The 144,179-nt window shown below is 33.1% G+C and overlaps 1 protein-coding gene across 2 annotated transcripts; it reads right to left on the bottom strand.

Moving 5' to 3' along the window:
* Positions 1 to 28,358: 28,358 nt before the first annotated feature.
* Positions 28,359 to 93,620, bottom strand: LOC118198585 (uncharacterized). Of its 2 annotated transcripts, XM_035370297.2 has the most exons (3): positions 93,078 to 93,620; positions 63,644 to 63,741; positions 28,359 to 31,439 (listed from the first exon to the last, which is right to left on the bottom strand). In XM_035370297.2, the coding sequence occupies exons 1-3, from the start codon at positions 93,289 to 93,291 to the stop codon at positions 29,919 to 29,921; spliced, it is 1,833 nt and encodes a 610-aa protein (XP_035226188.1). In that variant the 5' UTR covers positions 93,292 to 93,620; the 3' UTR covers positions 28,359 to 29,918. The 2 variants fall into 2 exon arrangements, with proteins under 2 accessions (XP_035226188.1, XP_085677120.1); XM_085820994.1 differs by lacking the exon at positions 63,644 to 63,741 and having other exon boundaries at positions 93,078 to 93,217.
* Positions 93,621 to 144,179: the final 50,559 nt, after the last annotated feature.

Genomic DNA, 144,179 nt, shown 5'->3' on the forward strand with positions numbered 1-144,179 from the left:
TTTATGATCGATTTCCTATTTTTTAAAACTTTGACGAATTTTTGATTAACAAACTCAAGGATTTCAAAGCGAGCAATGACAACGTTGTGCAGAAAAAACATTTTTATCTCCAGCGCGTGAGTCTCTGTATCGGAAATTCTAAAGATATGCTCGTTTTAAAACTATTTTGCGATATTGCTGTTGCACTGGATCTTATGGTTTAAGTGCGAGGAACATGATATTTAATAAAGAAAGGTAACACGCAAAATGTTAAAATCTGAAACATTTCAGATTTTTTTTTTTTTTTTTTTTTTAATGTACAATATAAATACCATTCAATTTTCATTGCAAAGTCTTCCAGGAAGACATCCCTTTCTTTAGTTAGATATCCCTCTTGTGCTTTACCATGATCTAAATAATCCAGTCCAGTCCAACCCAATAAGTAGCCTGGCTCTTGAACTAACGTGCTGTATCACAGAACTACAAGTAAAAAACTAACTCATAAAACAGTCAGTACAACCCTTCGACAGTAAGAAACTGAATCACCGACTGGCATAAGTTCCCAAAACTCTCGCTCTTAGCTTAGATGCTTGCTCATTAGTTAAAATTGCTTAATCGCAGGTTACAAATGCTGCGTACGTGAACACATGAATAAAACAATCAGCTGAGAATTGTTAGGTAATCAGTTTTGGTGGGCCTTTCCATGAAAACTGAGTTAAAATATTCATTGTGAAATAAAGTACTGTCTGTCTACGATAAGAATAGCACCTGCCACAGTGTCTGGCGAGTGGCGGTCGCTGTACCAAAATATTTAAAAACAGCCTGTCTTTAGAATTTTCGATAAATAGTATCGCGTGCTGGAGATAAAAAGGTTTTATTCCTTACAGTGTTGTCACTGTTCGCTTTCAAATTGTTGAGTTTTTTTAATAACAACATCGTTAAAGTTTTACAAATTATGAGATAGACAATAAAAGAAATATCAAATACAGGCTTCCAGGTTCCCGTGTTCAGGTGGAGGACTACATTATTCAAAACTGGAGGAATCTTGGCAGCATTGTTTTTTCACAATGCGAGAAACATTGATGCAGATTCTTCATTATTTAATTTCTTTAATTATTATACAGAGCGATAATATTGGTGGCACCAATTTGAAAATTGAAACGAACGTTTATAGTGAACAACCTCTATGAGTGAACCGACGCAAAATGTCTTTTCGAGACGAATACCTTTTCTGGGCTAACGCCTCTTTGGGCTAATAAAAATAAAAACCCATTTGTTTAACTAAATATATAGATTGATTTTTCGTGATTACAACGTAAAATGTTTAATTAATACTTTTTTTTTTTTTTTTTTTAGCCCGAAGAGTGTTAGCCCAGAAGGGCTATTAATTTCTTTTTGGCGTTCACTTATACAGTGAATCACTTTTCAAACTGTTGCCACCAAATATTCGAGCTCTGTCTTATATTTAAAGAAATTGAATAAAGAAGAACCTCTATAAATGTATGTACGTTTCTCGCATTGTGATAAAACAGCGATGCCTAGAGCTATCAAATTTTGAGTAGCGTAATCCTCCATCGAATATGGGCCTGTAGAAGAACTAATTTGGAATTTGTTTTATTGTCGATTTCATATTTTGTAACACTTTAACGAATTTTTGATTAAAAATCTAAACGATTTCAAAGCGAGCAATGGCAACGCTGTACCCCCCCCCGAAAAAAATGTTTTTCATCATCGCGCGAGACTGTGTATCGGAAATTCTATAGATATGCTCATTTAAAAATTATTTTGCGATATTGCTGTTGAATTGACTTTGATGATTTAAGTGCGAAGAATATGATATTTAATAAATAAAATTAGCGCACAAGGTTCATAGGTTAAGCAATTCCCTTTGGGCGTAATGTAAAATCAAAAGCTTTGAGATTTTTCTTTTCTTTAATAAAAGTTATTATTATTATTATTTTCCCTGTAAAAATCACTAATCGGCACCAAGGCAGTTGCGTTAATATGTAAGTATCTTAATGGAATTAATATTATGTTTCAAAGATTATTTGAATTATTTTAACAATGTATGTGAACTTTTCACCTTTGTTCCTCCTACTTTTACTTAATATTAATAATATTTTAGATGGTCAAATTTACAATAAATTTTCGTTGCAAATTTTAGTTTCATATTTGCAGGTTTGAACATGCAGGAGATTGAAATTACTAATTTATCATCAAACACAAACATAATTTTTTTATTATTATTTCCTTTTTGACTTCGAAACGGAAAAATTGGTAATTTTCCTTTCCTTTCCCCAAATTTAATTTTAACTAAAACTAACTAAACTTCTTATAAATGCCTCTTACTAGTCTATTTGAATAATTGTCCTTTTTATTTCATGATTCTGCGGCAAAAATGTTTGATGAAGTGAAACACTTCATTCCGCTGACCTGAAAAACTAAATTGCCAGCAGTTCTAAGAAAAACTTAATGATCTCAAATTGGAGCCAAAATGGCAGAAAGTGAAGTCTAAATTACTGAGGTTTTCCTAATTTTGCATGTGAAATCACTTGGCTTCATTTCAGCAGGAGATGCATTTAAAATAAATTTTGTAGAAAAAACTTAATGTTTCAGTTGCGGTTTAGAAGTAGTTCACATGTGATTTTCTTGCATTATTAATAGTATAAATTTAAAAACGAAGTTCACGGGAATTTGTCTTATAACATAATGAGAGTAACTAATCATTCGTATTAATATTCTTAGCTTACCATCTAGAGCATCAATAAAAATCATTCAAAGGAAACAAAAATGGTTAATTTTCTTGGATAATTTTGCTGAAATCAGGAACGACATTTAATTTTTTTCCACTTGATTCTTAAAAGTTTGAAAGTCCAAAAGAGGCTTTGTCCCTGAAGGACTATTGTTTTCGTTTGCGTTGGTTCATAATAAATGTCTGTTTCACTTTTCAAACTGTTGCCACCAAAAGTTAGAGCCCTGCATTATATTTGAAGAAATTAAATAATGAAAAATCTGCATAGTTGTATGTATATTTCTCGCATTGTGATAAAACAGTGGTGCCTAGAGAGATCAAATTTTGAATTACGTAATCCTCCACCGAATATGGGTACGTAGAAGCCCTAATTTGATATTTGAAATTTGTTTTATTATCGATTTCATATTTTGTCATACTTCAACGAATTTTTGATTAAGAAACTAAACGATTTCAAAACGAGCAAACACTATACGAAAAAGAAATTATCTCCAACGCGCGAGACTCTGTATCGGAAATTCTAAAGATATGCTCATTTTCAGATTATTTTGCGATATTGCTGTTGAACTAAATTTCATGGTTTAAGTGCGAAGAACATGATACTTGATAAAAAAATCTGATGTGTACACCACATGACTTCCTTGTACGGAATATTAAATTATACGCATTTTGTTCTTGAATTTCATTTAAATTGATTGGATTGAATTAATTCTACTTCGTCGACAGCTCATAAACCACAATAGAATAAATGCATCCTTTAAAATTCACTATATTTGTTTACTATAACGACACTCTGAATGCACAAAATTTATATCACTTAAAGAATTACCTAATCGTTGCCACATGTTCTATTCAAATACTATAATAAAGCTAAAACGATGTATGAAAGAAATTAAGCAAACAAAACAGAAAAGACACAATTTTAAACAGACGATTGAGTATTTCTCATTCAATTAATTCAGTTCTCACTTCGCGACAAGGCAAAAATACATAAAAACTCAAAATATCTGCATTAAAAATTACGAAGTAAATCTTAAACACTTACTTCCTCGAAAAAATTCCAGGAAGATTATTGCATGATTTAATTCGCAATAATAAATGAAGGCGTTATTTTTGCGTTGCGAAGCTTAGTCTCTCTAGATTGGAAACAAATCTACAATTCTGCTATTTCAAATGTAAACAAATATGTCCGCCATATTATTTAAAACTTAAACAGCTTTTACAATAAATTGTTGATAATTGTACCAATATTGCTCCCAGAATTACGAAAGGCATAAAAACCTTAACCGAAAGATAAAAACAACACAATTCAATCATTTTTAAAGCAAAAAATGTACAATTTACAAACATATAAGAGTAAAGAAACTGAGATCACTGAGCCGGGTAACAAAGTGGATATATATATAAATATATTTATATACGTTTGGTGCGGCGGATTGCAACCAAAATACGAGGTGCACATCTACATGTTATAACAGTCCTATATACAAAATTTCAACGTTCTGAGGCTACTCGTTTTTGAGTTATGCGAGATACGTACGTACGTACGTACGAACGTATGTACGTACATACGTACGCACGTACGTACATACGTTCGTACAGACGCCACGAAAAGTTCTCTTCAGAATTAATATTTTAAAGCAGTTTTATAATTTTTTTGGAGGAAAAGAGTCTTTTATTCTGTCCTTACGTACAGATATCACGCAAAAACATCGTTAAATTGCATTTGATAGCGGTCAAAATGGATTTTTTCGTTGAAATATGTTGCCTGAAACTTTCCGCGATTACAATACTTCTTTTTTACTTCGTACAAGGAAGTAAAAAGGTAACACACAAAATGTTAAAAAAAAAAAGGCCCCTTTGGACGTAATTTAAAATCTGAAACTTTTCATATTTTTTTTTTAATGTGGTTTACTTTTGCGTTACTTTTTTCTTCTTTATATGCATATGGAAAAATGGTTGTTTAAACTATGCAACTTTTATAAAAAGTTACATTATATCTAAGTATAGCTTTAAATTATTTTTCTCGATATACATTAACATTTTAACAGTTTACAGTAAAAACAGTATATCTTCACTCAAAGGTGAAGTACACTGAACTGACAAAAGTCATGAGATACCTCCTAATATTTTGTCGGTCCTCTTTTTGCCCGGCGAAGTACAGCAACTCGAAGTGGCATGGACTCAACAAGTCGTTGAAAGTCCCCTGCAGGAATATTGAGCCATGCTGCCTCTATAGACGTCCATAATTGTGAAATTGTTGACGGTGCAGGGTTTTGGGCACGAACTGACCTCTCGATGATGTCCCATAAATGTTCGAAGGGATTCATGTCGGGCGATCTAGGTGGCCAGATCATTCGCTGGAATTGTCCAGAATGTTCTTCTAACCAATCGCGAACAATTGTGGCCTGGTGACATGGCGCATTGTCATCCATAAATATCCCATCGTTGTTTGAGTACGTGAAGTCCATGAATGGCTGTATGTGATCTCCAAGTAGCTGAAGGTATCCATTTCCAGTCAATGATCGGATCAGTTGCACCAGAGGACCGAGTCCATGCCATGTAATAACAGCCCAGACCATTATGAAACCACCACCAGCTTGAACAGTGCCTTGTTGACAACTTGGGTCCATGGCTTCGTGGGGTCTGCGCCACACTCGAACCCTACCATCAGCTCTTACCAACTGAAATCGGGACTCATCTGACCAATCCACGGTTTTCCATTCGTTTAGGGACCAACCGATATGCTCACGAGCCCACGAGAGTCACTGCAGGCGATGTCGTGCTGTCAGTAAAGGCACTCGAGTTGGTCTTCTGCTGGCATAGCCCAAGGAAGACAAATTTCGCCGCACTGTCCTATGGGACACGTCCCTGGTACGTCCCACATTGATTTCTGCGGTTATTTGACGCAGTGTTGCTTGTCTGTGAACATTGACAACTCTACGCAGACGTCGCTGGTCTCGGTCGTTAAGTGCAGGTGGTCGGCCACTGCACCGTCCATGGTGGGATGTTATGCTTGAAAGTAGATACTCTCGGCCCACTCTTGACACTGTGGATCTCGGAATGTTGAATTCTCTAACGATATCCGAAATGGAATGACCCATGCGTCTAGCTTCAACTACCATTCCGCGTTCAAAGTCTGTTAATTCTCGTCGTACGGCCATAATCACGTCCAAGCTTCTTCACATGAATAACTTGAACACAAATGAAAGCCCTGCCAAAGCACTTCGCATTTATACATTTTCTACGAGATACTACTGCCATCTGTATATTTGCATATTGCTATCCCATGACTTCTGTCACTTCAGTGTATAATTTTCATAAAATAGTTATGTTCTATTATAAAGAAAAAGAAAAAACTACTATTCAGACTGCTCGTAAGATTTATGCTGTGTACGGATAAAGCGTTCTTTCTGATGACAAGCGCTATTCGAAGGTGGTTTGAAAGATTTAGCACGGAAATTTCAACTTCGAAGATGATGCCTGCTCTGAACAGCGTCCTCTGAAAATAATAGGCCTCTGTAATAATAGTAAATAAGGGGCCTATTAAAAGAATATCTCTCTGAAAATCCACAGTAGACAGTCAGAAACTATTAGTAAGACTAAAAATTCTTTTAAAAAATCTGTACATGATGAGTTGAAGAAGACTGGGTTTCTAAGCCGCTAAGATTTTGGATACCCCATACTTTTACCACAGCAGAATATACTATTTGGTTCGGCATCCGATTCTTTGCTGGAGGTCCTCTTTTGAGACAACTCATTACTGAAGATGAGAAGCAGATATTATAAAATAATGTTACAGCAAAAATTCATGGAGTAAGCCAAATGAATCTCTTTTAGTAACATCGAAAGGGGGCTGCATTCTAAAAACGTAATGTTTTGTGCATGGAGGAATTACAAAGGAGTTGTAAATTATGAATTTTTGCAACCGAATCACACAATAGATTTGGAAAAATGTTGCACCCACACGGCAGTTTTAAAGGCAGAAATCGAAGCAAAGCGCCCAAACGAATAGTCGAGGTGTTCTCTTCCACCATTATAATGCTGACCTCCACATTTCAGTTAATGTCAGACAAAGACTTACTGAATATGATTAGGATGTTTTGTGTCCCTTTCTCATCCCATATTCATGAGACTTTACTCGATCAGATTCATCTCTTCAGGTTCAGTGGATTTTTGAAGAATTTAAAATTCACTGAACGGCCTGGAGTTTATTTATTTATTTATTTATTTATTTTTTTTTGGAAATTGTGAAGCAGCACCTCGATAATTTCCTAACGAATAAGCCCAATGATTTTTTTAAGGAATTTTTACAACTGCCGGACAAATGGCAAAAAGTCGCAGAGTAAAATGGTACTTACGAGATCAAATGAAACTTTCTTATGTTTTCGAATTGCTCCATTTGTATTTATTTTTAAAATACCGCAGAGTTTTCCTGACCAGGGCCACCAGCGGCCGAGTGGTAAAGTCACTGAATACATGTAGTTCGTCAGCGATTTGAATACCAGGAAAAGAACTGGCTTCATGGGCGATTTCATGGTTTCCCTCTTGCATAACGTGTATAAGATTCAGTTTCCCTTAGAAAGACCTCCGCGAAGGCACCCTCCCTTTAAGCAGTTAGCCATCATGTGCTTTGTCGTAATCAAATAAACCGAACCAAACTGTCCAGATGATCTAATAAATATAAAAGAAATGTAAATCCAATGTTTTCCTTTTTAGTCCTTTTAAGAGCGTAGCTATAAAAACTTAATTATCCACGGTAATGTGAAGGGATGCTACTTCGAATAAATATAATCGTGAAAATGAATATTTGTGTTGGTGTTTTTTCTAACTCTCTAACTATGGATCAGATTCCAGATCAGGCCATTTAATTTATTGCGATCAAATTTGGAATGGGCATGGTCAGTGAGAATATATCTTGAGAAAGAATAGCGTCTTGTCACAGTCGAGTACTTCGACACATAAGGGAGGACTTTTCGTATATCAAAGAAATGTTTTGTAGCTATCAAATTCAGGATTCCTAATACATTCAGATCAAAGGTTTTGATAAATGCAGTTATTGTTATCTTTGACTTAAAAGGAATTCAACTATCAAAGATTTGTCATAAAAAAACGGTAAGAAAATAATTTAGGATAAATCTCTTTCTATTCTGAAGCAAATTTTGACTATATAATTACACGGAAGTGATGATAAAATAACCAATTATAACAAATTACTGAAATTTTTAATTTTTTACTGGATTCCTGTAGCATCCCTGACATTATTTTTTTTTAAATAACTGCTTTTATTTACTTTATTACTTATTTTATTTTATTTACTATTTTATTATTTATTTATTTTTTTAGTTTTATTTCCTTCCGAATCTTGAAGTAAGTTAATAAATCTTGAGTCAACTTATCACTCTAAGCGGCGGAACATTTGAAAAGGAATTTCATTAAAGAATTTGATTAAAACACTCACTATATTGCATAATTCACATCATTAAAATAATTAATATAACATGATTTTAATGTAAAATATATTAATTAATTATTTAAATTTTTATTCTAAATTTTAATTTTAAGAGATATGTTTTTAAATTTCTTAAAATTTTATATCGGCGAAAACTCGTATAGGGTAAGGGTAAGATTTGGGCTTCCGTGCCTCGCGATACTGAACCGCACTACAGGTTCCTTCACCCCATAGAACCAGGCACAGAGGTTTAACCCAAGACTTAAAAGAGATCCCTGGGTTATTAGATCCCCTTAAAAGAGATTCCTTCTATCCTGGGATCCGCCCTCGCACCTTGGAGACGCACCACCTGGGACACGTTGCCCAGACGGCCCAGACGGTCAGATTTGGTACCTGCCAGTCGCTTGGGCTGCCCGTCGCAGTGGGACATTATCCAACAAACCCAAGTCTGTATCCCCCGGGCTACTAGAGCCACACCGCTCTAGGACTTGCCAGACCACCGGGCCGGCCAATGAGTAACCCTTCGGAGCCACCAAGTTCTTAAATTTTATACTCCCGGGGATCCTTTTTTTAATCGTTTTCAAACACACTGAGAATAAAATTAATATTTAATTTACGTAGGAGGACGAAGATAAACTTAATGGCATTCTGTTACAAATGTTATCACTTAAAAGTGTGTCACTTGGTGATTGTAAAGTGTTGGTCCGTCAGGTTTTTGAAATTTTGTCTGAAATATTTTATTCTTAGTGGCTGTTCTTTAGTTTGAGGTTTAGAGCCGTTGATTGAGATGTGCTCTCTCAAGGCTATCACAGTGGAAAGAACACGGCATTAGTGGGTCCAACATTAACATGGTGGGGCCACATATTTTATAATTCCCTAATGATGAAACAGTTAAAAAACGTTTTTAAAATGCATAGTAGGAAATAAATTTTATCATTTATGAGCACTTATTTTGTACATTAAGGAAGAAAAAAGACGTGTCAATGATCGCGTCAGGTGTGCTTTCGGAAGTGGTTGCTCAGTTTGATTTGGTTGAGTGGTATAGCGAGGACAGAACAAAGAAGTGTATCAACAATGTTTATCGTGAAAATTTAAAAAAAAAAAAAAAAAAAAAAAAAAAAATTCGGTAGTACAGCAGGATGAGAAACTGTTATTACAGAAATTTCAGAAACAAATTAAATTTGAAAAATTCGTGAAGCTGTCATGAATTATAGTTTGAGCAAATGTTTTGCACATGTAAAGTAAATAGTAAAAACAATGGAGTCCAAGTTCTCTCTGACAGTTATACAACTCTCATGATGTGACTTCAAACTAGAAATAAGGTGTTTAAGAATCCTGGTAGTCAGCCCCGCTCGGGCATCTTAACGATTTAAACGTTTTAGAGGGTTCTGAGAGAGGAAAGGCGAGATCCTTCCCTCTCTCCAAGAGGGTTCCGTATATGTTCTATAAGATGCAGGTCTAGAGATGCGAGTGATTAATCCATACGGTTCATAAAAATGAGCTGAGATGATGAAAAGATGAACATAAGAGTTCTAAAATCTCTTCGTTGTGTCTCGCAGCAGTAACAGAGCTTCTGTCAAAGACATGAAGATACACGATGCTTGCCCAGGTTATCAAACCGCTGTTGCCGTACTCTTTCCCAAATGGAGGACAGGTAAAAGATTCCTCATTTTCTCTAAATGAAGCTACTTGGAGAGTCAGTAGTCAGGCTGAATCGAGATTCATATCTGAAAAGAGCGATTCCCACTAATGCATGGTCAAAATTGATGTTTTCTTCACCATGCTAAATGGACCTGACGCAAAGCAGTGAGTAGGAAGTAAACAGCAAGTCTTTTTGTAAGCAGTTGTGACCTTAGAACCCTACGCTTACATTTTCAGCAACGACATTGACCTCAGTTCAAAAATAACGCTCGGGCCACATAGGACTAATCTGGCAAATGAAGTTCTGTAATGTAAGAATATCGACGGCCAGTCAGATCTCTGCACATCAGCTTTATATAACGTGTCTGGAGTGTTCTTGAGGGAGCAATCGAATTATCGTGCTTCCTCTTGGAACCCTCCAGGACTTCAAAACAGCTTTGCTGGATGAGTAGATCCGACTTCCGTGGGGATTTATAAAATGTTTCATTAACAGAGTAATGTTACCTTATGAGAACTATAGGATTGTTGGAGAAGATCGCACGTTTTGCTCGATCCTGAAACATCTTTCTTTGACCTCCCTGCATCTATTAGCTTTAAGCCTGATCATGCGCTAGCGCTATGACTGTCGTATGCTATATATATTTTGTATTATATCAAGCTATTTGTATTACACCATAGGAAATTTCCTTAAAATCTGTCCATCAGCTCTGGAGATAATTGACCAAATCTGAAAACTTTCTTAATATTGAAAACCAGGGTACAATGAAGTATATCTTCCAACTGATCCTTCTAGGTTAAAAGGAATTTCAGAAATTTATCGAAAATTTAAGTTTCTAATGATTGATACTTTAATCCTCGTTTTCTTCTCACAGAAATCATTCTGTGACAAGAAAACGAGTATATTAGATTTCAATATTAATCGAGGTATATTAGACCCATTAAATTAAAGAAAAATACAGAAATGATTAGTTGAGAATATCTCTGCCCCAGTTTTTCATTCTCAAGAGAAAGATGCTCTTGTCGAAGCGAATCGAGATCGCTGAATTAGAAGCCTTCCTTTACATGATGATGATGTATTGACTACTTTGAAAAATAAAATTATAGCAGGAACGAGTTTTCATTTATATTAATCTTGTTAAGTAAAATCAAATTAACAGAATATCCTGCGGTAGCACAACAGAAAACTGAACCATAGAAAAAAATATTAAGTTGAAAGTATATTTGAGCATAATCAAAGAAAGAATGACTAAAATTTCAGCAGACAAAGAAATACAAAGGAAAGTAAAGAAAGAAGAGAAGGAAAGGCATTATGAGCCATAAGGCTAAATAAAAGCTAAGTAATGTATAATGAATCAAATAGAGATTCACAGAAAACAAGAAATATAAACCAAAATTTATATGAATGGTGAAACTTTTCTAAACACATTTTGTCAAAAAATCTAATGAAATTAAAATAATAAAATTTATATCGAAGTTATGTAATGTTATATCTGAAGCACATTCTGCAGTTTCTTATGATAAAATCATGTTTCTCAATGTCGAATTTTTATAGGCTATCAAAATATATATTGTACGTTATTTTTAAGTTTTATGTGTGAATCATCCATTAAATATGATAAACGGTATTTTTCTTTGTCATTTATTTTTGTGAGATTGAATTTTTGAATTAATTTCACCCTACTCATTGATGCCCCTTCCTACAAGCTGTCGAATGGTTCATAGTCCACTGAAATAGTCTTTTATGTATCAGGAATATTGCAAAAGATTTGAAAAGTGTCTTATTTTTAAGTTGACCAACGCTAACTAAATAAATTGAAACTTAATATACGCTTTTTTTTTTTTTTACAACAAAATATCATTGCTTTGTTATCGACTTTAGAATAAAAGGTTAAAATACAGTTTTAAAGAATTTTCCAAAATACTGCCAAAAATAAAACTTCACAGAAAGTATTTTGAATTAGAAATTACAGTGTAAATCCTATTGCATACATTATTTGGTAAAATTAAAATACACAAAGTATTTATTTACAATATATATTTTCATTGCGAACTGTTATTTTTAACACTAAAATACCCGAAATAACGAAGATCTGCCATAATTGTCTTTTTCATGTATACTTGTTGACTGCTACTTTATGTGAAAATTATAGCATCAGCTTTTATTTTAAATTAACTTCAAATTTAAGCACTGCGGGAAAATAAAATTTGTTTCATATTCATCGTCTTGGGGTTACAGACCATTTTAGATTTATTTGAAACATTGTATTTTTTAAGTATGTGTTTATATGTATTAAGAAGTTTTAATAACAAGTTTTAGGTTCTAATCTGTATTCCTTCTATGAATTGACCAATTTTGAAACTAATTTTGATTTCTTGTGCTAAAAATGAATCTTCGTTATCAACTGACTTTACTTCATGGGTAGTGTTCGAAGAATGTTTTATCATCCGTCTGTTCTATCGAACTTCCCTCTGTGCATATATTTTTCAGTCTTTCTTCCAGACCTGGAAAGTAAACAAGCGTCCTACTGAGAGTAGTTTCAAATAACGCAGTTCATTGCAGATTTTGTTGAAGCAGGTAATATATCTTTTGCTGTATTCAGGTACTTTATTAAATTAAACCTTATTTTCATCGAAATGATAAACTGCTATACACATAAGGGGTAAAAAACATGCATATAGGTGGTTTTATTGCTTCTTCCTTTCTTTTTATTTATTTATATTTTTTACTAAATTTTTTCAGCAAGGATGTGGAAAGAATATACATCGTAAATCAAAGAAACGTCATATACTAAATTTTCAATATTTTTGAATACTCAAATATTTATTTTCTGTGCATTTTATTTTGTAATTTGAAATAGCCTACTTAGTTTTTCTCTTGGCCGTCAATGCTCATGTAGATTTTGAATATAAAACAACATTTTTATTCTTAGTACTGAAATGAATCACCTCTCCCCTAATTTAATTTTCTCCCTTTTCTAGTGGGGGAACGGCCGAGAGGTAAAGTCGCTGAACACTGGGAGCTCGGTCCGAGGTTCGAATCCCGCAAACGGGCTGGCTGCATGGATGTTTTCTTGGCTTTCTCCATGTGTAACGTGTATACGAGCCAGTTTCCCTTAGAAAGTCCTCCACGAAGGCATCCCTGCCCTTAGGCAGATAGCCGTCGAGGCTTTTGCCGTAATTAAATAACCTAACCCTTTTCTAGTGAGCATTGTGATCTACGCCTGGGCTTGTTATTTTGTTTTTAGAACTATAATTTTTTCATACCGTGATTTCCATTTCTTTTATAAAAAACTCTTTTCTTCGGACAATTCAGTATTTTTTTCTATAATTTCTGCATTTCCTCATAGTTTCTTGAGCGTTTCTTTTATTCTGTTATTAGAAACAGAATTTTGTGCCATTAATTATTAGCAACATTTTGAAGGCATGAAAATAATTTTGATCACGATCTTCAAATTTTTGCCTATTTTTTCATTTTAGTTTACTTTCAGCACACGAGGGCGCATATAAGCATTCTGTACCGCGCCACACACATTGGGAAAAATTCGTCCTCGTGATTGGATATGGTTTCGGATGGCATCATTTCCTCTACGCTTAGGAACGCCTTGACTTTGCTTGGGCTCGAGGATACACCTCCATACCGTTTGTTTACATTTTGGTAGCAGTACGTAAAGGATTATTACGTGCGCTGTATTTTTGTTGCTATGAGATTATACTTCTTACAACATTATAGCGTGGTGAATTTAATATAAAAAATGTAGTGATTTTCTCCCCTAGAGAGAAAAAGTATTATTTCTTCTTGTGCTAACTCCGTAAATGTGTATTAATATTAAGTGGAGAGAATTTTAATAAATGTATTCTTAAATTAAAACCATTCATATTAAAAGTGTTGTGATTACTAATTAATTATTTCATGTTCATAGTATATCCATTGTCTGCTGATGCAATCTGCGAAAGCATGAGACAAGTCAGTTTTGGGAAATCGCAAAAACGACGTTGAGAGCTAGCATTGCACAAGTGCACAATCAATCTTAAAAAGTATAATTTATTTTTGAAGTTAGACTAATAAAGATTTGGAACAGAGTAATAGAGATACGCATTTTAAAGTGAATGACATTACTCTGTGAATGTTACCCTTTTTAATGTGTAACATCTTTTATACTTTGCATAAAAATAGTATTTGTCAGAGAAGGAAGTTTCAACAGGAAGCTATCTACAGAATTCTGCAGCTAAATGTTTTCGTTTCAAAGGAAACAAACGATGATTTTCACGCTTTTGTGTCACTGAGGCGCGTTATTCAAGGAAAACAAAACCATAAGAACCCCGCCTAAACGTCATTACGCCAAGAGGAAATGATGTCATCTGGAAGTATGTCCAATCACGGAATAAGTACGGATTTTCCCCCTATACGCGTGGCTCGGTATAGAATGCTTATATGCGACGGGAACACCTGGTGTCTAACAAAGGTAAACGATTTCAGCGCACAAAAGAAAACCTTTCTTAAGATTGAGATTGCAGGTATTAAAAATACTGAAATGTAGATAATTTTTATGGCATTAAAATATTGATAATAATTTAGGGTAATTATTAATTAATGAATCAGCAACTGAATCTTAAAGGTGTCTTCAGGGGAAGATGCCCTCAAAATCACAGAATCTGAAAAGGAAAAAGAGATATAAAAGGGATGAGGAGAAGAGGGAAGAAAAAAGGGAAGAGGAATAACTCCTTTTATATGAACCGAAAAGTATTATTAGCAATTTGCAACCAATTTTAGGCAGTTCAAAATGAAGAATAATCTTATTTGATTATCTGAAGTAAATGGCATCCAAAATGAGAAGAACGATGCTTTTGTTTACATTACAAATGTATTTCGATAAAAGTCAGTAGGAAAAAGAAAAGTAATGCCTAATTTCTACAAGTTTTTTACCTCAAATGCTTTTTGTCAAACTGTATTGAGAAAATGAAATTAGAGATTCAAGAATTTTAATTATAGACTTTATGCACTAAATTTTATTTATGTCCCTTTTATAAATATAGGCATACCTTAAAACTGTACTCATAATTGTTTTTATCTTCTTGTACGAAAAGTACAAGGAAGTACTGTAATCGCCAAAAATTTTGGGTATCGTATTTCAACGGAAACATTCATTCTGAACCTCGAATCCATTTGAACAATGCTTTTACGTCATATCTGAACATACGGGCAGAATAGAGGCTTTATTTTCGCAAAACGGATTGTAAAATGGATTTGAAATGTAATCAGAAGAAATTTCTTCGTACGTGACGTACGTACGTATATATGTATTTCGCATAACTCAGCCTCAGAACGTTGAAATTTTGTATATGGGACTGCTGTACCATGTAGTTGTACACTACACTTTCCATTTTGGTTGCAACTGGCAGCACTAAATGTATTTAAATATATATATTATATATATATTCTGCTATCCGGTTCGGTAAGCTCAGTTTTTTTATTTTTAAATGTTGGCAAATTGTACAATTTTTGCCTCAAAAGTAACGGAATTATGTTGTTCTAATGTTCCGGTTAAGGTTTTAATTAATCTAATTATGCCTTTAATTAATCTACAGAATTATCAACAATTTAAAAGTTACTAATTCAGAAGTCAAACAACAAAAATCAGCGTTATATTTTCAAATTTTCACAGGACTAGTTTCGATGGTTTTACCGAACCACCATCCTCAGCTGCAAAAGCGCAAATGAACGAGATAGAATATAATGATTAGATGAGATAAGAAAGCCTGGACAGAAAATAAGCTAGTGGCGTACGTAGATGATACTTTTATCCTGTTCGAAGGTAATAAAGATGATTTAAATAAAGTTCTTTCAGCAATAAATTCTATTGATCCTGCTATTCAGTTCTCTTTTCAACTTGAGACTTGCAATTCTTTTCATTTTCTCGACATTCTGGTCACACGTAACACATCCAACTTCAGTACTACAGTTTACCGTAAAGCTTCATCGGTTTGCCTTCCACCACACTTTAAATCATGTCATCCGACTAAACAAAAGTTAGCTTCATTTTATTCCTATGTTTTCCGTGCTCTTCAAGTTTGCTCCTCTAAACTAGCCCTTGAAGAAGAACTAAATTATTTAAAAGCAATAGCTACTGACAGGGGCTTTTCACCCAACATTATTAATCAAAATTCTCATCTCAACACACTAAAAGGCACACTTTAGTTTTAGGAGATTATAAAAATTCTGTTGTCATTCCCTTCTTTCCATCAATTAGCTATAAATTTGTACATATTTTGCAGAAATTTAACTTTCGGGTCTTTTATTCTCCCATCAATAAAATTCCGAATTCCATAGTCAAAAACCCCATTCTGGATATGAATTCTTGGGGTATTTATAGGATTCCTGGCCAAACTAAGAGAGCCTTAAAATTTCTCGTCAAGGAACATGAGGCATATGTTAGAAAAAAAGGAAACACAGAAGTCTTCTGTTGCCCAACATTGTTGGTCCGAAAATCTCACTTTCATTCTTTCTGCTGTCAAAATTATACAAAAAACATCTTCCATTGGAGAACTGGATTTTCTAGAGGCATTTCACATTCAAAAAAATCTTTCTCTTCTAGTTAACGATTCTAATTTCAATCCATCTTTGCCTTCGGCCTTTAAAGAAATTAAGTTTTAGTTCTAGTTTCATCAACAGATGGCGCCACTAGCTTATTTTCTATCCAGGCTTTCTTATCTAATCATTATATTCTATCTCGTTCATTTGCGCTTTTGCAGCTGAGGATGCTGGTTCGGTAAAACATCGAAACTAGTCCTGTGAAAATTTGAAAATATAACTCTGATTTTTGTTGTTTGACTTCTGAATTAGTATTCGTTCGGCGTGTTATTGTGTCTTAATTAATTTAAAAGTTGTTTAAGTGCAACTAAGCCTAACGAAGCCGCTATTTATTTACACATGAGAATAGAATAGTGAATTAAGTCAGTTTCTGCACCAACTTCAGTGTGTTTTTGTTGAGTGGGACGAAAAGTAAACTTTCGGTTTTGTGCAACAAAAAAACTGTCTTCCTACCTGCTGGCCAGATTGCTTGTTTTTGTGTAGAAAATTTAATTTTAATGGTAACAAATTTTTTAGTCGTTTTAAACTGTTTTCAATTTTTACAATTTGATTTACAATTTTCAATGAAATTTTGTTGAGTTTTTATGTATTTCTGCCTTACCGCGAAGTGAGAATTGAATTGATTGAATCATAAATATATCTCTAATGAAATTCGAGGAGATACGTTTAAATGAAATGCACCAAAAATTGTGTGCAATTTAATAGGCCGATTAAGGAAGTCATGTAGTGTTCATATCAGATTTCTTTTCATTAAATCCAAATTTTTAATTTTGGTTTAGCTACGAATTTTTAATATTAAATATTTTTTTCTTTTGCCTTTTGTCTTATTTCTTTTAAAGGATGGATTCGAAGAGAATAAAAACTTTTGTCGAGTATTTGGTTTTCTTATTCTTATTCGAAACTTTTGTGTCAAATATTCGAATTTTATTCGAAAATTCGAGGAGAATAAGAAAAAAAATATTCCATAAGATTCCATAAGAATAAGAGGATCAAAGATATAATAAACGTAAGACAAGATTCGGCTAATTCAAGAAAATTTAACTTTCGTATGTCTCGTTTAAACAAATCTTATATTTGCAAATACTTCCGTTACAGAAGGTAACTACTTCTAAGTTATAATCTTTAGATTAGTTACGGATGTTTAAACTCAGAATAATACTATTGGAAAACAGGTAACGCCGATGAAAACAGAAAATTATCTTTTCAGCATTATTTAGTTTTTCATCTTTAATAAAGTAATTTTTTTATTTGCTTGTTTACTCGAAAAAGTTGAAAGATTTCTCAATCGCTGTTACCTCTCTACAGATTATCCCTCTGATTAAGGTTTTGCCAAGCTAACCATAAAAGATTGATTTAAAAACCATTTAAATCAAGAATCAGATTCGCAGGCCATTATAATAATTTTCCGCTCCGTCTTACGAATCATAATGATAATTTCGTTTAAAGAAAAATAAGATTTACGTAACCTGTAAGATATTGACTTGAAACAGACAAGGTGAAATTGTTGCATACGCTACTTATGTGTCACCTACAATGTCAAATCAATAAAATGGTGAAGGCACCCAAATCACTAAGAACGAAAATCATAATGAGTAGCAACTTGGATATGCATCAATAGTTCATTCAACAAATCATCCGAGAATTCTTCGTCAAAGAAAAATACAGTCAAATCTCATTATGCTACCAGAATATTTGATGATTACACTTATAGCATAGCAGTGTTTCTCTACCTCCAACCTCTTTGGGAACTTCGCTATAGCCTTGGAAATAAGATTAAAATTTTCTGCACCCTTGTTAGAATTTTTTAACATCAAAATGGAAGATATTTCAGTATTTAGTTAAATTTTAATTTAATTAATTGCTTAATCCTTCGCTAATTTATTCATTTATTGAATGATAATATGTTAGTGGTCGAAACCTTTTGGAAAATGTGTATCTTTGAGGATCATAAAACCATTCTGTTTTGAGTATTAAAAAGTATATATATGTAAGATAAAAAAATGGAAACAAAACTTCTAATTTTAATTGTCTATAATCTCTTTTAGTTTTATTTAATTCAAGGTCTTACTTTCTCTGTCTTAAAAATAGCGCCATAAGTTTAAACTGCGTCATTCAAATTAATCATGCGATCTTACGTAACTCATACTCCAGATATCTTTTGCCCAATCAAAGAAGTTGCAAACCAAAACATAAAACTAAAAATTTTGCTTTCCCCATTCTTCCTTTGCATTACTACTTTTGCGACACTCTCTTTCTTCTCCCTTGTGCTTTCCTCGTTGCCTGCTTTGCTGCAATCATCTATTTGCTGCTATGATCGTTTCTATCGCCATAGTATCAAAATTATAAATGTTCTGGAAATAGGAGTGCCAAGTTAATTGTGACCACAAATGAGAATTTAAATAAATACAGAATTTAATTCTGCTCGATTGTTTCTTCTTCAAAATGGATGGACACTCTAAGCATCAAGTCTACGCTTAACAAAGTTGCTACGCTTCTATATCTCAGTGATCTTACGTTAATACCTCCAGAATTGTTCTGTCATTACATATATATATATATAGAGAAAAATAATTTACTCAAGAATATAATGCTTCATCGTTTATTGAATTGTATATATTCTATCAATTGTTATAGTCAAATAATCAGTACACTAAATCCTTAAAGGTTAGGCATAACCTCTCGGAATCGAGGGGAACAAACCTGTACACAGTCCAAGTATCCAGCACACAAGTCAGTGGTAACCTACAATAGCGGTCACCTACGAAGAGAACGAAGTCAGGTCAAAGACTGTCCTCTAATATTGACCAAGGAGAGCCAAACTCCTAAGGACAACCTTCGATACCCAACCATATAACGTTCCCACAACCAAGGGGCAGACGAGACAGTACCAGTACGGTCCCTGCCGAACCTGAGACTACTACTGAAGAATCGATGGTTCTAATAGCTGTGAAGACTGATTATGTACCCCAAGAGCCGAGTTTAAGTGCAGGTCTTAGACAGAACGTATAACCGACTTTACCTCCAAGGACTTTTGGGTGCATACTACAGGACTTATGTATACGCTAGAACGCTACTACAAAGTAAACGCTAGAATTCCACTACAAAGCCATTTTACCTCTCAAATGTACAACTAAAAAATTAAACTGGGTTAAAAATTAAGTTAATCGTACAGTGTTATTTGCAATAGCGAGACCAAAATCTCTATGGTTGTTAGCGATGGCATTAAGTATATAAGGCTAAGAATCGGAGAAGATTTTAAATCCTGATTCCTTTACACTAACCGTGAAATATCTGTACCTGTGTATGCCTTGCAGCAATTTCGAGAAATCGAAGGTACTGGAAATTACTCAGTGGACAGAAGAAAAATCATTTAAGTCTAAAGAAAGGGTTGTCAGTTTGGTTTAGTTCACAGTTGAGTTCAGACTATAGCTCAGAGTATCACTGTGCCAAGTTTATGTATTTGAGGCTTTTTATACTGCCTTGTGTTTAACGTTCTCAGTAGTTTGAAATGGTAACTACTCTTTGTGCTCTATGAACAGCTGTACATGCACTTTTGTGAAACGTCTGTCTGTAAAGTGTTTCTTTTGTAAAAATAAATTTTATCAAGCTCTCATCGTTTCTGTGTGAATTCAATACATTACGAACCCGTACTCACGTATGAATTCCGCAAAAGAAATATTTGAGCCCAAACTGAAATCTTCCCCACAAGAATGTTTCCAAAATAATGAACCATACATACCATCATTTGTGTAAATAGTAGTTGCAAAGTAATTATATTCCACTACTGGAATTAATAATTTAGCTAATTGACCCTACGCTCACAAAAAAAAAAAAATCCTTTTTCAGATTTTTGTATTAAACCTTGAAAGACATTTTTAAATGCAAGATGAGAAGCAAAAATTTAAAGTATGAGCTGAATACAACTTTTCGATACTACTATTCATGTTTCCAAAATTTAATCTTTTTTTAGAAAGAAAAGATCTGTCGAAAGCATACATTTTTAGAATTTTTCTTGAATTGTAAAAGTCTTTTCGGAATTACGCTAAAATTAACATTTTAAAAATGACGGTCTCAAATCGAAATAAACCGTAGAAAAACAAAATTGGACTATTCCTCTCAAAATCATGTTGAATGAAAATAACATCCGCAAAAGAACATAGAATATTCACATAAGTATTTTTTTAATGTAACATGAAGTTTTAATTTAGACATGTTGTCTACTAAGTTTACTTTTCAAAATTCTTTCAAATTTGTAACCTTATAAATTCAGTATGAAAACAATTCCACAATTCTTTACATCTGCAAGGGATATCAGAAAATTTTAAGAAGATGATTTTAATGTACTTAGGCTCAAATCCTCTTTTATAAAACCGGAGGCCTAGGCGCAAACCTGTTTGGCAGGTCCTACTCCTCTAATTTTTCCTGCTTATTAAATACCATTGTAATAGATGCCATGTTTAGTAACTAAAAAAAAAAAAAAAAATCTGTCTCTCTTTTTTTTTTTTTTTTCTTTCTTTTTCTTTTTTTTTTTTTATTTTTTTTTCTTTTTTTTTTTTTTTTTTTATTTATGGTTTTAGTATGTGTTGAACGAAATCTAAACTAATACACTTTAAACAAAATCTTATTTCTTCTAAAAAACTAAAAAGAAGAAAGAACTTAAAGAATTGTTATTCATTTTTCTACGACGTAAATACAAGTAATAGGGATACGAGAAAATTAGTACAGTTAAATTTTTATCAATTTGCAGAGTGATTATGTTTTTTGAAGCAAAAGTACATGAAACATGAGCAATGCCCTCGCATCTGGACCTCTCGAATACCAGCCAAGTGTGTTATCGTTAGGCATACGGAAGACAGGAGAAAATACCTTATAACTGCAGTTATCAAAATTAAAAATCCCGCTTTCTTTCCAACTTGAAAGATATCATTTCTCGTGAACGTTTCTGCTTTTAATTTCATATATTAAAGCCTAGAATTGAAAATTAAAACTTTAAATGTTTAAAATATAATAGGAGATTATCTTAAAATTGGAAAGCGGTGTTCGACCTCGTTTGCCCCTTACTTAAACTAAAGATAAATTGAACAGGAAACGTTGTTTCTGTGGTAGCCTATTTCCTAATCCATATACTTGCAAAGAAATATGGATTGCAGTACTGGGGGCATCTATTGTTGATCATAAATATCAATCGCCAATGGTTGCAGTATAACACCTTTGTTCAACACCGTCATGGGACAAAATACTGCACGGAATGATAGCTAAAGCTCTTGTGCTTTTCTTTTCCTGCCACAACTACACGATCGAACAGTTAGGGAACTGGATTACCTGTGTTATTTCTTCGCGTATGAATGATCGGAGAAACTCTGCTTTACTCGAAATTACAATAGGATAGAATAGAATAGAATTAGACAAAATATGAGGAATGAATTAGAAAGGTAAAATAAATTTAAAATAATTAGAAAATAGCAAAAATATAATTGAAATAGAATTAGAATAAATATAATACAACAGAATTGTAAAATATAATAAAAAAATTGAAATTATCTTAGAATAAATAGAATAGAATAGAATTAGAAATTAAAATATTAATATTTGGAAGAGAGCATTTAATATATAAAATTTAAATAAAATGAGAATGAATAGAATTAGAAACATGAGCAAAATAAATTAGAAAATAGAATAGAATTGGGAAACAGAATAAATAGACTAGAATTCGAAAATAGTAGAAATGGAATAGATTAGAAAATAGAATAAATGGAGTACGAAATATACTTTCGAACTTAAATGGAAACTAGAATAAAGAGTTACAAAACAGAAATAAGCAGAATAAGTAGGATAGAATTAGAAAATAGATGGATTATAATTAGAATAATAAGTGGATTATAATTAGAATAAATAAATAGAATACAATTAGAAAATAGAATAAATAAATGGAGTACAATTAGAAAATATAAATAAATAGAACAGGATTAGAAAATAGAATAAATGTAGTTGAAATAGAATTAGAATAAATTTGAATTGAATTAGAATAAATTCGTATAATGGTATCTAATTATAAACATTTGATTTATTATTTTTTGCATTCTGAATTCGCTTTATTATGTTTTGTATTAAAGGATTTTAAAAGGATAAGTTAGAAATTTACATTTATAAATAAACATACGTTGAGGAATTGACTAGATTTCATTTAATCTTTCAAATAGATTCTGCTTGAAATGATTTACGATTGATTTTAATTTCTACAAAAGAGCTAAAATGTAATAGAAATTCAGACGTTAACTTTATAAATGTTTCCCTTTTTTGAAATACTATTCTGGGTACTCAATACCTAGAATAGTATTTCAAAAAAGGGAAACATTTTTCATTTAGGTATGAGAAGATACTTATTTGAACTGAATTCTTAATGACTTGAAGAATTTACATGCTTCACTAAATCATAACTTTAATACTATACAATGAATGCTTTCACTTTCCCTATACTATCAGATAGTTAAGATTAAAAGAAATCAAGAACCTTCATTGCAGCCTCATATGAGCTTCATGTTCTCATTACCGTTACACGTACCGTTTTCTGTATTGGATGCACCGTTCCGTTACAATTGTTTTCTGCCCCGAAGCTTTTATCCGTTGCTTTCATATGCGACACAGTTCCTTTTTTTGCGATCTCAAACTTTTCTTTCTTGCCGGCTTTCTTCTTTCCTCTCCCCATTTGCTCAACGCAATCTGGAGCACTAGATTTTCCGCATTCGAACATATGCTCGGATCCGGTTACAGTTACAGCTATGTTGGAAATAGTTTCGGAAACTGAAGATTGAAATCTTTTTGACAAGCGGTTTTGCATAAAAATTGGGAACAGTAAATCATAAGGACTGCATTATGCAATTCAAAAGCCCGTTTAAATTCAGAATTCGCTTCATTATTTGCAGTAGCGAAAAAGACTTAACAGAACACGTGAAAATTTATATTTATAAATATTTGTTTATTATTTTTATATCAAGCAAAAACAAAACAAAAAAAAAATGCATAGGACTTAAATAAATAAGATTAGAGAAAAGGGAATAAATAGAACTGAAATAAAATAAAAATAAATCGAATGGAATCGAACAGAAATGGTGGAAATAAGTATAATAGAATTAAAAATAAATTAAAGAGAATTGAAATAAAAAACTATAATACATAAAACGGAATAAAATTAGAAAATAGAAAAAAAAAATGAAAATAAAATTAAAATAAATGTAATAGAACACAATTAAAGATTGCAATAAAAAGAACTAAAATAAAATTAAAATTAATGTAAAAGAGTAAAATTAGACAAAATAACTAGAATAAATTTTATAAAGTAGAATAAATAAAAAAGACTTAGAAAAGAGAATGATGAGAATTAAAATAAATGGAATAAAATAGAATTAAAATAAAATTAGAATAAGAATAAATAAAACTAGAATTAATAGAACAGAATGGAATTAAAAAATAAGTAATTAAAAATAAATTAGAAAATAAGATACTTAAATGGAGTTCAATTATCAAGTATAAATAAATAGAATAGGATTTGGAAATAGAATGATAAGAATTTAAATAGAATCTGAACCTATTAGAACTTACCCTAATTCATATAAAAAAAGTTCCCTACAGTCGAACAGATAGCGAAAAAATCTTTAGAGACCGTTACCTCAAAGACCAATCAGAATTTCCTATCATTTGTTGATTATATCTTCCTTTTATTTTCAATATTATTTAATAAAATACACAATAAAGTTAACCATTTAAATTTCATTTTATCTGGATTTCTGGACAGTTCCCTTTCTTACGCACAGTATCATCTTTATTAACAGAAAAATTTAACAACAAATCTATTTGGTTGTAATATACAGAAATTAAGCCTCCTTTTATATTTCCTTTTTTATAATATTATTCGAATTGTTACATGTTTTTTTAGCACTTCGATAATTTGTGCAATTTTACATTCGAAAACGAAATACGAAAGCAAATGAAACTTTCTCTTGCACGATTCAGTTCTGAAAATTTTTAATTGCAATTCTTGCTGTACTACATATTGAAAGCTAACATTTTCAGATTTCAAATTTTTTCTTCCTCTTCGACTGGTTGAAGTTTTTCTTTAAGTTGCAATTCTAATTTGGGGGGGGGGGCTTTAGAAGGCATGCCAAAAGTCATTTTTATATTTGGATCTTAAATTACATGAGAATGGTTCACTTGTTTTTTCGAATAAAAGGTTTTTTTAGTCTCGCAACGTGATTTTGCGTTGCTTCGCTTTAAAACGCTGTTTAACTTTTTACTCAAGTTTCAAAAAACGTGAGATATTATTCTTTCTTATTTAATCTGTCTGTCATTAATTAACAAATTAAACTATTTAAAAGAATACGCGAAGTTCTTAAGAATACTGTTTTAAAGTTTTAATATAATTGATTTAAACAAAAATGCATATAATTCGTTATATATCTAATTAAAAACGTCAAAAATTTTTATAGAATTACATATAACATTTTTTCACTTTTAAGTGTACAGAAGATATATAACGTTCCCATGTAGGTCTAAATGCAGATTCATCTAATGTCTGTCAATATGTTTCGCTATTTCACCTGGAACATCTCTATGATAATCTCTGGTGATAAATTATATTAAATTTTAAAAGAGCCCTTTCGGGCGATAGTCAAAATTTGAGCCCTTTCATGATTTTTTTTTATCTTGGATTGTTTGTTAATTAGATTAACGTGTTCTAAGTTAACTATATTTTCATTATACGTAGGTTGCGGCAAAAGTCATGGCAACTATTTTTTTTTTCTTGAAGATATCAGTTCGGTCGGAAAATGTGACATATACAGACGAAAGTACAAGGTCTTAACTACATGTATGAACAATGAATAGCACTGAAATATCGTAACACACGAATTTATTACGATTGTATACAGGGCAATATGGCCTACACCGTGCAAAAGAATGATAACACAATACACATATAAAGTTGACATGACAAACCTGGGCCTCAATGTTTATCCCGAACGCCCCGTCGTACCTGTTGCACCAGGAAGTCCCTGTAGTACTGTGCAGTCACTGTTCTGCCATGAGGAACAAACTGGCAAACAATGACACCCTCTGCTGCCTTGGTGATCCAGGATGTTGCCACTCCGCGGAGTTACGTTTCAGTTCTGGTTCATATGCCCTGTCCCAAAATTCATCGATGGCGATTATTCGTGACAAGAATTGATCGCCGTCCTGTTGCCAGCGTGCAAAGTGGTCGGAGTATATTGTATAGGGCACCCAGCTTTGAACTCCCGTCAGTGCATGCGGCACCCACCGCGAAGCGATTTTGTGTAGCTGTAGCTCATTACGCCATATCCTGTAGATGGTGCGTTTCTCGATGCCACTTGCCCTCTCTAATTCCAGTAACGTCCATCTTCTGTCTTCATCCATGAGGTGCTCGATGACGGCACGTAGCAAGTCGGTCCTCACACTCACCGGTCGGTCCGAACGTTGCTCATCACTGGTTGACACACGTCCTTGATGAAACTTTCCTACCCACCGTGCTACTGTACGATATGGTAGGGCATTATTCCCAAGGCCTTCTACTAATTCACTGTAACATTCCATCGCATTTCTCCCTCGGAAAACGTCTATTTTGAAGTAAGCGCGCTACTCAACACAGGTTACTTCCATCTCGCACGACACTCACCAACTGACTGATTTCAGAGCCCTCGCTACCACAGAGCCAGCTATCACAGAGCCATCTGTTGTTCTGCATACACACTATACCTGCAAAACTTCCACACGACACATATACGTTTTGTGATCCGTTCACACATCTAACATATCTACAAGAAAAAAATAGTTGCCATGACTTTTGCCCCAACCCTCGTATATACACTTATGTCCATAAATTAAGGATAAAGCAAAATCAGGCAAAGGAAGAGTTAGAAGCAAAACAAATTTGACTTATTTGTAAAGCTTATTTATTAAACAAAAGGTAAAGAGCAAAAAAAGATGCTATATGTTTGATATTATTAAAAAAATTAGCGATTTTTTCTACCTGGAGCAAATTACAAAAATAACCTATTTACAAAAAACCAATATTACATGGTTAGTATGATTGTTAACACATTGTATGTCTCCCAGACGATGCAATACAGTCCGTACAACGCCTAGGCATGCTGAGTATCAAATTATCGATCTGATCTTGGGGGATATTGCACCACTCAAAAAGCAATGCTCTCCGAAGTTCCAGTAGGCATGTAGGAGGAGGTTGACGGGCTACAACTAGTCGACCAAGCATGTCCCACACGTGCTCTACTGCATTCAAGTCCGGTGAAAATGCTGGCCAGTCCATACGGGTGATATCCTCCTGAAGACATTCGCTCACGATGTTCGCACGGTGAGGACGGGCGTCGTCATCTATAAACACAAACTGTGCTCCCATGCCGCCCCGAAACAAACGTACATGTTGTTCCAGAATGACGTTCCGATAGATTTGGCTTGCCATGGTTCCAATTTGAACATGCAGTTCAGTTCTGGAACACAGAATAATTCCATCCCAAACGAGCACTCCTGCACTACCGTAACGGTGTCGTTCAATGATGTTTTCTTAGTAGTAACGGGTACCTGGAGCTCTCCATATGAAAGTCCGGCGAGAATCAGACTGCAAGCTAAACCTGGAATCCTCGGAAAACATCACACAAGCCCACTGTTGCGGTGTCTACAATGCATGCTCTCTACTCCAGGTTAACCGCAGGCGATAGTGAGTTGCAGTAAGTGGAACGCATCTGGCAGGTCTACGAGTATGTAGACCAAGCTGCCCTAAGCGTCTGCACACGGTCTGCCTTGAAATTGTCGTACCAGTGGCTGAAGAGAGCTGACGAGACAGGTCTGAGGCTGTGCTCCGCCTGTTTCTTTTGGCAGTAACTGCCAAATACCGGTCCTCATTCGGCGTTGCAACTCTGATGCGACCTGTGCTGTAACGTCTACTCACATTACCATCATCTTGGAATCGTTGCCAAAGCCTGGAGATGACACTCTGGGTAATTCCAAGTTCGTCTGCTACTTCCAGTTGGGTACGCTCACATTCCAGACGGCCGATAATTCTACCACGTAAAAAATCATCCAAATGCGTCCTTTGTGTCATAACTATTCAGTAATTGCACTGAAATGCTTATAAAGCACCTGCGAACAATTTTACTTCTTTGCCTGTATTCCTTATATATCACTCTCTTACACTCTCGTCATGGTGACGTACCATCAGTGTTATCTGGTTACTTCCTGAAATTTGCATATTATTCTTGAAGATGTGTGTAGTGATTTTACAAGTGATATATTTATTTTAGAGTTCGATTTCCGTGTGACTCCGAATTATCCTTAATTTATGGACATGAGTGTAATTTACATACCAGTTGTGTACTGTTTGTATATTTTGTGAACTCTTTGGATTATTAAATAATATATGAAAGGTAACTATATTGCACGTTCTTTCGTTGCCATATTTGATTATATCAAATTCGTACGAAAGTTTTCTTTTTATAAATATGTGACGCAAGGATATGCAAAAAAGAAAATTTTACCATTGTTTGCAAATCAATGTTAATGAAAAAAATGCTATTAATTGTTACATTTCTTTCAAAGAAAATATTTTGGGTTCATCATTGTTTGATATTTACCTCTCATATTTAAAATATTATCTGTGTTATGCTAAGAGTGGAATTATTGAAATTAATGATTTCTTGGTGGTTGGAGCCAACGGTTCGACGATCTATCTCGCTGTTTATAAAGTTAATTTACTTTCTGCAAATATACAGAAATTTTGCATTATTTCATGTCTAGCTATTATATCATGCGTGGTTGAATTCTACATTTATTCTACATGTTTTATGGAATCTTGAGAAAATCGTGACTACATACCACTACTTTCTTGAATAGAAAATTCCAATAACATAACGAAACTCATATATATATATGAATAAACTTTATTACAAAATACATCACTGAATAAAAGATTTAAATAAATTCCATTGAAAAAATTACAAATGAATTTACAAAACATGTATACAACATATCCGTTATTGAGGAACAAACTTGTGAACTTTTAAACATTCATCTGAAAATTTAAAAAGTATTCAGTTTCAAATTATCTTTGGATTCCTATTACTACTTTAAAAATCCTCTACACCTAAGCTCTAAAATATTTTATTCAAACTGACAGATATTTTACATTTTTTTAAATCAAATTTTACTGAAAATTTGAAAAGAATTAAATTTGAATATATTTAAAAACATCTGTGGATTCTTATTACTCTCTAAAATGGCTTTAATATTTAAGCTCTAAAAGATTTCGTTCACACTGAAAGAATTTTTTTGATCGACTAAAATATGCTAAAACACAAAAAATGTATATTAAACAATATTACAATTTATATATAAGACAGATTTCAAAAGATGGAATATTATATTGAAATTAAATTGTGAATTAACAGTTTTTGGCAACTAGTCCCGTATACCAGATACGCATAGATATTTCCATGTCCGTTTGTAAAATGAATCAAAAAACGATTACGAAAACGATAATAATAATAATATTTTTTCTTCTGTTTTCTTTGCAAACAAATTAATGAAGCAAAAAAAAAAAAAAAAAAAAAAAAAACATGGCTTTAAGATAAATGTTATAAGTTTTCTGTACTTGAACGAAATTACCTTTCTTACCTGATTTTTACAGAAGTCAAGAAAAAGATAATAGAAATCAAAAATTCTGAAGCGGCATTGGTCTAGAAGCACGTCTAGATGCTTAGCTTGTCTAACAGTAATTCTTCTGGCTTAGAAACACTCCTTTATAAATAGTTTGTCTCGTAATAATTCTTTTGTGCATGCTCTTTCTCTTACTACTTTTCTTTTTCCCATGTTTATTTTTAAATTAATATTGCCAGCAATGTAAAAGAAGGAGCATCGCCCAAAATAATAGAACAAGAAATATAATCATTTTAAGTTGCTTACATAACACAGTCATCAATGACAAAAAATCACGTATGTGTTAAAAGGGCAATTCATAACTGCTATGTAATCTAGAAATAATATCTACGGTACACTATTTATGTGCAACTAAATATGTGCCAGTTCCACAACCATATTACTGGAATTATTCCAGTGTCTTTTTTACATTGGATTACTGAATTTAGAACTATAATTTACTCGATAATTATTCCTACGATCTTATTTCCGATTCAGTTTTATATGTGTTTAACATTTCACATTATAATAAAGAATATTTTTATGAACATCTTTATGTTCTTTAAGTTCCATTAGCTGCGCTATTAGCTGAAATATTCACAAATTTTGGTTGAAGTTTTCTTTCTCTCCAAAAAAAATTAGATATGAAATTCTTATGGCAGCTCTGCTGTCTGTTGTAAACATTTCCAAGTCTGAACCAAAACTGCTTCAAATAAAATAGTCATAAATGTTTTAATAACAATAATTTTTTTAAGTATTTCACATCAATAAGTACGCAGGTCAGCTCCTCACCCTATAGAAAGTCCTCCACCTCTACCGACCTCCACACCTAGAAAGACTTTTGAATTGAGCCCAAGCTGAGGTCGTGGTAAGAAAGTTGAGACAATATTCTTCGCAATTCCCAAAGCACTTAGTGGAAGCAGGCCACTCAAACCACCACCTCCAGCTCCACCTCCAATTTGAAGAGTTATTCCTCTAGGAGCTCCGAATCCGATTCCAATGGAGCCCAACCTATCGGCATCATTGTTTCTGCCGACATCAGACAAGTTGACATCACCTATGGGATCCGAGTTAGAAGGGCTTGGTTCATGATGATGGTGATGATGGTGATGGTGATGCAATCCATCATTTGCTGTATCGACAGAACTTTGTGCCACTTTTTCATAAGTGGTTGGAGAAAATTTATTCGCAGGCTGATCGTAGCTCACTTTAGTGTGGAATGTTTGAGGTGGAGGAGCAAAATATTGCGGAGCTCCACTACCCATTTGAGCATTATCAACTGAATACGAATTCTGGGGATACTGAGAAGGATTCTGGAAACCTGGTGGTTGAGAAATTTGATTAGGTGTATTTGGAGGTGGCATGACTTTCTGTCCTTGTAAAGATCCTCCTTGATAGGGTGGCATTCGTTTATTAGGTCCAGAATACTGAGACTCTAGGAATTGTGGGGATTGTGCAGGATTTGGAAAGGGATTGCTGTCTTGTTGATTTGGAAAAGACTGAAATGGTTGATTCTTCATATTTGGGTTAGAATTTCTCATCGGCTCATTTGGATATGGTTGAGGATTTCTAAGTATCTGGTCCATACTCATTTTGCTCTCTTCTGGCCTGTGAAAGCCTTTATTATTAGCTGGAATTGTGTTAGGGAAACCAGAATTTGGACGGGCATTTGGGTTTAATTTTGGTTGCGGAGGGACGCTGTTTCTGTTGGATATTGCTTTCGCAGAAGATTTATCGTTTGTCGGAAATGTAACATAGTAATCGCCTCTATTTTGTCTTTTGATGAGCTGTGGGGGACTTCCTGAGTCTGCAGGATTAAACGGTTTCTGTCGTTGAGCCATACCTGCGGTATGTTTCCCGGCGGATTTGTGAGGAATTTTGCTTTCTTTAGAAGATTTGATTTTTCTGTTGTATGGAATTTTGCCTTCAGCAGTATCTTGAGAAATATCTTCGGAATACACACTTTCTTCAGCTATTAGGTCATCATTGTCCTGAATAACCATTTTATCATCTAGTCGTCGACCCTTACGGTCATTCTTGCTGACTTCTGTGTCAGCTACTGGAGCAAACACTACGAAGTTCTTGGGATGCTTAGGGATGGGCATATCTGAAATAAGCTTGGACAATATATCGGACGCTTTTGGACTAGAGCCCATCTGAGTAGTCATCATCAGAGTGGTTGCAGACCCTGGTATCTTTGTTGTCGTATTCTCTTGTTGACTTGATGGAAGAGAAGACTGCGTGGAGGAGACAGCATTCAACAAGAAGACGTCCACATCTAGATCACTTCTGGATTGCATGGAGTCTATCTATTAAAAGCAAAGAAGGAGAAAGGAATTAATTCATCTCGTTATTATTGAAATATATCTAAACATTTTTCAGCTGTTTAGGTATAAAACCTCCACTAGGGTATAGAAGAAGTCATATTTTGTATTTCAGACTCAATCAAAACGAAACAAAAAGTCACACATTTAAAAGATCTTGTAATAAAAATGCAGTTGCATATTTAGACTGAATTTTAGTAAAACATATTATGAATAATGTTTTATGGAGAAAAGGCATTAAATTCACATTTAATTTGTGTGCATAATAGAGCTACGTTTATTAATAGTCCAGACAACTGGAATGACGATTATTCAGATTAGTTTTTCTTCTTTTTAAACCACGTAAAATTAACGCATAATTTTTTAAGAATCTCATATTAATTTCAATAAATGTGAGCGACATATGCATTAATTTACAGCCTTCCTCACCTTAACAGAAAAACAGACGACATCTTTTTTTTTGAAATTTTTTATTGAAATCATAAATTTATTACAAACTGTAAATGAATATAATTATATTTCACAGCATGTATTATATTAAATTATTACTAATTTTATTCGTTTATGTAAATTAAAAAATATTGCTTTAGTTTTAATTTTATTTGTGTTATGCAAGTAAAATATTTTTTTTAACCTGCACAACACAACATTTTAAAAATATGCATGTTTAAAGTTTAATGTTTACTTTTAGAAGAGTTAAATTATAATCAAAACCAAAGTAAATCAAAACCGTACAACGGAAGACTTCAAACAGTAACAGCATGAGTCTTCTGAGAGGAGTCTGACATTAAATTTTTCAAATATTAAAATACCTTAAAATGGAAAAAATTACAAATATTACTTATTTTTTCTCGAATCAAAATGATATAATTACTTTTGTTTCACAAAACTAAATTCTTAATATTGAATAACGTTAAAATCAAACTCAAAAATATTTTCAGTTTAAAAAACACCAACGTTTGTTGCACATTTCTGTTGGAAAATATAATGATACCAACGTAAAATTATCAAAATAAATAATAAAAACATTCATATAAAAAATATGATGTGTACACCACATGACTTTCTTGTACGGAATATTATTAAATTATAAGCATTTTTTCTTGCATTTCATTTAAATTTATTGGATTGAATTAAATCTACTTCGTCGATAGCGCATAAAATGCAATAGAATAAATGCACTCTTCAAAATTCACTCTATTTTTTTACCATAGCGACACTCTGGCGCTAGGATCACACAACAGCGTTATATTTCGTTCATATTATAACTCACAATGCACAAAATTTATATCATTTGAAGAATTATCTAATCGTTGCCACATGTTCTATTCAAATACTATAATAAATCTAGAACGATGTATAAAAGAAATTAAGCAAACTAAACAAAAAAGAAACAGTTTTTCACAGACGATTCTGCCTTTCTCATTCAATTAATTCAGTTCTCACTTCGCGACAAGGCAAAAATACATAAAAACTCAAAATATCTATATTAAAAATTACGAAGTAAATCTTAAACACCTATTTCCTTGAAAAAATTCCAGAAAGGATTAAGCATGATTTAATTCGCAATAATACATGAATGCGTTATCTTTGTTGTTGCGAAGTAAAAAGGAAGTATAGTCTCACTAGATTGGCAACAAATCTACTATTCTGCTGTTTCAAATGTGAACAAGCATGTCCGCCATGTTATTTAAAAATAGGCTTAACCGCACTTAAACAGCTTTTAAATTGTTGATAATTCTACAAATACTGCTTGCAGATTTCCTAAAGGCATAAAAACTTTAACCAGAACATAAGAACAACATAATTCAATAATTTTTAAAGCAAAAAATGCACAATTTACAAACATACAAGAGTAAAGAAACTGAGATCACTGAGCCGGGTAACAGAGTGGATATATATATGAATATATTTATATACGTTTGGTGCGGCCGATTGCAACCAAAGTACGAGGTGCACATCTATATGTTATAGTAGTCCAAAATTTCAACAAAGTATACAAAATAGTATACAAAAATGGTATGCAAATGTTATAGTATACAAAATTTCAACGTTCTGAGACTACTCGTTTTTGAGTTATGCGAGATACATACGTACGTGAATTCTCTTCAGAATTCATTTTAAAGGAGTTTTATAATTTTTTTTCAAGGAAAAGAGTCTTTTATTCTGTCCTTACGTACCGATGTCACGCAAAAACCTCGTTAAATTGCATTCGATAGCGGTCAAAATGGATATTTTCGTCGAAATATGCTGCCTGAAACTTTTCGCGATTACAGTACTTCCTTTTTACTTCGTACAAGGAAGTAAAAAGGAAGAAAATCTGAAAGGATTTAGAGATTGACGTCGCGTTTTTGAAATGCTTATATGTGTGTATGTATGTGTATATACAAGATGTACCGTAAATGTTGCGACAAACTTCTAGGGGAGGTAGGGCACATCATAAGGATTAAGAATTACATAGGACCTATATCCGGAAATATCAGGGTAGCAGAGATAGAAGATGGGAAAGGAAACAAGAGAGTGATTAATTTTAAACATTTACTGGACATGAATACAAATGGTGTTTCGACAGCTTTAATGTTACAACAGATGCTCGAATTTTGCACCATCAGACGCCAAACAAGCCTGACACCGACGGACCATTGATTGCCGGACATGTTCAAATACACCGGGAGTTTCTTTATTTGCAGCAGCTGCGCAGGTGAGTCTTCCCACGAGATCCATTTCAGACACGATAGGATCGTGATATACAATATTTTTGATGGCTTCTCACAAAAGAAATCAAGCGTCGATAAATCCGGCGAGTGGGGGGTCAGGGAACTGGTCCACCACGCCCAATCCATCGATGCGGGAATGTGGACCTGCCCTAGAAATTTGTCGCAACATTTACGGTGCACCCTGAATATATATATATGTATGTATGTGTGTGTGTGCCTGTATATACATACACATAAATACATGCATACAATGAATAGATTTCCGAATCTGGAAATTTCCGAATCCAATAAGACCATGATCTATGAAAGTATCATTGAGACGGATGAACATCTTCGTGGTCAGCTCTGATGACCACTGATAATTCAGCTGTGATAATTCTCTGATGTTTTTAAGTGAAACTAGACCGCTGTATACTTCGGGAGAAAATTAACGCAAAAGGAAAAATATTACAGAAAGATTCGAAGAAGATGTGTTTTATTTTTTTAATGTATGACATAATCCTTATTTCATAATTCAAATTATGTTTTCTTTTCTTGTGCTGATACTGCTTACCAAACTTACTATAAATATCGATAATTTGATTATTCTGCTAGAAAAGAAGGCTCGAAAACCACCAACTTGCCCATACTAAGTAATATTTACATTTTCATCCGTAAAAATACGCCAAACTGCGCCAAGATTGTTGCGAAGGTATGTAATTACTAAAAAATGTCATTGTTTAATTTTAGCACAGTAGAAAAGAATACAAGATTATGTATGTGCTTAAAATCTTCCTAATCTAGATTAATTGCGTTGCTTAATTTTAATGGAGATAAAAATGTACGTTGGATGTTTAGAATGAAAAAAAGAACTTTTTTTTCTTTAGAAGAAACTTCAGTCTTTCATATGTGTTAATGGGAACAGAAATGCTTTACTTTTCAGCTGTTGAAATGCGCTAAACGAAAAAACAAGCAAACAAAAAATTATCTCACTGTGTTAGAATAACTAAGTATTTGGCCTACGGATGAGGATTCTCTAATTTTAATTTAATTGAATTGAACTTTTTTTTTTATCTGAGTGCCTTATAATCCCATTTGGTTCAGGTGTTTGTTTCTCTTTATTGTAGTGTCATTAAAACGATAATTTTGCTGTGGTAAGAAAGAACAAAATTCACAAGACAGTCTTAAAATTCACAGAACTTTTGTGGCTTTGGGTTTATTATAACATTTTCTCAAACACTTTAACGGTTATGTACTTATACTATAATTTCAGAATTGAGGTGTCTATTACTAGAAACGAAACATTCACGCAGTTAATTCCTGCATAACTAAATAAACATTATATTACACATTATTTTTTAAAACTGAAATTTATATTTATAACTCAATCATACTCTTGAAATTCATTTAACCACTTTATCTTAGACCTAGATTATCATTAAAATGGCCGGTGCTTTTATGCTTTATATTGTATTAAAGGAGATTTTCTTTATTAAATAGCGCTTAACAAAGAAAGGATTTTGGATATCGATAGTTACAGGAAAATTTTGCCGATAATTACAGGCAAAGAAGGATGACTTAAAGTAATTTCGAGAGCAACTTCTCGTAGTCCAAAAGACCAGCAAAACCAACAAAATAAACTTCAAATATTGATTTGAGTTTAGGAAGAGAATTAATTTATGTATTTTCGAGAAAATCCTAATGGTAATCAGTATGGAAATACTTAAATATAAATACGAAAACGATTTTTTCTAGTCTTAAAGAAGAGCGAATTTAAACCTTGATTTGGGATTTAAAAAAGAATTATTGTACGATGCATTTTCGAGGAAATCTTAACCGAAATCAGTATGAAAATTACTCAAATATAAAAAAATCTCGGAAAACGTTTTCCCATAGTGAAAAGACCCCCCCCCAAAAAAAAAAAAAACTTAGTGTAATTTAAACGCTAATTTGAATTTTCGGAAAGGATTAGTTTGCAAAATTTTGGGGGAAATTCTAAATTATATCAGTATGAAAATTATTTAAATATAAATAAACTAGCCATTGTAACAGGTATTTAAAAGTAATAGGAAAAGAACCGAAATTCTAGGATTTGCTTGATTTTTGCTGAGAAACCTGATATTTCCTAAATCTTAGACATAAAATTCTGTATAATTATCAAATTTAATTGTAGGAATTTCTAAAAGTGTTACAGCTCAAAGTATCATACAGAACTTTCTTTTTTAGCACCTTATAAGGACAAACTTCATACATTGGAAAGATCTAACAACATGAATGGAGTGAAAAGATGACACGAAGAAAATGGCGCTGAACTTTGCTCTTTTCACTCGTAAGTCTGTAATTTATTTACTTAAATGAAACTCCCTTAGCATGGAGAAGCACACTTGTAACATTACTGCGTGTTGCTCGTGCAGCTCACGAAGATACCAGTTAAACTGATAAGGGAATGTAAAAAGAAATAGAAAATGAGCACAGAACACTTTCTGCATGGATCATCGATTCCGTTCCGCCCCCAAAAAGTGCGCCGTCCCAGATAGGAGTGTCGAACTGAACTTCTGGAATCACGAAAAGATCTCGTCTATCCCCACCCATGCAGTAAAAGTGAAAAACAACTCATGACGTTGTGACATCGATATCGAACTTTCTTGGAAACAGCCTGTTTCTGTTTGCAAGAGCTCTTCATCTGATTGTAAACATATACTGCAAAATGTTTAGGCAAGTGGCAGGGAAAATAACATACTTTTTCCTTCCTCGTGTCTATCACTTTGACGGAATAAAACGCTGTTTATTTAGAACTCGAACATCTTTCATTTTTATATTCGATAAATTCGCTTCTGGTATAAATAGATGTTGCTAGTCGACGATCTCATTCAGCGTTGCCGAATGTTCTAAATATGCATAGTTATGAATCTGTTAATTCTGCTCTCAACGTGTTTCTTCTGTATATCTATATATACTTCTGTATATCTTAGAAAAGGGATCGACATAAAAGGGTTTATTTTATATGATCTGGAATGGGCATTTATTGATAGTTGATATGAGATGCTCACCAGTTGACACAATGGCGTCTCAGCATTACTAAAGGTCAAACATTTATTAAGTACGTAAACTTTATTCGCATCAGCCTAAGGGACTCTAGAGCTGGTGCAAGTGGTGCTTCCGCACCGATCAGCAGAATTTAAGGGCGGCAAAATTTTTAGAATTTAAAGAAGCACTGAGCAACAAAATTTAGGGATGTCAAAGTTTTAGAATTCAGGGAAGACTCTGGCAGCAGAATTTAGGGGCGGCAAAATTTTCAGAATTTGTGGAATGACCCAGAAGCAGAATTTAGTATTCGCAGAGATTGCCCCGGACGGCAAAATGCCTAGCGCCAGCCTTTCGTTCTTAGTGTTTGCTTAATATTTTCTCACCTTTCTGACCTAAAGCTATAGCGCGCTACGTTCCTTGATTTAAACCTGTTCTCGCTTTACAAGAAGAGACTGCACACATGGGAATAAGAAAAATGCCTATAGCCTATGGAAATCATAAATTAATACACATTCCTAATATACTGTGAGAATTTAATCTCAAGAGTTTTTATCGAGACTGCCGAAAAGGATCTCCAATATAAATCTTCTTATGGACCGTTAATGTTTTAAGTACAATTTCAATCGACTGGAAAAACAAATGAATTAACTTTCATCGTTAGCTAATTCATGATTCATTAAAATTTTATAAATAAGCATTAGAGGTAATAAAAGCTCTAAAATTTTATAATGTAAACATTAAAGGCAATGGAAGCTCTGTGATTGACAATAAGTTTAAGGGATTTTTGATATGTCAATGTCGTATATTTCTGACAATAATGGAAATAATATAACATCATTCTAAAAGTGTTATTTTGAGCAGTTACCATTTTAGTAGTAAATGTAGATTAATATGTGAATGAGCACGAGAGTATGTGTTGTTTCCTTTTCCCCTTATAATTACTCTACGCCTGAAAGAATATTCGTGCTCGGCATCACGTGAAAGTTTTGAGAAATGGTACGTGTAGTTACGAGATTAGGAATTGTTTTCTTTAGCGTGTTACCCGCCGTATTCGTTTTATTTTCGATATTATGAATTGATACTAAGGCGGAAAATGAATGCTAAAAATCGGGAACAGATTTGAAATATATTTATGTGTAAATTTAATAAACATGTTGTTGTTGTTGCCTATTTGAAGCAATGAAAAAAACCTTACATTTTTTTTGTGGGGGGGGGACACGCTTATTATTCCGTTTGATTCTAATTTTATTGTCTAATTTTCTTTCATAATAAAAAGATTTACTATGTTAAGAGTCTTTTTTTTAAGATAAATTGATTTTTACCTTATTAAATGATTAATATTTTGCTTCATATTAACTATTTGTATTAATCATTTTTTATATATTAATTAAATATTTTTCTTCGTATAAGCAGCCTTTTGTAAAAATTCTTATCTTACCGTTAATACTTTGAGGTTTGATTCTTTACTTTTATTTTAGATCTAATGCTTTCTTTTAAATTTTCTATTGATTCTGCAGATTAGTATTTTAACTTTAGTTTCACATCTTTCGTAGAAATTTAGAAAATAGCCCACTTCATTTATTACTTTATTGTTATTATAATTTCTATATTCAACAGCGCATTCTAAAAGCTCTCAGTATGGTGAAAGAATCAGCCTTGAAAATAATATTCCAATTTCTTCTACACACATTACATTGATTGCATCCTGCGCTTTACATTTCCTAGGCAGTTACTATATTCTGAGCAGTAACAACATCCCGTGCATAGCTTCTCTAATTTACTGCACACCTATTCTCCAAAACAAAACCAGTAAACGTCTGAAATTATGAATAAAGAGGCCGATTTAATCAGCTTAGTCGCAAGCTGACTCTTGGATTAATGAAAAAAGGACGGTGGAACACACAAGGAGTTGTTCATTTGGAAATATGGTTCTGTGGTACGGACAGATCTCTTGCAGATATGGGTTTATTAATCTATAACAGTAGTGTGTCATGATTTAGCGTTTGTGGTAGTATAGCTAACAGTTTCAATGCAAACTGCATCATTTAGTGTCTGTAGTAGGATAATTAACGGTTATAAATGGCAAAAAGAAGTACAGTCCTCATAGAGCCCAATTTCTCTGTCTATTGAGCAACAATTACTATCAAATGCGTAATCATAAAATACAACAGATCAAATGAATACAACGGAGGGCAAAAGAAATGGCCCAAATGATGATCAATGATGGCCACCAACAGATGGCTGAATGATGGTCCAAAAACACCATTTATTTTGGCTATTTCTGGAGCAACAGCTATCTTTCTATGGAATTCGACAAATAACAGATCATGTATTTCAGAAACAGGCAAAACGAATAGTCATTGATGGACCATTTGAATCAAACATTCTTTTACAGGATACGAAAAATTGCAGATCAAATGTTCCAGAAAAAGAAAAATCATTCGGTTTGGCTGTTTCTGTAATAATAGCCAAAACAAATGGCTGTTTCGGAAATATGAAAAGTAGTTGAAATATCTGAAACATTTTTTTAAATATCTTGTATAAATCATAGAGAATGTAATTTAAAATTACTTAGAATGGAAATTTAATTTGAATGTAATTGAAATAGAATTTTCAAAGCCAATTTTTTCAATATACTCAATGTTGTTTGTAAAATAGGTAGTTGAATTTAGTGTTAATAATAATAATAAATTAACTGATGAAGTGAGATGTTTCTTGAAGTTCTTTGAAGAATGTAATACTAAAGTAAAAGAACTGAACAGTAGACTATAAATAATAAAGTGTAATTCTTCTAAAATATTATTTACTCCAAAAATAGCCATTCATTCATGGAATATGAAAACTGACAGTTCTTCGGTTTTATTCTAGAGCATTTGCAACAGCTAGTGGTTGCAGAAACAGTCGTCCTTCAATGAAACACGGCAAGCAGCAGATTAAATATTATGAGAACTGTCATTCTGAGCAATATAATGTTTCGAAGATTATGATTGCTAATCCGAATTTAGGTTACGAGTTCGAATTTCATGTAAAGCTTAGATGCTAACGCCTTTTCTTCTCTACTCGAAGATCTGACATCAGCCTATACCTTGCAATGAATCCTGGACAAAGTTCTCGATTATGAGATGGCTTAACAATTGATGGGTTCGGCCAATTGCGACTGATTACGCCAGAGCAAGAGTTCGGTTATTGGGGATAGAAATGTTCCAGAAACAACCTTTCCTTTGGATTACTTCTGTGCTTCAAATGGTATCAGGATTGAGTTAATCGTGAGTGGAAATTCCATGGACAGGTTTATGTTGGTCAGCCATGAACAGTTGATCACATAGATAAGAGCCAAGTTTTCCTACTGAAATCTCAATATTTTTCTTCAAAAGTAAAATTGTTCTCCTACCGATAAAATAACGATGCAATTAATGCTATATCTGCAAGCAACATGCGCCAAAAAGTGCGTTACATGGCATTCAGCAATAGGACAAATTACAGAGTTCCTATGATACCAACTGACCATCAGAAACTACTAATCATATATACAGCAGGAATTTTAATCACGTCGTGATTTTCCGCAATTACCTTTGAGAATTTTAAAGGAATTTTTTTTTGGATAGGCACTGACACACAGCACACAGAGGAGTAGTTCTTGGGGAATATATGCCTGCCATTCTCTGTATCCATTACGACACCAACAGCCGCTAGACGAGAGTAGCGAGTCATGCTCCAAGTTTGCACAATAAGCATTTAGCAAACACAAAAGTTGTTACTCTGTCTTGGAGAATGTACCTTTGTTATTTCTCTTATCCTATACGGAATGTAGCACAAGATCGACCTTGCATGAAACCAACTGACAGGTTCTACAAGAAGTTTAAAAACCGTTTCGACTTTATAGATTGTACGCCGGTAATGATCGTATACTGCTGTTGATTATGCAGATACTCTACAAGAATCTAATCAAATTTTTTCTCTTTTAATTATATACGTTCTAATTATAATTACAAATATTATTACAATTCGCTGTCAATCTTACGACTTGTCGATGCTATGTTACTTGTGTAGAATGAGTCGATTCTACGCAGTGTCAAACCTATGAAAGTAACACTCTATTACAAACTCAACAGAAAGAAGAAGCTCGTCTGGAATGGCAAGTCGTATTCTATAGTTGCGCAGGTGGACCTTAGCAGGCGAAAGTGTAGCTCCTTGAATTTGGAAAATATATTTCTTGTACGCCTTATATCCATTAGTTATTATAGCCCAAACATTGAATAATAAAGTTTAACAGACTTATAAATGCAAGAGTTATATCCAGACCCCAGTGCCATCTTTGAAAAGAATAATTTATTGAGTCGTTGGGCTTGTTTAATAAGCTATCCATTTAAGTTCGCAATATAATTTCTTATAATCTTGACTGTAATTCTTAGTCATAGCAATAAATTAAGCGTTTTTCCAGACACAAACATTTTAAAAATAATTTCAAGATCTTTTCTTTAGATTCAGGTTTGCGTGGGATAACGCATAATTATATTGTGATTTACATAGTAAATAACTTTTTCCTTTTTCTAATTGTTTTCCCTATTAGGACTGTATATTTGGAAATTCTATTGTACAAAGTTTTATCACCAAGCAAAGGACGAAATCTTTTAGTTTTGTTTTAAAATCAGTACTTTATTATTTTCATGCAAAGAACCTATCTTTAATGCTAGAAATGCGCCTAGGGCTTCAGTATTTTCAACGAAAATAATGGGTGTCTTGAGCGAAATTTTTGGCATTTACGCCATTTCCCTATTTTCGAATTTTAACTGATTGCAATCTTCAGATTACCGGAGCTAAGAATTTTTTCCTTTTCAAATAAAAGAAAATATGTATGCAAACAACCTATGAGCAGTATAACTGCTCAAAGACACCAAGAATTAGAACACGCAATTCTAAAGACAGTTACGGAGTAAGTTGCACATAGAGTCGGATTTGATCTTCTCCTCTATTTGCTAGATATCATTCTTAAAACAGAATATAAGAATACTATATTAAATTACATTGTGTTAAGAATGGTAAGAAATAAATAATGCTGACAAAAATGAATATTCATTATTTAAATTACGAGCTGGATCACCTAAATTAAAACAACAAGATTCATTAAAATCATTATATATTTTTATACCATTATATATAAGGATTTTAATGAGTTCAGCTAATGTAATATCACGGGTTCAGTTGACAATTAATAATAATATATAAGATACTTAGTTTGTTAATCAACAACAGGAAAATTAAATTTGAAAGATAATTAAATATTTTATGCTTTATCGAATGGCAACGTACTGGCGACTATGAGATAAAAATATTTTATTTCGTGTAGTGACAATACATGTCTTTTAAATCTTCGAGTTTTCTGATTAAATTTGAAACACAAATAATTTAAGCTTTACCGAATCTCGAGTCATGACTTTGAAATCCCCGAGTTTGTTAATCAGAATTTCATCAATTTCGCACAAAACATAAAATACATGGAAAACAAATTCGAAATTTAAAAATTCTGGCTCCGTGGTACATATATTCGGGTGGAGGACTGCATGTGTTTTGATGTAATCCTCTGGTATCCTGTGTAACTCTGGTTCTGGTGTGTCTAGGCGTTGTTTTAATGCAACGCGAGGAACATTCACACGTGTATATATATATACATTTTTATAAAATCTTCATTATTTAACAGTGGAAATAAGATTAACTATGCGTTATTCTTTATTTATTCAAAAATGAGTTATTTTTATTCTCAATATAATCCAAATTTCATTTCGGCTCATTTCTTCTGGTACTGCATTTGTGTGCTAGCAATCAGTTTTTCTAGCGCCGTCCTTTTGCGGAATGTTTTCCGAAAAAATTTCACGCTTTTAGAAATAACTAAAAAAACAGAAAGAAAAGAGGTTAAAACGATTTCGCAGTTAAGTGGTTATAAGCTCTTCTTATTATGATTTTTATTACCTTAGTTATGCTTCAATTAGTTGAACTTGACTTTATAACCCAAGCAGCGTCACCATCCACATGGAAGAGGCGACAATAAGATGTCTGCAGGCAAATATTATTACTTAGACTGGATTACAAGTGCGCTGTTTAAGACATTTCGATAATATTCCATATATGACTTTTAACAAAATTTAAGAGGATTATCCTCTGGAGTCGGAATTTAGATCGGAGTTGTCTTCTGTCAGGAATTAAATCTACAGATGCATATGTATTTGGGTTAATTTAATCTTTAGATTTCATATTGTTATAATATCCCAAGTTCAAGGTCATTGCGATCATTCATAATATTTTGAGTGCAATAATATTCCTTAAATTATTTCAATCTCACGTGGTTTCAGCTTTTGTTCTAAGAAGAAAAGGTTTGCTGTATAGTTAACAAACCCTGATGCAATAGGGTGCAAAAACGGTTTACTCCTAGAATATGTGTTATATGGTTATAAATTTTTTAAAAAATCGAAAAAACTTTTCATTGGAAAACGAGATGGTTATATTTGAACTTTCAGAGTGATTAGGTTTCCCAACACCACCACCACACAGAAGGAAAAGAGAAAAATTGATAATTCTCTCACCAGTATTTGAATCATGGAGCTTCTATTTTTTCAAGCAGACGTGCAAACCATTTACACCACGACAGCTCGTAAGCGAGAATACAATAATTCCTTATATTCTGCTCTATTAAAGGGGAGTTGGAGAAAGGCATGAGACCCAGTCGACAAAATAAAAGGAGTGACGAATTATCATCTTCCACTTTTGTAGTTTGGATGACACTAGAGAGTCCCTTAGGTTTCAAAGCAGGAAACGTGAAAAACCAATTATGCTGTCTTCTTGAACTCAAACCTTGGTTCTCCAGAGCGTTTATGGTGCTGGTTAGGTAATTTCTTATCCTTTTCCTCCTTGAAGGAAAACCAAAAAGATACAAGAAACTCATCGACCAGATCCAGGTTGGGACGAATTATCTTTCTCCACATTTTAATTCAAGCATTAAGTAAGGACATTTTTCATATTTTCTGAGTTAGTAAAAATAATTTGTGTCTTTGCCGAGATTTGAGTCGAGTATCTTCCTTGGACTTGGTAACCATCAGCATACAAGGCGGAATGCAAAACTCTCTGCAATGAACCTTCTAATCCTCTGCAATGTATTCATATTCGAAACTCTCTCTATAGCTCCGTATCCAAATTAAAACAGGCGATCAAGCGATTTTAAAACGACTTTTTTTTAATGAAACTGGGATATCTTGAGATTTGTGCACTGTTTCGAGAAAATATCTTAAAATATTCTTGAAAAATGTCAGTTCCCATTGAAGAACTTATACTTCCTGATCGTACTTTGCCACCCATACCTTGGATTATATGTACAAATAAAAGTCCCTTTCTTACCTCCATCATGTAGGCCTGTTATCTAACAGAGACCATAAGGTTTTTTGAAGTAGGAACTTTGAAAAATCAGCTAAGCCTTTACTGAAGCTCAAATACGCATCTTCCAGTTATAACTAGACTTGATAACCACTTACGTCACTAAATTCCGCATGGAAAAATAAGAAAGTTCCTTACGTTCTCCCGTACTTAAAAGACGACTGCAGACCCAGTCAAACAAATCCAGATGGTGACTCCCCTTCAACTCAGGTTTTACATGCTAATATATTAAAACACGAAAATAACCGAGGGTGCATACTGTAATTCCTTACAAATTTTGTGCTTGGCCGTCATAGTTTCAGGTTATGAGCCAGAATGTTCCACCATCTCCTTCAAGAAAGTATGTTTTTGGAATGCAAGCGTAAAAATAAATCTTATCTGGAAAAATGCAGATGTTTGAATTTTTTGTGGATGAATTCCATTTCTGAATTCAGCGTTCTAACCTTATTACAGTTAATCTGGACATTGAGTACTCATCTAGATTACCAGAAGGTCTATCATTCCAACTTCACCTGGAAATCCAACAATATAAAATAACTTCAACAAAGCATATACGCCATTATGTTAAGTTTCTGTTTGAAATCATAAAAACTAACAAAGAAAACTGTTAGCATAAATTTAGGTATTTTGCATAATGAAACTCGACAGGCATACGAAACGAACGTGCGCCAAGGTATATATTGGCGAGAGAAAGTAAAGCTCGTGTGCAATGCAGTATATTTGATTTTCACCCTAGCTACTTGTACCTGGCCAAAGGTCTAATCCAGTAGTACTTTCTTCTCTTTCAGGTACGATGGCAAAGTATGTTCCTGTTTATTTTTCTTATTGCCTAAAATAGGTAAGCCTGATATTTAGGACTGATGATGATTCTCTGTAAGTTATTCTTTTCAATAATTCAGTGTTTTAATGTCCGTGAACATTATTACTTTTGTTATGCTTAAGTTAAGCAGAATTATCCTATTTTATTAAATAAAGATTTCGTAGTTAATCTTTTGACTTATGATTCTTTAATTCTGTGCTCGAGGAAACGTACTCATTACGCCTTCAGTGCTAATGCACAACCAATAAAAACGTAACATACATTTCTCGTGGCCTGAGAATATAACTGAAGCTAGTTATTTGCAAAGTAAATTAAAATTAAATCAGAGACTAAGCATTCAGACGGTAATGCAGTTATCACAACTGTCATAGCCATATGATTAAAAATCAATACCTTCGTTCACACCTGCGAAAAATGGTTTAAACTCTATCCAACCAGGAAAAGTAATGCTGCGCATGCGTGAATGTGCAAATGACTAAGCAAATCTGCTGATCGAATGTCAAATCATGCTGACTTCGCTGTGAGTGGTAGATTTATAGAGACATTGGGTATTTTTTTGGAAGCAGGCAAGATGAAAAATATGCAACGCCTTCGCCGGAAATCGAACCACGGACTTCTCAATTACGCACTGAGCGTGCAGACCACCACACCCCGAAGGCATGCCAAGAAGGCGCGAGAAATACCTTATACACTCCTTCTTTTAAAGGGCGACTGGGGTTTTTAGGGGACCCAACCGCCAAATCCTGGGTGAGGAGAACATCATCCAACACCCTTTTAGTTCGGGCGCCACTGTACAGACATTAGGATTTTTTAGAAGCAAGAGAAATGAAAATGAGCAACGTCCTCACTGGTAATCGAACCGCGGACCTCTCAATTACGCGCTGAGCGTGCAGACCACTACACCACGAAGGTTCGCTAAGAAGGCGGGAGAAATACTTATAGATTCTTATATTTATTCTTAATTTTTCAAATGCCAGTTGAGTAGTGTCTGCTGTGCGTTGCCGGAATAGTAAGAAGTGAGGCATTATGTATTCCCGAATTTTCTATTTGCTCTTGTGCTTCATCATCATCAACAGTGCAAAAGAATAGCGAGTGCAAATTTCAGTAACATGTCTGCATCACAAGCGTTTCGAAGTCCTGCAGATGAATTTTAAAACGTTATAAAAATCATTTTGGTTATGCGGCTTGATATAAATAAATGTCATGTCTAGATATAATAAAAATGGCTGTAATATGCGCTGCATTGTTTTAGATTAAATTTTTATAGTAGTAATTCTATATTTATATTATATAACTTAATATGTTAAGAGTTCCAAGTAATGTACCACTTCTGTTTGTTAAATTTTACCCCAAATTTAATTCACTCTTTATATGAAAGCAAAGAGCTTAATACGGCAAAGAGAAATTTTTACAAATTTGATATAAGAGTTATCATGAATGAAAAAATCGACACGCACATGTACACATAAACACACAAACTTCATAGTAAAGACAGAAAAATATATTGTGGGGACCCTAAATCGTGCTTATTCACTGAAAACTCACTATCGAATTTTTGAACCGGAAACCTTCCTATGTATATAGGAAGGTATATATGTATATATTCCTATGTATTTTCCTTACCTATGTATATAGGTTGGCAGGTAAAACGTTAGAAGGAAAATTGCATAAATAGCTATGATTTTTATTTCATTTCTTATAAAAAATTATTAATAAAAGAACACATTTAGTTTATTTTTATCTTAATGTGTGATCGAAATTGTCTACTTTTCAAATAAAATAGGAAAAGAAATCAAACCTTTGGGAATAGAACATAACCTCAGCCACTCCCCTGCTAGTAAACTTAAAAGTTTAAGCGCTTAAGTTTTAGTTGAAAAAACATTCCCCTATACAATGAAGTTACTTACACGCATGGATGAAATAGAAAAACCTGTGTTCTGTAAGAAATGGATAACCGCGCTATCATAAAGTAAGTATACATTGTCTTGAGGTCAAGGGTTTGAAACTAATTTTACTTATTTTAACCTACTTTTAGTTTCCGCTGGCAAATTCGACAAAGTAGAGTTAAAAAAAAGGAGTAGAAAAAGAAAAAAAGGCAGTTCTTTTGAACAAAAGCGAAACAGGGAAAAAAAGAAAGTTCAAAATTTAAAATATCAGGACACAATGAAACAAATAGACGAACAAGCAAATTATCGCCATTCATTGCATCCTTCGGAGTGTAATGATGAGATGCTAACCCAAATAATTTCTAATATCAAATTAATGACAATTGTTTGCTGTAGAACCAGGCAAGTGCGAGTTAATGTCATCGCTATTTGACGAAACGACCAGTTCTGCTAATGGGTGGATTATCTCGACTATTCGCAGGTTAAAACAGATAGGATAAACTACAGATAACAAGCAAAAAAATACAGCTGTCTATCTCTTCTGTTCTATTCCGTGTATAATTATGAAGTGCATCTGGTAGGTGTTAATAAGCTGACGAAGTTGAAATGACTGACTACGTGCAGTTCTGAATTGAAAGTAAAGAAAGTAGACAAAAATAACTGTACTAGCATTTTTTTACATGGGGTTTGCCCTTCTATTGCAACTTTCTTTCAACTCTAGGGTCCGTTATTACTTAATTTTCGATAGTGCTTAAACAGCTTTGTAAGAATTAATAACGTGCATATGCTGTATTTTTGAAGACACTATGTTTCTAAGGAGCTGTCCTAATTATTAATACTTGATTGGAATGTAAACTCTAAGAATGACCTGTACCATGGAAACAGACGGCTCTTGTACATGTATCGTATGTACAGTAAACTTGAGGACAATATAAATGAGCAAATAGTTGTCGTTTTGAAATTTGATGCTGAATGGAGCATTCTCCACTCCGTGAAATGTACTCCAGTTTTCCATTTATATTTTTGATGAAATCTTTTTGTAGACGATGCCCAAAGCCTGAATAGCTATTAGTCTATTGGTATCACCTTTTGGTATGCCATTTTGCACCATTCTGTTGAAGTTGCTATGAACAAAGTTAAAAAAATTATATATATTACATAAAATGTAGGATAATAATGGCATAATCTAAAAAAAATATGATCTGCTACTAGTACTTGAGACTCAGTATAGAAACAATGAGTCCTGACATAGGATTGATCGTCGTGACATAGGACAACAGATATTACTGACAATCTTTGAATCCCCTTAGCTACTGCTAAGTCTGGATTCATGTCATATTCATGCAAATGTTCTACACACACGTTGGAATTAGGACCTTTCAAAGTCCTAAGTAGTTCATTTAAACCAGCAACTAAATGCATCATTTCTGAAGCCGAAGTCTTTGTAATCGTGGTAAATCTTCTCCAGCCGTAGCAAATGTGTATCCATCATCTGACAATCGTAAACAAAACACTTACTAGTGTCATCTCCAATAATAATTTGAATGGGAAAAAAATAGGACTAATGTCTGCCATTTGAGAAATCATGACTTGTATAAATTCAATCTTCTCCTGTTCTGCATTAAATGCATGAAGTGTAAAACAAGAACTTCTTCTTTCAAGATCTTCCAAGATAATTTTAAAAGCAGTGTCTTTTTCGATGTTATGCTCATTCGGAAATGAAAACGGCGAGGTTTTAGCAAGAATTTACGAACATTTTCGATGTCCTCGTCTATTTAAGACTGCAAAGGGAGACCGCGTCGGATTCAATTTCTTATCTATAAAGAATCGTTCGTACCAACAAAAAATATTGGATCTGTATATGTGCTTTACACAATATTTCAAATGCTTTCGTTTCTGTTTTTGTCGTTTCACAGTAAAACTGTATAATTATTATTTGTCCAACTTTTGAAACCATGGTAGCAGAATATTTGCTGTATCAAATCAAAGCTTAACTCTCTTGAAACTTCTCTCCGTAATCAGATGATATACTAGAGAAAGAGAGCTAAGATGTTAGAGTAATAACCGCTGTCAATTATAGTTTCACAGGTTTGTTAGAGTTTGTTAAAAAATTAGATTTAAAAGTCTGTAGATGCTCTGTATAAGTTTTGCCTTGAGCATATAAAATTCCAAGATACGTGCCACCAAACATTTACAGCTTGCTGCTTAGTATTGCTGTTATTAAAGTTTAAAGAATGTAAAGATTATTCGGCATAACCCTGCGAATACATTTATAGCGTATTTCATATCTCAAGCAAGATCTAGTGTAATTTAATCCTATTAACATCCAAACGCTGTGTCGTTTCTCCTTATAAAAGCGTAATTCATGAAACATTAACAGCGAAGAAGGGCTTGAATATCCTTACCACCTGTCATCACGCTTCGAATAATGGGAACAGAGGGGGGAAAAACAGAAGGATTATTAATTTCAAGGACGAACGACGATGCAGCAGATGTAATGTAGGACGTTGTGACGAATCCTACCTCTCTGCTAAAAAATATATATATTATTTAATTTAATAAATTCAGCAAACTAAGAAATAATAATACTTTAAGATGTTAATGTTCTTTCACCTCCTGTTACGGAAAAATAGAACACACGTTTAAAATTCAGCGGTAGGTGTGTATTTGCCCGAAGCACTTTCTTCAAAAACATTTAAATTTCCGCCGGGAAGAGGGAAATCACAGACTTTCATTTAACCTCTTTTTCGGAGCATGTGTATGCAGAGCAGATTTGTGAATGGATAGGATGCATGTTTGTTATTATTTGGCATATGTCCCTTATCTTCTTTCCAGGTCATAAAAGTTGTCCTAAATGTGTACTAAAGTTACTGTTTTTAATTCTTTGAGAGCTGTGGAGAACCTGAGAAATTTCTGGCAAACTAATTTCGTTTTAATTATGGCAGATGGCTGCGAATGGAATAGAATTTTAATGAGGTTACCTAAGTGATTTTCTTGTTTTAAACACTTAATTTATACCAGAAAGAAAACTTTTGCAGATATCATGTATAAATGTATCAAAAAAGGATTTTTATAAACGAAAGAAATTTAAGCGTAGACAAAAGTGTTTCCAAAACGGGCAGTCAATCTTAATTGACAGAGGGTAGATTGATGAGATTGCTCATTAACTGTGCCCTATGTTGTGTCCTAAGACCACAAGTTGTCTTCGAAATCTCCCCTTGTGATCCTCCTAGATTTGAAAAATCCTCTGATTGGTAAGTGAAATTAACAAGATTTTACATCATATTCTGCTGCACAGGCATATCTTTCAGATGAATTCTCAAAACAAAATAAACTATTTTTTGTTGTTGTTTATAGAGTAATGCTTTGACCTCGACAAGGCTAATGAGAAATTAAAGGGGTGCGAGAGGAAACTTGGTATATTTAAAGCAAAGAAATGCTTCATCATTTCAAGCCTTAGACTCATTTTAATAGAAAATTCTCCCGTTCTTTGGAGAGAATTCTGCAAAGACATACGTTCGCATCCTGTTATTTACAATGCTTTTCCTATGCTTTGAATACTCATTGAATTTATGCAAACAAACGAATTTTTTTTTATTATTAGTCCAAAGAATTTGAATCCCGAAGGACTATTAGTTTCGTTTTGGCATTTTCGTCGGACTCATAAAAGTCGGTTCACTTTTCAAACTGTTGCCACAAAATGTTAGAGTCCTGCATTATATTTGAAGAAATTAAATAATGAAAAATCTGCATAAATGTATGTATATTTCTCGTATTGTGATAAAACAACGGTACATAGAGTCATCGAATTTTGAATAACGTAATCCTCCAACGAATATGAGCACGTAGAAGCCCTAATTTGATATTTGAAATTTATTTTATAATCGATTTCCTATTTTTTAAAACTTTGACGAATTTTTGATTAACAAACTCAAGGATTTCAAAACGAGCAATGGCAACGTTGTGCAGAAAAAAAAATTTTATCTCCAGCGCGTGAGTCTCTGTATCGGAAATTCTAAAGATATGCTCGTTTTAAAACTATTTTGCGATATTGCTGTTGCACTGGATCTTATGGTTTAAGTGCGAGGAACATGATATTTAATAAAGAAAGGTAACACACAAAATGTTAAAAAACGCCCCTTTGGACGTAATTTAAAATCTGAAACATTTCAGATTTTTTTTTTTTTTTTTTTTTTTTTTTTTATTATTATTATTCTTCAAATTAGAGTGCCAGTTTTTGTGTTCATTATAATATGGGTTCTTTCCTAAATTTATTTGGTTTCCCTCGGGTGATTTTGAACCAATCGTATACATTGTCTGTAATATTACACCGTTTAATCGGATGCCGAATTTATATTTTAACATCGTATTAAAACTTTTAAAGCGTACATTATATTTCATATCTAATCACTAATTCTGAAATTTTTTTCCCTCCTTCAAATTCCTTTTTTATTATATTCAAATTCCTTTTCTATCCAGTTTATAGAAATCAATGAGAAAATGTGTGTGCAAAAAATGTTGGAATGATAAATGACTAACTGATTGACTGAACTGATGTATCATTTTTTTACACTACCAGGAAAATCGTTAACTGGAGTTACCATATAAGGTATTTCTCTCGCCTTCTTGGCATGCTTTCGAGGTGTGGTGGTCTGCACCCTTGGCGCGTATTCCAGAGGTCCGCGGTTCGATTCTCGGCGAAGGCGTTGCTCATTTTTCATCTCTCTTGCTTCAGCAGTTTTATCCTTCGGACTACATCACATATCCTGTGAATAGACTGTTCACGGACTATTACTGCAACAAAGGCATCTTAGAGATAATGAAGCAAGTGAATGAAAATAATTATATCCAAGAAACTAAAGATTAATGTAAAATGTAGAAAGGCGGCTTAACCATCAGATTGCTAGCATCGACTAGGATAACTTCCTAACTCTGTAGTGCCATTAACTTAGTTTCGCGTAACAGGTTAAGTAAAGTGACCATATCTCTTTTGCTTCGAAATTACCTTACGCCTCTACACTGGCGCCCGAACTGAAAGGTTGGTGGATGATGATTCTTTCCATCCAGGATTTGGCGACTGGGTCCCCTAAAAAACTCCAGTCGCCCTTTAAAAGCGGAGGCATATAAGGTATTTCTCCCGCCTTCCTTCGCGTGCCTTCGTGGTGTGGTGGTCTGCACGCTGGGCGCGTATTCCAGAGGTCCGTGGTTCGATTCCCGGCGAAGGCGTTGCTGATTCTGTTTCCAAAAAATAACTAATGTCTCTACAAGCATTCGGTGTCTCTACAAGCATACAGCTACATTGTCATACAAGAATACAGCTACATGTCTCTACAAGCATACAGCTACTTTGTCGAACAAGCAAAGAATTTGTAAAGCTAACGAACAAGTAGTGTAGAATAGATACTAACTATTTGGCGTAAAATAGAATGTACAAAGCAAACTAATAGTATTTAAATACTGTGAGTTAATACTCAATTAAAAGAACAACATTTTTAGTTATACCATCAACAGCGGAAAGTTTGATTAGCCATTTCAATCTAATCTTATTAGTTATTTTATTCTGTATTTTTACTACACGCTAGGGCTATAAATGAGGAAAATGTAGCTCCTTTGTACATTACTAAAAGTTAACAAATACTAGGATTGGTATATTAAGCTAACTGAAAGTAAGTTATAATGAATTAATATTTATTTCTAGGGAAGTAAAAATAGGATACGAATTGAATGAACTTTAAGCTTTCAAATCTTTTTGCTATTCTTATCATTTTAACATAGTTAAGCTGAGAGATGTTATACAGAGATAAATACAATAGTACTACCTCAGTGTACGCAATTAATCCGTTAACGATTCTTGAACGTTATTAGACGAACGCTTCCAATAACAAATAAAGGAAAAATAATTTATTCATTCTTATAGAAAATCCTATTGTTATTGTTATAACATTATTCAATCCTAAAATACAAATGTTGTGCGCCATAAATGCAGTTATAGATGGGTTTACTATAAATAGCACATATATATATATATATATATATATATATATATATATATTGTAATGAAGCACTGCACATGATACTGTACATAATTTTTTTTTGTATTATTTTTATTTTTTGTTTTTATTTATTTATTTATTTATTTATTTGCTATCCAGATCAAAAGCACTTTCTACTTCCTTGTACGAAGTAAAGGAAGTATTGTAATCGCGAAAAATTTTGGATACCATATTTCAACGAAAATATCTATTTTGACCGCTATCGAATACAATTTAACGATGTCTTTGTGTGATATCTGTACGTAAAGACAGAATAAAGGACTCTTTTCCCAAAATGAATGTTAAATGAATTCCAAAGAGATTTTTTTCATGACATCTGCACTTACGTTTGTATGTATCTCGCATAACTCAAAAAACGAGTAGCCTCAGAACGTTGAAATTTTGTATACAGGACTGCTATAATATGTAGTTGTGCATCTTCCTTTCTGGTTGCAATCGGTAGCACTAAAAGCATGTAAATATACCCACTCTGTTACTCGGCTTTGGAGAGCTCAGTGTTTTTATTCTTACATGTTGGTAAATTGTGCATTTTTTGCTTTAAAAATGATTGATTATGTTTTTCTTATGTTCCGGTTAAGGTTGTTATGCGTTTAGTTAATCTGCATGCAATAGTTGTAGAATTAGGAATAATTTAATTGTTGTTTAAGTACCGCAAACCTTACTTAGCAGCCATATCTGTTTGCATTTGAAACTTAGGCAGAATGATGAATCTAGTTTCAGCACCTTAAATGTCTTTTTGCCGAGTGGAATCAAAAGTAAACTTTCAATTTTGCGCACTGAAAAGTCTGCCTTCTTGCCCGCTGGCCAAATTACTTGTTTTTGCGTAAACTGTAATTTTAATTATAAAAATTGTTTTTAAATTGTTTTAACTGTATGTGCTGTTTTATGTTTCTCAATCTTTTTCAATTATTAATAACGGTATTTTGAGATTTTTATGGATTTTTGCCTTGCCACGAAGTGAGAACTGAATTCATTGAATGAGAAATAGATCTCCAATTAAATTCGAGGAAATAAATGAAATGCACCAAAAGTGTGTATAATTTAATAGGCCGTACAAAGAAGTCATGTTAAATTACAGGGAAGTCTATGCTGTGCAAGGAATCATGTGTATTATATGAAGAAAGTTCTATCTTAAATTTTTTAAATTTTGCATGGTTGATTTTTGTCCGAACAAACATACGGTGCAGCTATATAAACAGTTATATACACACAATATAAGCGAAGTATTCAAATCATTTAATAATGCTGTGAACATTTATATAAAATTTTAATAATCTGAAAGGTTTCAGATTTCAAATTATGTCCAAAGGGTCGTTTTTTTAACTTTTTGTGTGTTACCTTTATTTACTAAATATCATGTTCTTTGCACTTAAACCATAAAATTCAGTTCAGTAGCAATGTCGTAAAATAATTTTAAAATGAGCTTGTCTTTAGAGTTTCCGATACACAGTTCCGCGCCCGCTGGAGATAAAAAGGTTTCTTCCCCCCCCCCCCCCCGCCGTAGAGTGTTGCCATTGCTCGCTTTTAAATCCTGGAGTTTGTTACTCAAAAATTCGTTAATGTTTTACAAAATGTGAAATCGATAATAAAATAAATTTCAAATATCAAATTAGGGCTTCTACGTGCTCATATTCGGTGGAGGATTACGTCATTCAAAATTCGATGGATCTATGTACCGTTGTTTTATCACAATACGAGAAATAGACATACATTTATGCAGATTTTTCATTATTTAATTTCTTCAAATATAATGCAAGAATTTAACATTTGGTGGCAACAGTTTGGAAAGTGAAACGGACATTTATAGTGATTCAACGCAAAATCGCAAAACGAAAACTATAGTCCTTCAGGGAACAAAGCCCCTTTGGAATAAAAATTATCAATTAGATATATGATATAAAATAATATGAATGATATCAATTACTTCTTTATTGAAATTTATATGAATTCTAGAAAGATATTACTTTTAATTAGCTAATTTTTGTTGCACTGACTGTTATTAAATTACAACGTCAAAGGAAAGAAAGACAAAATAAAGGCCGTACGGAATCTGCATATTTCCTTCTAAATAATTTAAATACATTGATAACTAATAATTGTTATCATGATAATATAGATAAATTTAAAATAAAATCTAATGTATTTGACAAATAAATTGAAAAATCTGAATCTGCGTTGATTAGCAACAGCCATCAGAAGTGGTAAGTTTAAGCTGCGTGAATAATTTTAAAGGTATCTTGTTGCATCGAATGGCAGTATGTACCAGAACTTGCGATTTTCAGATTGTTTGGATTATTAATGCCGCGATATCATATTGCAACGCTATGAAGAAAAGACCACACTATGGTCATTCCTAACGTAAAAAGTAACGGAATAAACTGTTATCTTTAAGGATGATCTCAATCAAAAATGATTGGACTTATCTAAGTTTTGCTTTTACTGCCGAGCCAAGCACGCGGATGCTTCAGCCGACGTTTTTTAACTTTTTCATCTACAGGACCTTACGTTTCGCTCTGTCGACCAACAGGAAACGGATTCCATGTGACCGCAACTGAAACGTCCAAACCTTGACATGGTTATTCATCTGCTCAGTTTAAAGTTCTGAGTTGCTTTCATAAGTCAGGTGACTTACATATTTATTTATGATTGATGTACTATTTTTAATTTGTTTAAATAAATAATACTCTTTAAATATAATAGCACCTTTAAATACTGAGACTAACACACAACAGCTAGTTTGATATCAGTAAAATCGAAATAATCAAATAGTATTTCATCTTGTATGTACTATAAAACAAGTTAAGAGAGTTTTATTTATATTCTTTTTAGGCCTGCCAGTAGCCGAGCGGTAAAGCCGCTTAACTCTGGTAGCTCGGTCCGAGGTTCAAACCCCGGGAACGGACCGACTGCATGGGCGCTTTCAACGCTTTTCTCCTGCGTAACGGGCCCACCAGCGGCCAAGCGGTAAAGTCGCTGAACACTGGTAGTTCGGTCCGAGGTTCGAATCCCGCGAACGGGCTGGCTGCATGGGCGTTTTCGTGGTTTTCCCCATGTGTAACGTGTATACGAGCCAGTTTCCCTTAGAAAGTCCTCCACGAAGGCACCCCTCCTCTTAGGCAGATAGCCCTCGAGGCTTTGCCATAATCACACACACACACAATCTCCTGCGTAACGTGAATAGAGCCAGTTTCCCTTAGAAAGTCTTCCAAAGGCCCTCGAGTGCTTTGCCGTCATCACATAAATCACACCGATCTTTTCGTTTATTTATTTCAACAAAGGTACTAAACTTAAAAAAAAAAAAAGTATTTTTCATAGTGATAAAACAAACCTTTCACACGGAAATGTAGAACGAATCTAATTTTGATTTTCCTATACACAACATTTTTATCTCATCTAAAATAAAAAAAAAAAAAAAGTATTTTTTATTTATGTAGATTCTACGATTATATAATAATCTTGTTTACATTTTTTTCTCTTTTAAAGTTAACAAAACAAATTATTTTTGGCAAAAAGATAATAAATTTATTATTACCTTTTTTCACTGATATAAGCTTGTAAAGTAATGAAATTAACAATACATGTTAAATTTCTTTCTTTATAATTTGTCAAACAGTTATCTTTTAAATAAATTTTAGTAATTAAGTTAAGATACGTTAGACATCTGGTTCTTGGTTTAATAGATTATTAAGTTCTGTTAAAAATCTATTAAAGGGCGAAGGTAGCCCTTTCCTTAGGCACGAAGGTAGCCCTTCCCTTAGGCAAATAGCCCTACTGCCTAACGGAAGGGCTACCTTCGTGGAAGACTTTCTAAGGGAAACTGACGAGTATACAAGTTACACATGAGGAAAACAACGAAAACGCCCATGCAAGCCAGCCCGTTCACCTGGAATTGAACCTAGGTCGGAGCTACCAGTGTTCAGCGATTTTATCGCTCGGCCGTTGGTAGGCCGTTAGTCATCTGGAATTAATGGAAAAATATTTAGTCCTAAAATTTTTTAAATGCACTATTTATGTACCTTAATTTATAACAAAAGATTAATTAGTTCAAAATCTGAGGTAAGCTTATAATCATATATTAGTTCTCTTATTTATTTGCTTATGATTTTTACATATTTTCAGTTCGACTTCAAATATTCAGACTAACTGTGAGATCAAAGTCAAAACAAATAACAGAAAAATGCGGACAATAAAATAATCTTTCTTCTGTAGGCTTTCTGTATTTATAGTAATGCAACCAAAAAAACCTTTTTTTTATTTATTACTTTTTTTTTTTTTTTTCATTTTCTCATTTATTTCCTTTTTATCACGTTATATTTTGATAAAAGTTATGGGGAAAAAAAGTACTCTCTGAATCACCCAAAATAAAGTACAGAATGAAATTTTCTTATTACAATGAAACAATGAAGCTATTTTTAATTTTCTGAAATGCACTTATTTTTTCAACTGAAATTAAAGAGAAATCTATTTATGTAAGCTTTTTATGTGTAAGTAATAGTTATAATTTACGTAGGCTGAATAACTAAATAATAATTTTTATTTGTATTTGTATTAAAATTTCTGCTACGTGCTCCACCCTGCGCGGAGAGGGAGGTATGCCTGTGAAGGTCATTTTGCGTATCCACATACCAGTGTTCAGCGGTTTTACCGTTCTGACTGTCGTGGGCAGTTTGTATCAAAAATTAAAGAAAGTAATTTTTGTGCATGAAACAAACCGTATAAATATTAACTGAAACCTAGCCATAACACAGGCGTAGCTATGGTTTTCAGAGCCCGCGGACACCTGAAGATTTTGTACCCTATTCTGTGTGCCAAGAATGGAAAATATTTCATTCTAAGATTTCTTAATTACAATTTGGCGCCCTCTCGATGCTGCGCCTGGGGACAGATGTACCCCTTGCCCCACCCTAGCTACATCACTGAGCCATAATATCGAATACTTTTTTGATGTAAAGTAATTAAATAAGTAACACATATTAAACTTTTGCACGTATAACTTAAATAAGTTTATTATTTTTAATTTCCGAAATGCTAATAAGTATGTGTTAGAAATCATTGGCGGCTGGAAATTAACCGATGTAGTCCAATCCTAAAAAAAGATCAAGCTACGCTATTTTAATTTTATTGATATAAAATAATGAAATGAATGACACATATCATATTTTTACACTTATTAGCCCAAAGGGCGGTAAAAGAAGGGCTATTACTTTCGTTTTACCATTTTGCGTTGGTTCACTATAAACGGCGTTTCACTTTTCGTATTGTTGTCATGTATGTTTCTCACACTGGGAAAAACAATGGCACCTAGAGACATCAAATTTTGAATAACGTAGTCCTCCACTCGAATATGGCCATCTGGAAGCCCAAATTTAGACATTTTTTATTATCTACTTTATATTTTGTAGAACTTTAACGAATTTTTGATTAACAAGCTCAAGGATTTCAAATCTGAAAGGGAAAAAAAATTATCTCCAGCGTGCGAGACTGTGTTTCGAAAATTCTAAAGGTATGCTTTTCTTAAATTATTTTGTGATATTGCTTTTGAATTTAATTTTATGGTTTAAGTGCGAATAATTGAATGTAACAAACAAAACGTTAAAAAAAGCCCACACCTTTGGGCGTAATATAAAATCTGAAATCTTTCAGATTTTTTTTTTTTTTAATACAATTTGTAATAAATTTACGACTTTTGATTTTGAAGAAGTAAATAAAGATATGTAACTTCTATAAACTGATATTTTTAAATACACGGTTTCTGTGCTATATGCAAATTATACTGAAAGATTTTCAGCATTTACAGAATAAATAAGAAAAATTAAACATTAGAGACACACAACATATAAGCATCTCAGAGAGGCGCATATGAAAACGAAGATCTGTGCTACTTGCTGAATCATAGAATCATTTTAAACAATTACGAAATGTCAGGTGTTTATTATCTGCTTTTTAAAAGAAATATCGCGAATAATGATAGTTAGTTATCTTTGTTTTATATTCTCCAAAAACATAGAAAACAAAGTGAAAGCTGTCTGTGCGACAATCATTGTATTTCCTTGCTTATAAGGAAACAGTAATAATAATTTTTTAAAGCGTCAACATTTAGCATATTTGTTAAATTTACTGCTGTACGAATTATTTGTGTCAAATTACTTACATTTAGAAAATAAAAATAGGCGCTCAGACGATATAGTAGTTAGAGAACCCTGACTGCGATACCTAAGGGCCCGGACTCGAATTCCGCAGAAGGCATGGATATAATCGTTTGTCCTTTCATAGGAAGCAAAGGTGGTCCTACTATTAGGTGCCTCCATAATAGCATCTGGCCTTTGGAGTGGCCTATGCCGGCATAGGCAAGTGCCCGCCATTGGAAAAAAAGAAAGAAAATCTGAAAGGTTTCAGATTTTAAACGTCCCAAAGAGAGTATTTTGTGTGTTACCTTTATTTGAAATATTTTGTGTGTTACCTTTATTTATTAAATATCATTTTCTTCGCACTTAAACCATAACATTCAGTTCTTTAGCAATATCGCAAAATAATTTTAAATTGATCATATCCTTAGAATTTTCGATGCACAGTCTCGCGCGCTGGAGATAAAAATGTATTTTTCTATACAACGTTACCATTGCTCGCTTTGAAATCCTAGAGTTTGTTAATCAAAAATTCGTTAAATATTTACCAAATATGAAATCGATAATAAAACAAATTCCAAATTTCAAATTTCGGCTTCCAGATTCCCATATTCGCAGTAGGATTACGTCATTCAAAATTAGGTAGCTCTAGGTATCGTTGTTTTATCACAATGCGAAAACACGTACACACATTTATGCAGATTCTTCATTATTTAATTTCTTCAAATATAATACAGGGCAATAATATTTAGTGGCAACAGTTTGGATAGTGAAACGGACATTCAGAGTGATTCGACGCAAAACGAAAACAGTAGTCCCTCAGGGACAAAGCCTCAACACTGTACGGAATAAAACATTTTATTCTTCAGCGCGCGAAACTATCGGAAATTCTAAAAATATGCGGGCTTTAAATATTTTGCGGTTTTGCTATTGAACTGAATTTTATATGGCGTAACTGCGAAAAACGTGATATTTAACAGAATAAAGTTAACACAAAAAAGTCATTTTATATTATGCCTAAAGGGGCATTGATTTCACGGGGAATTCAAAACAGGATCTGAAAAGTGATACAGATATTCAAATTCATTCGACACAAAATACCGTTAGACATTGTAAGGTCTGTGCGTTGCTCCGGTACCAACATAATACCAGTAAGAAATGTAAAGAAACCTCGCTCATAAAATATCCATGCTTGTGTTAATGTTAATGGAACGCTTTGAAGTCTTTGAGTTTGTTAATAAAAAATTCGTTAAAGTTTTACAAAATATGAAACAGATAATAATACGAATTCCAAATTTTATGATGATATATAGTATATCATCCAATATGAAGATCCAATGTGGGTTTCCAGATGCCCATTGGAGGACCACGTTTTTCAAAATTTGATGTCTCTAGGTACCGTTGCTTTTTTTGACAATGCAAGAAACATACATACATTCATGCAGAATCTTCATTATTTAATTTCTTTTAATATAACGCAGAGCTCTAATATTTGGTGGCAGCAATATGAATAATTCAAACTTTTATAGTGAACGAACGCAAAATGCCAAAACGAAATTAATAAAAATAAAAAGAAGTCTTGAATGAACTGAGAAAAATTTTTAAAAATAGAAAAATATATGCAATACTTAACACTGCATCGAGAATTCTATGGTGTTTTGCTGCTTTTAAAATTTTTGTGATTTTGTTGTAGAATAGTACATTGCATAAATGAAGAAAACGGTGATTAATAATAAAACTAGAAGGACGAAATGAAATGAGTTAGCAGGAGTAAAAGCAACAGCAGACTGGTAGACTGCGAACCCAGCGAGAGCGTAAGAAACCTTAAATATTCTTTTGGGTAATCGTTAAAAATCTGCCAAACTTTCAATTTTTTTTTTCAGTATTGGCGTACTGCTAATACTGAATTTAAAAGGAGTGTTTTGTATTTACTATTGTATTTCTTTTTGAAAAAACGTCAGCTGTTTCTAGTCAATTATGTCTTATATTATTTAGAGCATTCTACCCTATTGCTTACGTTATTTACAGCTACTGGAAATAAATTATTTTAGCATACCCTAAATGTACAAACTCGATTCTTTCTATTCTCCAGTCTGAACTCTCGGGCCTGTTATATGAATCTGAAAGAATAAAAACAACTCAGTTCAAAACTCTGATGTGTAACCGAGCGCTACCAATTATCCGCCAAGGTAGGACATCATTGCCCTGACGTTGGCAACAATCTTACTTCTCACTTCTCGCTTCAGTTCACCTCATGACATAATTGCGTAACAGATTGGCATCCTTTGCTTCATTTCGTCAGATGCCTTAGAAAATGTTACATTCTCTACGGAAGAGTAAAAAGCAAGAACTCATCCGCAACACTAGGAGAATGCTAAATGCTACGTACAAGCAATCAATCTAAAGCAGGAAAATGCTAAATGTTACATACAAGCATCAATCTAAAGCAGCCTGTAAGCTTCAATACAATAAATGGGACACAATTCCTGTTTTAATAGACTCCTTTAAATGATTCAGATAGGAAACTGGAATAACATTTTATCCCGAATTTAAATGTCTTAAAGCTGAAATTATTTCGCGATTTCCTGGAGTGTACCGGGGGGGGCGATGTTCATGTTAACGCAAAATTATGGTTCGTACGAGGGCAATTAAAAAACACAGAATTTTTTTTTGGTTTGATGTGGCTACGGCAAAGCCTCGAAGGCTATCTGCCTAGGGAAACGACGCCTTCATGGAGGACTTTCTAAGGGAGACTGGCTTGTATACACGTTACACATGGGGAAAACCACGAAAATGCTCATACCGCCAGCTCATTTTTGGGATTCGAACCTCGGACTAAACTACCAGTGTTCAGCGACTTTATCGCTCGGCCACTAAAAAACACAGAAAAGAAGAATAAAACGTATCATAAACGGAAAAATATTATTGTTAACACATTACATAGATTTTGGAGCAGTTTAATCCTAAGGACAAATTCATTATGTTACGTAAATTAAATCAGTATTCAAACCAAAATACCATTGTCAGTAACGAAAGAATAAATATCATTAGAAATGAAGAAATTGGTAAGAATTCGGAGAACAAGTTCTTCATTTTTTGGTTCCACAAATCTTTTAGTTCAAATAACTTCCAACAAATAGTTTCAATTTTCAGCAGATAATCTTTTAGCTTCTCAAATTAAATTCCTATTTAGAATGAAAAGAATGCACTTTAAATAACGGAAGAATAAACATCATAAGAAACGACGAAAACTAGCTTATTTAATTGCATTAAAGAAGAGTATTTCGAGAATAAGTTCACGCTTGTGTAAAAAAAAAGTCTTCTGAGAGTTTATATTATTCTTGTATTTCCACAGGATTCACGGTGAAACAAAAGTTTAATGTGTAAACGTACGGTTTATTTTATCGACTGAGCGGTTTATTTTTAACGAATAGTTTAACAATGCTTATTTATTCCGATCTTCATTAATCAGAATGCACAGAATAAAATAAAATTAAATTCAAGAGCAATATTACAAAATAATTTTAAAAGAGCATGTCTTTAGAATTTCCCATACACAGTTCCGCGCGCTGGAGATAAAAAGGTTCCCCCCCCCCGTGTTGCCATTGCTCGCTTTTAAATCGTCGAGTTTGTAACTCAAAAATTCGTTAAAAATTTACAAAATATGAAATAGATAATAAAACAAATTCCAAATTTGGGCTTTCAGATGCCATATTCGGATGGAAACCTACGTTATTCAAAATTGGATGGCTCTAGGTATCGTTTTATCACAATGCGAGAACACATACATACAATTATGCAGATTTTATATTTAAATAAAATTAAGTGCTCACACTAAAAAAAAAAAAAAAAAAAAAAAAAAAAAAAAAAACTAATTTCACGAGACTGACTGCATATAAATACATAATTATACTATGTTAGTGGGGCTACTAGTTATTACACCTTTCATACATTATTACACCCCATTTCATATATTATTAGACCTTTATGCTACAGAACTGTAACATAGCCCCAAACGTTTCAATTCCATTTACTTAGAAATGGTTGAATTGTTGGCTGTAGTTGCTTTACACCAGAGAGCTAAATCATCAGATACCACTTCAAAGAGAGAAAAACAGATCCCCTAAGAAATACCTATAAATAGCAATTTAAACACTTACCCTTGTTTTTCCTTGGTGGCCGAATCTGTTGAAGGCATTGTCATGCGAGCGAGGACTAATCCTCAGAACATCCGTCGTTACAGCCCAAGCGGAGATCCCTAAAATAAATAAAGAGGAAGACTTCATAAAGAAATTTTAATCTTTATTCTCTATAAGGTTATTTAATTCTTAAACTTCAAGTTTTTCTTTCTTATCATAAATGTAGAGTTCTGTGAGTTTGAAATTAAAATAACTTTCGCAGACGATAAAAAGAGTTGCGTATTGCCGGAATGGCAAAATATTAGAGTATTTTAAGGACATGATAAAAAGTCGTACGTAGAATTTTAATTAAGATGAAGTCGTTATGCTTTTGGGTTCTTAAAAGTCTAAATTAAATTTATTAATGCTATTATAGACAGATTTTTTTTATTAAGCGGAGCCTAGTTTTTATTTTATTTCAATAAAATTCTGGAAGAGTAATTTCATCTAAATATGGAAGAAGAAAGTACAAGAAATTATTTCCTGCTATAGAGAAAGCGATAGTTCATCTAAACAAAGGAGTTTTTTACTTCCTTGTACGAAGCAAAAAGGAAGTACTGTAATCGCGAAAAGTTTCAGGCAGCATATTTCAACGAAAATATCTCATTTTGACCTCTTTCAACTGCAATTTAACGATGTATTTCCGTGATATATATACGTAAGGACAGAATAAAACACTCTTTTCCTCCAAAAAAATTATAAAACTGCTTTAAAATGAATTCTGAAGAGAATTTTTCATGGCGTCTCTACGAACGTATGTACGTACGTAGGTACGTACGTGCGTACGTACGTATCTCGCATAACTCAAAAACGAGTAGCCTCAGAACGCTGAAATTTTGTATACAGGACTACTATAACATGTAGATGTGCACCTCGTATTTTGGTTGCAATCGGCCGCACCAAACGTATATAAATATATTCATATATAATTGTTTCATAAGAATAAATTGAGTTTAATTAAAAAAATTAAATTTAAATTCATATTTAATTAAATATTCTTTGCGCCATTGCTGCAAGGAATGAAATTTAAATTTAAACAAATTTAAAAATTTGTTATATCCGCTCTGTTACCCGGCTCAGTGATCTCAGTTTCTTTACTCTTATATGTTTGTAAATTGTACATTTTTTGCTTTAAAAATGATTGAATTATGTTGTTCTTATCTTACGGTTAAGTTTTTATGCCTTTAGTAAATCTGTATGCAATATTTTTAGAATTATCAACAATTTTAAAATTGTTTAAGTGCTGGTAAGCCTAATGTTTTTGATGGCGGCCATTGCTCTTGTTTACATTTGAAACAGCAGGCTAGCGGATTTGTTGCCAATCTAGAGAAACTTAGCTTCTCAACAACAAAGATAACGCCTTCATATATTATTTAAATCATGCTTAATACTTTCTGGAATTTTTCGAGGAAATAAGCGTTTAAGATTTACTTCGTAATTTTTAATACAGATATTTTGAGCTTTTATGTATTTTTGCCTTGTCGCGAAGTGAAAACTAAATTAATTGAATGAGAAATACTCAATCGTCTGTGAAAAACTGTTTCTTTTTTGTTTTGTTTGCTTAATTTCTTTTATACATCGTTCTAGCTTTATTATAGTATTTGAATAGAACATGTGGCAACGGTTAGGTAATTCTTTAAATGATATAAATTTTGTGCATTCTGAGTTATAATATGAACGAAATATAATACTGTTATGTGAACCTAGCGCCAGAGTGTCGCTATGGTAAACAAAGTGAATTTTAAAGAATGCATTTATTCTATTGTGGTTTATGCGGTGTCGGCGAAGTAGGTTTAATTCAATCTAACAAGTTTAAATGAAATGCAAGAAAAAATGCGTATAATTTAATATTCCGTACAAGGAAGTCATGTGGTGTACACATCAGATTTTTTAATATTTTTGTACAGTCGCACTTTTAAATAATGCACACAGCGCGAAAAAAGGGGGGACATTTCTATATCTTTCGTTCCATTGGGGAGGGGGCCGAGTGACGAAATTCAAATTGCGTTTTTCATATCTCGAAAGCGCGATTTAGGACATATATTAGATATATGTATAGCATTATTCTAATATATGCATTTTGACACAAACCTGGACTTTTCTGAAATGGCATACCAATGTTTTTCCATATTCCGATTCTACGACTAAAATTATGCCTAAATATTAAATTTTGTAAAATTTGGTGCGAAATTTACGGAGAAATTTAAAAATGTATCTTGGCGAATTTTTTTCAGTTTGTGCCAAGAATAATTTACTCGGCGAACTTCTTAATTTATAGCAACCTAATTTTCCTTTCCTTTTTTTTTCCATTGCAGACGAGCAGAATAAATATCATCGTTCATACTTTAAAATAGTTTTAACAAAGTACGTAAACCACATTTTCGTTATTATCGCTTATAATAAGTACGCCAAATTTCAAAACGCGCCAATATGTAAATTCCTGTATATCTTAGAAAATTTTGAATAAAAAGCTCTAATTTCTTGCAGATGCGCTTAGAAAAACATCTACTCTTTGATGATGTTAGAAATTTTATAGGTTATAATACAAAATGTTTTTGAAAAAGTTATAAAAAATATTTAAAAATACAAATTTTAAAAATAAATCATAACAAATGTGCGAATTAGATTTGGATTAAACCTAAATTTCGAATCCTGGAAGAAGGAATTAAGTAACTTTCATAAAAAACGAGCTATTAATAAATATATATCAAATTCAATTAGCATTGAGGAGTGAAAATTTTGAGAGCTAATTGTTTAAAAACTACTCGTGCGATTTTTACAAAACTTGGCAGTTTGGCATAATTTGAGTCTTAAAATCGAAATATGGAAAAAATTGCCATGTCATTTTAGAAAAATCCGATTTTGTGTCAAAATACCTACATTAGAACAATGCTATATATAAATCTAATACACATTCTAAGTCGCGCTTTTGAGACTTGAAAAAGTTGAATTTAGTCAATTGGCCCACTAGAACGGAAGATATAGAACTGCCCCAATTTTTAGGGGGCGGTGTATATATAGCAATGTGTTGAAAGAATGTCTACTAGTTCTTTCCTTTAAATACATTCTTCAAAAACAGTAGTAAAATTGTTGAAAATAAGTCAGAATAATCTGTTTACATATGAGAGAAAATCTTCTATAAACAGTTTCAACACTTCGCATTCGTGGTTCTGTAAACATAAAGGCGAACATTTCGTACCGTTCTGATAGAGAACAGAGATATTCGTAATGTTTTCATCGAACCAGCTGTCAATAAATGCTGTTTTACTGTAGTTCTAAAAACAACCTAATTCATAAAAGTGAGTCAAATGCTAAACACGAATGCTGCTTGTTTCAGTACGTAGCCGAAACGAGGCCATTTTGTTTTATAATTGTTTTCTAAATGTCGTCGAAATCGAATTTCGACTTGTAATATGCTTTGAAAAATGATATAAATCAGTTTTGATACTTTTCTGAATATCTATGAAACTTCGACATTTATGAAACTTTATCAAATTTTAACTGATTTAAGAATTATAAATATTTTTCTGTGTGTAGAACTATAAATATTCTTCTTGTGTAGAATTATAAATATTCTTCTGTGTGTAGAATTATTAATATTATTCTGTGTGTAGAATTATAAATATTATTCTGTGTGTAGAATTATAAATATTATTCTGTATGCTAGCGTTATTCTAGGAAGAGCGTATGAAAAGTTGCATTTTATATTTACCAACAATATAAAATGATAAAAATCTAAAATAAATCAGCCGATAGAGTAGATTCCTAGTTCTATTGACTTTATTTTGACAAACTTTATGATCAAGAGAGTACGTCTAATATTAGCGAATGCCTCGAATCAGTATTTAAAACAGCAAAGACTATAGAAATCTTTTCTTAAGTACTTAACCTTTTACATGACAATGTTCCTTTTTTAGAACATCATGTTTAATATTTTTTAAAAAATAAACTATCATATCTGTCACTTAAAACAAATTACCGTTTATTATAGAAAGTATGATTGATTTGTTGACATAAAATTTATTTCTTAAATATGAATATTTCAGCGTAGAAAATTTTCTGAAAATTGGCTTTTTTTTAAAGATTTTTACAGTATTTAAGAAAACAAATTCTATAAAATTCCTGAAAATTCCAATCCACCCAAACCTTTCCCAGTTGTCCTTGCAAAGGACAAATTTAATGAGTTAATAAAAGAAATTCAAATAATAACAAGAAGTATTTCTTCAAGACTGAGTAAAATTGCAATGTTCCAAAAAAGGAACATTGCATGTAACGATATACAAAATCAGTGATTTTAGTTGTATTTCCCTGTTTTGAGCTCCAATATCTGCTTGCTTCTTTTCTTAGAAATGATCACATCTGCTTCACAAGGATTTGTGTGTTTATATTAGGTCTTTCGAAAAGTTCGAAAAATGAAAATTTGCCGCTTAGATCAAAAGTTGTTTCTGAACTATTATTTGTTATTGATAATCCAGAGAAACATAAAGTATTTTTTGATAACTTTATTTCATCGCACAGTTTGCTAATAGATTTGTCTAACAAAGGCTTTAAGGCAACTGGCATAGTGCCAGCAAAAGAGATGAAAACATGCAGAAGAGATATCGATATTTCAACATGGAGAATTTGATTACTGGTGCGATGGAGAAGTTTATATGTGCCGTTGGAGAAACAATTCTGTTCTAACTATTGCATCAAATTTTATCACTCAGAACCACTAGGAAGAGCAAAAAGATGTGTCCGAGCTTAAGAAAAGAAATTTGATGTTCTCCATCCTTACATTATAAAATTATATAATGAAGGAATGGGTGGACCTGCTTGACCGACTTCTTTGAGTTATCGACCAAAATTTGGCAGCAAAAAAAAATGATACTGGAACTTATTTATCAACGCACTCAATATGGTATTGGCTACTGAGTGGATCGTACACACTGATTTACACAAAAACATCATATTAGAAATGACTCGCGTGAATTTTAGAAGAGAAATTACTTTGAATTTGCTTCGAGCGAAACCTAAAATTTACATGATACCTGGACCCCGTGCCCATCAGTCGACATCTACAAGAAAATCAGATGCACATTATATACTAGTTACATCATCACAAGGGTGTTGTGTAGTGTGCCAAAAAAACACTACAAACATGTATTTTAAATGCAAAAAAAAAAAAAAAAAAAAAAAAAAAAAATGCTCCATGCACACTGCTTTCCAAAATATCATGGACAATGAGAAACTGGTAAAAAGGATTACAAAAAATTAGTCTTTTAGAATGTTTCATATTTTTTGTGCTACTGGTTGAAATCCCATAAAAGATAAAATATTTTATTTATCTTTTAATAAAATCTAAAGATAAAATATTTTATTTTTTATTGGTAAGGTATTTTACAGTTTTAAAATCGCATTCATATTATTTATATTGTTAGTCAAACTTGTGTAAGTGTAAATTTGTTTTTATTGTTTCTTTACACCTTTTGCATTGCATATCTTACAAAATAGTACGCTAATTAAAAATTATGTAAATTTTTTAATGAGTTTTACTTAAATTTTACTGTAATTTCACATCAAATTGTTCAGTAAACCATTATTACAGCATAAAATTTTAAAAGATTTATCATATAACGCTTTGTTTTCAAGAAGTTAAAAAAAAAAAAAAAAAAAAAAAAAAAAGACAGCGTTACATACTAATGTTACAAAAATGGAACAACCGGGAAATCATAGACAGAAATTTTTGTACGGCAGTTTTTTTTTTGTTTTGTTTTGTTTTTGTTTTATAGTCTCTATGAGTGTATTCTAACGTGAATTTGATGAATTAATTGTGACTTTTATTTCTGGATCATAGTGCGGCATGTAAAAGGTTAGCATGGATGTGAAGTCTGTTTGAGTTGTAACACAGTTAGTGACAACTTTAGTAGGATATTTTGACTATAAAAATTTTCAGGCAAAAGATTTTCGACCCCATATATTTTTAAAATGAAGTTAATTTTAAATATCTTGCCTGTTTAAGAAACATAAATAGTAAAGCATACATTAATAACGGATTTAATAATTACTATTGAGCAAGCCCGCCAGATGAGCGGGCTGAGGACAAAGCAGAATTTATAAGTTCAATGTACACTTGAAAATAAAATGTATAAAAACGTTCCAGTATGAAAGAAATCAGTATATTCCTTCCAAGCAACAACCAATTCGTAAATAATTTTTTTATTGCCAAACTAGGAAACATAAACTTTTGACACTTAAGGTTAATATATATATATATGAATGATGTCATGATTTAAATTTAATGTAATATAAAAACTTTTTCTTTATACCAATAAAAGAATTAACGTGACAATAACGTACCGTGTCAATTACCCTAACCTGAAACAAAAGACTTAACCAAAAGCAGCTTGTAATTTGATATTCTGACACTAACGAAACATTTTCGACATACAGTAACATCACATGCAGTCGCGTGTTTTCTTCAGTGTTAGAATATGACCATAATAATATGTTTAATGTTTGGAAATGTTATTTTTATTTCGTATTACGTAAAACTTTCAAATTTTTGATTAACAAATTCTACGATTTGAAAACGAGCGGTGGCAACACTTTTCGAAATAAAGCAATTTTAACTCCAGCTCGCGAGACTGTTGCCACTTGGGAAAATGAGTGCCAAAATAAGCGTTTTTAGAGTTTCTAATAAACATCTGAGGTGATTAAAGTCGAGGTGAAGTGATTATTTAATTTTTGATTTGATAACAGAAAATTCGGCGAACAGGCTATTCATTTCTAATTTATTTAATTTCATTTAAAATGTTATAGTTGGATCCGCATCCGAAAGAAATTTATGTGGTAAAAGTAAAAGCTTATTTTTTAACCATCATCTTTCCTTTACCTCCATTAAGGAGACACAGTACGAAGTGGCACACACTTGAGGCTATGATTTAAATAGTAAACGACTTTTCTGTTGCATTCTTTTCTTCCATTTGGGGAGATTGTAGAGACATATTTGTTTGCTTTTATAATGGAAGGTTTCAATGCAAAGCCAAGTACGAAAAATCAGCATATTATTTCGACGCAACATGTACCTCAAACATTATTAATGTTAAGCACGCCTCCAACGATCTAGCAACTTATCGATTGTTTCAACATTTTCAGCGACAAACAACGGCTTTCTCGAAGGAAATTTTTATCAATCACATTATTTCCCGATTACGAAATTTTAACTGGCCATCGCGATTGGTAAGCGGCAAAGCTCGTTTCTCTGCTGCTATATAAAAGAAAATATGTATGTAAATAAGCCACAAATCATATACCAACTAAACGCTTAACATTCGATGACGCAATTCAAAAGTTTGGATCTGAAGTTACGGAAAATTCCCTGGTCAGAATACGTCCAGCCGCCCTTAATCATGGCCGCCATTTGCCAGATAAGATTTTTAGAATGTATCGTAAATATATTTCCACAAATTGTATTAAATGTTATGAATGGCGAAAAATAAATAATTTTGAAAGAAAAAAAATTATTCAATATTTTGATTCCAAAATTAATTACGTGCTGCTCATTATATTTTCTATCACCATATTTATATCGATTTCCCGAAATTTTCCGGAAATCTTCGTTGAGAGAGTTCGAATAACGAGGCTTTGCTGTATTTGGAATATTTTCCTTTAATTCGATGGTAAAAATTATAAATATTTTAAAATAAATTTGACAAATGATGAGGATATTGCAAAAAGGACGTATTTCTTATTACATTTAAAAGTCTGTGGTAAAAATATCTTAGACTTAAGTGTCTCACATTCTAAAAATAAGTCGAAATGCTAAGTTTTACTGTAGAAGGCAACGTTTAAAGAAGTAAAATTTAAAAATTTAAAGTTCTAATATATAACTCCAAATCTAAACAGTTTCACTGAGTAGGATGAATAATTACTGAGGATAAAATCAGCATAATTCTTTCAAAATATTTTGAAATGAGATTTTATTTTAAAGTATATATTATAAAATGAAATCAGGAAAAATCAGGAAGATTTGAATAAAATTTCTCTAAAAGAAAAAATGCTTAAGAACTGGAAATAAAATCTTTTTTTCCGTAAACCTTGTTTTGTTAAACTGAAACTGTCTTTTTGAAATTGTATGTAATTTCCGAACACTTCCTTCCCACTCTGAGTAGCTAAACACGGGTCGAAGTCTACACGGTCTAATGAATCCGTAGTTTTCTTAAAGACCAAAATTGGACTTAAATTAGAAATTGCTCGCAGGTTACGGTGTTTCTTAAGGCAGTACAAAAATAATGCTAGATGAAAATGTTACAATCCTCAAGGAAAAGAAACAATTGTTTAAAATTCTTAGTTTTCTTTTCAGTGGCAAATGCAGCAAGCAAAATTCAAATTTATTCCTAATTTTCTTAATGCTATCTATGTTTTACTTAATTTCTGAAAAAATTTTTCGCGCTGTAAAATGGAGATAATTCAAGATCAAATTTCATACCAAGAAAAATTACTGTTAAAAGCAAATGCAAATTTTCCGTTTTCGTTCTTTTCACATTTGTTAATTAATAACACATTTAATTACAGAAATGTCACAGGTTAAATTAGATATTAGTTTTTCTATTTCCTTTTATACTAATAACGTCTTTGTAGCAGAAAAGCATTGATTGTAATATTTTCCAAAGTAGAAATTTAACTCTTGCATTATATTCTTACACTATCTTAAGCCTTCTTCAAACCCCAAATAAAAAAAATATATATATATATATAATAAATTATCTTCAGCTTCTAGCTTTTAATTGCGAATTTAAAATATTTTCAAATAATCATTCTCAAAGTGCTTCGGAAGAGCTCTCATTTCATAAAAATACATAAGGGCCACTCATTCTACGTTCGGAGCGGAGTTTTATCAATAAGTTGCTCATCTGGGAAATGTATAGCTATTTTATCTTTACCACTTCATTTATGCTTCTTCCGTTGGTTTGATCTATCTATTTTATAACGTCAAAAGTACTGGTTCTGCTGGAACGCTCCTCATAGAACTTACAAAACGCATTTTTACAAGAATGCCTGCAGATATTAACCATAATAAGTTCGTTTACAAATTGTTCATGAGTGGAAAATTTCCCAACAATTTTAGTATCATCAACTTTAAAATAATCTTTTATTCATCTAGTCATTAACTTTTGTTGTGACTGGATATTATATCTTGACAAAGCTAGGCATGGAGAGATTTTTATTTGATTTTAGTCTCTGAGATACGAAGGATTGTAATAATTTGCTTATTATACCATTCTTTCGTAGTTTTAGCATGAGTTCGACAGACATTTATATTTTTAATTAAAAAGAGGAATATTTTTCTTTTTGTCCCATTTAGAAATGTATTTTTTAAACTGACATGTTTTATGCGTGCCTGTTAAATGCAGTTTTGATTAACAGTTTCTAAATTTTTAATTGCATTTTCCTTGGAAAACATTCTAAAAATTTTGATCACATGAAATAATTTGTCGATAAACGACGGATTCCCTTTCTTTTTCTATAAAAAGAGTTAATAATTTAATTAATTTAAATTTCGAATAAAGTAATTTAACTTTCGAATAAATAAATTAATTAATTTAATTTTTAATTAATTTAACTTTCGAATAAAAATTTTAACAGCTATCGTATTGTTGCGAATTTTATACTTAGATAGGTAATTTTAGAGAAATTATAATTAAAATCGTTGTATTTCTTTTGAATAATACAACAATGTAAAAAAATCTTAAGAGACGAGCTATACAGGAAAAGTAAGAATGCAGAGACAAGTCCATTTAACATTAAGTAAATGGATATCTCGGTAATTTGGCGAGATGTCGCTAAGCTGACAATGGCTTTGACGAGAAATCGAAAAGGTTGCCGCACTTGGCGAGTATTTGGCGACATTTTGGTCTTATCCCTGCATCACAGTAACAGGTATTGTAATTGAATAAATGTAATTGATCCCTATATTAGCTGCAACCGTAATTCGACCATCATATTGCTTTCCAGTAAATTCGAGAAGCCGAAAGTAGCATTAGAAATATTTCGGCGACCGGTTGAAAATTTCTCCGTTTTCTCATCTGAGACTTTCTCCACGTCCGGATTTCTTTATATCAAGTGCCCTTGGGCTTTAATTCTGGAACCGGCAACATTGCTCTTCGCAATAGCTCGGTCAATTATAGAGTCTAAGTGCCTTCCGTTGTTATTGTTGCTAGTTGTTACATCAGTGTGAGATCGATCATATTTTCGGATTAGCTTTCTCTTTAGATGCGCTTTTCATTGCATCGTTTTTAACGTTTTTAATAGTTTGAAGGATAACTCCTGATTGTTCTCTGTGATACTGTGAATACCTGAGCGAATGTTTCTTTGTAAAATTTCAGAACTTTGAAGTGTTTATTTTTAAAAAATAAATTTTAATGTCATCGGTTTGGTTTGGTTTATTAAATTACGGCAAAGCACTCGAGGGCTATCTGCCTTAAGGGAGAGATGCCTTCGTGGAGGACTTTCTAAGTGAAACTGGCTCGTATACACGTTACACATGGGGAAAACCACGAAAACGCCCATGCAGCCAGCCCGTTCGCGGGATTCGAACCTCGGACCGAACTACCAGTGTTCAGCGACGTTACCGCTCGGCCGCTGATGGGCTTTAATGTCATCGGACCTATTTGCATTCAATCTGTTACGAACACGTAAAGCACGCAAAAGTATTATACGTCGATTACTATAATAAAAGTAAAATATAGTAGTTAGTTTCTTCCAATTTTTTGTGCCTTTCAGGACGACGTAATTCACATCAAGAGCAAGATTGGAATCCTAAATTCATATTCAGTGATATCTGCATTAAAAGTTTTTCTTTTCTTAAAACATAAGAATGCATTAATGTTTACAAATACGTTATGAAATTATTCAACAACGCATCGAATTAAACTTAACTATCTTTATTATGTTGCCACCAGCTATATCACGATGATGTAACGCTGTTATATTAGTCAAAGATCTCAATTTTTCAGATCATTTAGTGAAATATTTTAACTGCATAGTATATGCATAGTATATGGATACCTGCTTATGGCTGCGTTAGAGTTCGAATAGGATCTGCGATAAACTCTGTTCGAAAATTAATCCTAAATAATGTTTACTTTCTTTATATGAAGTAAAATACATTTCTGTTAATAAAATTGAACATTTTCCAGAATAGTAAAATTTCTTTCAGTATTCTTACAACAATTTCTTATATTTATTTATATTACAGAATAATAAGAGACGTGTTACTATTATATTACATGATTAAACGTGATACAGTACCAAGATCTTATGAAACATACTTCTACGGATTTGTGTTTTCCTTTTTAAGTTTTTCGAAACATTATTAGTAGTTTCCTTCTTATAATTCCTACTAAATAACGAAGTTATTTTAGTAACATCTAAAAAAAAGTACCTTATTTAGCAACAAGATATACAAGCAAAAGCAAGAAATAAAAATGCTTTTGCGATTTTAACAGATATGTTTCTGCAAACAAAAGGAGAAATAAAATACGTTTTCGTTAAAGAAACAAAAGCAAAATAAATAAATTTCAAAGGGAGAATTTTATTTTTGTAAAAAAAAAATTAAATACAAGTTTTCGCTAACAAAAAAGAATGATTTGTTTTTAAGGGAAATGTTTTTGTAAATAAGGAGAAAAATGAAACATTCCTCTACATCTTTGTTGGCGGGGAAAGAAACAGATTGAATAATTTTAATGGAACATTATTTTTCTTTTCCCCAAACAAGAAAAGAAATGAAATATACGTCTTCATTGAAATAAAGAAAAGACAGAAAGAATAGTTTTTTAATGTAAATATTTTATTTTTGGAAGCAAGAAGAGAAATATATGGCAAGAGAAATATACTATGTGCACATATGGCTTAGTTACATAGTTATAGAAAAAACAAGTAATATATAAAAAAAAAATTAAAGTCAATATCTACTTAGGACAACAAAGAAAAATTTTAAAAATAAAAAACAAAAATTTAAATACAAAAACAATTTGATTTAAAAAATTTTAATTTAATTAATTTTTTGTACATAAAAATTATTTTAATTAAAAATTAAAAAAATTTTACTATGTAAAAAAACTGTTTTAACATCAAGTGTCATCCACTACAAGTTTAGAAAAATGTATTTTAACTTGAGTGGATGAATAAAAAGTATTTTAGTAACGATTGAAAATTTGAACAAGATAGACGGAGAGTGTGAGCTAAGAGTAGTAATTTAAAAAAATGCCTAACTTTTCAATGGAAATATTTTTATAAAAAAGAAATAAAATTTTCATTTCTATTAAAATAAAGAGGAAAATGAAAATACAGAGGAAATGAATAATTAAAATAATAGCTTTTAATTGTTAACGAATTATTTACTTGCAGATTATATAAAGAAAATTATGTTTTAGACGTATACAACCGTATTCTAATAAAATGTTCTCAATAATCCAGTGCCATTACATTTGTTTCAAAGTGTGTTACTGATTTAAGAAATGTTTTGCACTTAAACCTATCAGTAAACGAAAAACAACTATTACTTCATTCTTTTCATCTCTAAAAAAATTTCTTACTAACTCCACGCCGCTCTGGCCAACAATAATATCATAAAAGATTATTCCTCGTTCAAGTTGACGTATTACTGAATAACTTAAGAAATCATTTATAAACTCTAATGCATAGTTCTTTCCTTTTTAAATAAAAGTCTTTGATATAAACATCATTCATTACAAATTTAGGTCTCTCTTTTCATTCTCGATGTCTGAGTTATATCACTTTGAAATGTGTATAAAAAGCTGAATAATTTGCAGCAGGCACATCATGGCACTGCAGCACTACGGTTATTTAATGTAACATTTTATAAAAAATTATTTAATTTCCACGTGTGTGCTGTCATGGTGGAAAGGATTAGCACATTTGGCAAGTGGAAGATTCATAGCTCGAATCCCGACAAGTTTATTTTTTGTGTTTTCTGGCTATGAAAAAAATATAAAAGTGTCACCAAACTCCGTAAAGTGTGATGGACGGTAATTCTTCATCATCTGAGTTTATTCGATAGGGTCTCGTGCTTTTCCTCATCCACATTTAACGAGGGAGAAAAAGTAAGACAACATAGTATCCTTCTGTGTGCACTCGTCCAAGCAATTTTAGCAATAAGGACGTTCGTCTGATAATTTGGAGAAACCGTAGTGACGCTAAATGCCTTGCCGATGGGTCTGGATTGAGTCCGGAAGAACGCATGGGTGTTTGTAAGCGTATAGTGTCTGTGGGACAAAGGGGCACTCAAAAGACACGATGAGCCTGAAAGTCCTCTTGAGTGTTTAGTGATAGGGAAGGAATAGTAGGAGGCCCTCAGACCTCCTCCCTCCCTCAAAACTAGGGCGGAACTGCGCAGTTAGTACCGGCGGGACTATATCACTACTACCAATAGTGCAATTCTGATGTCCCGCCCGAATCTACCTATATCTGACAATTTGGAGATACGTAGACCGAATCTTGGTGAGGTCATAATTGACTTTGCATATTTCTACGGAAAATCTAAAATTTATTTGTTAATTACCCCATAATTTACATTATTCGCTGAGATCTATTATTACGGCTTGTTTTAAAATTGCGGTTTTTCTGATAGTTAATAATATATTAACTATCAGAAATTATTAGTATTATTTACTTAATTATAAATTTAGTTAAACGTATCTATTTTTGGCATTTGCCAAAATGCGAAAATCTATTTTTATCTTAAAACCTGCTCTAATTTTGATAGTTAATAGTAATAGTTATTAAGTCAGTTTATAATTTAGTTAATCACGCTGAATTTTGTGGAATTCTTGAAAATCTAAAATTACGGCTTGTTTTAAAATTCCACTAATTTTGATAGTTAATTGTAATTTGTATTGTATAGCAATCATATTATTTAAATTCTATATATTTTTACGACTTCCATCGAAATCTAAAATTGCACTAGATTTGATTGTTCATAATTATAGTTATTTATTTAATTATTAGGTTAATTTAGTTATAAACACCTAATATTTCATTATATTCGTGAAAAATATAAAATTACATCTTGTTTTAGAAATTGCAGTAATTTTGAGAGTTAGCGGAAGCAGTTGTTAATTAGGCTTGTAAGAGTATTACCAAAACTGCCAATTACCAAAACTAATATTTAGTTTTGGTAATTGGCAGTGGCAGTAAACGAAATTCATTCGATAGAAAGTCTGAAGTTATGCCAGAATGACTTCAGCCCAAATTTGCAATTTTTATATGTCCAGCACAAAAGGTGGTATGTTTCCTATTTTTCGTTATTTATTCCCATTTAGCAGGAAATATGAGTTGCACGAGAAGGAACAGGTATCGACGAAAACATGACCAAATCCGGTTTAAGAGAAGTAAAACATGAGTTATCCTCAAAATCTCAAATTAGAACAGTTTTCTCGTGATTATTTCCTTTTGCTCGTATGTAAAGGAAATTGGAAACTTATTAACTGAAATTTCTGCGGTAATCCAACCATTAGCAAAAAGATTTTGTTGCTATCATTACGAAATTGAATGCTTATAGTATGAAACCTGTAGCTAACAATAGTTAATGTTATATAAGCATGAACTACTTTTTCGTCCATTAGAAGATTAAACTTCAGTATTCAGAAGAAGCCATTTTATTACTCGCAAATTTCCAAGAGTACTTTTTTGTCGTTTATTCTATTCAAAACTTTTAATTAAGGAGAAGTTAGATAAGGTAAGATAAAAAATCAATGGAATTTTTTAGTCTAAAGGGGTAACTTGCCTAGAAGGACTATTAATTTCGTTGTGGTATTTTACATTGGTTCACTATAAATGTCGGTTCACTTTCCAAATTGTTGCCACCAAATATTAGAGACCTGTATTATATTTAAAGAAATTAAATAATGTAGAATCTGCATGAGTATATGCATGTTTCTCGCATTGTGATAAAACAAAGGTATCTAATTTAAATAATGAAATCTTCCGTAGAATATGGGCGTGTGGAAGCCCTAATTTAAATTTGACATTTGTTTTATTATCAATTTCTGATTTTGTAATACTTCAACGAATTTTCGAATAATAAACTAAACATATCAAAGCGAGCAATGGCAATACTGAACGGGAAAGAAAAAAAAAAATATCTCAAGCGCGCGAGACTCTGTATCGGAAATTCTAAAGATATGCTCATTTTAAAATTATTTTTCGATACTGCTGTTGAACTGAATTTTACGGTTTGAGTACGTAGAACATGATATTTAATAAATAAAAGTAACAAACAAAAAGTTAAAAAAGGCGCCTTTGGACGTAATTTAAAATCTGAAACCTTTCAGACTTTTTTTTTTAATTTTTTGTTTCATTAGTATTATGACTGATTTAAAAGAGTAGATGATTTATGCGTGGAGTAAAAAAAGGTGCATCTTTTAAAGTAACGCTATTCATCGCGATCGGTATACATAAAAGTTTTGGATAAACTCCCCTGAGAATTTTTTAACATCTTTTATATTGTTTACATCTAAAAGAATTCTTACTTATAGAGGTTGCAAAGAATACTTAGTATGATGGAACACTATATTCTCCGATTCAAAAGTGTAACGTTTTCTGCCATATAAACATCTCCAAACCCAGGGTGTGTATTTCAAAATCTTAGACATGAAGTCCATACAAATGTCTCCCAAATCATGTATACTGTTTTACATATAAACATCTACAAAAACCGTGTGTGTATTATGATCGTAAAATCCATATAAAAGTCCCAAACATTTGTATGTTTTTATTTTCATATAAACTTCTGTAAAAACAGCATGCGCATAGATTTCAAACCGCTATAAACAACTACAAAAGCACTTACATATTAATTCTCAATATAAATACCTCCAAAGACATTATGAAAATTTTATAATCATAGATTTAAGAACCAAACAATATTTTTGGATTGCAAATTCTGAATCCATATAAATGTCCCTAAAATCCTATACATATGTTTATTCGTAGATTTACATAAAATATTCGCTCTCTCTATGTAGCAGTTTATGCTTTCGATAATTCGGGAGACGATATGTTATATACTGCTGGTCATAAAACTGCAACAACATGAAGGAAAGCAAATACAAAAAAGATATTTATTGTACGTAAACATTATGACATGAAGACAAAAAGATCACTTTGGGGTTTACAGGGGTACGAAATTAGTAGGAAAGGTTGCCACCCCTGGCAGCTAACACGGCCCTTGTACAATTAGGCATGGAGGTCGAACTGGACTTGAATGACAGAAAGGGGCAACCCATTCCATAATGCTTCAAGTCTATGCCACACTTCATAAATCTCATTAGTTGGAAAGGAGTGGCAGGTCAGTATCACAGCAACTCATTATCAGATGTTTTCAGTGGGAGACAGATGTGGAGACCATGCAGGCCAGGGCAGCACTTGAATACTCTGTGTAATGCGGAAGGTCAGAACAAGACGTGCAACATGTGATCTTGCATTATTTTGTTGGAAGATGGCGTTTGGGAAGCCTCGAAGATTGGGCAAAACCACTGGACGTAGAATGTCAGAAATGTGATTGTGATTGTGATTGTGATTATGGCAAAGCCTCGAGGGCTATCTGCCTAAGAGGAGGGATGCCTTCGTGGAGGACTTTCTAAGGGAAACTGGCTCGTATACACGTTACACATGGGGAAAACCACGAAAACGCCCATGCAGCCAGCCCGTTCGGATGTCAGAAATGTACCGCCGATCTGCTTTCTAGCCGCCATCGATCCGAACGACATTTTTATATATTTCCCGTTCTACTGGGTAGATTGACGAAATTCAATTACGTCTTTCATGTCTCGAAAGCGTGGCTTAGGATATATATTAATTTTGTATATAGCATTGTTCTAATATAGGTATTTTGACGCAAAATCGGACCTTTCCTGAAATGACATGCCAATTGTTTTCCATATTTCGATTCTACGACTTAAATTATGTCTAAATATTAAATTTTGTCAAATTTGATGGGCAATTTACGGAGAAATTCAAAAATTTATCTTGGCGCATTTTTTTCAGTTTCCGCCAAGTGCACGAGTTGGAAGAAAAGGGGCATCGTTCCCTCTTTTAAATAATTTTAAAAAAGTGGATAAACCGCATTTGGCGTTATTATCGCTTATAACAAATATACCAAATTTCAGAACGCGCTAGGTATGTAAACTCACGTATATCCTAGGAAATTTTGAATAAAAAACTCTAACTTTTGCAGGTATGCTTAGAAATACACTTGCTTTAAGATGATGGTAAAAATTTTATAGGTTTATAAGGTATTTCTCCCGCCTTCTTAGTGTGCCTTCGGGGAGTAGTGGTTTGCACGCTGTGCGCGTATTCCAGAGGTCCGCGGTTCGATTCCCGGTGAAGGCGTTGCTCATTTTTCATCTTGCCTGCTTCCAAAAATACCTTATGTTTCTACAGGTTATAATTCAAAATTTTTGTCTAAAAATTATTTAAAAATACATTTTGAAAATAAATGATAAAAAATGGACGAATTTTATTTGGAATCAACCGGAAGAAGGAACCAGGTAAATTTAATAAAAAAAGAGATATTAATATATATGTGATGTATCAGCTTTAGTCGTAGCTTAAATAATCAGACGATAAGTTTAATCCTTGTACGGAATATTAAATTATACGCATTTTTTCTTGCATTTCATTTAACTTATTAGATTGAATTAAACCTACTTCGCCGACACCGCATAAACCACAATAGAATAAATGCATTCTTTAAAATTCACTTTGTTTACCATAGCGACACTCTGGTACTAGGTTTACTTAACAGTATTATATTTCGTTCATATTATAACTCAGAATGCACAAAATTTATATCATTTAAAGAATTATCTAATCGTTGCCACATGTTCTATTCAAATACTATAACAAAGCAGAACGATGTATAAAAGAAATTAAGCAAACAAAACGAAAAAAAAAACAGTTTTCACAGACGATTGAGTATTTCTCATTCAATTAATTCAGTTTTCACTTCGCGACAAGGCAAAAATACATAACTCAAAATATCTGTATTAAAAATTACGAAGTAAATCTCAAATACTTATTTCCTCGAAAAAATTCCAGAAAGAATTATGCATGATTTAATTGATAATAATAAATGAAGGCGTTATCTTTGTTGTTGCGAAGCTTAGTCTCTGTAGATTGGCAACAAATCTACAATTCTGCTGTTTCAAATGTAAACAAATATGTCCGCCATGTTATTTAAAACTTAACCGCCCTTAAACAGCTTTTAAATTGTTGATAATTGTACAAATATTGCTTCCAGAATTACGAAAGGCATAAAAACTTTAACCGGAAGATAAAAACAACATAATTCAATCATTTTTAAAGTAAAAAATGTACAATTTACAAACATATAAGAGTAAAGAAACTGAGATCACTGAGCCGGGTAACAGAGTGGATATATTTATAAATATATTTATATACGTTTGGCGCAGCCGATTGAAACCAAAATACGAGGTGCACATCTACATGTTATAGTAGTCTTATATACAAAATTTCAACGTTCTGAGGCTACTCGTTTTTGAGTTATGCGAGATACGTACGTACGCACAAAAGTACGTACGTACATACGTTCGTACAGACGCCACGAAAAATTCTCTTCAGATTTCATTTTAAAGCAGTTTTTTAGTTTTTTTGGAGGAAAAGAGTCTTTTATTCTGTTCTTACGTATAGATATCACGCAAAAACATCGTTAAATTGCATTCAAAAGCGGTCAAAGTGGATATTTTCGTTGAAATATGCTGCCTGAAGCTTTTCGCGATTACAATACTTCCTTTTTACTTCGTACAAGGAAGCAAAAACAGGATCCATTTATTATTATTCAGGAGAAATAGCAGTAACAAAAATTAGATATCCGGAGTAAAAAAAAAGAATTACTAATAACTTTTTGTATGAAGTTTACTGCATCGTGACATTTAAGAAAAAGCCCTGATATTCTTCTGCGAGTCTTTTTATAGGCTCTGGAAAGGCGGAGCTTCCAAGAAATGACGTGAGCCTCGTCAGCCAATCCAGTTCGCTTTAAATATTTCGAGAACATTCTATAACTGTACGTTTAGAAAAGGCGGGAAAAACAACTTGACTACAGGGCTGTGGATTTAATTCCACGTACTTTCAAATAAGAGATCGTCGCCATTAAAAATTAAAAGAACATACAGTTGGAACTTTAAGTGTATTCTTGACTATGGAATTTTATTATTACAAATATATATATATATATATATATATTGAATTCAATTAACACTAAGGAGCTAAAATTTTGAGAGCTAATTTTTTGAAAACTAATCATGCAATTTTTACCAAACGTGGCAGTTTGGCATAATTTGAGTCATAGGATCGAAATATGGAAAATAATTGGCATGTTATTTCAGAAAAAGTCCGCTTTTGTGTCAAAATATCTATGTTAGAGTAATGCTATATATAAATCTAATATATACCTAGTATATATAATAATAATCATATATAAATCTAATATTTAGTATATAATATATCCTAAGTCGCCTTTCGATAATCCTTTCGAGACATGAAAAACACAAGTGGAATTTCGTCAGTCGGCCGACTAAAACAGAAGATATAGAACTGTATTTATTATATTTAGTAAATTTGTAGAGACATTAGGATTTTTGAAGCAAGAGATACAAAAAACTGAGCAGCGTCTTCGCCGGGACTCGAACCGCGGACCTCTGAAATACGCGAAGAGTGTGCTGACCACTACACCAGGAAGGCATGATAAGAAGACGGAAAAAATACTTTATATACTCCCCCTTTGAAAGGGCGACTGGGGATTAGAGGACCCAAACGCCAAATCCTAGTGCAGGACAATCATCACCCACCACCTTTTTTAGTTCGAGCGCCACTGTAGGTAGCGGAACATTAGGTATTTTTTGAAAGCAGGAGAAGAGACAAATGAGCAATGCTCGAACCACGGACCTCTCGAATACGCGCCGAGCGTGCTGACCACTACACCACGAAAGCATGCTAAGAAGGCAGGAGGAATACCTTATAAATTAAAAAGATTATCTAAAATTAGTGTATTAATGCAAGTTGTACATATCTGGAATTCTTAACGGGATTTATAAATTTATTAGAATTTATTAGCAGTATTTGTTATATTAATGCAATTTCTTAGTTAGATTTTATTGAGGGGGATTTCTTAACGTATTTAATATACTAACGGGATTATATTGATTTGAATTTCTTTATTGCAAAATGTATTATTGCTATTTACTAGTGCTATTTATTTTCCCTCATACTTGCATTTCCAAGTAGGCACGTTAATAACTTTTTAACTCTCTAAAATTACTTCCTAGGTCAGAGAGAGTAAGACTAAAACACACTTTCGTTTCATCTTTAACCAATACGATGGAAAATACACACTGTTTTAAAGCTAAGAAAGAAGAAATGGGCGTCGGCCTTTTGGGACAATGACTCTGAACCTAGGAACAAAAGGTAGCATTCAATAAACTTTTCCTAATTGCCGTTTAAGTTGACCTACAAAACAATGGTCGCAGCGGGGAGTGGCCTTTCATACTGTTAAGAAGCATCTGTAGCACGTTTGAGGAGGTTAATTTCGTTGTATGTTCTTTTGTTCGAATGATGCGATAAAGTCGGATTAGGAAAACTTGTTCCAAATCGATTTTGTTCTTTTACTTTGCAGTGTCAAGAAAGAAACATGTTGTCAATAGTATATCCTTTCATAAAAAAAAAAGCAGTTTGCCGGTGATTCTTCGTCATTCATGCATAGAAGAAGCAAAAATAGAGTGGCATACTTTACGCTTCCTTTGCATGGTCATCCCATGAGACCAAGTATGATAGGGAAATTAACTGCATAATAATCCTTCAGATATTAGGTACATTGTTACACGGATTTGATATTATATCTATTAACTATTGTATATGGTGCAGTAAGAATATGATCCAGCATTTTTAATTATAACACAATTTGTGTTAAAGAATACGCGTTTTGTTATTGAGAAAACTGTAAAATTTATATATAATATTATGTTTTGGGAAGATAAAAGTATCTATAATGTATTTGAGTTTTCCCAGTTTTTGCATTAACTCAATATCACCTCAGCATTAACTAAACCTCCCGAACGACAAATTGTCAAATATGACCACTCTTATCAATTTTTCAAGAGAATGTCTAAGTTTACCTTTCAAAGACTTATTTTAAATATCCCGTTATTTTTATATTAAATCTTTCCCGTAGTTTCTGATTTTCTTCACTCTCACCAGAATCGGATGAAGTCAGATTTAATTAGTGAGAGATTGTACAATTTAAAGAGAGAGTGATTTGGCAACTCATCGAGAATGTTGCTTCTCTCATGAAACTCTCGCCTGTTGGCCGAGTTGTTTCCGGTAATTGTTTTTGGTTAATTGGTAACTTAAGAATTTCTGGTACGTCTATTCATAGAGATCGAGAATGACAGGAGAACTGTTGTACAGATATTAAATCTATTTTTTATGATTACAAATACGTAGATAGGCCAAAAGATTTTCAGCTCACATATTAAAAACCGCTTGGCAGTAAATTTCTTTGCACAAATGTAGTAGCAATAACAAATCAATAAAAATTTCAAAATTTCGTCAAGTAAACCATATACGTTCTTTTTTGATTGTTTATTGAAAAGTGACGTAATAGTGATGATGTTTTTAAAATGAATGTCATTCTAAAATTAAATTTTTAACTACAGAAAGTCAGAGTCTCAAAGAAATAAAATAATTCTTGGATCATGTGTATCCTAATTCTTTTTCTTTATTGTCTACAATGAAAGAATGCGTAAATAATTTTATATGTGCAGAAAATAAATTAAAACAGCATTTCTTAATTTTTTTCAAGTGAGGTCCATTTTTTTATAAATTAGAATATTCTGTGAACCACTATACCCTTGTCTCACTGGAAGCAAATTTCTAAGATATGTTTCTACTAGTATACTTATATTTTTAAAACACTATCTATTGTAATTAATTTAATTTTACATTAGGTAAAATTAATAGAAGAAAGTTTCTTTGCGTTTTTAAGCATCCGAGGTTATTAGAGTTTGGATAATTTTTATCTTGTTAACAAAAAATTTAATAAATGTTGGTACACATAATTAATTACATGGATTAGCCTGCCGATTCTCGCACAGCGATTTTGCGTTTAAATATATGTCGGTAAGCTCAAGTCTGAGATAGGCATATACATTAAGTCTATTTTGATACTGTGTTTTATATGAGTCAATTTTTATGTTGGAAATGTCAGACTTAAGAGGAAATGTAATAGGGAATTGCCATGTGTAATTTCTAAACTCTGAGATTTTTAGTTACAATATGGCTACACGCTGTTAATTTGAATTTTGCTTGTCATTTTGGAATGCTAGGAGGACTATAAGGGCAGACCATGGGTTAAGAAACGCTGTCTTTAAGAATGATTCTCTTGAAGATGGGCTATTGGAACACTGCCATCAAAAATATTTCTCATGTGTACTGAAAGAAATATTAAGTGATAGGAGATTAAAAGACCAAGACTGGTCTTTCTTTGCACGTTCTATGTTAACACCTTCAAGTGAACAGTGTCTTTGCAAGAAGGACACCCTAACTTCTGCAAATCAAAAACAATGTTAACTTCTTGACCAGCCCCATACAGTCTAGATTTAGCTCCAAGCGATTATTCTCTGCTCTCCAAACATAAATATGGCCTTCGTGGAAGGAAATTAATTTTTGATGGCGGTATGAAATAGCAGTTATGGAACATTTTGTGGTTAAATCACAGACTACGTTTTCAAGGTTATAAAGTTGCTAATTAAACGACCTCAAAAGTGTAGTGAAGTGCAAAGAGATTCTATTAAAAAAATAAACAGTTAAAAGTTTCTCTATTTCTTTTAGAAGCATAATCTTGTTCGTGAAAATTGCGACATTAAAAGGTTTCATTAGAATTTAAAGAATGTTATTCCACTTTTGGGCTGTAATGATTCAAAAACATCATTAAATTTACTGAGCAATACAGGAATATTACAATGCCACAAATCGGCATTTTGGCGATATACTGCAATATCAGCTCATACTCTTCATGGTATGGAATCGAAAGTGTTTTGAAAGTATACCTGAGAAAAAGTATTCCATATTGTTTCTCTTCAAGCTTCAAATTGATCAATAACTGCTGATGGACTAGTTTCACAATCAGTCTGCCGATTCATAGAATCCACACATTTTCAAAAGGCGATATGTTTGCCAAGTGTAAGGCCAAGGAAAGCGATATCTGACATTCTAGGAAGAAAATCTGAACATTTTTAGCATCATGTGAATGGACACTGTTTTGCTGAAATATATCCCAAAGAATGCGTGAAATGACGTGTGCTACTTCGGCCCCCGGAATTTTCTGTATAGAAGATGCTACCACCAAGTACCTTTATTTCTTAGTATACGAAACCACCTATCATATCCAATGGTGCCCCAGACTAGCATTCTGAGCCATCGTCCTGTATGAGATTGGATAATATAGTCCGGAAGATGGTATTCATCCCTATAACATCTAAGGCAACCTTGTCAAACTTGCTGCTGATAGGTTGCATGTTGGTTTTGATTCATCGATCCCTCGGTTTCTTACGAGAAAATAACAAAAATGTATAATTATAATACACTTAGAGAAACAGGCAATCTACCGAATATCCAAGTATGTATACAACGTCGGATACTAAAAATAACTCTTGAAATGGTCTATTAACAAAAATAGTTTCTAGCTAGCCTATTTGTAGTGAGTGAGTAAGTGCACCGCTATGATGGTTTCCGACCATGGACATGAACCAAACGGAATTATATACCATCACGGCGGAGAATACTACAAAGTAACGTCATTTAACTTCTTTCAGAGCAGGAAACAGGGAAAATCATCAGTGCTGTCACCGGAAATCGAACACGGACCTTCCGATTGCTAGCTGGACCTGCTCTTCAATTACACCACGAAGAAATACAATAGAAAATTGGGAAATTCCTTACACATTTAAAGTTGGAGTTAACAGAAATTCAGTGCGGCTCTAAAGCAAATATTCGGTGAAGTGGGTATCCCCAAATTTTACATATACTTGGTTGTGCGTTTCACAGAAAGTCGTAAATCTGAATTGTAAGTAATTTCCAATTACCATGAATCAGTATGAAAAATTTTTCTCATTAAGGAAAAGGAACAAATTCCCGTAGAGATCCATGCTGATAGACATTCATCAGATGTCTGAAAATCACTAGCGCTGTATGTAAAATCTTTTATGAAACAAAGTATTAATTTTTGTATTAATTTAGAACAAATCTCGAATTCACATTGATATGACTGTTATGCATTTCGTTTCATAACAAAATTTAGAAAGTTGCTAAATTTTTCAAGATAAAAAAAAAGATAAAGTGTTCGCGAATGCCCGCGTTAGCTAGCCATAATTTGAGACGCTCCATATTTTTGTTAATATTATTTATGACTGAGAATATATCATAGTCAGCAGAAATCCCACATAAACGAAAATTTGAAATGAACACATTTAGGATGCAGTAAATTTATTAGTTCGTGAGTGTATTTTGCAGAATCATTCGTAAGCTTTCAAGTGGACATAACTAGACTAACTACTCAAGCGAACTAAGACTTTGCGGAATTATTTTACAGCTGGAATGTGATGAATAGGTTAGCAAGGTGTTAAAAGTCTGTCTAACCTTTCTTTAAGAGATAATAGTTTAGAGAATAATTTTTCACTAAAAATTAAAAATATTTCTAATGGAAAGAATCATTTAAGTAATGCCTCTTAGTGTAGTTACATAAGTGTTTAATCTGAAATACTATGGGTGGAAATATTTAACATTTCTTTTCCTGTGTTTACAAATCATTGCACTGGATTAGATTATTTGGATTATGGCAAAGCATGTGAGGGTTATCTTTATAAAGGAAGGTATGCCTATGTGGAGAACGTTTTAAAGGGAACAGGCTGATACGTATTTTCAAGTAAAACGGGGAGCAAATCAAGAAAGCATCCGTACAGCTAGTCCATTCGAAGAGGAATATGAATCTCCAATCGAGCTACAGATGTTCAACGCTTGTGCTGCTTTGCCCCCTCCCCGACAGATACAAATCATTGTATATTGCAACAACGAATATATATTTGCAACTTCTAAAATCTGAAAATGCATTGTGTGATGTTATCGTTATGCTATGTTTCGAAATGCTATTTATTTTCACTATCTGACTACGATGCTTCGTACGATAAAGTTTTAAAACTGCAAAGCTTTTTTTCTGCTTTATTTCCTGTTAGTTACGAAGCAGGATTTTGCGTTGAATTACTGTAATGTGCTGAATCATTTTTTTTTTTTTTCAAATTGTTCCCACAAAATATTATTATCCTATATTATATTAAAAGAAATTAAATAAAAGAGAATGTGCATGAATGTAGGTATGTTTCTCGCATTGTGAAAAAACAACGATACCTAGAGCTATCAAATTCTGAATAACGTAATCCTCCACACTGGAAGGTACCTGGGTGGTACCAACCATGGATACCTAAAAGTCCGATTTTTTGAATTTCGAATTTGTTTCATTATCTGTTTCACATTTTATAAAATATTAACGAGTTTTTCATAAACAAACTCCAAACACTTTTATCTTCAGCGTGCGAGACAGTCGCAAATTCTAAAGATATGCTGTTTTTAAATATTTTGTGATATTGTCGTTGAATTGAATTTTATGTGGTTTAAGTGCGAAGAACATGATATTTAATAAAAATGGTAACACATAAAACGTTAAAAAAGGCCTCTCTGAGCGTAATATAAATTCGGAAAGCTTTGGGACATTTTTTTTTTTTTTTTTTTTTTTTTTTTTTGTGTGTGTGTGTGTGCGTGTGGACTTTTTTTTTTTTTAATATTTATTCCCCCCCCCAATATTTTAGAATTAAGATGTTTTCTTCTCACTTTTTTCCTGCAACAGCATTTATTAGATTATACTCTCCCCTCGCGTTCTTTTCTTCGCGATGTTTTCAGCAGACGATACTTAATGCTAAACATAATTCCTAAATACACTTTGAGCTATACTCACACGTAGGCATAAAATTTATAATGTTGTCTGCGTAAATAATACAAACATTAAGAGTATAATATATAAGCACGCTGAGTAAATATATAAACAATTATTCTTAAAGGTGTGATTATGAAACCTAAGCTGCTACATCTGTTAAAAGACAATAAGTTTGAAATGAATTATGCAATGCTAATTCAATATCAAAGCAAAATGAATAAAAGTAATACATAAATTAATAGTTTAATTACATTTAATATTAAACAGTTAGTTTTCAGGCTCCAGAGATTCCACGGAAATTTCGTTTCTTTTCCTATTTAGGAATATATAGTCAATACCTAGCCTGAGCTTTAGTCAGTTTCAAGCAAAGACGAAAACAAATTTTAAAAAAAATTGGTCACGTTGGAAATCAGCAGTCTATTATTTTGACGCAACGAATATCTACACAGCTTCTTTAATGATCACAATGCGTCTATCCACTAACTGGCAGATTTGTTCAATATTTTCAATGAGAAAAATAGCTTTTTTATACCTTACAGTTTTCGGATTTTTTGAATTTTAACTGGCCATCGCGATTTTCGGACTGTCAGCAGCGTATAATTTTCTCCCGTGCTACTTAAAAGAAAACACGTATGCAAATAATTCACCAATCAGCTTAAAGCCTATATTCAAAATGCAATTCAAGAATTGGAACCAGCAATTTTAATAATAATTAATGAGGATTTCCGGAATAAAATCTGCCAAGTCGAGGCTAATAAAGACCGCCCATTCGTCAAATATTTTTAGAACGTTATATAAGTTTACTGCCATAAATTCTTTTTAATGTTAAGAATAGTGAAAATTAGCATTCAAAGAGAAAATGTTATTCATTGTTTAAACTATAACGTCTTGTCCAATTGTCAGATAAATTTAGTTTAAATGTTTTAAACGTTAATAAGATAAAAAAGTTATCTTTTTTTTTTAACAGACCTTTGGTAAATATAAAATAAACCTTTTTAAAATTTATTTTTGAACGCAGTTATGAATATCAGATATAATAGCTGCCAAAACACGTTAATGACAACAAGAATTATATTTTGCGTTATATATTGGTTACAAAATACTTTAACCTTGAGTATTATTTTAATCACAGAATTTTGTGTTTATGAAGATCTGATGATAACTCACTAAATTTAAATTATTAATATATTTTTCTAAGAATTATCGATTAGGATTAGAAAACACATATGGAATAAAACATTTTAAAAAAATCTGAAAGATATCAGATTTTAAATTACGTCCAAAGGGGCGTTTTTTAACGTTTTGCGTATTACCTTTATATATATATATATAATACCATGCTTTAGGTACTCATAAAATTCAGCTCAACAACATTATCGCAAAATAACCTTAAAATGAGCATATCTTTAGAATTTCCGATACACAGTCTCGCTCGCTGGAGATAAAAAAAACGTTTTTTCCCCCCATATTGCCATTGCTCACTTTGAAATCGTTGAGTTTGTTAATCAAGTATTCGTTAAAGTGTTACAAATTATGAAATCGATAATAAAGCAAATTCGAAATTCCAAATTAGGGCTTCCTTCCACATGCCCATATTATATGGAAGATTACGTTATTCACATTTTGATGGCTCTGGGTACCGTTATTTTATCACAATGCGAAAAACATACCTACATCCATGAAGATTCTTCATTATTTAATTTCTTTAAATATAATACAGGGCGATAATATTTGGTGGCAACAATTTGAAAAGTGATTCGCCGTTTATAGTTTTCAACGCAAAACGCCAAAACGAAATTAATAGTCCTTCAAGGCAAATTGCCCCTTTGGACTAACAAAACAAACTCCTTATTTCTTTCATAAAATTATTGAAATTCCATCTTAACAAAATTACATTCCTTTTAACACAAGCGGTTACTTTATAGAGTTTGAACACTTTAAATATTTGATTCAATTATTTATCTGACTTCAGAAAATGCTTTCCCGTACAGTATTATGAATAGCACAGGGAATTAATTATTTAAAAATGAAGCATACACTTTGCTTTTTTGATAATATTGTTAAAATTCTTTTTAATGAGATTTAGAACCTTATTGCAAAATTGGAACCTCGGAACGAATACAGAGGTTCTTCCATTCTTACCTTTTTCTAGGTGCTAGATGCTATAATTTTTCTAGGTGCTATAATTGGCATTACTAGCGTTTCTAGGCCTTTCTAGGCATAATTGGCATTTCTAGGTGCTAGATGCCAGTAATGTCATAAATCATACTTCATTTAAAGGCATAATTGGCATTTCTAGGTGCTAGATGCCAGTAATGTCATAAATCATACTTCATTTAAAGTACTTCCTTAACTAACCTTATTATTTAATGCTTTTCATTGAAAACTATTTAAACAAAAATTACTTTTCACTTTTTTCTATGCTTTGTTTTCATGGTTTTAATTGAATGTATGCTGGGTAACATGTAAGCATAACAATTTTAAACCAGGATTTTTTTCCTTAAAAAAGCTGAAAAATTTGTCAAAGGCCTGAAAAATTCCTATTGATTTTAATATAAACCTCAATTAATACATAGTATACAATTAATACATAATGTATAGTGTCTGTGAGGCATAGTGGCACTCTAAATATGAGAAGAGCTGAAAGTGTGGTTTGGTGAAAGAGGAGAGGGGTGAGAGATCCCGAAACGCCCCTGGGGTGGAATATAGAAGTTCAATCTCTCTTTGGAGTAGGCTCTGGCAACTATTTCTCCATGCAATATGGACACGACAACAACAAATAATATATAAAGATATCACCAAAATAATACAATTAAATTATTTATCACTTCAATAATCAGGTACTAAAAAAATAAACAATTAAAAAATTTCGTTTCGTACAAACGTGGAAGAAATCTTTTCCACATTTGTAGGAAATGAAATTTTCTTCTGAAGTGTCCAGCTTCTAAATTTGTGTATTTAGTTGCACATTACAAATTTAAATCAGATAATTTTTAATTGTAAAATTGAATTCTATATTTTTAACGCATTTAAACCTAGAATAGGAAGAATATATAAAACTATAATATTTTAAACACTATAGGAAGATCTGCAGCCCTCTTCAAAATGGAGGTCTAGGACATGTGCCCTGTTTTTACCCTGTGGAAATGATGATGAAGTGAAACTGACGGTATATATTTAGTTTTAATATGAATTGTTCCTTCAAAATTTGCTAACAATTTTATATATTTAAAATGCGCATTCTGACTCTTTTTGAAAAGAGACAGATGCATAGCTACTTATCAGGAACGTATAAAGTTCACCAACTTCGACTCGAATCGCAATAAATTTATTAAGAAAATTGTTAAGACTTACCAATAATACATGCCAATACAGGTAAAGCAATTCCAAGCATCACAATCACTTTTGTTTTTCGCTTGGCGGCGGGGGTCCTTTCCGCCTCTTCGGTGCTGAAGGTCGCCGATGGGGGTCCCCTGCCCCTCTTGTGGGACCCGTAAACCAGCATATGCCCCGATGCCGCCGAGTCGGACAGCATGGACGGTGGGCCCGGTGGTCTCGAACCCCTCATTTTTTAATGGAAGGTAAATAAAAAGCAACCGGTACACAGTTTATAATCCTATGGCTGTCTGAACAGTTAGTGGACGACCATTGTCATGTTTCACTTTATAGAGTCGACAATGATCCTTCATTAGTTTCATTATCGAACAATTACCGCAGGGGAACATAAATAAACGCTGAAGGAAAACGATTCTTCATTCTGTACAAAGAGCGGGAGCCACAGCGTGGTTAACTCTTTCGTTGTTACTGTCTAAATGCCGTACTTCAGGAACGGGTTGCGAATTTTTTTCAGGTTCTTCCATTTTGTTACTTTTTTTATGCCCAGCGGCGGTGTGCGTGTGATGCTACGCTGGTTAAGTAGACAAATGACACATCTTAGAATGAGTTTTTTATCTGCCGTAAGAAGAGATGCATTTGGAAAATTTTATTATTCTTTTTTGTTGTTTTTAATGTAAATCGTTGCGTTTCACTGCACACGGAGGGCGAATCGGTCTGGATGGGCGTGCGTAGAGGTTTGCTTTCCATTTTACACTGCTTATCGCTGTTTCTTATGAACAGTTAAAGTGAAATTTTTGGAGTTTCTCACAAGACTTTTAATATCCCTTGCCTATCATTTATATGCTATTGTAAAGAGTCTGTTTTACAATGCTCTCTCACAAAATGTTTTATTTTTGAATGTTAAATTCAACGAATGTTTCATGGAGGCTTGAGGTTAATGAAATGATCTTGCGGTCGCATCACATAATCAAACGGCGAATAAAAATAGTAATTTCTTTAAACGCATTTTAGCAAAATATTTTTTGTTTTATATTTTTGAAGGAATATTATTGTTATTTCAAAATTAACTGATGTGCTCTTAGATTCGAATTATTCTTCAAAATCAAATACATTTATCAACTATACAGAAGCTATATCTAAACACATTGAGTATGTTATAGATTATTTATATGAGTTTGATTAATTAACAATTAAAATATTATTATTAAAGAGATCATCTAAAGTTTTTAGCAAATATCAAGATAACTATCCACCATCTGACGACTACTGAAAAGAAATATTCTAAAACCCGTAAAGTTAAGTAAAATTTTGGATTGTTTGGATAATGGCAAAACACACGAGGACCATCTGCCAAAGAATACAGTCTTCGTGGGATATATTTTAAATCATTTGGATGAAGACCGAAAGATCTTTGATAGATATAAAATGTCTGTAGAATATTCATTTTGTCAACTGCAGACTTTTAAATGCTTTTTGACAATAGATGATTGGAAAGTATGATATCCCAATCGCTATTGGTGTGTAATGGGATTATTTACGAGTTGCTTTTTTTTTCTGTAAGTTTCATGCTTTTTGATCAGAAATTTCAATGACCCCTTATTTGACTGATGTATATCCTACCACACTGGAAAAAATACAGTAGGTATCTTATGAATTCTTATCTGGAAGAGGATCTTTAAAAGCAATTTTATTGGTAAAAGCGCCGAAAAAAGAAAGCATGAAAGTTAGGTCTATTAATAAAATACATGCAGATTTTTAAATAGTCGGAGAACAGAAACTTAAATGTAATTTTACAAGAGAATCTCCAATTAATCTCCTTTTTCTAAACTAGTACTAATTCTTCTGTAGATTAATTGCAAAATTGCAGGTATTTTACAAAGATTAAACTTTCAACATCGTTTTCTCTGCTACTAATAAATTTCTCTGTTCGTTTCTTAAGAATTTTATTTCAGATACTAACTCCTAAGATATCTACAGCATTTTTGTTAGTGTTGTTTAATATACTTTGGTCAAACAAGGAAGCCTTGAAATTTCACTTCAAAGAACATTGAACCAGCGTTTCGAAACCATAAATTCGTAAACCCTTTTTTCCATAGCAGTACTTGCTCAGAAAAACCACCTCCACTACTCTTAAAGTTTTTTTTTTTTATTTTTATTTTTTTTAAAGCGAAATGGATTTCTTAGAGGTTTTTTACGTCTCTATAAATTGTTCTGTTTTAGTTCCTAATTGAGAATAATTAGATTTAATTACTGTTTACCTGGAAAGCAGTTGATTCTTAATTGCTCTAGGTTCTGTTTTTAATCAGTGCTTTTTTTAAATTTTAAGGTTTGTAATATTTGTGAGGAATTATTACATTCTCCTCCGTATCTACTTTTAATAGTTTGCAGGTTTAGTCCGTGGTTCGAATCCAGGAGAAAAACAATTGATTTCTCACTTTCCTGGCTTTAAATTTCTAATTGCTTCTGTATTGGCCCAATAACTAAAATCTCGTTGACGATAATTCGTCACCATCTAGATTTACTCGACTGGATCTCATCCATCTTCCTTACTTCTGGCTATTGGAAGATCCGTGGACATTCGCTCTTACGATGTGAATAGTTACCCATCCAACTGGCTCTTGAAAGGACCATGGATGTGAGACCTTATGGCGTAAGTAGTTGGAATATTAAGATTTTTTCTGGGGATAACTCATCCAGATAATTCTTGAAGATCCTTTAATGCATTCAGTAGGCCCATATTTTTCCTTTGTCTCCCTTTTGCATTCGGAGTTGAGCAAAAGGATTCCGTTTTACTTCCAAACTACATTAGTGAGCTTTTACTTGCTTTCCTCACTCCTGTTGTCCATTTTTGGTTCCTTTTAATATCTAGTTTATTCTAATACTTGTATATTCATTTCTCGGGATTTAATATGTTGATAGTAAAATACTCTCCTACGGAATAAATAAAAAATTCACAAAGAAAGTTAATTACTCCTCTTCTTTGTCTACATTAGTATTTTCGTTTGCAAGGTTTCATTAGTCTGCTCTGGTGAAACCACCTTTAAAATCAACTCTAATACTGTTGAAATAATTAGATTTTTTGAAAAAGAAATGTTCTGTCCTCGTCCGGATTCAAACCGCTAAAATCTTTGACTTGACAATGTAATCAAAACTCTCTTCGCTTTATTTGGACACATCAAGCCGTGATATCAGAGTAAGTGCCTCTCTCGTAATGTTAAAGTGTTTTAGAGGATAATAAAGGAAATATAACCGTTATTCCAAGTAACCAATAATAGTTCGCCTATTAACAAAAGTCAGGTTTTCCTCTGGCGCATAGTAACTTCCCAACGTTAAAGTTATTACTTTAGAAAAGTTCTAGGGCGCATTAAAATCCGTTTACATTAGCGAAAATTTGAGCCGCGAGCGAATTTTACAGTTTCAAGTGCTGAGGATAATTCTTTTAAAGGTTTCATGTGTTAATTAGTTTCATGCGCTTAGGAAACATATGCATCTTGAAGTTTTGAATGGCATCATCGCCTAAGATTTTTATTTGGTTTATGCAATAAAATGCATAGATACTCACTTTTACCTCCAAAAAAATGTGACTGTATATTTTTCCTTTTAGCGAAGCCGTCAATTTCGTACGCAATTCTTGGTCTCAGATACCAATAGTTCTTGGTTTCACTAGTGTGAAGGGCCTTTATTTGTCAGAGAAATTGAAAGGGGTTATGAAAGAATAAAATCAAACAAAGAAAAAAAATCTGAATGTTTTCAGATTTTACATTACGCTCAAAGGGGCGTTTTTTTAACGTTTTGTGTGTTACTTTTATTTATTAAATATCATGTTTTTCGCACCTAAACCATAAAATTCAGTTCAACAGCAATATCACAAAATAATTTTTAAATGAGCATATGAGCAATTTCTGACACACAGTCTCGCGTGATGGAGATAAAAAAAAATTTTTTTTCATATAGTGTTGCCATTGCTCGCTTTGAAATCTTTGAATTGTTAATCAAAAATTCGTTAAAAGTTTTAGAAAATATGAAATGGATAATAAAACAAATCCCAAATTTGGGTCTCCTGATGCCCATATTCGGGTGAAACCGTACGTTATTCAAAACTTGATTATTTAATTTCTTTAAATATCATACAGGCCACCAAATATTAGGGCTCTAATATTTGCAATATTGGGTGGCAACAATTTTAAAAGTGAACGGACATTTATAATGAATCAAAGCAAAATGCCGAAACGAAATTAATAGTCCTTCTGGACTAATAAATTGTCTGTAGGTCAAGAAACAAGCATAGCTTAAGAACAGAGGGATGTATTCAAAAATAGATTAAATCTTGAAATTCCAATTAAAGCTATTTTAGAAGTGGATATTACAGATCAAGAATACTGAACTTTAATACATGCAGAAATTTTTGGAAATGTAAATCCTTTTCAGACGGTGAAGCAGAATTACAGAAAGATTATAAAAACAGAGTGAAAGAAGCAAAAGAAGGTGTTGATACACTCCGCATATTTTTAGATTTTTCTGCAAACACTGATCATAAATTATTAGCATCGGTTACTGTTTTACAGAATGTTATCTAGCTCTGAAAAAAATTAAACAAACTCTTCATATAATCAACGGATTATTTTTGCTAAAATACGAATTTAATTAAGTTTCCATCCCTTCCCTGACAAAAGTCTACATAAAAAACACCACAATCATGAATGTCCAAATCCCAGACCGCATCTACCTGAAGAAAAACCCACAACAGAAGCTCGCTTCCACATTATATGTGTGAGCATTTATCCCATATTTTAAAAGGGTATATTTATTAAGGCCGTAAAATTTGAAATAAGAATTTGTTTTTTATAAACTAAACTGGAAAATTATTTTCTCCTGTGCAACATATATATCCGCGTATGCTTCCATTCAACTGAGCTTTTATTATTGTTGGTTTTTATCCATGTAGGATTTTATTCATGCGTGATCTGATATCATGGGGGTATTTGTTGTGTAAGCGGAGTTTTGTCTGTGAACTTTTCGAATGAGGGTTTTTGTATTTTTTGGGCTTTTATCTGGTCAGAATTTTTACAATTGCTTAACTAAATAATCTTATTTATACTTCGGTAAAGTGTTGCCAGTTTAAAAACATAAAATGGAAGAATTTTGTTAGAATAAATCAGTGTTACTTTTACATGAGGAAACTCAGACAGCGCCAAAAACGAACGAGCTTTTAGCGATATATTGGTGAGAGAGAATTCTACCTATGTTTTTTAATGTAATAACCTTGAAAAGATTTTATACTTGCATGGTACTTATGCTTTATTCTTTTTCAGCCATGTTACGTCCTTTTTTGGAATATATTCCTGCTATTGTTGCTTACCTGTTAAGCAACAATAGGCTTCAAAGCCTTCAAAGCCTGAAGATATTAAAACTTATAAATGAATCTCTTGTAAATTCTTTCTTCAACACTACAATTTAAATGTTTGTGAAGGCTGTTAACTTTGATTTGTGTTCTATTTGAGTGAAGCAAACTCTCTAACTTGTTAAATAAAGATTTCATAGATATTTTAACTTATGATTCTTTAATAAAACTGTACTAAATAGAGGATAGTGTACTTAAACACCTTAATTGTTTTAAATGCACCACATATCAATTTTTAATAATATGAGTTCCGTGTCGTTAATTTTTTATGTTATTTCGAGGTTCGAATATATTACAAAATGTTGTTGAATTCTTGAAATCTATGATTTATCTATCTTTGAACATTTGGAATAATATATATGTTTGCAAAGCTTTATTTTATATCACAAGTTGTGGAATAAAACTAATATATCCACAGAAATAAATGCATGCTTGTGCCCTTGTGGTATCCATATTCTCGAAGCAAAAATATTCTCCTGTAACTTGATCAAAAACCCAAACAGTTCTATTACTTAACGAACACTAGCCATTTTGCAATGAAACTTCCAGTTTTGGCGGCTTATTCACTGTTTGCAAAGCAACCCTTAAACAATCTCTTGCGCTGTAAAGAATCGTGAGTTTAGAAAAGTTTGCATACACGTGATGCAGGGATTAGTCCTTTATTTAAGATAGCTCATAAAAAAACGTAAAAAATAAGCAACTTGAAAATAAAAGCGCCCAAAAATAATTACAATAAATAACCAAATTGCTGCATCGAATATTTTTTCCCATTAGTGGTCAAATGCCTCTAATCGCCATCTTTAGCTATTCAAGGAAATATTTACATATCTCTTTTTATTTAATCCTAGCAGTTTGTAAATGCATAAAAGCACTTTAAATGCAATAGGGAAATCTTTGTCAAATCCCACTTATTTTTAATAATGTGGACATTTTGTTGACAGGTAGTTAGTTAGCCGTACAAGTTTCTACTTGATCATCAGTAGAGCAATACGTCTTTAGCGGTAAGAATTTCCATGAGTGTAGAGGGATTTTCTAAGAGTTAGCAAACATTAAACTTTTCCGAAAGTCTCGGATAAATACACATATTTTGAACTTTTTTCACCTTATTTTTAAATTTTTATTACAATTCTTCAGTTTATATTTAAATAACTTTTATGCTACTTTCTACTGAAACTTGCAATTATTTCCGAAGCACAAACTGGAAAATGGATTTTGGTATTACTGTAAATTTTAGCTGAGTTCTACAACGTCAGAAAGAATCATTTTTCGAAGTTCGATAAATTTGCCTTCTGTTGCCTATTAGTGCTGACAAAAAAAAAAAAAAAAGTGCTTAATCATGCGATCTTACATAACGCTTAATGCAATACCTCTTGACCAATCACCAAATTGTAATCCAAAACCTAACTCCAACTGAAACTTTTGACTCCCCTCCTTCTTCCTCTGAAATAATGCGTCTCTTTTCGCTTCAGCTTTTCTCTGGGCACTGCTTGAACGTAATTTCGCTGGTCGCTAAAAGGTGGTGGACAAATTATTGTCCACCACCTTTTAGTTCAGTCGCCACTGTAGAATAATTAGGCTTTTCTGAAGCAGGAGACGTTTAAAATGTGCAATGCCCTCTCTGAAACTCGAATTCTAGACCTCTCGAATAGCGCTAAGTATGCTACTGTTACACCCAAAGACATGCTGTAAGGAGGGAGAAAATATCTTACAGACTTATAATCTAACTGTGTCATATTTTCAGTAAATTTCTGTCAGTTGATTACATCATATAAGAATTTATACACATGACCTTTAGAAACTGTATAAATTTGTCTAGAATCTTACACTGTGGATCTGTGGATTAATCTATGAATAATCTCTTTGGATTATCTACACATATCTTTACAGATTCTTTGTATATAACTCAATAAATACTATCTAAAATTTTATAGAACTGTGTAGAAGATCTCTGACCTAATTTATAGAAAAATTGGACCGTAGTTCTAAAGTATTCTAAACAAACTTAATATTGGATTTCTTTACAGAATTCTATAAAGCATTTTCGTAAGGATATAAGTATCGACTTTTTCATTATTATGAAAGTAGATCAGAGAATAATTGTAAGATAACCTCTCGGTCTTCAATCACTAAATTAATTATACTTATTAGTTAAGTTTTCATATTAAAGTAAAATTCGATAATCCGCACCTGATGGTTAGGTACACGCTAATATGAATGTTCTCTGAGGAGGTTATAGACATATCATTCCTATGTAATCGCAAGCATTCGGCGCATTATCTTGGAGCCAGCACTATTATAATTGAATGTTATATAGCACATTTCTCATGGAAAAAGTAAAATAATTGTTAAAAGTTTCTGTGTATATTTATATTACTACTTATATCGTTATATATTTATATTATTATTATTTCTGTATATATTTATATAATTATTTATTATTTTATTATTTATATTATTATTATAATCTGTATATATTTATATAATTCTTGTATTTTAACTTTTTGTATTACAATTTATTTTTACATAGTGTTAAAAAATTTTACACGGGAGCCACAGTATCACATTTGCTTTTAAGCAATAGCGTGAAGAATTTCCTTTTTACTTTGTTATCAAATTTTGCAGCTCAGTGCCCAAAATTCTTTTCCACACAGGTCCTTTTTAGTTTGTTCTCCTTTCTTCCATTATTTATTATTATTATATCTGTGTATGTTTATATAATTTATTATTATTATACCTGTATATATATACTACTATTATGTAATTATTGTTGTAAGTTTCTGTATGCATTTTATATTTATTTCTGTATATATACATAAATGTTACACTTTTATTACATTTGATGTATTGTTCGTACATATTATTCATATGTTTTAGTTGGTTGTTTATTTATTTGTTGCTTTGGGAGAATAATTTTCGGTTTTTTTTGTTTATAATTGAATTCATGGCCACGTATTTTGCATATAAGTGTTTATTTCTTATGTAATATTGTAGATCTTTCACTTCTAATACCAACAAAGTTTAAATTGTAAAACTAGCTCAAGTAGAACGCAACATATGAGCAAATATGCTCGTGATGGGCTTTGGTGATAATTTTTGCTGCCACGTTGGCGATATTTTGTGATTTCTTATCATTTCATGACTTCATGAAAAATTAGCGTAAATGCATTTTCAAAGCCATATGAGTGTTTTTTCTCCAGAAGCCCCTTCTACAGCATACTCATGCCAGAGTAGCACTACATATTGTTACGAAATGCCCAGCCGCGGTAAGACAGCTTCCCGACAGTTTGAGTTTAGTTTTGTCACAAAATGGCAAGGTAGGCAGGGTTGCCCTATTTGGCGAGAAATCTCCCATTTAGCCATAGACAGATGGGAAGAATTCTTACCAGTTTGACCCAGAAGGTTCTCGAAGGCAGGCCAAAAGTTATAAACCCTGCCTTTACGCAGAGTAGCAGTTGATCGTCAGTGTAGTATCAAAGTGTCTCGTCAGTGAATCGCGTGTGTGTGCATCGTTGAGACTATCGAGTATATCGTCGAGTGCATTACGAGTTGTAGCGTGGAGAGTCTTGAGACTACATTGAGTTCCGAGAACTACCGAACTGAGTCGGGAGCTGTATTCTAGTGTTTTGCCGTGAAGATGTCTTCACCGTTATAGCCTGTTAGTCTGGAGGCTGTGTTGCTGATTGTGTCAGAGTGTTTTTCGTAGTTTTTTGACGACTGTAAACGTATTTTTGAAGCTGTCCTGAGTAATACTGGCTAATAAATTGTGTTTACATTTTTCATCAAGTGTTGTCGTTAATCACTCCAAATCCATGAACCCGTAGAAACTCAAATATATAAATAAGGCTCTGAGAGATAGGATGAGTTAGTTGTAAATCAGCTTCGAAAGTTAAGGTTCAAAGAGAATTACTTAAACTGCGATTTAAAGTTTACTGTATGAATGACTTTGATAACGATATTTTTCATGCACTAACGAGTAATTCCTTAATAGTCGCTTTCTCTTTGAGCTATTTTTAAAATTTAAATGTTTTCAGTCTTAGTGTTGAAAGATCTTCATTTTTGTATAAGAAATAATAAATAACTTATATGTTCTGTGAAAATTTGAAAATATAACGCCGAATTTTGTTATTGGACTTCTAAATTAATAACTTATAAAAAGTAACTTATATACAGAACATATGGTGTCAAATTCAATGGCAAACAAAATAACCCTAAAATGATCACCCCAAATGAAACAAATAAAAATAACTAGATAAAACTGTAAAAAATATTGCAACAATATATAAAAATAATAATGCATGAAACGAATTTTAAAATGCATAGTCCTTAAATAAAATACTGTGAAATACTAAAACTCAATTCAAGCTATTCATTCCTTCGAATAATTCTCGTATCACAATTTCTGATGAAGAAACTTGCTGAATGGATTTAAAAAGTTGAAGATGAATCAACTGTAAAAAATCCCTTTGGTGTCAAAACAAACAGAGAGTGACAAGGAAAAAGATTTAGTATTACTTACTGTAAGCCTGTGGAAGCATTAGATTAGCATTTGTGAAAATCACAGAGCATATTGACAACAAAACAGTAGAGAAACACTGATATTTTGCATTCTATCTCAGCGATATTTTGAGACGAAGGTTGGTATTCGAGCTCTGAAATCTGCATGCCATAGCAATACAGTAGATTCTTAACTATAAATTGATTAAGGAAATTCAATTGTACATATTTTGGGCTCTAGTATGATTCAGTCATTAGATAGATTTATAGAGTTATTATGTATACAGCATTGTTTCTTAGCCTTTTATGGTTTAACTTTCCTTTTTTGGAGTTTTCTTCTCAACACCTACGTTTCATCTAGTCAATGCCTCTATTCTCTTGTACTGATATTACGTAATAAAATTAGGTGGCCTTTTGAATGCGAAAAATTAGATATTGGCTAAATACTTGCTGAAATTCTTATACATTTATTGCGCATACATTACTGATACATTTACTGATAGAATCGTTAATTAAAATTGATCATGCATTTAACAAATACTTCTCATTACTAAACAGATGAACATCTTTTTATCTAAGGGTAATTTTTCATAATATTTATTGGTGTAAGCAATATACAGGCTAATAGAGCATGAGACGGACATGCCCGTTTCATTAGTTTTTGCTGTAGCTAAGAATGTGCATTTAATTGCAGAAAGCAAAGTCTAGAAGGTACTCAAGTTTTAATTTGAAAAGTTGCAAGCTAATAAAATGTTCATAATTTTCTTACTATAGGTTGTTATTATCGAAATATGTTACTGCTATCGGTTTATATGAAATTAGATGATGGTCTAGCGCTTCTTAGACCACTACCAAGAATTTACGTACATTGCTCAGTAGTAACAGGCCGAATGTTAAAGGTAATTATGTAGTGGCCATAATTTTTTGTAATAGTTTATATATTTTTCTCAAAAGGCCAGCCAATTAGCAACTTAAAATTTTGGTTCAAATAAAACAATACATGATACTCAATTAAATTATATATCACTTAAAGGGAAAATTTCCGACTTAAGAAATAGCTTCAGGGATTTAAATTTAAAATGAAATTTATATCTCAAATTAATTAAAAAATAAAACAATGAAAAAATCTGAAAGCATTTAGATTTTAAATTACGCCCAAAGGGACTTTTTTTAACGTTTTCTGTGTTACCTTTATTTATTAAATCTCATGTTCTTCGCACTTAAACCACATAAACTTCAGTTCAACAGCAATTTAACAAAATATTTCAAAACAGAATATCCGACAGGCAGTCTCGCGCGCTGGAGATAAAAATGTTTTTTTTTTCGTACTGTGTTGCCATTGCTTGCTTTGAAATCGTTGAATATGTTAATCAAAAATTCGTTGTTAAAGTTTTACAAAGTATGATAAAGATAATAAAATAAATTCCAAATTCGGTGCCCATGTTCGAGTGGAGGATTACATAATTCAAAATTTGTTATACCTAGGTACCGTCGTTTTTTCACAATGCGAAAAACCTACACACACTAGTGCAGATTCTTCATTATTTAATTTCTTTAAATATAATGCAGGGCGATAATATTTGGTGGCAACATTTTGAAAAGTGATTTAGACTTTAGAGTGATTCAACGCAAAATACCGTTTCGAGACTAATAGCCCTTCAAGGCTAACGCTAAAAAATTGGCGAAAGAAAAACATTTTTTACGAATGCATTAAAGCAGTATAGAAGCTAAATATTGCAGATGGAAAATGTGAATTACAAAAAGTGCCACTGAATAATAATTTCTAAATATGCAGAATATAAATTTTGAGCGCTATATTTTTGAATAAACCTAATTCTTACAGTCTTGTCGAAATTTCAGTAGTTCAGTTAATGTAAGCTTTTGTTTTTTCAATTACCTGACGATTACTATGATTCTTCAGAGAAAGCTACAAAGTGTCTCTTGTTTTATCACTTACGCAAGCGTAATTAATATATTTAATATTTAAAGTAAATAATATAGAGAGTGGATAATTATATATATATAAAAGTACTTCGGTAAAAAGTATTTATACTTTCACTAATTTCTAAAGAAATAGGTAATTTAAGCTACTGAATTCCCTATTTATCTACAGCTTATTTAGATTGCAACCAAATCCGGTAATGTGGAAAAATGTTTTAAATATTCTGATTATCAGGATCTGTGGTCTTAATCTGCAGAAAAAGCGAAGAATTAATATATAGATTAATGATCAGATAAATCACGAATTCCAAGAACAGAAATGAATGAAAAATATGTTTGTAACACTTCGCTCAATTCAGGTCAGTGAATCTGTGCCAGTACTTGCACATTCAGAAGCAGCAAGTCTTAACACACAGCAACAGGACAAAAGATTCCAAACAATCTTAAAGAACTTATAGGGAGTCCAGAATATAGCACATCTCCAATGAAAATCAATACTTCCTTATGATCACGAGAAAGTAAAAATCTCTTTCCGCTGCAATGTGCAATAGTATGTGTGTTAATAACTGAAATCTGTTTGTAGATAACAGGCAGCAAAAGTAGAGTCGTACTTTAGCTACACTTTATGCATAGGCATCCACGATTAAGAACTCAAACATAGGCGGTCAGACATTTGTCCCGTTGTGTGTGACTTAACTGTGAATGCCATTCATGTGAAATTTTGAAGGTTGCCTTTCGAGTTATTGACGGATAAAACTCTGAAACTTTATTCCTCCCTCAGTATCATAGGAAGCCACTGCGCATGCTCTTCGTAATACCCTAGATCAGGGGTTCCTAACAGTGTCAGTACTGACCCGTTGCGGGACGTTGAAATTTTAAAGGGAGTCATTGACGGTCAAAGGGTCGATTAGGGCTCGATAGCTGAATACATACCGCCAGTTTATCACAATATTCCACCGAATACAAGAAATATATAAATAAAATTGGTAATTAGTTGTTTATTTATATAAAGCTACATCATGTAGTAAGAAAGGAATCATGTGAAATCAATATAAGGGGAAAATACACAAGAATTATTTAATATATTTTTAAAGTCAATAATGCTATTTAAAAATATGTGATATGTGATACTATGTAGGGAGATGCCCGACCATCCTGGCACTTCACGTCACCCTATGGTCTCTTTATGACTTCATGTCACCCTATGGTCTCTTTATGAGGCAGACTTCACGTTCCCCTATGGTCTCTTTATGAGTTGCGCCATTTTAAAAATACGTAATTTCTTTTATTCAATAACTGCAGTGTAAAAAAATAAAAAGCACAAACAAAAATAAGTCACAATGATTACCTTCGGTTTTCTTTCTAAAGCGAAAACAATGGTTTGTTTAGATCAACAATTAATCGAAAATAATTACTTAATGCGATTGTTCGTTATAGAAAAGGAGGGTACTTTCTCAGAAGATATGTTTTTATATACAAATTGATTGCAAAATTAAAAAAAATATGTAAAGTCATTTTTTTTTTCTTTTTCTTTTTTTTTTTTTTTAAATGCAGGAGACTTGAAAAGTGAGCAATGCCCTCGAAGGGACTCGAACCTAGTATCTCGAATACGCGCCGAATGTGCTACCGTTCAGTGTCCCAGTATGAATCATAGAACTGCCGAATAGCGATGTATTTAATCTGGATGTTATGATGCAAGAAAAGTTAATTTCACTGAAGGAGGGTATTTAAGCACAAATTTTATTCATGACAAATGGATACGCTAAGTTTCGAAATTCAAAATTCATCCGAGAGAAATATCTCTAAATAAGAGTTGTTGCCGAAGAAACATTGATTATGTCGTATACTCTACATTATAGAGAAGAATGTAAGCGGCCCGATGCAGAAAACAATTTTTGTAAATGTGACTGATACGAAAAGGTTTGAGAATCCCTTCCTTATATCTTTCGTGGTTTTCCCCATGTATAATGTGTATACGAGCCAGTTTCCTTAGAAAGTCCTCCACGAAGGCATTCCTCCCTTTAGGCAGATAGCCCTCGTGTGCTTTGCCATAATTAAATAATCCAATCCTTATATCTTTCTCAATCTTTTGGGCAGCTTGTAGCAATGAAGACGGCCACAATATATGTTTCTTCGAAGGCGTGCGATTAAAGGACCCATATACCACCGAGATTAGTTCCCTTGGAGTTCGTTCGCTGTGGATGATCAGTTATGGTGGTAATAATGTTGCAATCACAATAATTAGCCTCCTTTCCTGGAGGTTCAATCCAGCATAGTGATGAACTATAACGGTGCTGGTAAGTTCAGACTTGGGGTGTGCGATTGCTACATACGTGGATAATGTTTTCCTGAGTTGGTGTTATAACTCCGTTTGGTGTCCATGTCTCTAGTCATGGACCTTTCATTTCTTAATGGGATTGTCCGTTACTGTGCTCTGGAACTGTGCTTTAAAGAGCACAGTTTCGTAACTCAGGATAAATTAACTGTCTATGGATCGAATACTGAGACAATATTCATACTAATAACCTCATTCACCACTGTACAATCGCCTTTTCTTGCTTAACTAGGATGGACGTAATCACTCATTCCTCCTTTATCCGACGAGACACTTCAGTTCTTCGACATCCATCAATAATGAGGAACTTTATGATAGCACGTTGATCTTATTTAGACGTATTGTATATGCGAAACTTCATCTTTTAATGGTTATTCCTGTAAAGACAAAGTCTCTGTCATAAGACTTATGTTGTGTATGGACAAGGACATATGCCATGCTATACCACCTCCGGGGTCGACGCGGAAAACTCTGCCAAGCTACTGGCTAGAATCTGTACCTAGGCAGTCTCGGCCACGGGAGCATAAAATCATTAAGCTTGGTGGTTCCCCGTGACCTGTGTGTCACCGCAGGAAACTGCCCTCGATTTTTCTGTGTGTCCACAGGGTGAGGTGGAATAGGTCCCGTGATAGACCCAGTGCGAGCTTCCTGCATTCCGCGTGGTTCTGTAGGTAGCATTTCTGAAAACCAGTCAAATTGTCAGGCGAATAATGAGCGGCGAATAATAATCCATGAGACTCTTCCATAACCTTCCATGAGACCCTTCCATGAGTTTCCATGAGACCTTTCCATGACCTTCCATGACGCACCCTTCCATGACCGGGAGTGGTAACCCCTCGGGCCCTGTCGGATAGGTTGGGATAGTGAAAATTTGAAACTGTCGTCGGTAAGTGTAAGACGGTCGGCAGGGAGCGAGATACTAATGTCACGTTGGTGGCTATTTTTCCTGTCTTCCGACTTCTGCATAATACGGTGGATTTTAGTGATGGAGCAGGGTGTGTAATGTCTTTAGTAAGAGTGGCGAAACACGTATATCTAAGATGATATACCACACCAATTACACGTTCTTTTCATTGCAGCTATGAACAGCGAAGACTTCAATTAATTACTCCAAATAGGAGTTTGCGACAAATCTTAAACTTTCTTGAATCAGAATCCTAAAAATATACTCGCCCTTTTTCAATTTCGAATCTTTTATATAAGAATAAAACAATGAGAAAATAAGGGAAAATAAAACTTTCACTTTTAGCAATTAATTCATTTTCTCCTGGTGGTTAACACAAATCCCTGGTTCGAGCCCTGGCGAAGTGACTGTTGGTTTTTGCACTTTCTTAATCGAAAGTGACTAATGTTCTTTATAGGAACAGAAATAAGGTAACCGGAGTTCTAGAACTTCACTGCGTGTTCTTTGGTAAAGTCCCACGGCACTAAATGTGAAGCTTCGTTCCAGGTTTGATGGAGAACATTCAGAAGGACGTTCTGAGTTTTTCACGGCTTTCCATGCCTCACAGACACTATACATATACAAACAGATATGCCGTCTCCGGAATTTGAACTCGGGAGCATCGGTACGTCAGCCAACGCCGCTAACTACTAAACTGATTAGGACAGCTAAAGATCTCTATGGCGGAGACAGAACTAAAAATGTGAGGGACAGTAATTCGTCAATTATCCGGATTTGTTATTCTGGCTTTCGTGTTTCCGCGCATTCTACCTTCTTTAAATTGGGGAAGAATAAGCGGGATAATCTCATTTATCCCGTGTTTGGTTTCTTGTTGTAAGTGATTAGTAGGTCTAATAAACGAATTTAAAGATATGTGGTTTGAATTCCGGCGAGAGAGTAGATGGTTTTTCATGTTTTATGTACCAAATATCCTTTATCGTCTCTACAATTTAATATTAAAAGATTTTAATAAAAAAAATTAAGTATGCATTTAATAGCAATGAATTTAAGAGCACAGCTTTGAAAATACACGTGTATGTATTAAGAAGATACAAGTGAAGTTTAGTGAATGAAGGGCATAATTAAAACTTCTGAATCTTGAGGTTTATTTACCCGGTAAAGTTCGACAAAAAATATTCGAATAAAAACATTTATAGGTTTTTAAATCATAGCAAGTGCAAATGAAAGAAGATTATTTAAATAGTTAACATAGATAAACATTAAGCATGGAATGCATATTCACCTCAGAATTCTGCGAGTGTGACATTAAAGCCGCTACAAGTGATAGCGAATCCACATACATGCGTTCTTTATTTAATGAACTCTTATATTGGTAGGTTGGAGAGCTGTTAGGACTTTATTGGTACAGGAAGAACGAAACAGGGTTTTTGCCAGGATTCGAATGCCATATCTTCCGATCCCAGAGAGACATGCTACAGTTACACTATATGAGCACGTAGTGCGGAGGTTAAAATACTTATAAAGTTAGTTTAATTGATTAAAGCAAAACATACGAGATCAATCTGCCTAAGAAGATGAATGCCTTTCGTGACTTTATAAAGAACTTGGTGGATATTCATGCTGCATAAAAGTAAAACCATACTTGCAAGCCAGCCCGTTCGCAAAGATTTGAAACCGTCTCTAACTACCAGTGATTAGTGATCCTATCCACTTGGACACTGCTGCTCGCTGTTTAGGAGGAAGTAAATTAAACTAGTTTTTAAAATGGTTAGCTTTTGTGTTCTACACGGAATACTACTTGATACTGACTTTGCGGAACACCTACAGGAGTTGTATCCAGGATTATGAGGAAAACAATTTGAAGATTATTATTTTAAATTATATTAACCACAGTTTAAATTATATTAACCAAAAATGGACGGTTATTAAGTAATAACCGTCCATTTTTAAATAGCTACTAAATTAATATAGATGATGTTAAACTGGTTAAGCTGCATATTTCTCTAGAATGAGGGAGTCTGTGATAAAGTGAGACATATAGGAAAAATTTTAATTAAATTTTAATTCGTTAGTGGAATTAAATTATAATGTTACAAATTATTTTAAATAGTTAAATTTGCGGTCTGCACCACATGATATTGACTTGCGGAACTCTGCAGAAATTGTATGAAACCCCAAAGAGTTTGAAAACCAATGTTTTAAACTGTTTTAAAAAGTAATTACCGTTTATTTTTAAATAGCTAATAAATTAAAATACCTCATAATAAATTGATTAAGACAAAGCCCCAGAGAGCTGCTACTTAAGGCGAGGATTTTATAAGAGAACCTGGATCATATTAGTTTCGAACATGGGGAAAATCATGAAACTGCCCATTTAGCTAATCCTTTCGTCGAGATTTAAGCCCGGGTAGAAATACTACTATTCAGAGATTTTAACCGTTTGGCCGCAGGTGGGGTAAATGTAAATAAATATGTAGGACATATAGATAAGCTTATAATATTTGCTAAATAACTATTATGTAAATAATAATGAGAGATATAGTTCATACTGTTTATAAGCTCATTTTTCGTTTTTAAATACTATGTAAATAAAAATTGATTTTATTTATTGTCTTATTTTATTTGTGTGTTAATCCGAAAGGAAGAATTATTGTTCAGTTTCATCAGAAAAGTGTATTCCGTGTTTACTTTTGAGGAAATAAATTTTGTAACTGTCTAATCTTTGGTGAAATAAAGGAAGAATGAACTTAAAAAATAATTTTCAAAGAAAATATGCATTCATCTCACGACTCATTCCATATATGTGAATAATAAAATTCTTGGATTGTTTTATACTAAAGACTTTACTGATATATAATACAATTGACTTACTACTGAAACTGCAACTGTCGCTTTGTCCTATGAATGCTTCTTTTGGAAGTAAAATAATGATAATAATGGTAATAACAATAATCTTCCCAAACGTTTTTAGTTAAAGTTTCTGATGGTTTCCTAGGTTAGTATTCGAAAAGGTTCGAATGAAAGGAATATTCGAGTTTTCAAATATTGAACCTTTCTTAAGAGTCGAGATATTAACTGGTTCGAATGTGCTATTCCCAGGAATGAACTTAACTAATTATACGGAATTTATAAATACCTGAAAAAAAACTATGATTTTTTAGTTAATTCTAATATATAGTTTACAGCAACATCTTGATTTAAATAGCTTTTTGTTTATTCATTAAAATTTGAAAATGTTAATCATAAGCCTTAGTTAAGTATTCCTCGGCTCAAAATGAAAAGATGTATATATATATATCTTATTCACACTGATTATTCAGCCGAAGGTGCTAACTGGACAAGATATAATGTGCTGCCCTTGAGTTGGTGTCACATCTGATTTCCGTGTAAGTATACTGATTATAATATTGGATCCCTCATTTTAACCGCAACAGGATCATTTACTTATTTTTACTTTTAATTACGTGGCATTTAATTTTTCTTTACATTGGCTGTTCATAGACGGAAAATGGTAAGCCGAAATGAACAGATGTAATCAGAGAACACTGGAGAGTCGAAAGAATTAAACACAGTTCGCTCTTGAATTTGCAACGCCCCATTGATCGCCGGTTTGCTGTTACCCAACCATTTCATCCATTTTAATGATCTCTTGTTTTCAAATTAACTACGGAATCCTATCATTTTCGAATGATAGGAAAATAAGTATCAACAACTTTCCAAATGGATTCGATATAGTTCTTTGTTTTAAGATCTTGGTGCTTAAAATAAAAATGGACCACCATACGAATTAATAGTCAATCTGATTATTTATCACATTCCTGATGGACCTGTCTCTCACATAAGGGATAATCAAAAAGTTTTTGTTTGAGAGCTGTGAGGCAAAACAAATTTATTGTATGTTATAGCAACTGCCGCGGGCATTAAAGCTTGATGAACCAGGTTAAAGATGACTTTCTGGTAGAAATGTATTGCCGCTGGTTACACGTATCCTATACTACCTTCCTCGATCATCGATCATCAAGGATTAATTCAATCACTTCTAATTCAGCAATTTTAACAAAACATGTTAAACAAACTGAATTGCATTTTGCGTTTCTCAAGAAATATTACCCCAGATAATGATCAAGATAAAATCCCAACCTTCAGCTATCTACCTCAACTCGTCTGGAGAAAGCTTTGTTGTGAAATAAAAACTCTATTAATTAATAAGGCGTGTAGGGCTGTATTCGCTGCTTATTCATGCCAAAAGGATGTTAATTGGAAACCAGGCTCTATCTCAGTTTACGCTAAACCGCTAGAAACTTTCTACCTATCCACAATTTTAGAATCTTAAAAGAACTGCAAATTCAATTAAACACTCCAACCACTGAGTTAGGATCTCTTGGGCCACTGAAAAGTTTACCTCCAGACTGCCATGAGATGTGCCCATATCATGAAGATGTCTGAATTTGGAAAATAATATGTTAAGCATAGGCTGATAGTAAGGCTAGAATATTCTTTTCAATATTTCCAACTTCTGCCTCATAACGCTAGCAACGTAAGAGAGCACTCTGTTGGAAAGCAGGATGAATCTTTTTATAGATCCTTGCAAAAACTTCTGCCTTAATGGCACATTTCAACCCAAAAATTGGAACAAGGCAAACTTCTAGTAACTTCTGTTTTTCCTCATTTGAAAATAAGACTAAATTGATATTGATCAGCTCTGGATGTATTTGACGTGAATGCTACTACCAATATGTTTACTGTAGAATTCCCATACGCTCTATTCTGAGCGCGTTGAGTATCTTATTTACTAATCACTGGCTCTAACGTAGCCCTCGTGTTAGCTCACTGAGGTACCATAGTACACGTCATACTTGTGTTGGCGGGAACTTTATATCTTTTCATTACATTAATGTTACATTAACTAACTCAGTTTACCTTTTTATTTTGCTTTACCCTTACTTTCTTCAACTCCTATCAGAATGCAAATAGTTAAAATTCTGAGTTCTGAGACAGATCGTTTGGCAGTACAGGCTTTTCAGCCTGTTTAGTTTGCTTCCCAGTGGATTGAATTTAATTTATTGATTTAATCATAAGCTGCTTTGCGAACACCTAAATCTGAGCTTTGGTAATAACGCGTGCTGAAACTGCATTTCAAATTCAACTTGAGCATACATTCTGAAATATCTTGCAATTGAGTTTTTCCATTATATCTTTTAAATCTTTTGCGTAATTCAAGTTAATGTCTTAATAAATAATTTTTACATTAAACTTCGATTAAGTTCTGATACCTGTAGTTATAAGGCTTATACGTGATATAAGTCATCTAACAATCTTTATAGTCCTAGTACATTTCGCACTTTAAATAGCAGAAGTAACATATAACTTTTAAGCTTGAATTAAAACGTCATTAGCTGAAAAATGAACTTTCATTCAAGCGAAATTTAAAATATTTTCACTGATTTAAATGATTTACTTCTACTTCATCAGAAACTAGCTAAGGTTATTTTGAAGAATATAAATATAATTACACTAAAATCATGACTATCCATAAGCGGATTATTCGTTTGGTAAATTATCAGTGCATCACGGAATAGAAAATACTTCTAAAAATCTTTTGATATTGTTATAAGAAGATAAAAATACTGGATCTGATAAATGAAATGTCATATTTGGAACGAAATTAAACGGTTAACGCTGATTCATATCTCCGAAAAAGGAAAAGCACTGATCCTTGAAATCAAAAATACGAAAGATCCTGTTGGGAGAAAGATAATTTAATCGAGCTTTCTTGAAATCATTTCTTGTGTTGCGATTATCAAAACAATAGAGAGAATAGGCTGCAGAAATACCAGAATGACAAATGACATCAAATTATTTGTCTTCTTTAATTGAATACAATAAAATACATGAGGTATCTGCCTGAGGGAAGGTATGCCGTATCTGCCTGAAGGATGAAACTCGTGGAGGATACGAATATACACATTTCGGACTAAGATTTAAAAAATCATGCGAGGGTATACAAAACCTTATTCAGGAAACTTAGTGTATCAGCGTACGATGGGTATCTGTATAAATAAATAGGCTCAAGTTTGCCCTTTTGAAATAAAACGACTTTGCATAATTAACTTCGTTCGTGAGGACTGGCAGAATTCTGTCTATAAAATAAGTTGTTTATCGAAAAACGCTGATAACATTACTCTCACAAAATATAAATAAATTTATCAAGAGAAAAAAATGCAGAAGAGAAAACAAAATGCTTAAACTAACACAGTAATAGTATTTGGAAGTTGTTTTCACTATAATAGTATATAATTCAATTGTATACAATCCGAAAGATACATAAGTCAGTTAAAAAATAACGCACAATCGACTGTAACTCCATAATTTTAAGAATTAGAGAAATAAAATTTTGTAGATTGTTTTTTGCATTTTTTTTTTTTTTTTTTTTTTTTTTTTTTTTTTTTTTTGGTCGTTCGGAAAATGTCATTCAATGTGTGATCCATTTGCTTTACTGCAATGCAGTCAACTTTGTCTCCATGCCATGAGTATGCTTTCTTTCGATCGACTGCCTTTTGTACTCAGGGTTTGAAATGAAATATGCAGGTTTTATTACATAACTACATGACTACATGAAGTATTTAGGACAACTCTTCAGAATATTAAAAGCACTGTGTTACCCCAAACATGAGACCTTCAAAAAAACCCCTAGCGTAGTTTAAGGTACTCCTAACATAAACTCCACTCCTAAAATAAGCCTAAGTTAGGATCGTCAGCAGACGGATACTTTATTGCTCAATGACCACGTGCAGATGCAACACACTGCACATTTGAAACAACGTGTTTGGGACAAATTCGAATCTTCATTCTCCAATACTTCACGTTAGCGACGGATGTTTAGCATTTGATTTAATAATAAATTTAAAGGATAATAAATTTTGAGGCTCAGGTAAAATGAGCAAAGAAAGAAAGACCTATTCCATTCAAGTACAAGAAAGAATTGAATAAGACTCGAGGGATAAAAATCTTACAGCTTTCTGCAAGCAGGAGTCGCATCTACGAATGGTCCGAAAATGTCGATCAGAGTACAATAATCTCAGTCAACAAGTCGACGAAAGAAATTCCAAGAAACATAAATGGGAATCAGGTCGACAACCATTATTTGGAGAATTGAAACGCATAGTCTGTGAATGGATAGTTAATAGAAGATAAAAGTGCTTGGTTATTCGCAGGGCTAATATTCAGGCACTTGCCCTTGCAATGGTAGCACAACTATACATACCACCAGACGAATTCAAAGCATCACAAAACTAGGTGGATGGCTTCCTTCAGCGATATGAACTATCCCTAAGAAGAATATTCACAACAGAGTTCAGATTGGAAGATAATGAATAGATTAAACTTGCATTTGCATTCAAGTGCTTCGATGACATCCCTAAGTGCCAACTTTCGAACATAATTACTATGGATGAAACTGCAGTGTTTTCAGGTCAAGGGTTTCAACTACCGTTGATCAGATGGGTGTCTTTCGATATACATTCCGTCCACTAGCAAGGAAAGTGCGAGGATTGCAAGTATTTTGGCAATTCATCTCAATCGAAATAACCCCCCCCTCCTGTAATCATTCTAACGGCAAGAAAAAGTAAATCGAACGTGTTTCAGGTATTTGTAACTAAAAACGCTTGATTGTACACAATCCGTAATTTTGCCAGCACTCGCCGTGTTAAAAACCATGAAGAACTTCCTTGAAAAAAGAAGAATTGATCAAGTAATAGCTCTCGCAGGGATGACTCCATATCTCCAAACTTTTGACACTGCAATAAACAAGCTATTTAAAGATCATCTGCACACAGAAAATCAATGCCTACATTGAAAGTATGTAGAATGGCGGGAAATCCAGTAAGGAACATTGTGATGCCTGAGCTATTAGAAATCGTTACTTGTGTGAAGAATGCATGGTAGAATATAATTGGCAGATGTGTTGCCAACTCTACGAGCAGACTACATAAACAAGAAGGAAGTCGCAACAAATTCAGGCCAGAATTTGGCATTCGGAGCTTTATGACGATGTTCCAGAAGACGGCATGGCTGTATTAGAATAAATAATTCTGTTCGTTTTTGAATGTTTCTTGAACGTGAACAAATGTATTTCTTGAACCCTAACAAATGTTAATTATTTTTCTTGAAAAATAAGACATTCCTAGAAAATCAATCCTAGCGTATGTTTTGCAGCAAAATTTAATATAAGACCGGGTCTCATTTTCGATAAAACACAGTAGCTATAGATAGGTAAGCTGATAAAATTCAAATGTTTCTCTTCACGAATTTTTGCTTATCTTACTCGTACTTACCAGTATCGAGCTACAGTAGGTTTTGGGTTATTTTTGTGTGTGCGTGCGATTATGGCAAAGCCTTGAGAGCTATCTGCCTAAAGGGAGGGATGCCTTCGTGGAGGACTTTAAAAGGTAAACTGGCTGGTATACATATGGGGAAAATCACGAAAACGCCCATGCAGCCAGCCCGTTCGCGGGACTCGAACCTCGGACCGAACTACCAGTGTTCAGCGACTTTATCGCTCGGCCGCTGGTGGGACTGCGTTATTTTTGACCAGCCTATGTATGAGCATAGTTAAATCATCTATCAACCCTTTGGCTGCTTATCCCGCGATTTCCACGGGCAACTCAAATGTAGCAAAATCTGCTCATCCCGCGATTTCCGCGGGCATGAGTTTTTCTCCCTTTATTGATGAGCGCATCCCGTTTTTTTCCCATTTGACTACTGAAATAAATTATATACAGTATAAGACGTTTAGTTTACGTTTTGGACAACAAATATCGTTAGTTGTCCGCTAAATTGGGGCGTTTGAAGGCACGTGGTATTAACGCTCAAACACGACATTTTGCCGCTTTTTTCTTACAGAAATGGCCGCTCGAAAACATTCAGGGATTTTCTTGATTATTTAATTAAATTATTGAATTATTAATTAGATTTTTGATTAGATTAGTAATTAAATTGATTATTAATTAGATTTATTGAATCTCGTGCAAAAACTGTGAAGTTGGACTTTGCCTTGAACCCCGTTTTGAACTCTATCATACTAAACTGCATTTTTAATGTATTTTTCCCTCAGTGCTTTATATTTTCTTAAATTTTATAATTCTACCTTTTATATTATGCAATAAATATAAATTAACTGTAATTCGACTGAAATTTATTTAAAAAAAATTTTTTTTGGTGATAACATTTAAAAATTGGTATTTCTGGCAACTTAGTTTCTCATGATAAAAATCTATATAAAAAATATTTTCTAGAAATAAAAAATGCATTTTTCAATTCTCCAATATATATAGATTTAAAATTTGCAAAAAAAAAAAAAAAAAAAAAAAAAAATTACACAATTTTTTAAGCGATTTCGGTCCACAAATTGAGCAGTCAGAGGGTTAAAAGTAAATTGCTGAGTCTTAGGGAAAATCAAAACTACAACGCTAGCGGATAGGGCAACTTCCGACCTGAGGCTTGTGCCAATCGGAATTAAGTGCCGCCCCATCGAACTTACAGTCTACCATGTTGCGACCCCACAAAGCAAGGGCAGACAAAGGCAGTACCAGTACTGTCCCTGCCGAACCTTACTCTGTCCCGAGAGCCCTCAGGTCTTCTGAGGATACCCCCGTGGTTGAGACTGCCTAGGTACGGATCCCAACCAGTACTTCCCAGGCATTCGCCTGAGTCAACCCCCCGGAGGGAAATCAAAACTACAGCTGTTAAGCTTTTGTTTCATACTAAGTACCTATTTTTATTAACATTCAAGAGTAATATTAAAAAAAAAGTCTCTATACCTGAAGTGAACGAGAAATATAGACAGGGACAGGAAGAAACCGAGGCAGAAAGAACTGCGTGCACGTCCTCAAAAGCATGAAACAGAACATCAATTTAATCTACGTAACCGAATAAAAAAATATGTTACAGATTCAACTGCTTGAAAATACAGGTAAATTATTAATAGTACTTTTCTATCATCAATAGTATTTTTAATTATTTTATTCCTTATTTACCTATCCTGTGTTTTTTAACTGATCTTGGATTAACAGTGATTTTGCGTCAACCGTATAAGTTGTCAGCGGTGCTAATTCTGGTTAATCGGGAGTTGGCAACACATTTTATGTATTGTGTTATTACTATATATAAGTAATAGTAGTTACAATAGTAGCAGCAGCGTCAGTAACATTGATACCTGTACAATATTTCTTGTAAATTTCTATTTTGTGGTGCTTGTCGCTAGCGTCAAAAATTTGTCATTCATTTTTAAACTACTTTCTGATAACTTATCGAGTTCGAATTTTGTACTTATACGGTTTGTAGAAAACCAATACAATGTGGTGAACGGAGTTTTTTTTAAATTCCATTTAGATTTTTTTAATTCAATACTGAAGTTATTTTTAGCACATATTTTCGTTTAACGAAAGAACTAAAGTATCTCATAATTTTACTCTTTGCACCATCGAATGCAGTGGACAAAAATCTTTTACATGAAATTTATAGGAGCATTAATGCAATTTACGATTTTTTGGCGAAATCGCTGGATTTGTTTGACCATTTGAAGTAACAGAATTGTTGAAAGTATAAGAGGGATTATTCATTGTTGGAAAATGACTTTTCAGTTTAATAATTTTCATTGATAATATGTCATTCAGACTAAAAAAGATGAGAATAAAAAAATTTAATTTAATTTTTCTTTAAATAAACTTTTATTAAAACTCATAAAATTATAATTGAATTAAAAAGATAAAAATAATTTATCATGTAGTTTATGGGACCAACAGATTAAATAATTATCTTTGCAAAATTGAACTAGAATTTTATATTACAAATTCTAAAAGAGGACATGCCTAAACAACGAAATCGAATTGAAATATCTAAAGCATAAATCATTAACTTTACAAATTTACTAAGTACTCCTTAATCTTTTATTTTTCGTGGTACAAAGTTGTTGATGAATTTTGCAGAGAGAATTATTTAACCTATAGTTCCCATGAAAATATATAATATTATTTTCTACTGTTAGTTCATTAAATATTTTTGTGTCTCAATAAAAACTTCTTAATTAAACTTCAATCAAATATCATGCATTTATTTATTTAGTTTTCTCTTTTTAAATTTTTATTTTACAAACTTAGAATAAGCGTAATTAAGAAAACTTTGAAATAAATCTGTTTCACATGGTAACGCAGTGAAAAGAAATTGAAATACATTTAAAAATAGAATTCAAATAAGATATAAAAGCACTTATTAAGTAAGTACTTTTCTGACCAAAATTAATGGAGCGCAATAGGAAACCAGATTTGAGAGATTTTTATACATTTCTTCCGTCCTGGAAATGCTGTTGCTCTTTTTCGTTGTCTATCAAAATCAATTTAAAAATGGACCACCTTACAGCAAGTGGGAACGAGGACCTTAATGGTCCTCTTTGAATTGAAAAAAAAAAAATATTTGCACGACTGGAAAGAAGACGCATTTCATGCTCATCCTAACGTGTTAATTCGTTTAGTTTTGTGAAACATGGCAAGAAATAAACTATTACAGAAGTAAATGAATCTATGATTAAGTACTTTTTTGTCCGTTTTAGAGGTTACTGAAAACGGAAACGAAAATAAAACTACGGGTTTTTACAATGGCGTAGCTAAAACCTTTGCAGCTCAGACCGGTCCGTGAATTTGCCGCCTGGGGAGCTTTTTGAATTTACTATCCCTTTTGATACGCAAACAAGCAACGACAAAATTTATTTATTATTATTATTATTATTAACCCTTTAACTGTCAAGTTATTTTGATGATTTGGGTACACAAATTGTCAAATTTTTTTATTGCAAAAACCAAATGTTTAGTACAAAATAAAATATACTTAAGTAGTTAAAAATTGATATTTTGACGTACATGTGTAAAATTTTTAAAGATTTGTAGCCACTGCATATTTTCTTTGAGGCAGCTGTCACTCAACATGGCAGTTGCAAAGTTCGCTTCTAGTGGAGCATTATTTTCTAAAAATAAAAAAAAATTAACTATTTTCTAAAACATAAATAAATATAAGTGAATACCTATTAGTAGTTCAGTAATTCAGTCTTATGTGGTACAACTGGAAACACTTTTCCAAGCACAAACCAACTCCACAATCACTACACCAGAATCGTGATTCCTTCCTTATCTTTTCCCCATTTTTATCCTTTTTCGAACAACACACTTTGCACTGTCTTGTAGGCTCACGTTTCGCAGGAATAGGAGGAAAATGGGATATAAAATGTCGTTCAGTAAGACGGGCAGGGTTATCTATTGTAGGTGGTCTCCCAACATTCTTTTGTCCAGAAGCTGCATCATCATATTTATGTAAAAGCTCTTCTACTACTTGGATTCGAAATTCTAAAAATGTAATACGTTTCCCAACTACATTTTTATAGAGCAAATATGAGTTCCAGAGTACCTTGTCTAGTAAATGTAAAAATATCTTTTTATAATATTTTATCTGACGTTTTCGGATTGTTGGATGAAAGGATATTTCCTGATCACAGCGATCTACACCACCCATAGTTAGACCGTAATTAGAAACAATCTTCGGCTTGAGTATATCTCCATTTTTTATTTTTGAGGCTGACCATCATCAAACACACATCTTTCATCTTCGGTTGAAGAATCTAAATCATCTATATAACGTTTCAAAGAACTGGACGCTATTTTACAACAAAAAGATTCCATGCACCTTGAACCAAATAACCTCTAACCTTTGAAATCTTCAGTAAAGTGCTGTCATCTATTGAACTGAGCGCACATTAACTTTTCCCGAGATACAGTCGGGTTTGACAAAGAGATGAAGCCGAAATAAACGTCTCCCGATATATATTCGGGTATAACAATACGATGCACTCAAAAAAAAAAAAATTACCCCGAGTAATACTCGGGCGTGACATTTTCGAACACTAGTGCTGTGCCCGAGATTATCTCGGGCATGACAGTTAAAAGGTTAATGTAGAATTCTCTTTTAAATCAGAGATAGAGAGATCTTGGCATTGTACATATGCTTTTATTTAACAATAAGAAATAAAGATTAAAAAAAGATAAATTAAGTAAAGTTTAAATGTTGAATGGTTCATGTAATGATGCACAATCACAGACAGTCCTTTACACAAATGATGATGACTCGCTTTAAATAGTATAATCAGCTAAAGGCATAACAGCTAAAGGTGAAACATCAAAAGAAAAGACCGTCTGTCATCTCAAACTCTTGAAGGCATACGAGCCGTCTGCTCGTATCTACCCTCCGCTCTCGGCCACGTCTGGAAGCTATCTGTCGCTGTCTGGGATTATTCTTACTACGCTGAGCTATACTGATGACGTCAGCTGGTACTCTAATTCAGCATTGGACGTTGATGACTCCCACATTAATGTTATTATTTTAATTACATTCCCAATAGTATAGAACCATTGGGTTTATTTCGAAGCAACATAAAAAATCCTTAATGTCCTCACTGGACTTCTTGATAACCAGCGGGATGTGCTTTCTTTATGCCCGAAAGCATGCTGAAATGAAAAGGGAATTCCTTACGTTCTCCTCTGCTTAAAGGGCGACTGGGTATAAATCCAAACAGTGACAAATTATCGTCCACCACATTTTCTTTTTAATTCATCCTCTTCTTATAGAATCATCCAGATTTTTTTTTTTAAGCCTGAGAGCATGGAAATGGATCTTCCGAGTGCTAGCCGAACGTGCTTTCAATTATACCACTAAGAAAAGAAAAGGTCTTTACATTCTCCTTCTTAATGAGCAGCTACAAAGTAGAGTACCTAGTCGTTAAGTGTATGGAACACTGGTAGTTCGGTCCAAGGTTCGAATCCCGCGAACGGGCTGGCTGCATGGGTGTTTTCATGGTTTTCCCCGTGTGTAACGTGTATAAGAGCCAGTTTCCCTTAGAAAGTCCTCCACGAAGGCATCCCTTCCCTTAGGCAGATAGCCCTAGTGTGCTTTGCCCTAATTAAATACACCACCACCACCACCGTTAAGTGTATGTGGAACGAATTATTGTCCACCACTTATAGAGTATTTTAGGTCGTGTAAAGTAGGAAGCACAATCGGCCGGCTCCTGGACTTTACTTTCTACTCCCTCGTTAGTTTTCAAGGGACTACTTGAGATATTTTTCTTCTTTTTCCTCCCTCTCCCTGCTCCCTCCATGGGATTCATCCAGAAACCTTTCAACACCATGCCCATTGTGGATTTCCTTCAGGTTTACAGGGAAGTACTGCGAATGCAGTAGAACCCCTGTATAAATACCTCTGTATCAACGTATCAGTACTCTCGCCGAATTCGAACTCTGAAACTCCAGATTTCTAGCTGGACATGTTTTCAATTAGTTACATCCCTAAGTCATGCGATAAGGAAGTAGAAAATTTCTCACAACAGCAGTCGTTAATATAAAACTATTCACTAGTGTGTATGGAAACACTCAGAACAAATGCAAAAGAAATTAAAACCAAAATTTTAAATCAAGATTTAAAATTCTTACTAAGAAGAATTAAAAGCATTAAAACACGCTAAAAAGATCCACTTAAAGTCAGAAGCAGTTCAAAATACTCAATCGTTCGTAAAGCTCAAATAATTTACCGAACACGCCAATATTTCTCAAAAATGTTTGGACAGTTTATGTGAAGATATGATAATGAAACTGAGAGCCTTTGCAGTCTGGAATGGATACGAACATCGAAAACTTTCGACAGTCGTTGCTGAAAAACAATCACTTATCTCTTTGAATAACAGCTGATAAGCTTACCAGCAATAAAGACACGATGCACAAAATTGTCGCAATTATATAAATGTAACGAACGTTATATGCTCTTACAGAAATTGTGTATTGAAAGCTAAGCAATAAAAAAAATGTTGTTTTCTTAAACTTCGATTTTATTCGAAATAAGCCCTAAAGATAAAATGTGCAATGATATGGTAAAAGAAATTTTCTTCTGTGTATTAAGTATCTAAAGTTCAGATAAGCCTTTGTTTATTATCTCCATGTAGTTTACAGAAAATAAAAAATTGCGGAAATTGACAAAGTTTGTTGATTAGAAGAAAAGGAGTAAACTACAGCATTTGTCAAGCAGGCGAAAACAAAGGGTGCTGTTGTTTATTTAGTATGATTACACGAGTATATTGGTTGTCTGAATATCTCTTTTGATGATGGTTAAACATTGATGCCAGACATCTGAGTAATAAATAAAGCCTTCGCCAACTAAAATAGTAGTCTGTTTAGATATAACCATCTTCGTATATGGTCTTATCAGTAGAACGAGTAAAATATCTGAAGCAACCTTTTCCAAAGCATGAGTTGCGATTAAATGAGAAGTTTTGTGTCACTGTTTTTCTGTTATGTTCCACTGTTTTTATAATTAATATACACATGACATCTACGGAGATTTAGAATTAAATTCATTCAAAATCGAAAATTTAAAGAAGAAATTCTTTTTTTAATTTTTGTTTTATTTCGTAGTCTTTAATATGCACAGCCCGTTAAGGTCCTACTAAACTTGATATGTCCAAACAGTACCGTGGAACTCAGGTTCTCGAAGACTGCTTAGGTCTTTAGTTGTGGTTTTCTAAACCTCTTCAATATTTCTCAAATAATGGTGTTTGGGATAAGACTGCATTTGAGGAAACAGAAAGTAGTGAACGTCTGAAAGCGTCAAATCTACTGAGTAAGGGCAGAGTTGAGAATCGTGCCACTTTTCTTCATTAAAAATTGCTTGATAAGCATAGATATGCATGATGCTCCATTACCGAGCAGCAGAAACCAGTTAGTTTACAGTCATGACTCGGTGAATTCTCTTCGCCTGTTCTTTTCGCATTTATAAAGTTCACTATCGGTTCCCAATCAATAAATGTTTTCAACACTGCCTTTACACGAGATTTTTGAAACGAAGCTTTGGTGACCGTCGTGAACCTCTTCCGACGAGTATTGATTGCTGTTTTGCCTCAAGATCATAAACAAAGCACCAAGCTTTCATCGCTAATCATTATTTATTTGGAAAACCCAGGATCAATGTCTTCCATATATCATCACGCACAGAAATTCTATCGAAAGTCGCTTTCTCAGTTCTGCAGTCAATGCCAGAGAGAAAAAACGAAAACAAGATTTTGTTTTTTAAAGATCTTTTGCGATAGTTTAGTGAACACTGTATTAGTGTTAATCCTATCAGCTAATCAGCTATTTACTCGAAATCAGGATGAATATCTTCCATTTCGAAACCAGGATTTAGAATCTTCTATTTGGATCATCACACATTGAAAATCAATTGAATCACGCACACAGAAATTGGATCTATTTCTCTGTTCTTCATTTACAAAGAACAGAGAAATTTTATAATTTACATTTACATTTTACATGTAATTACATTTTACATGAACAATTTACATTTCTGCCAGAGAGACAAAATCAGAACGTGTTTTTTACATTTGCTTTTTTAAGATCACTTACGACAGTTCTGTGGACAGTGTACTGGTATTAAGTTCATCACCTTTGTACTCGAAGAGACTGAGTGATAATGTTTCTGCAATAACTGTCGAAGTTTTTTGTTGTTCTCAGACTTTCAAGAATGCGAAGGGTGACGACTTATCCTTTTAGTGGAAATCGTGAAGTCGTCCGTGCTAGGAAAAAAAATTTGAATTCTGTTAATATTTGATGATCTCCGTATGCTTTACACAACATTTCAAATGTTTCCCTTGCCGCCTATCCTGCTATGTCCTATATCCTCGAAATTCTTTCCTCAACTTTCAAATCTTGAACGCGAAAGTTCTTTGGATCAAAGCAAATGTTTAATTGCACAGGAAATTCTATTCATAAGCGTACGATTGCTTAGAGAAAAAAGGAAGTTGAAGCGTTGTAATATTAAATGATGCCACTTATATTTTAACAATTTTTCTGAAATTTGTTAAAAACAATTAGCCCTGAAAATTTGCAAACGCACTTTGCGTATGTTGAAAATTGTGTATATTTTTTAATTAATTTGTAATTATTTATTTATTTTCAATAATTTTACACACTTATTTGTTATGACATAGCTATTAAATAATTTTATTCCGTTTTTCTCTTTCGTTTTCGCCTTCCTTTCACCAAAACAATTATATGTATATGAATGTGGCGAGAATTATTATTTTAAAATTTAGATTGCTTAGAAATTAAACTAAAAAGTTTGGAAACAAACACTTTAATCGGAGATAATTATTTTTCTTCCAACCAGAATTATTCGGATTAATGCGAGTTTATATTTCTTGTTAATACGAATTAGTAATTCTCGTTAGTAAATGTTAATATGAGTCTTGAGTGTTAATTCGAATTCTTGAAAATTAATAACTCTAGCAAGAATTATTAACTCATATTGCAAATCATAACTCAATTTTTTTCCATCCTAAAAAGTTTTAAAACCACTCTTATTAGCGAGAGTTCGAGGTAATACGAATGTTTCGAGCTATAGTTCTTGTTAATACGAATTAATAATTATCTTTAGCGGTAGTTCCTGATAATTAATACGAATTAATTATTCTCTTTAACGAAAATCCTTATAAACCGAACACCTAACGAATGATTAGCTGTATCACTTGATCATGACTGATGCAATATTGTTAACAAAGTAAATATTTTAAGATGATCCGAAAAGCGACAACTCGGCTACCCTAAACTTTAAAGGTTTTTTTTTTTTTTAACTTTTATTTAAAATCATGAAACTTTCGTCATAAAATAAAATTATTTGACACGCTTATGTGATTTTCTTAAGAACTTTGTCCAATATTCAGGACAAAACTTCTACGGATTATACAAAAAGAATATATCACTTCCACAGATTCGCCTTGGGGTAATTCGTAACTCAGAGTTTTCGTGGCTTAGTTAATCATAATTCTATTGTATTTAAAATTAGAATGCTTTCAAAGCGTGGAAGCAGTCGCTACAACCGTGACTGATGTAGAATAAATTTTCAGAATGTTATCATTAACACAAAACGCTTCTTCCTGATTTTCGAAACTCCGCATTGGAAAGAGGGCAAGCTCAGATTCTATTCTACCCTGAGAAATTCTTTTAAATTGTCAGGGCAATGCCATTCGAATTAAAGAACCTGGAACTAAATGAACAGTCGTCTGGCTCATTGATTCGAACTTTCCATTCGTTCGAGGATGAGTTTTCGTTTAATAGAGCATGCATTTCATCAGATAGGTGATAGTAAGTAATGTAATGACGTTCAAATTTAGGTTTCTTTTGTCAAAGCGATGGAAAAAACGTTATTTATTACAAGTTCTTTTTTATAAGTTAATTAAATCGAATGGGGATGTGTATTAAATGTGAAGATGACCATATCTAATTAATCTAAAATTCCTGAGCTTCTTCAAAAATACACTTGTATAAATGGATATTCAGTAAAGTTACCACATAAATAATTAATTATTCATTTAATATTGTTTAACGTAGCTGCAATTTATAACTTAAATGAAGTTGCGTTTAATGCTTTCGACTCGCATAATAAATGATATCTAAATAAAAATACAAAACCAATTGTGCTGCGAAAATTAAAAAAATGACTTCATTTTTTCCTGAGCTCAAAATATGCAACAATTTTGGAGCACATGGATGTAAAACTGAAAAGTTTTCAGCTTGCACTGATAGTTAAGTTTTTACTTTTCACTGTTCTTTAACTTCATTTATAAGGTCAATCCATTACAAAAGTATGCAAATTTAGCTAATATTCACGAAGTAGGAACACATATGGAACATATGGCCAGATAGTGTGCTGCAAGCTTCATGTACTCTTTTGACATGTAAACTGTGGTTACTGTAACAAAACGTAGTGTATTTATCTTTTGACTATAGGTATAATAGTAATAGACTATCAGGCAGCTGTTGAATGCTCTAACAATCAGTAATTTAGCTTTTTAAATGTGCCATGCGCTTAACGATTTCAAAACAGTTTTAAGATGGACGCCGAGAGCTACTCATTAAATAAATAAGACATACAATAAATAATTCCGTTTTTGTGACGTTTTTGAAAAGCTAATGGCCATAAAGACAGGGAAGAAGATAAATTCAACAACAGCCCGCTGCCTTAATTTTAAGCTTTCCAATCTAACCTACCTACGTTACGAATGTATGTAGCTGTACCTTGCATTAGAAAAGAAAAATACTTGTCTGATAATGTATTTTTTGGCCAACTCATTAAACAATTGATAGCTTCATACGTTTATCTTCATATTAACTGCAAGCGAAAAATGAAATTATATATTTTATTTATTCAAAATCTTAGTAAGATGACAGATAATTATAAATTAAATGTTTTCGTCGATTTATAATATCTTTGGCATGGCCAGCTAAGACGCTATATTTGCAATTACTTTTGTTAGTGAAATGTGTGTATGAAAGAAAAAGTCGTTAATTTTATCTTCAATTTCCTGCATCATTCCTTACTCAAATGACACGAATTAATCTAAAGGTAATTACGTTTTTTTATTTCCTTGTACGAAGTAAAAAGGACTTATTGTAATCTCGAAAAGTTTCAGGCACAATATTTCAACGAAAATATCCATTTTGACCGCTATCGAATGCAATTTAACGATGTTTTTGCGTGATATCTGTGCGTAAGAACAGAATAAAAGACTCTTTCCCCCCAAAAAAAAAATTATAAAACTGCTTTAAAATGAATTCTGAAGAGAATTTTTCGTGGCGTCTGTACGAACGTATGTACGTACGTATCTCGCATAACTCAAAAACGAGTAGCCTCAATGTAGATGTGCACCTCGTATTTTGTTTGCAATCGCCCGCACCAAACGTATATAAATATATTTATATATATATCCACTCTGTTACCCGGCTCAGTATCTTTACTCTTATATTTTTGTAAATTGTACATTTTTTGCTTTAAAAATGATTGAATTATGTTGTTTTTATCTTCCGGTTAAGGTTTTTATACCTTTCGTAATTCTGGAAGCAATAGTTGTACAATTATCAACAATTTAAAAGCTGTTTAAGTGCGGTTAAGTTTTAAATAACATGGTGGACGTTGTTTCATTTTACGTTACGTTGTTTTCATTTGAAAGAGCAGAATTGTAGATTTGTTGCCAATCTAGAGAGACTAAGCTTCGCAACACAAAAATAATGCCTTCATTTATTATTGTGAATTAAATCATGCTTAATGCTTTCTGGAATTTTTTCGAGGAGATAAGTGTTTAAGATTTACTTCGTAATTTTTAATGCAGATATTTTGAGTTTTTATGTATTTTTGCCTTGTCGCGAAGTGAGAGCTGAATTAATTGAATGAGAAATACTCAATCGTCTGTGAAAAACTGTTTCTTTTCTGTTTTGTTTTCTTAATTTCTTTCGCACATCGTTTTAGCTTTATTATAGTATTTGAATAGAACATGTGGGAACGATAATTCTTCAAATGATATAAATTTTGTGCATTCAGTGTGTCATTATAGTAAACAAATATAGTGAATTTTAAAGAGTGCATTTATTCTATTGGGGTTTATGCGCTGTCGACGAAGTAGATTTAATTCAATCCAATCAATTTAAATGAAATTCAAGAAAAAATGCGTATAATTTAATATTCCGTACAAGGAAGTTATGTGGTGTACACATCAGATTTTTTTAGTTGATGATTATAATAACAACAGTTGCGTGGTATCAAACTCATGCGCATCAACAATAAATCTTTGCGTTAATGCGTTAGTGAATACCCCCTTTTTTCTAACTATATTTTATTTATTAACTTATTTTTCAGTTTTTTCTGCTGTATTACATCATCGCAATCAAAAATATTGAGCTGAGAAATTACACTCAAAATTTCCATCTGATTATCTACATTATACCCATTTCTCGACAATTTAGATCAATTATGATTTCTGGTCTTTGTTAATATGGTTTTAGCATCATAGTAGGATAAATTTGTGATAGTTAGTTTCACCAAAAAAATGCTAATAATATAATTTGCATCTGGAATTTTATTTTAAATCTTAACTAGTTCAATCCACTTTTTTGCTTCGAGGAGGCTAGTACAAGCACTAGGTCTCTTTCTTTAAATGCTCTTCTGAGATACATTCCGCAAAAGAAGAGGAAAAATGACCTTGCTTGTTTACATTAGCTACACATAAGTCAAGTGATCTCTGAGATCATCTATATTGCTTGTTTATATTAGCTACACATAAGTCACGTGATCTCAGTGAGTGTATCTCATAGCATTTTCATCCTGTATTACTTTTCTTTTGGCCTGTTTTTCTGTCATTTTTTTGATCGCTAAATCCTGGCACCTTTTCGTCGATTTATTATGATGATAGCATATTCAAGAACAGGGGTGTCTTCATCTTTAATTTCAGTCCAGTTTGTAGATAATAGAGTTAATGAAGTCCTTTAAGTTTTTGGGTGAACTAAATTCAAAAGGACTTTCGTGGAGGACTTTCGTGGCTACATTTCCGCGATGCGAATAGTGCAGGATATATAGGCTGTTCCCAGTCACATGAAGATTCAATTTATCAAACTTCCAATAGTCCCTTCATGTGTGAAGACAGCTTTCAGATTCATCACTCTGAGGATGATGAGCTGAATTATCTGTTACCTTCATCCCGAATTTTTCTAGAAACTGACTTGTAGAATTCCCTACTGTGTAATTCTAAGTTACTGTTGGAAGTGAAGAGTATTAAGAACTAGTAAACGAATAATCGCTTGAGTTCGTGAGACAGTAAATAAACTTGGAAAGAGTTAAAAGACCCTTTATTATTCAAATAAGATTTAACAGAACTCCGTCTTGGAGTTGTACAATAAAGCCCACACTTGGGCTTCAACTTAAGAAACTAAGAATTAAACTAAACTAATCTTAACTAAAGAAATATAGCCGAAGCTATCAAAATTCTAACAGAGTTGGTCCCTTAAAGCTAATTTACTGCGAAGCTATCAAGGGCCTAAAGTACGCCCGAGCTTAATAATAGCTTACGAGAGAGTAGCCTAAAACGGCGGACGCGTGCAGCCAGAATATCTGGTATCTCTCTCACTAAGACCGTAGAACTTCGCGGTTATATACCGTTTTCCTCATTAACATTCAGACGTGATTCTTAAACTACGTTCTGGCCGGTAGTGGTAAGTTGAAATAACAATCGATAGGAAAGGAAGTTTTACTCAAAATTTAACTGTTAATAAAATTAACATAATCCTTACAACTTCTAAGTTAATTTATAAGATGTCCGTTGATTACATTGTATTTTGTTGGTGTAAGATAGGCTCTTAAACCTGCACAGTTGAAGCAAGCAACAATTTAGATGCATAAGGATAAGAATATTGATTTATTGAGTAACATTTTATTACGAATAAAATGAGCGAACACGCAGTAGCAACGACATGTTTGCAACGGAAAATATACGAAGTGGAAGCTTTATTACCACCCTTAGAGCCGCACTTAAAACAAATACGATTGACGTACATAATGTTTAAGAAATTCTATCCTACTGAAACATTCTAATAGAAATATTAGGATGAAAACTTACATGAATTTCCATCTCATTTTCTATATAATGGCCATTGCTCGACAATTTAGATCATTAACGATTTCTTATGGTCTTTGATAACATGGTTTTAGCATCTTAGTAGGATAAATTTGTGATAGTTAGTTTTAATGCTAACAATATAATTTGCATCTGGAATTTTATTTTCAATCTCAGCTTGTACAAACCACATTTTTTTGCTTCGAAGGCTCTAGTACAAGTTATATTATGCTATTAATAAAGTTTCGCCCTAGATTCTGACGGGATATTAGTAACTGGAACTGCATCTGGATGGGTTGGAGAAAGACAGATCACAACAACTAAATTTTGATTTGTTTTCCTCAAGGTGTAGTAAGAAATCTTCGGATATTTATTAGTTTGAGTAAACACTTCTTACACTATTGAAACACCCTTTAGTAAAGAATTTTCTTCTTATCAGTTGGCTTTTCTGCATTTTAACAGTGATCCCAAATTTTCCTAGCATGTTCTATTTCTTTGAGCAGTTGATCCAAAATAGCTTAAAGACTAATCAGCCATTTTTTTTTCAGTTACTACTCGGTGAACATTTGTTCTTTTAAATGGCACATGTATTTCATATCATGTCTGTATTCACTGGTAAACACAAAATGTTTCGCTAAGCATTTGATTTATCTGTTTTTCGTTTCACAAGTTTATATCATTTTCCAGTAAAAAAAAACTGATTCCTTGAATCATTTTTAGTTATAGAACAAGCCAGTTTAAAGAGAGGTGCTAAATTTGGACTTTCTTTATACGTAAAAAAGCGTAAGAATCTATTTCAGGCAAAATCTCTTTTGATTTGGAAAAGAATAAAAATTCAGCATTTTTTTATTCAGTTCTAAAGATTTTTCTTCTTTTTTATCAGATGCTTACATTCGTATCTCTTGATATTGGCCATTCTTCTAATTTTCCTGCTTGTAAGCTAAGGATAAGAACAGCTTTCAAATAATATTCTCTTTGAGTTTCGCTTTTCTTTCTTTAAAATGCCGGTTCAGCATCCCGATTTCCAACAAGATGTTGCCTTTGATCTAAGTTGTCACTAATAATGGCTGCCTTTGTTACAATTTGTTACGAAGTTACTAATGAATTCAACTTCAGCTACCGATAAGCGCTTTTATACTAAATCAAGAGGCTATTGTACCCCCCATTTTCTATCGCAAGCATTTACGAAGTGAAATGTTTCTTAAAAATTAAATATGGGAGCACAATTTTCTCTTAGAATTAACACAGTAACTTCATTTACTCGAAGTATGGAAATGTAAGGAGACAGTTGCTTTGCATTTTAACTTTCCTCAGTTCTCTTTACTGTAGCTGATAATTCTTTATTCTTTGCAAAATTTAGGCATTGTGATCTTAAATGGTTGCATGATCCACACTGAAAGCACAGAAGAATTATTCGTTTTTTCAAATTTTAATTCATGATTTAAATTTGAAAGTTCATTTCTGCGTAATATTTTTATTTAAGAAACTTCTTATTTTTATCTCCCCATATTTATGTATTCTGTTTACTTTCCTGTTTATTTGTGAAAAATACGTTTCACCTTCACTTATTATACAGCTAGCATCTAGCTCAGTATCTAAAATAAATTTCGACCAATCAACTACAAAATGATCAAGGATATCTATCTATAGGAAAACAATTTTCCGCTTGATCTGTGAGACTAAGATCCTTTAATGAATCACAATCATGCACTCGCACTCTTCTATCCGCTCATTAAAAATAATTCTTTAATACAAAATCATGCCACGTAATATTCAAATTTCTTTAGTGTAGCATAAATTTCATTCGGAATTCTTCTACTCTAAGAGCAGATCTTATAATTAATATTCAAGTATTTAAATTTCCCCTCATGTTTTTTTTTGGTGCGCATAACTAAATACAATATCAAAAAGCCATGATGAATATGAAAAATGATCCTGATTTTTTTATATTTGCTAGTTTATCTTCTCATTATATAGCTAAGTTTAAACTAATGTCTATTTCCCTAGGATGACATTTCTGCATTACAATTTTCACGTTTTTAAAGTTTCACTAACGATTTTTCTCTTTAACTATTTCAATATTTGAATTCAAGCTGTGCATTGTTCCAGGATTTTTCCAATTCATTCTCTTTTATTTTATCCCCCTCAAATCTCTGTAATTCTTGTAATTCTGCCTGTCTTTCTTCTTCATATAGTTTTTCTTACTTGTCTTCTTCTTGCCACTTTCTTAGCCTTTCTTCCTTCTGCTTATTTTCTTTCTGTAGCCGTTTTTCATCTTGCCTTTCTCTCTCCTCCCGTTTCTCTTCCTGCAGACTTTCTAGCGCAATGGTCTTAAAAAGGTCCTTAACTAGCCCTTCCTCATATTCAGGAATATTCGTGTTTACTTTGAAGAAACATTAGGTATTTTTTGGAAGCAGGCAAGAAACTTTAATTAACTTTTCAAAAACTGATAGCGGCCATTCGAATAATTATATACGTATAATAATAATGTCTCCAGTATTACAAATAAAATCTTTTATGCAAAACACTAAGTTTAAAACAAAAACTGGCTCATGTCAAATAAAATACGTATGCCTTTGTAAATAAAATACTTTCTTGTCTTTGTTCAAATAAATAAAATAGCACCTAATCAAACTTCACATTAATAAAATATGAAAATATTTAAGCTAGCTTATTTCTCTTCGACCTTAGTAACAAAAATTATGTTTTAACAGCTTTCACATAAATGATGTACAGAATCAACTTAAATATAAATTTCAGGGTAATTTCAAATACACAGACACGTACATGAATTTACATTACATTACTAGGCACTGCAATTACAAAAAGGTATTACTATGCATTACAGTTAGGACTCTTTAATATATGCAGTACTTCACAGCATGCTACAGTACATTTGCAACCTGTACACTGCAAAAAGATTAACCATTTTTTTTTTTATAATTTTGAACTGTATTGTCAAATCTACTTTACGTTAGCTCTGACTAGAATGTAAGTCAGACAAAGTTCATAAAATATTACGCAGATGGATTTTGGCAACGACGCTGACAGTGGTACGATTCTCTTACCCAACTCTGCGAATTAACCATTTTGTTAGCCAACATCGATAGCGCTGTTTATAAGTTTGGGCTTGGGCTTGTTAGGCTGTTTACACTGTAGTCTCCAGCATACATTTAAGTTTCACCTTTTATTATTTGATACACCACGAGCTGCGAAGATTTTGTTTGCAAGCACAAATTGCGCTTTGATATAATTTTAAAGGATTAACAATAAGTTTGTTTGTTCTTTAAATCTTCTCAGGACTCAGTTGTTATTTATGTAGACAAGGCGAAAACTCGCCTGACTATCTTATAGTAAGATTGAAGATTTACAACTGAACTACAGTGAGAAACCCTATATTCTTAAGAATCTAAAGAAATAATTTTTGCGCTGTGACAACAACAACAACAAAATATTTCTTCATCAACCTTTTTATCAGTTATTTTTACCTATTTTATACCTATTTTACCTATTTTATCAGTTATCAACAGGTTCAATAATTCCTCAAAGAATGAGTGCTTTGCATTGTTATAGGAAAGCTAAGATCCGAATATTAATTGCTTTTTGCTATGCTACTTGCTAGCTTTTACAAAGTTGTCTTTGTTATCAGGGGAAAAACACAGAATTTTTGCTGAAAATTATCCTCTAACAGATGATTTATATGTATAGCATTAAATTTATTTTTACTTGATATACACTAGTCTAGCTAGCATTCAAGCCTAGCAGACGAATTTTCGTCACAGCTTCTACTACAAAAATAGTTGAATGAACACAACAGCAGGAAAAATTAATAAATAAATAATCTAAAGTATATTGTAGACTTCAGCTTGAAGTATAGAGGAGACGCTGTCGAAAATGGCCTCCCCCCCCCAAAAAAAAAAACTACGAAGAAAAAGAATATAGACACTTCTGCTTATTAACAATGGCAACAATAGATTAGTTTGAAAAAAAAAAAAGAGAGAGAGAGAGAGAGAGAGGGAGAGATTTAATATTGGCTGCAATTCTTTTTATCGTCTGTGCTCTCCATAGGCTTTGATTTATGAAGCAGATATAATAATGAAGAGCTTCATGAAACCGAGGATATCTACGAGTAATACTCTTGATAGCTCTGAAGTTCATTGCACTTTGAAAGACGGACTGAGCGGTGATATTGAGATGACTGACAAGTTGTAAAAGACAACACACAGATATTCCAGCAGTATTGAAGGATTTGGAGGGAACAGCAATGGAAAAACTATAAGAACGGGCGAAGTTCGACAACATAGGGAAGTAAGAAATGAAAATATCTTATTAGATATCGTAATGTTAATATTATTAACATTTATTAACATTACGATAATAGTAGAATAATAGTAGATAATAGTAGAATAGAATATAGGTATAAATACTTATAATATAGGTATAAATACAGGGTTCTTTTAAATAAGTAATACTGTGATAGTGACTGGTACTTTATTCATGAATATTCTTCATTTATTATGAGCTTACTATAACCGCGTCCTTGGGAAATTTAATTATTCGCATAGTTTTTTTTCCCTCTCGATTTTGGTAATATTATCAGGTTCAATGTTTCTTCTAATCTTTTTCGGGAACATACAAGGACCTGACTAGGAACAGAGAGCTTACTAAAGCTATGTTCACTAATTGTAGTAAGTAGACAGGATACAGACGAAGGGTATACAAAACCCTTTATTTTTCTTTATATACAATGACTTCCGTACTTCGGAATACAATGACCCTCCACTCGGGGTCTAACGTAAAAGGTATAAAAATAAAACTAAACTCTAATTTAACTTTAGAATAACACACGTGGAAGATTGGCCTTATAATAACAGGAAGCGTATGTAGCACAGAGACTGTGAACACTACAATACGTTTAATTTATCAAGAGGATTAAAACCTCTGGCCTGGAAGGCAAATAGCAACTGCGTAACTTCTAAGGTAAGCGGCCTGCTTCGAACTCACTGCTTCCTCTCTCTTCTGCTTGGCAAAAAGGCCACACTTAAATACTTGGCGTTCGCCAGACAAACTTTGCATAAAATCCTTAACGCTTATAATTCTGGCCGGAAGTAGAAAATAAGAAGTGATAGTAAAGATTTAAAATAAAATAAACGTTAGTAAAACTTAAGATCCTTACATACTTCCCGCCAGAGTTAATTAGTTTGAAACTGAGGTCTGAAACGACCTTGTTGAAAACTTTTAGCTCTAGAATATAACGCGAGGCCAACCTTTTACAATCATAACTTCGTTAGAAACTAGAAAATTTAAAAGAAAGAAATTTGTTACAATAGCAGCTCCCAGGATATACAACAATCTTTTTTTTTCATCTGTACTGCATCTAAACAGGAGCTTTATTCAATTCTGGTTCCTTCCAGAGATCTGGAAGGAAAACTAGTTTAATGAAATGTTACACAATGACATTGCAAATAACATATAGAATATACTGCTCTTAACATTCTTATTTCATTCATGACTATTTTAATTATCTTTCCCCGTGCTCTCTGACATGTGTTGTAAAAGAACACCAAACACGAATGTGTTTCTGTCTACGTGTGCCACACTTCCTCCTACAATCAAAACACTAACGTGTTAAAATTCAACATAACGAGACCTCTTAACACACCCAACTTTCAACTCTAAACCCTGAGGTACTATTCTAAAAGTGGCTAACTCTAAAGTGTAGCGTCAGAGAGCCTAACTACATCATTCAACCTTTACCACATATTCGCCATGATTTAATCTTTACAGTCACACGAATAACAAATTTTTAACATTACTTTCACTTTTACCATATCACGGTATTTCTTAACATTTAAAATAACAGTTCACATGTATATAAGAACATATCAACATGCCGTTAATTTTACAGATTTGAAAACATACATTAGTAGTACATTGTTAACTTCTATTCTTTTCAAAGCAAGTGCCAATTCCTTCTACATTGAAATAATACTACATTTCAAAAAGTCCTTCAGACTAAAACTTCTTTCTTGCTAGAATGTTTTAAATAAAATTTATACAATAACTTTTTGCAAGATTTAAGTCTTTACACAACGCTATTATACATCAACTTTAGTTTTACGCACGAGTAATTTAAAAACATAATAAGAAAATCGGTCACAACTCATTTCTCGCCCTTTTGGCGATAAAGGTAGACCTCGCATGAGGTAAAACTTCTTGAAATCTGCCACTTGCAGTAAGAATGAAAGATTAACTTAAGTTTGCAAAGTACATAAAATTTTACTTATCTTTGTAATATTCAGACATCCTTTTCTGGGCCCAGTCTTTAAAGGTACTGCAGACCGTAGCCTGGTTTATCCTCCTTCTTGTACGGGCTCGCCCTTCAGTGCTTTCCTCTGGAAGCTTCCGTTTTTCACCAGTACGGCCACCCTTGAACACCTTCCTTTTCCCCTCTGCTTGTGGTCTTGGCCGTTTGAAGGCAGCTGGTCTTGGCGGAACCGGGAAACTTCTGTCGTGATCCTGCTTGGACCTCGTTGTTGGCCGTTCAAATTTTTCTTGTCCTTTTTCCTCCGCCGCTGATGGCCCTTCCGCAGTTCGGCGACTTTTGCTGCGGAGAGTTCTGTCGGATGAGTCGATCCTCCGTTTTAAAGCCGGGTTATAGTTGCCGTCCTTTCTCCTGGTCCTCTTCACATACGTCGTCCTTCTCCCTTCTTCATTCTGGGGGTGTTCGTGAACTCTGTTTTCTGGACGGTGGAACGGCTTCTTTTTCTTTTTACCTTCAATTTTTCCGCGGGGCAATTTTCTTTTCACTTGCTTCTGTCTCTCATTGGCTTGCCCTTGTACTTGTCGTTTTCCCACCTCTGGAACTTGTACTTGCGGTGTCTGTCGTGCCGGATCCTGCAAAAGATCTGAAAAGATTTGCATTTTATTACGATCGAAGTAGGGCTTAATTTGATCAATATTTGCGGAACAGGTTTCACCATTTCTGGCCTTTAATACTACAACAGCGTGAGTTATTTTTTCTATAACATATGGTCCTTCAAATCGTGGAAAAAATTTGGCAGTTTTATCTTCTGGTGCTGAAGAAAGTGAATGCTTAATTTTTAGTACTTCATCCCCTACTTTATAAGTTACTCTCCGTCGTTTCAAGTCATAATACAATTTTTGTTTTCTCTGTGCTACTTCAGTATTCTTCTTTGCCTCCTTAATTAGTTTTTCTATATCACCCATTTTAAATTCTGGGGCTCTTTGTTGCACATAAAATAATTTATCTAACGGTGTTATAATCTTTCTGCCTAGAAATAACTCAGCAGGAGTTTTGCCCGTTGTATCATGTTTTGCGGGCCTAAGGGCGAAAGCAAATTCATTGACATAGTTATCCCAGCTTTTATGAAAATTTTTAACATAACTACGGATAATTTTCACTATATTTCTGTTGACCCGTTCCGCTATATTTGATTGCGGCCGATACGGGACCATTTTTAAATGACGTATGCCCAGTTTTTGGCACATGTCTTCAAATATATTACTTACAAATTGAGGACCATTATCCGATATAACTTTTAGGGGCGCCCCGTATTTTAAAATATATTTATTTAAAATAGAATCAGTAACTAATTTCGCGGAGGCTCGTTTTAAGGGAACAATTTCGGTCCATTTACTAAAATGATCAACCATAACAAGGAGATAGCGACTTTTATTTAACTGACTTTTTGGGAAAGGGCCCAATAAATCGATGCCAATTATTTCATTTGGAAATTCGGATTTAATACTATTTAGAAACCCGGCCGGGCGGAAATTAATATAATTAACGGCTTGACATGTTGGGCAGGACTGGACATACGCCCTTGTTAACTTTTGCAGTTCAGGAAAGTAGACTGCCTCGCGTACGCGTTGGATAGTTTTTCGAATACCAGCATGAGAAGCTAAAGGGCTGTCATGGAGCTCTTGCAGGATATTTAATCTAAGACTAGCTGGGATAACAGGTCGAAATTCGTTGTTGGAATTCGTAGTTTTTGTAGAAAATAATAGACCATCTATTAGTTCGTAATGGGCCGCCCTATTTCTTATCGCCACAATATCTTGGTGGCTAAAATTTTCAGGATCCTTCAAATACTCATAAATACTTCCAAACTCAGGATCCTTACCCAGTTCTGTTATTACAGTTTCTCGGGAATTTATTGTACACGCTGTAAGCATTGCAACTTTTACAGTATTACCCTGTTCGTCTAATTTAATTCGTGATAGGGCATCTGCTACGATATTTTCCTTTCCGGGGGTATGCTTGATTACCAGATTATATTCTTGCAGCTTGAGTGCCCATCTTATTAACCTTGGGGATAAATTTTTCCCTGAGTACAATCTAGTTACCGCCGCATGATCAGAATATACTGTTATTGGCGCCTTTCCAAAATAGACTCGGAACTTTTGCACTGCTAACAGAACTGCAAGTGCCTCTCTCTCGGTCGTGGAATAGTTTCTTTGTGTTTGATTTAAAGTTCGGCTAAAAAATGCCACGGGCTGCTGATTTTGCGAAAGTACCGCTCCTACCGCATAATCCGACGCATCCGCTGAAATTTCTAAATTTTCATCCTTTTCAGGAAATTTCAACACAGGGGCTTGCGTTAATGCTTGTTTTAATTTTTCGAAAGCACTATTGGCTTCGGCCGTCCACGAGAATCTTGCCGTTTTCCTTTTTAATTTTAACAATGGCTCAGCGATAGCCGCAAAATCTTTTATAAAGGACCTATAATATGAACAAAGTCCTAGAAAAGAAGAGAGCTTCTTTGCCGTGTTTGGAGTCGGATACTTTTTTTTGTACAGCGATTATTTAAATTTCTTCTATGATCGGTAACGGATATACCGGATATTTCGTTATGGAATTTAATTTACGGTAATTAATAGCGAATCTCCACCTTTTTGGATGCTCCAAAGGATAATCATTATTTTTCTTACATAAAACCACCGGGCTAGCATAACTACTTGAGATGGGCGTTATGATCTTTTTACGTAGCATATCGGTAATATGCCATTCTATAATTTTTTCCTTATTCTTATCATACCGGTATGGTTTTTGACGAACTGGCAATGCATCTCCGGTGTCAATACTATGGTTAGTAACCTGAGTAAATCCTGGAATATCACTAAATAAGGAAGCAAATTCACTTACCACTTGTCGGATTCTATCTTGCTCGTCATTAGGCAGGTGGTCAAGATTTAACCTTGGCGGTTCAACCTTTTCTACACGCACTGGTTTCATTGTCAGCCTAAGGGACGCTTCATTAAAATCCAGTGTAGCTTGTGCGTCTGAAAGAAAGTCTATTCCTAGGATTAAATGTGCTTGCAAATTCTTTACTATAAAAAACATCACCTTTACTTGTTCGTCCTTGATACGGATATATAAAGGTACTTTACCTACGCACTTACATTCTTCTCCTTGCGCCGCTAATACTGTCGTATTATCCGCATTATATATGCGGTATTTGCGAAAATACTTTCTAAAAAAGACTTCTGCCACACAGGAACACTGCGCGCCGGTATCCAGGAGTGCGGTGGCCGGGATATTATTTACCAAGACTTCAATCTTCGGAAGAGTTAAATTTTTCACCATTACTGTATTTAACTTGTAGGAAGAGGGGTTTTCGTGGCCTTCGGATTTCCGCACCCTCTCGTCAGCAGAAATCCGTTTTAGTTTAAATTATTTTTCCTTTCCGTGCTTTCCTTTTTTTTCCCCTGGCCTTGAGACTTTTTTCCTGGATTGCTATTGAACTGTCGACGTTCGCCGGCTGTTTTTGAATGCTCGGGTTTCCTTGCCCACTGATTCGCTTTTTCTCCGTAGCCGTATGCTTGAGTTTGCTGTAGTCTTGGCGTACCAAATTGGTTTCGCTGTTGATATTGGCGTCTTCTTTCGACGTCCGCCGTTCTTCTACTTTCAAACTGGATTGCTAGCTCAAATAACTTTTCCAGTGTAGTCGGATTTCTTAATTCAATAAAGTCTTGCACTTGGGGTAGTAACCTCGGCAAAATCACTTGAATTATTTCAGGATCCGGACGGTTTCCATACAAGAGCTTGAAAACGTGAATTTTTCTTAAAATAAAGCTCGAGAGGTTTTCGATTCTTTGTTGATATATACTAAAAAGTTCCGTTTCTAATTTCGCACGATCCCTTACAACAGGGAAGGCTTTTAGTAGGGCAGTCTTGAAATTTTCGTAAGTATAGGTGGGACTTCCTGCTTGACCCAAGAGACTTCTGCCGATACATTTGAACCAGTTAAGCGCTTGGCCCCTCAAAGCGCTGGTAGCTAAGGTAACTTTTTGAAACTCGTGCACGGGGTAGAGCATGAAGTGGTCATCCAATTTTTCCAAAAAACTGGTTACCGGTGAGTTTCCATTAAATGTTGCTTCTGGTTTCATCGAAGCGCGCATGGTCTGGACGATGTACCCAAATCCTTCCAGGGCGGCAGCTGGCATTTCTGGATTCTGAGCCGTTTCTGCAGGCAGCACAGGTTCTTCTTGAAACTCGGCCATGGTTATTCTTCTACGTTGGGCGCCACTATCAGGTTCAATGTTTCTTCTAATCTTTTTCGGGAACATACAAGGACCTGACTAGGAACAGAGAGCTTACTAAAGCTATGTTCACTAATTGTAGTAAGTAGACAGGATACAGACGAAGGGTATACAAAACCCTTTATTTTTCTTTATATACAATGACTTCCGTACTTCGGAATACAATGACCCTCCACTCGGGGTCTAACGTAAAAGGTATAAAAATAAAACTAAACTCTAATTTAACTTTAGAATAACACACGTGGAAGATTGGCCTTATAATAACAGGAAGCGTATGTAGCACAGAGACTGTGAACACTACAATACGTTTAATTTATCAAGAGGATTAAAACCTCTGGCCTGGAAGGCAAATAGCAACTGCGTAACTTCTAAGGTAAGCGGCCTGCTTCGAACTCACTGCTTCCTCTCTCTTCTGCTTGGCAAAAAGGCCACACTTAAATACTTGGCGTTCGCCAGACAAACTTTGCATAAAATCCTTAACGCTTATAATTCTGGCCGGAAGTAGAAAATAAGAAGTGATAGTAAAGATTTAAAATAAAATAAACGTTAGTAAAACTTAAGATCCTTACAATATAGCATTAAAAAATAAAAGTTAACTTTTTTATATAAAACAAGATTTTATTTTAAAACTCATTAAATAATTAATGAACTAAAACAAGTAAAATAGTTCACACTACAATTTCAAGGCACCAAGAGATTAATTAATTTTGTTCAGAAAATTCATCTACAGTTCTATACAGGGTGTATATAAAGTCTCTATACATTTTTTGAGAAATACATTATAATTCCAATTCCTTTGGAGGCGATCTGAAAGAATGCTGTTAACACAGGACAGAATAGTCATTGTTTGTGCCCATACACGTGGATTAACGTATCAACAGGTCAGGACGACTTCGCCCGCAAATTCAGAAAACAAGCCCCTACCAGAGCAGCTATTAAAACCTTGGTAAACAAATCCAAGTGAACTGGTAGTGTTAAAGATGTATACCATTCTGGGAGGTTCTGACATAGGGTCGGATAGACTAGGTGGTTGGGGGTCTCGCTCAATTTGGTACCATTCTGGGAGACCTCCTATAACGCCACAAGTTGAAAAAAGCACACAAGAAGCAATTTAGAGTAGCCCCCCCAGACATCTACACGAAGACTCGGTATTTCGCATACTACTGTTTGGAAAACTCTACGCTGTCATTTAAACAAGGACGCCTACCACCTTCAAACTGTGCATAAGTTTGAAGCCGAGGACTGTGCAGCTCGGCAAGCCATGTCTTATGGTTTGTTGGAAGCTGCGGATAGTGGGAACTTAATGCAGAATGTTCTCTTTGGCGATGAAGCCACATTCCATCTCAGCGGCTATGTTAATAGTCATAGTTGCCGAATGAGGGCTGATGAACAACCATACGTGTTAAGCGAATCTCGGAGAGACACATCTAAAATTAATATATGGATTGGAATAACTAAGCTCTGTGGACCTTTCATGTTTACAGAAACGACCATCACTGGAGAAATATATCTCGATATATTGCAATCTCGATATCTCGATCTTGAACCACAGCTAGTATCAGATGGCATTATTGACACTGTTGTCTACCAACAGGATGGTGCACCTCCCCATTTTGCCATTACTGTGCGTAATTATCTTAATGAAACTTTTCCTGGTAGGTGGATTGTTGATGATGATGTTTTGTCTATGACAAAGTGCAATTATATAGCTCCGAAGTTGTCAAAGACAACTTTTGCAACCTCGGCAGCTCCACCAGTATAAAGTAGGTCCACTGGGTCTTCAATGCCGATGTTAGTCTGGCCTGGATTGCTGGGCAGCTGAAGATGTGATGGCGAGACAGTGGGATGTCATTCGGACAATGAAGACAAATGTTGGTGTAAGTACGCTGTGGTGGTTCGTGGTTCTCAATGGCTTTGGGCTCCACAGTCACCAGACTCGACTTCCCTAGACTTTTTCATATGGGGTTTTTCGAAGTCCGAACTGTACCAAGTGAAGACTGGCAGCACTTAACAACTAAAACAGTGAATTATGGCTGCATCAGCAGAAATTACACCAATAACTTTACATAAGATGTTTCGGAGTGTAGTGGAATGGTGGCAATTGTGCCTAGACACTCACGGGGAGCACACTGAAATGTACTAATTTAGTGTTCTATTATGCTGCATTTTCATGTAAATAACTTATATTTCAGAATAAAGCTTGTTTAAGCAAAAATGTATAGAGACTTTATAAATACCCTGTATTGCCAATAAAAAATGGTAGAACGGCCTTGATAAATTTATGTAGATAGTGGCTTATATTTTTTTACACTACAATTCTGTTAGTAAATTTTGTTACCCGGGCGCCCACTCTTTTATTATTCGTGATATAAAAATGTAAATTACTTTTGTAAAGAGAATTATTTAATCTCATAATTCCATGAAATTATGTGACATTTTCCCCTCTTAATTCATTAAATATTTAATGAGTTTTAAATAAAACTTTATTTTTTAAAAACACTTTTTTACCTTATTTTATTTTCCTCTTTTTTAATCTTAATGACACATTATCAATGAGACTAAAAAGTTGAGTTGAAATATCGTTTTTTAATAATGACAAATCATTCATTTACTTCCAATAATTCTTAGTCAAATAGTGGATAATAGTAGAGCGATATCCAGAAATTCACTAAAAAATCAGAAATTGCGTTTAAAATGTCATGTAAACTTAAATTAAAGATTATATTGCCGTTCTGTCACATGGTGCAAACAGTAAAATTCTAACAATTTATGTTTGTTCGTTAAAGAAATATATGTGCAGGTGACAGGTGATGGAGAGCGGGGCATCTGGCGTCTACCAGAGATAAATAAGTATATAACCCTCGTCCTCCACTATCCACCGTTTATTGAAGAATTTAAGAATTAAGGTAAGGTACCATATGTAACTAACCTAAATTAAGGAAAGATATGTGCAGCAA

The sequence above is a fragment of the Stegodyphus dumicola genome, chromosome 7 (genome assembly GCF_044657685.1).
Source record: "Stegodyphus dumicola isolate Sdum_Otavi_A_Nest chromosome 7, ASM4465768v1".
Classification (NCBI taxonomy): domain Eukaryota; kingdom Metazoa; phylum Arthropoda; class Arachnida; order Araneae; family Eresidae; genus Stegodyphus; species Stegodyphus dumicola.

Excerpts from the sequence above, each read along its gene's own strand:
- LOC118198585 (XM_035370297.2), bottom strand. The coding sequence starts at position 93,291 with ATGAGGGGTTCGAGACCACCGGGCCCACCGTCCATGCTGTCCGACTCG. Across the intron at positions 63,742-93,077 it reads TGTATTGGCATGTATTATTG|GGATCTCCGCTTGGGCTGTA; the intron begins GTAAGTCTTAAC and ends TATTTATTTTAG. Across the intron at positions 31,440-63,643 it reads GCCACCAAGGAAAAACAAGG|ATAGACTCCATGCAATCCAG; the intron begins GTAAGTGTTTAA and ends TGCTTTTAATAG.